The sequence below is a fragment of the Wyeomyia smithii genome, chromosome 3 (genome assembly GCF_029784165.1).
Source record: "Wyeomyia smithii strain HCP4-BCI-WySm-NY-G18 chromosome 3, ASM2978416v1, whole genome shotgun sequence".
Classification (NCBI taxonomy): Eukaryota; Metazoa; Arthropoda; class Insecta; order Diptera; family Culicidae; genus Wyeomyia; species Wyeomyia smithii.
In genome coordinates this window covers 205,759,803-205,874,076 of record NC_073696.1, presented here as the reverse complement: position 1 = coordinate 205,874,076, position 114,274 = coordinate 205,759,803, and the positions used below count along the sequence as shown (strand labels likewise).

The following is a 114,274-nucleotide window of genomic DNA, read 5'->3' as shown; positions in this document are numbered from 1 at the left end:
CCTCTCTCCCATGTTAAAAGGCTCGCTCGGCAGTCCGTCTTTGCCTACGGCTTTGTTGCTTTTCAGCTTCTCGATCTCACAAAGAACTTCACGAACATCGGGGGCTGGTACTCGGTCATCTGCTGCTGCTGTTCCTAGGTCAGTTACTGCCCATCGAAGTACTCCTCATGCTTGTCTTTTCTCCTCAGAAAACCTCTAGAGTGCAGGAAAACATCTTGCACTGTGGAAACAACTGCTGTCACACTAAAGAGCAAATCAACGCTCATGCTAGAAGAGAGCGACAAACGATTTTTATCTGTTGAGCTACCTGAACGCACTGCGGTGAAATCTGAAATCTCTCTCTTGCGAGACAACGAACTATGGTGTACTTTCTCACACGTGTGGACATCACGCACAATAATAACACTGCAGAGCTATCAGCGGGGCGTTTCACAGTTGGTTTCTTGAGCATGGCAGAAGAGGAAAAGAGATTGGGAGCAAAAAAAATAGATTGCGTTGCTCGAGCCGGTCGAATTTACTCTGGTGGAATTCGTTTTCGCAGCGTAGCTACACGAGGACTACATTTTTGCCCGGTAGGTTTTTTTTTCACCTTCCGGACTACTCGCCAGTGGACACTGTTGTGCACTGCTGCGTTTTCTCTGTAGAGTGATTCACTCGTCTTGTTTCTACCAGATGTGGGGTGAGCTGGAAGTATGTTTGTCTCTCTGTAAGCTGGTTGAGACACTTTAGAGTGGAGAAAGAAGCAGTGTGGTGAAAGCATTTGCTACACGCAGGCACATACTGGAAAGGAAGTGCGCGGTGAATTTTTTCTCCTCTCCTTTCACATAATGAATGACAAGCATGGTACTCCTTCCACCTGTCGTCCACCTCGCTGGCATCCATGAGAAGGTTCGCATTCGTGTCGTGGAACGTCGGCTTGCGGCACATAGCTTCTGCGAGACTGTTTTTTTTTTTTTCTCATAGAACTTCCACGTGTCACTGGCACGGTACAGCTGCTCCAGCTCCTCATGTTCACGATCCTCTTGCTGGCGCTTTTTCGTCTGAGAATCGTGGTCGAGTCGTTCTCTCTCGTTGACCTTCCAGGGTATAACGCCCAGGTCCAGTTCTTCTCATTCACCGCTGCCTCGCGCTCCCCGTCATACCAGCCAGTGCCTTCACTCCTAGTGTCGCCTCGGGGTTCGGCGCGTGGCATACAGTAGACAGTTTTGAGCGCAAAGTCAACGCAACTAGGTAGTGGTCCTAGCCAATATCCGTGCCGCGCTTGGTGTTTACGTTTGTAATGTCTGAGAACAGGCCGTCGATGAGAACATGGTCAATTTGGTTTGTTGTACGTTGGTCAGGTGATTTCCAGGTGGTTTTGTGGATGTCCTTTCGGGTAAAGAAGGTACTTTGGACTGCCAGTTCTCGGAAAGCTGCGAAGTCGACACGGCGCTGGCCGTTATCGTTCGTCACGGTGTGTAGGCTGTGCGCGCCGATCAACGGCTTGTATATATCTTCCCTGCTCGCGGCCACAAATCCTCCGTACCTCCTCTCCTTTCCGGCAAAGCTCCTGGAGCGCAACGATGAAGTGGCGGGGCTCCAACTGCTCCAGCAGAATCCGGTCGCTACAGGGGACGTTTAGCGTTCCACAGTCAAATGTACCGAGCTTCCAATCGTAGTCATTATTTCGTCGCCTAGTTCGTTGCCGATTGTTCCGGTCCATATTCAATTCTTGATTGTTCATATTATTTCTAGTTTTCAGCATGCTGCCTTACTAGGACTATGAATGCACAGCCTCGCGACGGGGCAGCCGTCTTGGGTGGTCAGCATACTAAGTTCCCACCGATCTTCTCTTGGTTGCTCGTATTCCAGTCCCACATTTTACGTGTTGTAGGATAAGTACAACAATACACTGTGCCCCAGTGCCGAGTCGAGAAAATTTCCAGCTCGAAAAGATCCTCGACCTGATCTGGAATCGAACCCGATATCACAACCGTGTGGGAGAGCGAGCCGGCCGACATCGCTAACCACCACGGGGGCCAATGCCTACCTCCTAATAAAAATTATATAACACTGTAGAATTTGCTTAATCAAAATGCTCGTTTTAAAAGAGTCCCTCCAGAGATTTTCTGTTACGTAATTCTGATCTGACCTCCCCCCTCCCCTCTGTAACAAATCGTAACGCTCTAGGATCCCCCTCTCCCTTTTTTGTGTTGAGTGACAAAAAAAAATAAACAATTTAATACATTTTGTTTAACTGTATGGTTTTTATTGTCTGATTTGGCTGAATATAATATCGTTGAAAAAATGAAATAACAAAGCTTTAACAAGAAATTGCCACACTCGTTGAGCAAAGATAATTGTCACAGTTTGAAATAAACAAACAGTGAGATTGTATGGAACTTAAAGCGATTGATTAAGTAAATTCAAGAAATACTTACATAAAAACAAGTCTGTTGATCATGGGCCCTAGAATCTAATTATCGCTGCGGTAGCGATAGTTATAGTTTTGCCTAACAATCTAAACTCTCATGACAACACTGCCATATTTCTTGACGATATCCTCAACATCCAGCTCCGTCTCCGGATACTGTCTTGCCTGTTTCGAGAACTCGAGTAAGCTCGCTGTATTGATCAGCTGTTCATTGCCCACAGGAACCTTCAGAACAACTTTTGAAGTTAATTTTGCCAATTCTCGAGACGGTTGCTCTACGACGATTTCGAGCAAACGATTAATGGCTGACATTTCGTAAGAGTAGCCTTTGACGTGCAAAAAATCTTCTAGCCAACGAATAAATGAAGGGACACCTTCACCGGTATCTAGGATTAAATCGATCAAAATGTTGATCTGATGGAAATTTGTCTTTTTATGTTTATCAACTAAAATTTGCACGGCCTGCGTTGGACTTGTTCCACTTGTTTTCAAAGCTTCTACGATATAACGATAATACTGTAACGGACGCTTCGGTTTTTCGCAGTCTTGAATTGTGCCAACCAGCTGATGGCGCATCTTATTACGACCCATAACTCCAGCGTAAACTGGGAAATATTTAATGAACAAATCATCTCGGTTGTTCACGAATCGATAAGTTGCCATGATGAAGTCACAATTCTGAATCGAAAGCTTTTGTAAAACTTCTTCCTCGTGCGGCAGCACGTGTGATAGACGACAATGAAGTTTGATGCACTTATCAACAAGGAAATCGTAACATCCAAACAAATAACAAATCATCTCAACCGCTTCACTGCTAAACATTGGGCTACTTGCATTCGCAGACGGCAGCAATGACGGTTGAGGTTTGACTGCAGCTGCTGCTGCTATTGATTGTACGGCTGAGGGAGGGAACCATTGACCAAACAATGGCAAATGACTTGGACCAGCCACATTTATTGGCAAGGCAGCAGCGGATGGAACTTGTTGTTGTTTATACTGTTCATACAACATGGCTACAAATTCATTGAATCCCCCATGTTGTCCCCCGGTATTCATAATATCAAAGTTCCCCCAGCCGCCGTAGGTATTCGATGCAAAAGGCTTAACATCAAAATCGTTCGCGCTCTGGTAGCTTTTGTTGAATGAGTTGCCACCATAGGTGCCAAATGTATGAAATCCAGGCAAAGATGGCTGGGTGAACTTGTAGTCAACTGGCATGGGCGGAGCAAGGGGTCTAACTGACGAATATGGTAACTGCTGCAGAGGCTCTGAAGTTTGTAGTTGTTGCTGTACAACGTGTGATGTAACGGAGGCGGTGGGCTGACTAATGTCGTTTTTGATAGTTCGTTTAACGTTCATCATTTCTGTACGGTCAGGTAAAACAACTCTGTTTTCCAGTGGCATAGGAATTTGCGGAACATTGTTGGGAACTGGTACAGTAGAGAGATCAGGGTTTTTCTTATTATCTTCACCGTGAACAATCTTGAAATTTCTGAAATTAAGACGAAAATGTATAACATGATTTCGAGGATCAAGCATAAGAACTTACAATGCATTCGCAAAATTCAATGGACTTTTTCTGGAGGATAAATTTTCTTTGCTTTTGATGCCCGTCGCTATTTCAAACCGCTTCGGCAACGACGCACTTCGTCGTGGATCTTCCCGAGCGTACGATTGAACGCTGCAGTTCGACGAAGGACAGCTCTCAGTTTCATCGTCAATATATTCACGCTCAACCGGGCGATTCAGAACAGCTGCTGTTTCTGGTGCTCGGTTGGAAGCCGATTCGCGTGAGGAACTTGGTAACTGCATTACACATATTTGTTCTTCATCTTCTTTGCTAGAGTATGTATCAAAAACACCTGATGTGGATGAAGTCACCGGTTGTGGAGATCTCGAGGGCTGCTTCACAAGCTTTGGAATACGGAAAGTTGACCGTAAACTTTTTATCTAAAATAACATATTAAACAGATTAGATTAAAAAAAAAAGAAACATAAACACCACATCACCAGTTGCTTTTGAGACCATACATCGTTATGGTTCGTCGATGGTGTTTCAACCTCATCAATTTTCTTTTGAAACAGCAGAGTTTCAACAGAACTTCTGGAGTGACATGGTGGTTCTGCTATTGAATCGGTTGCCGATGTTGGTGACGTCAACGGTAACTGCAGGGTGCTGCGATTCGACATGTTTACTCCCTCAAGACTTTCCAAGCCGTTTCTTGGAGTTCCGTTTTGAGACGTAAACTTTCCTACGTCGTTTGCTCGGCGTAATGCATTCCTTGCTGCTCCATTATTCAAAAGAACACGAAGCTTTTCAAAATATTCGGAACGGAAGTTAATTTGATCCAACTCGATTAACCAAGTGAGCCCGCATATTTCCGTTTGGCACGCTTTGGTTAAACCTTTGCGTTTTTTCTTTGGAGTATTAATCTTTCTGATTTTCTCCTCTGTGAGCGGAGATATGATAACCTGTAGGTTATCCATTTTTACATCTGTTTGATCTTCGTTCGAGCAATCATTTTGTACCTGATCGCGTTCACCATAGTCGGGTAATATTGCCGACGGTGCCGATGATAAATCATCCGAACTTTCTGTTAGACTCGGACAAGGATTACCTGTAAACAATTCAGTAACGTTATCCGACGAGATAACAGTGGGCTTCCTACCGCGCTTCTTCGGTATTTTCTTACTATCAGGTTTGTTGCTTGCTGAAAATAGTAAACACTCTAGTTGAGAAATCAAAAACTTGATGAATCAAACATCAATTATTACGTTTAATAAACTGCGATGACTGCGAAGCAGGATCATGGAACATTTCGTTTTGACAGCATGATGCATTGCAGTTACTTTTCTGCTGACCTGTATTGCTGCAGAAAAACCCGCAAATTTTCTCCTTAACTGGCGGACGCCCTCGTTTGCCAGTCTTAACCTTTTTGACGGTTGTTTTAATTTTAGCTAGAAAGTTAAAATACAAGTTTCATGATAGAAATACGCACTGTGACATTTTTCGGTAATTCATTAAATTTGATGTTCTAAAACTCAACTCTGTTTCCAATGTTTCCTCATTATGAAGTGTTAATGTAACGATCTGATTTCAAGAAATTACTAGTGGGCTTTATTTTTTCACATATCAAAATATACTATTTCGATCAATAAATTGATCAATACCAATTGCAGTTATTACTTACCCACATCGTCCGTCGTTGCTTTGTCCGCATTATCTACCAAATTTGGTTGCTCATTCAACTGTGTCTTGCTGTTAAACTTCTGGACGGAAAGCGAACTTCCTACATTTCCGTTTTCGAGAGACCCACTGTCGGAGCTGGTCAATGCCAAATCATGTTCCAGCGAGGGCATATCTTTACAGGCCAGATCTAGCTCGTCCGTAGTCAAATATTCGCCAGTGGGTCGAAAATGATTGCTGCCCTCCATTTTTGTTGGAACTCTTTTGCGAGGACGGGAAAACAGTTTCTTTTTTATGTAGCTTTTCGGACGATAATCTTCATCTGAATCAGCGCGCTTACGGCGGCGTGGTATTGGTTCGATAACCTTTACTGGCTTGCTCGGACGACTCTCTAGTAACTTCTTATAGCGATCGTAGTTCTGAACGATTTTAAAATGTGGCCCTTTTAGTTGGTCGCACTTTTGAACATCAGTTGATTTCTGGTCATCTGAGCTGATTGGTACGGCTGGAACCGAAGTTATACCGTCGGATATTGCGTAGCTAATAGTGATCTGTTCACTAGCGGTAGACATTGGTTGCGTTTGGTTGTCAAACAGTGGATTCACTTCCTTCAAAGCAGGGAAAGAACTAGATTGGTGTGGTTCATCGCAGTCTTGAAACAGCGAATCCATGATCATTTTTTCCTCCAATGAAATCGAACAAAATGCGTTATTATTCTTTTTCGCTTCTTCTCTTTCAAAGAAATCCTCAAGCATATCTTCCAGCGCGATATCAGTCCTTGCTTCCGGGAAACTGATGTTGCTATTATTTTGAACTGTATTTTTTTCAACACTACTACCTACAGCCGACAATTCTTTCGCGATCGCTTCCTTAAGAGGAGTTGAACCCAGCAACTCAATATCTTCTTGCTCATCAATGATTTGTATGTCAGACTGTAGACTATTAGGATCATTAACGTCGGCAGTCTTGCGGGGAGTATGCGACGTTTCTTCTATTTCACCTACCATTTCATCATCCACATGCGTAGCCGCACTTGTAGAAACAGAGCGTACACTAGATTTGGAAGCAGAACGAGATGGCTTACGACGCTTGTAACCACGCATTAAAGGATCATCGTGTTTCTTCCGTTTGACAGGTTCTTTGAGAGGATCTGATTCTGATCTTTTTGATTTTTTGTGACAAACAACTTTGGGGGGTGTTTCTGGAAGAACCGTGACCATCCGTTTCCGCAGAGATATGATACGGTCGGAATTACCCAGTATATCGTCGAATGATGTTATTGAAATTGAGTCCGAATCGGTCCGTTTCCGTTCCATCGAACGCTCGGATAGATCAGATTTCACTAACGCAGTGGTATCTGGAGAATGTTTGCTATGTTTTTTTCTCTTTTTTGTTTTCTTTTTTTTAGTTTTCAACTGTTCATATACAAAATTTTGAGCCATGTCATTTAGCATATCATCTTCATCGGACGATGTCAAATCAATGGTTGGAATGGTATTTTCCGGTATATTTAATCGTTCTATACGTTTTTTCACTGGCGTGAGAGGTTCTTCCTTTATAAAAATTATTTCAGTCGTATCTTCTGACGACCCACGCGCTTTTTTTACTTCTTTGCGATGTTTTTTAATGGATCTGCTACTACTAGCTTCGACCTCTGCTCCTACGTTTTCATAAAATTCCAGCTTAAGTTGCTGAAAGTCTGCATCTTCTGTCTAAAATGTAAGTAATAAAATTAAATTACACATGAGATAGGTTTTTGGTACCACAGCAGTAAAAGTTAGAAATTAAAATTCGTTTCATAAGATCAAGTAGCACAGCTCAATAAGAAAAAGAATTGAGCACATTTATTTTGCATCGTTTCAGCGAAAAAAAAAACCGTTTATTCAAAATTTCATTTACCATGTAGAAATACTCATTTATATATGGTTGTAACTGTTAAAAAGCAAAGCCTTGGTGCTACATTCCGATTCTGAACTCGACCTTCCGTTTTTTTACACAGACTTGTAACTATTACGACTTGTTTAAAATTGAGCTGGTATTTTACTAAATGGTACAGAAACCCATGCCATAAAAAGTCAGGCAAAAAAAAAATGCGACAATCGGTAAGGTGGCTGAAATTGATACGGTGTAAAAGCCAAAGTTTCTGGGTCACTCGTCGGAACACGAATTTAACAACATTAATTTAAGTCATGTAGCGAAGACGCATTAATCGGGGGCAAGAAGTAAACCCACCGAGTTTGAAGTGGCCGCACCAACATGTCATTCGAGGCGGCGGCTACTTGCAAGCAGACACTTGATCAGATTTCCTAAGTCAACTCGTCACTAGGAACATGCGAGCAAGCAAGTAACATTAAGATAATCATTTAAACCAGAGTTTGATGATGCAAAGTTAATGTGTTAAAATTTTACACTATCTCTATTACGACTTGGATACTTAAAGTTTGGTTAGAATACTTACATGACAATTATCAAGGTGCGATTCAGTTTCATTGTCACAAGTATCTGAATCGAAGGTTATCTTTATACCTGCTTCGGATATGTCACCTTTTTTATTGGCAAGATTCAGTTCAGATGCCTTGCCAACGAAATGATCAATTTGCAGGTTCAGCGATTCTTGGCTTCCGAAAACATCACTTCTTTCATCGTCGTCATCGGAAACAGTGATTTCTGGAACGATTTGCTTTATCAAGGGTTTTCGCAATATGCAATCTTGCTCTTTTTCATCTTTGGCGTGAAAAGACATTTCCGACTGATCGTTACCCTCGTTACTTCCGGCTTTGTCCACCAGTAAAAGCTCAATATTTTCATCGTCGATTTGTAACATATCATCGTCATTATCTTCTTCTGCAAAAACCACTGTTACAAACCCTTCCGTTATATCCTCGGCCGATGTTTTTTGATTACAGCCTATACTGTCAGATTTTTTAGACTTTTCGGTAGTGCTATCAATTGGGCTATGTTTCTCTATTTTATCCTTGGGCGATTTGTTTTCCTTCTGAGTTTCACCTTCAATTAAAGACTTGCTTTCACTAGTAGATTTAACAGTTTTTTTCTCAACTACTATATTGTAGGTAGAATGAGTATACTTCTTCCTAGCCTCTTTACCACCAGACTCCGTCTCCACGTCGCTTTCGAAATCTTCTGTATAGCAATCAATCACATCCAGATCTTCGCAATCATCCGCTAGTAACTTATTTTCCTGCTCTTCTGTAATATCATCACATTCGCCATGATCATTCTTGGAACTGAACGTATTATCATCGTCTTTACTTTCGTATTCTCTGCGTTCCATATTTGTATCCTTTTTGCTTTCTAAGATTGTATTCGTCTCGTTTTTAAAACATTCATCTTTCTTATCCTCTACGGTTTTATTCCGGTCTTCCAGAAGTTCACTCGTGTCCTCTTTGTTGTTTTCATTCTCATCTTCCATGTTTCCAGCCCTATCCGCCAATTTTTCGCACCTTTTATCCGTTTCCGAATTTTTGGAAACTTTACTGGTTGATTCAGTCACATCATGGCAAGTTTCCACTGAATACTCGTCAATGTCCGACATTTTGTAAGCCTGAGATGTTGGTAATTTAAATTTTAGATGATGTGTAAATCACAGAGATAACAAACACCTGATTTTTACGTGAATTGCTCGCTTAAATCAAATATAAATAAAGCGAAAGTTACCTTTATTTAATGTGAAAAATTGAATTGCATTTCAAAAACTTTTAATAGCTGTTTTCCCGCTTATATGAATTTATACTTTGGCTGCTTAACAGTTTATCGCAGAGATGCCAGATGTTTTTGAAACATGTTTAGCAAAAAACCATGAAAATATGTTTGGTCACTTTAGCTGTAAAAATTTGCACACGTTTTGAGAAAGTCTGCGCAATCATAAAAAAGTTAGCATAAAAACCTACTAAAACTATGAAAAAATTGCAAATATATACAAATTAAGAAAAATTTGTCCGAAGAGTTTGTACACGTATGTACTCTAAAAATCTATATTTTGCAGACAAATCTGCGCATCTGGTATCCCTGGTCAAATGAGTTTTATCGAAACACGCTAAAAGATGGCCAATTAACTTTCGTGTGAAACCAAATTCGGAAGTGAGTTGTTTACCCGAAAAAAATTTACGATATATTTTGCGGTGAGAACAGTAAATGCACAATCTTTTTTATTTTAACCAGAAAAACGTGGTATTTTTACCAGAGGGGATTCACTGCTGTCAAATTCCATATATGTGTGCGTTATCGCAGATCAACTCTGGTCCATGACGTTTGTTGGTCCATGACGTTTGTAACTATGAACAATAACGGGGGGAAAATATCACTACACAACACATTCATGAAAGTTTTCCGCGGTTTCTCGTGTTTTGATAAAAAAACGTTCCAATTATATAATACCTCACATCGATCAATTTCATGACTAAAAAGAACAAAAACCAAAACAAACGCCATGTTGCCAAATATGTTGGTTACACGATGTTTGACAGATAGATCCCCCCTGATTTTTACCGTAACCTTGCACACGTTTTTTGTTATTACCGTGTTTTTACAACGTTTTTTGTTGTTGAATCTACCACCGACAGTAATTTTACCATGAAAAACATTGTCAGTGACTTCTAAATGTATGGGAAAAGTGCCTGAAAAAATGCTGTTAAGAAACATAACAACCCCCCTTTTTCATGGTATAAATGGCAAAAACAATGTTTTTTCCTGTTCTGAACAATGATATTTAATGTAAAATTGATATATTTACAATGAAAATTATAGTTTAATCATGGTAAAACTATGTGCAATTACAGAAACTCTCGAGGTTTATTTGATGTTATTTTTTTTCGGGTAGCTATTTACGGATTTCCGATTTTTATATATCCGGACTACTTCGTGATTAGGGCGAATCTTACAATGACAACAAAACTAAAAAAAGGCAAACAAAGTTTTCAATCACTAATTCAAATCCCAAATAACTATTGAACAATATGTTTGTCATCCAAATATTCTAATAAAAGCAAAATTGCTCTAGCTTTGTACATGGTAAACCTAAAACTTGAATTGCAGTCGCTTTACATGGTATATTCAGGAATTGATTGTTTCGCCCTTTACTATGCGCCTTTTTCGATCTGCTCGACAGTTTCGCCCTATACTTTGCGCCTTATTCTGAACTGCTCGACAGACTCGACCTTTACTATGCGCCTTATTTTGATTTGCTCGACAGTATCGCCCTTTACTATACGCCGTGTTTACGTTATTGTATCGAGTACGCCCTTCGCTTTTGATGTTTATTTTGTTGACAACTTTGTTTCGCCCATTCATCAAGATGAAGTCAAGTTTCGCCTCTCACTAACGTAAACAGCAAAATTGGCTTATTCTTCATTTTATTTTTTATTTTGATATAAAGTAGTTTTCGCCCTTAACAAACATCGAACTGTTCAAAAGTTACAAAAAAGATACATTCTTTTCTCGAAGTTTGGAGGTAGATAGTAGTTCACTTCATACGTTTTCGGTATAATATCATTTTGTTTACAGTTTGTTAGATTCACCCTTATCACGAAGTATTCCGGATATCATCTGAAAGAGTGTAATTCTCTGAGCAAAACGTGATTTATGAAAACTTTATATCATTATCCTTCAATTTTTTAATGAAGAATAAAACTTCGCTCTAAATCGCTACAATGACAGTTGGTATATGGGTGAACTGTCATTGTAGCAATTTCGAGCAGATTTCGAGCAGTTTAAATCGTGATTTAAAAAGTGAAGGACTTCGATAGAAAATTTTGCTAAATCGCGTTTTTCTTAGAAAATGCAGATCTTTCCACCAACTGTAATTGTAGCGATTCTAAGCGATTTTTATTCTTTATTAAAAAATCGAACGGCAATGATATGAAACTTTAAAAATCACGGTTTGCTCAGAAAATTACACTCTTTTGACTGATATATAAAAACAGAAATCCGTGAATAGCTAAACAACCCAATAACGGAAAAAAAACTTACAAGAACGGAAGCACTAAGCACAGAGAACAAACGTTCATTTTGTTTTCAAAGGATGTGTAAAAAATTGTTAATGCAATCCAGCTTTGCGTTCGCTAAAATGCGTGTTCGTAATATGCGAACCTCTCTGCTTACGTCAGATTTGCGATTTCTGAAAAATTGGCAACACAAATGTTGCCAGATATATTTTTCTTTTGATAAATTGTATGAAGACTTCAAACTGACATAAGCAGAGTTGTCAAAAGGGTGGGTAATTTATTACGAACTTTGCATTATAGCATCCGCCATTATGGTGCGTAAAAAGCTGGATTGGGTTGTTTAGCTATTCACGGATTTCCGATTTTCATATAAGATGATAATGAGTGTAATTTTCTGAGCAAAACGTGATTTTTGAAAACTTTATATCATTATCCTTCGAATTTGAAATAAAGAAGAAAAATTCGCTCTAAATCGCTACAATGACAGTTGGTATGTGGACAAACTGACGTTTTTCAAAAATATCTGGCATCTCTGGTGTTAAGCTAGGTATGCAGTAAGGCAATCCACGGGTGACGTTTTTTTGATTGTACGTTTGTTATTGTTGCTGTAGTTCAAGCTGCAAAATCAAAACATGACCAAAACCGAAATCTTTTAATGTCGGCAATAATATCAAAAGTGATTTTATATTGTTGTATTTAGGATTGGCACTCGCGATACTAGAGCTACCGATCGGATAACATTTGTTTTTCACGCTTCTGGATCCGGATTGCATCCAAGTTGAGATCGATCGAACGGATCGAACATACATAAAGCTGTCATAAGTTGAAAACAGACTGAAATTAGCTGATCGCAACTGTCTCGTGGATTGCCTTGTAGACCATTTTACGAACTGACAGGTGTCACGGATCCTGCTTGATATTGATGATTGCTTTTACGTGCGTTGTGTCAACGGTTCCGAGCTTCCCAGTCAACCACAAATCGTATATCGATGTGTGAAAATTATCGCAAATATATCTCAACGAAGTCGAAATCGTATACCACGCTTAATAACATGCGCAGAAATTCAGTTTTAATTGTATATCATGGTGGAGTCAAACCGATTTACGATTGTAGGCTAAGAATTGTGAGAAAGTGTGAAACAAATCACTTTCAATCGGAAATTATCGTATATAAATACGTATATCAATAAATTGCATACCATTATTCCTCAGTACGTATATCGCCTTCAAAAAAGTGCGCATATGCTGTTTTTGTGCATCAAATGCGAGTTTGTATGATATATATGAGTACGGATATTGGAATCGAAACATTATTATACGTATGAAAATGTTGACTGGGTTTCTGTCAAAATTTCATTCATGAATTCTCAACTAGTTTGTGATACGTAAAAGTAAACAAAACGAGTGAAAGTTATATTCCTTGTACTTCACAAGCACAAATCATTTCTCACTCGTTTTGTTTACGTTTAAACATACGACCTTATCACAAAGTCAAAAAATTCCGTCCTTTTTACCAAACAAAATTTTGACGACTGAGAATGCTTAACACTACGGTTTTCTGTCGTCAGTGAGCTCGGTTACACTTGGTTGCGCCGTTTTTCTTTTGCAAGTCAAAACATCTTGGGACTGAGATACGATCAGATAAGCAAACAATTCTGCCTGATTCATTTTGCACCTGAATAAAGCCACTGCTCATTATTCTATTCCAAAAAAGTGATATCTCACTTCACAGCAGCAAACACACCAAGAGAAATTTATTATCACTTTCGGTTCCTAATATCTTTTCAGCTGCGTATCGTTCATACGAAGAAATTCCATTGCCTGATGCAGTGCTTGAATTTTACATGGGATTGAGAGAAGAAAAAATATTTTTTTTTTTCAACTGCATACCGCGCTTTAACGGTCAGAAAAATGCGCAGGAGCAGCAGTAATTGAGCGCTACCAGAACGAATAGAAAAGTAAGCTCATTTTCTTCGTTTTGTCCAGCACGAAAATATTCCTTTCTCGCTTTGTCTGTTGTAATTGATTTGACGTTCGTGTTAACAGAGCAAACAGTATAGGGTCTCTTTTACTCCTATGCCCCACACAAAGTGCGTGCTTTCGTAATATTTTTGAAACGGTTGACGTGTGAAGTGCAAGAAAAAAAATCGTATATTTCTTGTGATATTTTTGCTTTTCAGTGATTTAGACACGAAAATAACGTTCTACTGTCTAGTGTTAGCAAGAATCATATGAATTTCGATTACTTTATGGTGCGGTAATAATGAAATTCTCACGAAGATGTTGAACCTGTAAAATCTGGATTTTTCTTAGGCTACGCTGTTACAGACATATTTTTTTCGCCCGGAAGTGATAAAATTTAGCAAATCAAAGTTCAATAGTGTATTACTTGGCTAGAAATTGTACAAATCACTAGATTCAAGCCTGTAGCAAATAAAATATCGGATTTCGCTTTATAAAACACGCAACATGATGATCCTGCCTTAATTTTGGCAGGGGTGCCATTTCTTATATTCAATAATCTATGCTAGTGCGGTGCATCTGTCATCACAAATTGTGCTTTTTCGTTGATTCCGTTTTGTTGCTTTGAAGCTTTGGTCGGCCGCAGTGCAAAACCAAAACAAAACGTAGCGATCAACTTTATTCTTGAATCTCAGCTCACACATAACGGTTGAGTATTTTTCTGCCTGCTGTTACTCGGCTTATTTGAATGACCGTTCTCTAAAAGTTACTTTATCTGAAATTTATTTTATATTACAATGATAGAACAGCATACGAATAGCAGTTGGTGATTGCTTCGAGGTTTGATTGGAGGTGAACTTGATAGTGTTTAAGAGTTTTGCTGATGGTATAAAATATATCTAGTGCCAAAGTGCGTCACCTCAGCTGATGCGCAGCGAAGTACAAACTGAACAAGTGAATAAATAGTTGGAAGATCAAAATTCAGTGATATTTGCGAAATCAATCAATCGCGAAGAGTGTAAAATGTTTAGTCCCGACTATGAGAAACGAATCCTAAAGCACTGTAGTCCGGTCGCGAGAAGTTTGTTCAATAGCGGCGAGTCTTCATCTTCGTTGGATCGATTCATCCCATGCCGGTAAGTTTTCGTACTTCACTACCAGAATGGCTCACGTATGTTTCTGTTGAATAGGCATACAAAAATGACAATATAAAATGCACCTTTAAGTATTGTTAACAAAACTACTCAAATTACACTATCAATTTATAATAATAGCTTTAATTGTGCTCATTTTTTATATGCAGTACTTCGTCAAATATAGGATTCTTGTGTCTTCTGTTTAAGCAGTTTTAGATTTTGCTGTATATTTTCGTATATTTATTAACAGTTATCATTTTTATTGTACATATAGAAATGTTTTTTAAGTTTTAATAATGCTTACTTTTTTTAACTACATTTCTTCAAAATTTTTTGTTATGTTACGTAAAATTGACGAAATTTAATTGTTATTATCGTGTGCTTTGATGAGTCTCAGTGAATCAGTGAAGCCAAGATCTAGCTCATAGAAAACTCGAAAATGCAATTTCAAATTCATTGCAAGATTGTGTGTGAAAAAAAAGAAAAAAAAATCAAAACAAAACACATACATTGTTCAAGAAACACATTTTTAAAAATTAACAAAAATTCTTTTAATTTTCTTAAAAAAAAGCAAAACAAAAATCAATCAGAATAGTTTTCAGTAAATGTATATACTACAGTTTCTAATATTCGCTATAAAAATCAGAATTAATAATTTTATTCAGAAAATCACTATTTTTTCATTAAGGGGTTATATACCTTTTCGGTCGAGAAAAATGAGGGAAGTTTGCAGAGGCCTGCGGTGATCCTGATAGAGACTCAACGGGTCAACCGAAATAAAAAAACTCCTATTATTTCATTAGTTAAGAAGTGTGCCGTGTCCTTGAACGATCGCTTTTATGAGTATTTTGTTTTCAGTGCAAACGGGAACGTTTTTCCCAAAAATGCACATTTTGAGCGCTTAAAATAGCAATAAATTTTTTTTTGCGGCAAAATGTAACTGTATTTTTTACAAAGCGATCGTTCAAGGACCGGCGAGTTTAATAACGAAAATTTAAAAAAAAAAAGATGAAGGAAATCGGTTCAGTAGTTTTCCCGCAATCAGGATCACGGCAAAGTCATTTTTCAGAAAACACTATTCCGAGATAATCGCGTGTAAAGGTTCAAGTTTAGCTTATACGGCCGTGGCGAGGCACGCTGCAAATCGCTCTGACTTTCTTCCTATTGCTCAGATCTTTATGAAAATTTGTGAAAATGTTCCTAAGATGTTGTATTTGAAGATAATGCCAAAAAAATTTTTTCGGTTTTTTGAAAACTTAAAAAAGTATATAACCCCTTAAATGATTTGTTATACATTCTCGCTGACCAGATTTTCTCGGGGAAAAACAAATGGGTTCATAAAACGGGACACTTGGGATAGATTTCTGAAAATTTTAAACAAGCTACTCAGTAACTAACGAATTCTTGGCAGCTTAAAAATTTATTAACCATTTCGTAGAATATTGGAACCCAGCGGTTTGCAACTATCACGTATTCTGTGTTCATCGAAACTTCATTTGAATTTTTTTTTAAGAAAAATCCAAAAAGCGGCGCAAAATGCCAAAAATATGGGACAGTAAAAAATGGGTACAAAACTGTACTGTTCCGCTCATAACAGTACATCTGGTCAGCCTTATATTATACTTTTTCCAAGTCATACCTCGATATGAGGCAATCTCGATATAACGTAACTTTTACCTCGATGTAACGTAACTTTTTAAGATGTATGGAAACTGAAAATAAATGATACAGCAACTTAAGTTTTTGGGGTATAAATTGCTTAAAAAAATGTTTGTAGTAAATTTTGAAACCAATGCGAAAATTGTCCTAAATGGACATAAGAAAGGTTTAAAAATGCTAAAAGGTGATGGGAAATAGGTTTTCACGCATCTTTGAGTAACTATCAGCAGTCTTGCATCAATTGAAAAAAAAATTGTTTTGCTTGTTGAAAAATTGTCCTAAATGGGCATAAGAATGGTTCAAAAATACTGATAGGTGATGGGCAATAGGTTTTCACGCATCTTTGAGTAACCTCTCGTATCAATTGAAAAAAATATTTTTTGTTGCTTCTGAAAATATTTCTAAATGGGCATAAGCAGGGTTTAAAAATACTGGTAGGTTATGGAGAATAGGTTTTTGCGCATCTTTGAGTACCCAAATATTTTTTGCTTTGATATCACGTAACTTAATTATTACTTGTAATTAGCAGCTCGATGTGCATCTCCAATGACCCCTACGACAAACGACATGTTTTAGAAAATTTACACCAGTTGTGCATATATCCGATGAATGTGTTGCGGTTTATTTTCGTTCGTAACATATCGAAATTGTAAACTGGTTCATTAAAAAAATCGCCTCCCTTTTGATGACTGTTGATAGACGCTCCGTGTGAAAAAAGGACTTTGGCATATATATTTTACATAAATTTTCTCACTTTATCACATAAGATAACACTGGACTGCTCCTACAATATTGTGTTTTTTTTTGTGTATTTTGTTAAATATTAAGCCATTTACATTGTGTTTCATTAGATTCATTAACATTTTTTGGATTTGTAAGAATCTATGCGAAAAGCTAAGTTGGGATCCAGTTTTGCATTTCAACAAGACAAACCCCAAGCATACAGCTTAAAAAACGAAGATCTATTTACATTCTCGTCGCATAAAACTTCTCGAATAGCCTTCTCAGAGCCCAGACTTGAATTTTATCAAAAATTAATGGGTTATTTTGGACTGTAATGTGAACAAAAATGGTGTGACGAACAAAGACAACTATTTTTTAGTTCATCAGAAGGTGTGGAACGAAATCAACTTGCAGTATCTCCAGAACTTCGTTGACAGTATGCCAAACTGTCTTCAATTAGTCATCGCAACTGGATGCCATGTCAATTACTGAAGTTATAAATTTCCTCATTTGGAATTTTTTATTCTGTACCCATTGAATGCGGGCTTTTATTTTTTGTCATACCCGTTTTCCATCATTAATCACAAAACCCTCTCTCCTACATTTGTTATGAATTGAATTAAACTGGATGTATTGAGAACATAATAAACTATGTTAAAACAACTATCAAAGCACAAACAATTGTTTTTCTTGATCAAGCGTGATTACAACTAAAAATTTTAAAATAAATCGGATGGGCCTTTATTTATGCCGGTCACTGTAAGTCATTCATATAAATAAGGAATAGAAGAGGTACAATATTGCTCCCCCAAGAAACTACTACCTTTATTAAACGGATAGCACTCTGCTTCTTTTTTATTGCTACGAACTGTTGCCTCCCACTCAGATAGCTGCGTATAAATTCATTGACCAATCCACGTATTCCATAAGATTAATTTTTTTTTTGAAATTATGTAAACCATAAAAACCATAATGCAATCAATACAGACATTCCCTACGATTTATTATCTATCTATTTTATGTAGCAAAAATCCACCAGTTCAGTTATTGCAGTAGAAGTAATAGGTACATCCTTTCCTGAATCTTTATTGAATTTTTTTAGGAACAACTCTTACTACTTTCAACCAGTTGGGATATTCTTCATTCTTAAGCATATTTTATTGATAAATACTGTGAAAATTTTAGATAACACATGAAAATTGTTTTATATATGGGGCCGTCAACATTCCACGTGGACAAAAAATCGTCATTTTAGACCCCTCCTGCCTCGTCCCCCCTCGTGGACAATCGTGGACATTGATAAAAAACCCTGCCTCTCTTTGTCTCTTCAAACCAGCAAACAAATCCAAACACTTAGAACACCATATAAACCAGCCGCAAAAAAAAACAAATTCCGTTGGTTTTCTACGTCTTTCATTCGGCGGAACACTTTGTTAAATCAAAATGTTTGGCGGAGCACTATCATTTTGAATCAATGAGAGAAACTTCAGCAGAAGCTGCTTACTCCCGACTTTGAAAAGTTCGGCTGGGATGCTGTCCTTTCAAATTGTTTTGTGGCTCTTTAGCTCTTTCCGAGCCTTATTGATTTCATCCTAACCGGTTCACCAATCCGTTCGTGAATCTTCCGAGTGTACTTAGCAGCAACTCCGTCAGCTGACAACCGCTGAATGTTCTGCTGTATCTTCCCCAAAAAGCTTAATTCGAATACGTTCACAAGTCGGGCGAGTTAACCATATGGTCGATCTAAGAACAGGCTTCGCCATTATGGTGTTGCCCAAGGATGGAAAAAATCGTATCGCATAACAATCATTTGGGTATTATTTCTGAACTTGCTATTCATAAGCTTTCAATCCCAGTAAACCATCGCTATTAAAAGTTACACATTCTCACGCATGCAAGAGACAACTTATAGCAAAGAAATAGGATATGGTAGCTTTCTTTGATGATTTTGTTTCAGTATTGCCTGCTTTAGGTGGAGCGAGCAATATATAGCGAGTGTTTCACGAAAGAATCGTAAACGATTGCAATCAAGCGATCGCAGCGATTCTTTCAAATGTTGGTTGCCTGCAGGCGTAATTCGGCTACTCCACATCGTGCTTTCACCGTGATACACCGCGATGATTCTTAGTGATTTCAAATATCACATGCTAATGCACCATACTACCATTTCCGTAAGCATTGATGATACCTAGTTGCTCCGGTAAGCAAACAGTTGAACGCAATCTAACGTTCATTTGGATTCATAATTTTGTATCACTGGCGATAATATCTCAAAGCTTCTTGCGATACCGTTGAATGCAAGTGAACTTGGATACAATAAATACTATCGTGTTTGAATCATTAAGTCTTCTTCTATGGTATTCGGAACTTTTAGAAGCGAAAAACAATCAGCAGCGTTTCTATGGAAAACTTGTACGCGAGTGGAAACAATTGAACGATACCTGATGAATCAAAGAACACATTTGCATGAAATATTGCTAGTGAGTGAAAATTTCCATGCTTGGTGTTGCCTTCGTGCAAGATATGTGCTACGAGCTAATTTTCTTCTGGCTGCGGCGAAATTCATCAACCTCAGGTCATTTTCATCACTGGTGCATGGAGGCTACCATGGAGCATGAACGGAAAAACTTTTCATGTCCAACCTATGCGGTTGAGTCTTAGGTGAATATCTTTACATCATGTTTTGTGCACTCTTCATATGTTTTATCGAGAAGCTCATAGGACTCCTCCCAATGTCATCGAGTTTGTTGTTTGTCGGTGCATATACATTGATCAGTCTGTAACTGAAAAATCTGCCCTTGATTCTAAAAACACAAAACGGTCACTAACGGGCCTCCACCTAATGATCCACTCGATCTGCTTTCATCGTAGGACGGAACCGAAGCTTTGTTCACCTCTGTCGCAGCCACTGTAGTGGATGTGGTATTTGATGTTCGTTCCCGCGATAGGATCTACCGCTCGGAGCTCAAGTTAACCCGTCTTCGGTGACCGCACTTCTTGGATGCGTGCCCATGCGTGTCGGGTCGAGTTAATATCCGATTCTCCAAGTACCGAGATTTCTAATATTTACTTGTGAATCGTTCAAAGTAGGATGCTTTCAGCATATTACCATACAAGGACCGCCGCCTTGGATATATGTAACTGGTGATACATTCCATTTCACAGGTCAATCGTCCGCTCCGAATAAGACGCAGTTATACACCGCCCAACATGGGAAAATAGACGATTACAGAAACCCTTCTCAGTGAGCATTCGGCCAAAATTCTCACTGAGGTTGGGACCCGAATCCCACATTTATGATTACTTGTATTCCAGTTAGGACCCCGAAGTGTTTGTGGATATTCAGGCTAGAGGTGACAGGTCACGGCAGTACCTGGATTTATACTTATCGAAATTTGCTATTTTTGAATCCATTTACTCATTGATTTGAAAATGCAGGTGCTCCGCCAAATATTTTGACTTAAAAAAGTGCTCCGCCGAGAAAAAGGAATATAATCATAAGTTATGCTTTGAATGATAAAAAACTATCCTAAACGAGTGAAAACAACACAATAGACTCAAGAATCTACTCTAAAATGGCTGCTAGCAAAAAAAAAATTGGAGGCCAAACAGAAAGTAACCGAAACATAGTTCAAAATTCCTGAAATAATGAAATGTCCAGAATAAAAATCAGTTGTTAATAAAGTTGTAAACCACTAGAATAAATTAGATAGACCAAAAACAAGAAGGATTCAACAATTAGAACAATATACCTGAAAGCTTCTGTAGATGCTGGAAAGATAAAATTTTTTTTACAAACTAGAAAAGATTGAAACAGTAACAAGTACACCAAATTTAACTCAATTAACACGCTTCGAGAAGTAAACTAACTAAGACCATTCATAACAGAAAGTAATAAACATTACAGATCGGACTCGATTATCCGGAGACTCGATTATCCGGAAACTCGATTATCCAGAAATCGATTAAACTCGATTATTCGGAATTTTATTTTTTTGGTGTCCGTTTTCAATTTTTATTCCGAAATTTTGCCTTTACCATCCCTTCTGGCATATTTGTTACCATTTAAGTCACTTCCGGCATGTTTAGGACATGTAAGAATTGAGTGAAAACAATCAATGTCCAATTTTTTTTTTTTTGCTTCTTAAGATTTTACCCCCTTTCGCGTCAGAAGTAACTTCTGGTTACGCCACTACATCATACAAGTAAAATAAAGAAAAGAAATAGTTATTTTATGTTCGTTTATCGCAAAATTTCAGTATTTTTTGTGTGATTCTATTATCCGGAATGAAAACATTTTTGATGTTCCGGATAATCGAGTCCGACCTGTACTTCAATTTTAGTTCAAGTTTTCAGAAAAACAGGAAAATCCAAACAATGAGCATGAAAAAAAGGTCCGAAAGCTACTATCAATAATTTATCCCAAATTAACTTAAAAAAATCTTTAAAACTTTTAAAGATAAACTAAAAATATCTCTAAAATCCAGAGGAAGTCGAAAGAAGAATTATTTTGAATATAATTTAAAATGTCTAAAAACACGTAAGAAAAAAAAAACAAAAAATCCAAAAACGCGTCAAATGTAAGAAAAAGCGAAAATGAAAGGAATTTTCCTCGAACCGGTTTTCTAAACAAGAAAAAAAATCGAAGTTTAATCCGAAAATGGAAATGACATTTAAAAGATAGTTGAAACCAAAAATAGGAAATAAAGAAATAATTTAAAATTGGCTTTAAATTCATAGAGTGATTCTAACGAAAGGAAAAGGTCAAAAAGAAAAGAAGATTTCTTTTTAATTAAGATTTCTTTTTTTTTTTAAATATATATCCTATCCTTCAAACCAAATCCAATAATACTTACGTTATCATAATGAATGGTTTTGTCTCATTAAGCTCTGATTGAATCAAATCTATAATATGGATCTTACTTTCAAAATAATATGGAAGCCCTTACAGAGGTTCATTAATTGGTAAACATAAGAAGATATGTTAAACAAAATTATTAATAAGTTCCAACAAAAAAACGTAGCAATCAACAATTCCATTTTTGTTTTTTGCTTGACAAGTTTTTTCATTTGCCTACAACTACACTCGCTGTATTACGAAGACAGCTAATATAGGTTTATTATGGTAAAGCTTAGAATAATAACATATCATCTAACAATTTTGAAATGTAAAAAGAGATTCTGAATGAATCTTAGTAAATAAACCAAAAATTCACAACCATTCGCAGGCTCTTACTCTTCTATAAATGTGTATATTTAGGAATTTACTCTTTCGATACTATCCGGTCACGATTACTTAGTGAATATCGAAGATAAAATTAAATAAATATCCGTTGCACAAATTTACAATTTTTGCTAAGTAATTTACGGTAATAATATTTATAAGATAAACTTTCAATCACCATCAACAGCAGTTTTTCCTCGATTGCACACGAATAGAAATGTGCCAAGGAAAATGTACCACTTCAAAATGAATAATACCACTGCAGAATACCACGAATAGAATAGTACCGCTGCAATCATAGACGACGAGAGACCTGCGGTTCTTTACTCCACTGGTACTGTTGCTTTTACCGGCATGTTTTCTTTCAAGACATCAGTTTTTATTAGGTTCTGAAAGCAGGTTTAGAAATTGTTCAAGAATGGGGATTGTTTCAAACTTTTCGGAAAACTTTTACCTTCGAGACATCATATTAGTCTAAGCTCATGGAAGCAAAAACAAATTGACCTATTGGGACGGGGAGACACTGTCTATTTTTATTTTGATATTGATTCAGAGAATATCACAGGAAACGGATGGTGTCCATTCACGTCGTCTGTGCTAGGAATGCTCGCATGTAATTGGTTCATTATTCGCGTAAATTTGTCATTGAAACTTTTTATCAATTTTACGGCTTTGCAATGTAATTAGCGTGATAACTAGCATATTACAAGACTGTTCTACATTTTATCCATCCAACAACATATTGGTTATTGTTCTCCATCATGTGGTTATGCTGTTATTATCGTTCGAATTCTGACGCAACATTTGCCAGTTTTATTTCCAATTTTACGAAATGCATCCCAGTATAGTAAACAAAGACGTAGTCCCACATCAAAATATCGTGTCCACGTGGACATTATCATTACCCCCTCCCCTTCCTTGGACAAGCGTGGTCATTTGCGTACCCCCTACCATGCTTTGTTTCGATCTTTTGCTCTTTGAATGCTCATTAGGCTGTATTTTGTCAAGGAGGCAGAATTCGAACAAGTCATATATGAATCACTTTTAGAGATACTCTATCTCTACAATATGTCCAAACATTGTACTGTTGAAATTGCCATAGATACAGCGTAAAAGTCAGGCCAAGTTTGTAAAACCGGAGGAGCTGCTTTTTTGTACCTTACTTACTTTTTTACTTTTATGGCGACAGATCATTAAGATCCTATGCCGAATCCAGAATACGTCTCCACAAAACTCGGTCTTGGGCTGCTACTCTCCAGTCTTCCCTTACACCCGCTGCTCTGGCATCCTCGTCGACAGCACACATCCAGCGCGTGTGCGGTCTGCCTCGAAGTCGTCGGCCTCTATCCGGTTCTCTGCTAAATATTATCTTTGCCGGTCGCTCATCCGCCATCCGTGCTACATGGCCAGCCCACTGTAACCTGCCGTGTTTCATCAGCTTGACAATATCAGCGTGTTTGTATTTTTCGTACAGCTCGTGATTCATGCGCCTGCGCCACACCCCGTTCTCTAGTTTGCCTCCGAGTATTGATCGCAGGATTCTACGCTCGAAGACCCCAAGCGCTCGTCGATCGGCCTCCTTCCACGTCCACAATTCATGTCCGTAGAGCGCCACCGGGAGGATCAGAGTCCTATAGAGCGCAAATTTCGTACGGATCTGTAGGCTACGGGACCTCAGCTGGCTACGCAATCCGTAATAAGCCCTATTCGCCGCCGCAATCCGCCTCTTCCCCTCGCGGCTCACCTCGTTGTCACATGTCACGAGAGTACCAAGATGAATAAATTCGTCGACCACTTCGAAAGTATCCCCATCCATCTCCACCGCAGCACCAACACCCGTAGAACCACCACGCTCTCTGCCAGCCACCATGTACTTCGTTTTGACAGTGTTAATGGTGAGTCCAATTCTCGCAGCTTCCCTTTTGAGAGCCGTAAAGGCCTCCTCAACTGCTCTACGATTAACACCAATTATATCAATGTCGTCCGCAAAGCCCAGAAGCATGTGAGACTTAGTGATGATGGTGCCGCTCCTCTGCGCACCTGCCCTTCGTATCGCACCTTCCAAAGCTATGTTGAACAGCAAGTTCGAGAGCCCGTCACCTTGCTTCAGACCATCTAACGTCACAAACGCGTCCGAAAATTCGCCCGCTGTCCTGACGCATGATGTGAAACCGTCGAGCGTCGCACGTATCAGTTTAATCAGTTTAGTTGGGAAACCATGTTCTAGCATTATTTGCCACAGCTCGTTGCGTTTCGCTGTATCGTACGCCGCTCGAAAGGCTATAAACAGATGATGTGTCTGCAGGTAGTGTTCTCGAAACTTGTCGAGGATCTGTCTCAAGGTGAACATCTGGTCCGTTGTAGATCGCCCCACTCGAAAACCGCATTGGTATTCTCCAACAAAGGCTTCCTGCAACGGCCTCAGACGCTGGAACAGGATACAGGAGAGAATTTCGTACCTACGAAAAGTAAAACAACTCTGGCTCCCTGGGCTTGGTGGTTGAGCTCCTATCTCGGGTTCTTATAGCTTTACGGAATCCTAAGATGGAGCCACAAAACTATTGTATGAGAGTTTTGACAGCCCAAGGGCGCGTGCTCCCGGTGGCGGATGGGAGCTAAGGGAGATGATAAGAGTCAGATACCTATGTTGTAGTCTTCCCTACTCTGATCTCGGCAGTCTCCTATGTGAGAAAGTTTCTGAACAATATCAATTAACACTAAAGAATTTTTCTCACACGTGGACCAGACCACTTAGTGCAAGCTCTTTTCTGGTCTATATCCATGAATGCATTGCAGTCCCACATGATACTTCGTTACTTATTAGATAAAATGAATTAATGCTTTTACTTTTTTCTGGCAGTGTGACTCTTATGCATTCATGGATGGACTGTAGTTGAACGTGAACTTAAATTCTTCACTTTTTAATGTTAGTTCCATGTGCAAAGTTGTATTGTTGTATGTAGTATTATTTAGTAAACGTGTACGTGGTTTCTTTATAGACTACATCGTTCATATATACATTCTTTTTCTCTTTCCCTTTTCGTTTTTTTAACAACTTTCACGATTTTATTTCGAGTTTCATAATAAACTTCGAGTTTAGATGTCTAGATATGTGTTGAATTCACCAACACAGCGAAATTTAATCAAGGAACCACAGTTCTTCGTTTTCAAAGCTAAGTATTATTTTATCATGTTTGTTCTTGTTCATTGATTAGCATATGTTCTGTTTTCGTTTTTATTATTGTTATTATTATGGTTGTTACGGTTATTGTTGGTATTATCATTGTTTTTATTATTATCATCATTATTTTTCAGCATAGTAAACTCAACAAACAAACAGATGCACATACATTTACACACACACACGCACTCACACTTACACACACTTATTAACCTTCAGAGATCCTTGCCTTTCCTTATCCTTCGGCAGTTAATTGACTAGTTATAACTCAGGGGTCTTGCCAAGATGCTACCCTAACAAGATAGTATTTTTGCAACTTGTCCAGGGTTATTTTAGTTAATTACACAGAATTTAATTGACCAGCTGGTTACTGAGGCTGTGATGCCAATCCTCTTATCACTGGTATAGCATGAATGGTGCCTCATAACACCAGTGACCCGGCCCTTGGCCCCCTTCTATACCTCACAAATACAAATACAAATACAAAATACAAATAAAACAACTCTGGCTATGAAACTATAGCAATTTCAACATTACAATGTTCAGACAAATTGTGAAGGTAGAGTGTTCATATATGATTTGTTCGGATTCTGCCTCCTTGACAAAATATAGTCTAATGAGCATTCAAAGAGCAAACGAGTGAAACCAACCATGCCACCTACCCCTCATAAGTTGTCCACGTGGAATATGGGCGGCCGGTATCGAACGTCGAAAGCAGTGATTGATTCTAAAAAATATTTTTGAAAACCTTTCAGTCCAGCTCATTTGTTTGAAATCAGCTTGAATGTTGTTTCTTGTGGTATGCCTATCGGCTTTAGACTCGCCAAACTTACGGATATCTATTATCGCTACATTTCTAATGAAAACGTGTTTTTATTTACTCTCTTTCCTCCACAGGGCGAACAACAACTGGCAAACCAATTTTGCATCACTTAGCAGTAAATCGAATGAAAACTCGCCCCAGTCGAACAAGAAGCAGCGGGATTGCGGTGAAACAGCCCGCGACAGCGTAGCCTACAGTTGCCTGCTTAAGAACGAACTGCTCGGCACCGGAATCGAGGACGTGAAGTCCGTGACAGACGATAAGATTGGTTTGCTAGCCAACAGTAATCGACCCGGATTGTTCAAGTATCAGTCACCGACGAAACAGGTAGGATGTCTTGCCGGTTTTATGACCCACGGAAGCATTGCGACAATTGTGGCCAGTGTCCAACTGTGCCAAAATAGAAAGCGATAAAAAAAAACCAGAACCGTACGTGTGGACAGCTTATACACTTCTGATTCATTTTATGTGAAATAGCACAAGCGCTGTTTAACGAGCATGCGCAAACCTGTCCTCGCTTGAGTGGGGACTAGTCATAGCAAATAAGGAATAGATAACGTTCCGCTTATCGCAGATAAGAATTCACATGTGCGTTTATTTGATAAAGTTCTTTTATGCAATCATACGAAATTATTGTACCTGCTCATTTGAAATTTCAGGACGGGTTGTTTTCCATACGAACATTAAGTTTCCATCAGAAAATTATAGTTAAAATTATATATATAAAAAACAGATGTTTTCCTGTTATGTGTAAATAGCTTTTGTGCACGACTGACAGTCTTTCCATTGGGACGGAAATGAAACGCATTGAGTCTTGGCCGCTTAAAATTCAATCGGAAAGTGAAACTAAACAAGATAGGCGAACAACGCGTTTCATGGCTTCGCCAATAACTAACGATTTCTTCCAAGAAAGTATGTACTCGTACGGTACATGACGCTGTGGTCTTTTCATGCGCGATTTAAACATAATATCAGAAATTATCAGGATTTTGACGCAATTTTTTTTTCAAATGTTTATCGTTGTGTTTGCGCCTCTGGTTTACATGAGTTTTACAGAACAGTTTTCCTGTATTTTTAGCAACGCTTAGCAATTCAGCTTTAATCTCATTCTGAATATTTTTCTTTCGCTTTCATGCTCCGTCATTTCGTACACAGAACGGAAATGGTTTTTATCATTTATGGTTAAGTTAAAGTCAAGTAAAGGTGCTACATTTCACTATCGGAATTTGACCTTCCATTTATGAGACACATGCTTCGAAGTCTGAATTGAGAGGATGAGGGAACCATTGCGAGGCTAATGTGACGATCCTACACTGAATTCCTATAGTTTCTTCCGAGCCGAGATTCGCATATGTCTAGAAACAATTCGATTAAATAAAGCATTCCAGTATATCAGGGTCCATCAAATCGGTTGCCGGTCTTCTACAAAGTTTATTGGCTTGAACTTAAAGCTTCGGGTGTGGTATGATACTATTTGCTAGTCTTAAAACTATTGTTCCGAATATCTATCCAATTATAGATTAAGATATCCCACCAACATCTTTCGTTAATTTTTTATTGTTATTGTGTCCTAAAAAATATAACCATCCACAGTCAATTCAATCAATTTTGGAGGGTGCTCAAGAACCGTACCAAATGAATGCGCACTAAATCGCCAGTAGCCACTACTACTGCAGCAAAGAAAACAGAAATTTTCTTAACGACACCAAAAGTGTCGCATTGGAAGGCACCTTCAATATCGATGTCTGCAGTTTATCAAACTAACGACTAATTGATAGCGTTCGGTACCCTTCAAATATGCTGTAGAGACAAATAGGTTGCGATTGCGTTTCCGCTGCCGTTTTAGACCTCGAAGCTTGCTTGTTGTTGTCTAATTCTCTTGGAGCAATTTCGCGGACGTACATTATCGTTGTTGCTTCCTACTTATTTCGAGGTTCTACGACTATCACGCATCAAAGGCTACGCACTCTATAGCAGAAGACAGTCAGGTGCGTAAGGTCTGGCCAGACGGATTACTGCCCAACGACAGGCGTACGCTAATCGTTTGCCAAAATTATACAGTATATCCATCAAAGTGTGTAATTGTCTAGCATTTTTATCTAAGAAACATATGTTTATCGTAAATTACCTTAATCGCTCCAATAACCGAAGAATACACCAAGTCCTTTCTTGTTTTCGGAACAAATTGCTGTTTCTATAATATGTGAATTATTTCATGCGTAAGATCCGCGAAAAACAACCAGACCGCATTACAAATATTGTTTAATTATCTCATGTTTTAAACATGATAATCTATCATGTTTCTAGTTCAGGATATTTTAATTAAGAACTGATAGAAGAGATATATTACTTGAAGACATTTCTTATTAAATTTATTGTTGTTGGGACTTTCTCAACTAATAATAAGTTTAGGATTGATAAAAATCTTAATAGTCTCTTGAGGATACTGTACATCAAAGAAGAAACGTTTTCTTTCTGATAAAAAATCAGGAGTTTCGATTTTCCACAATTTCATAATCAATGTAGGGCTATACTATCAACAACCATCACACAAAACCATTGCACTGCACCATAGAGGTGTGACAGAACATTTAATTTAAAGCTGAAAAAGTATCCGCAACAGCTACAGTCAACCAGTGGAGTGTTCATTTCGTTTCTAGATTCGTTGACGGCAGGATATTGCCGGGACGACGAGCCACTGTCAGAATCAGCACACAATTAGTAATTTGATGAGCACGCGTTTCCAGGTTAAGGAACGCCAAAAAGAAAATAAATGACTCCGGTGTCGTTGTACCGCTTGCTTGCTTCGCAAAAATTTTCGACCATATTGATATAAAATTGCTCGATCCTACCGTGCTAAAGAACAAAAGCCGAAAATAGTTACTAATGCAATTCAGGGTAATTGAAACCAAATTATAACTTTATTGGTACAAGTTGCTCGAAACGCCGAGGCATCAAACCTGCTGGATATGAATTACTATCACGCAAGAACCAAGTTGATTGATGTGTATGGCGGCTGCACTGGCTTTAAATTATATTATACTGTCTAGGTGATCCTGCTCCGCTGGTTATTTATTTAATTATTCAATCACATTTTAAACCCCAATCGCTCGACCGAATAGCACAAAGCCCCTGCCTTAAGCAATTAGATAAACAGTACTGATAGCGATGAATAGATTATAAAAACAAAATCGCGAATTATGTGTGTCAACTGCACACATTTGTAGGTAAGAGTGAATATGCGCGTTTGGCAGTGTGGTTAAAAAACTAGTCTTTTCAGGGGTCGATAAATGCGCCTTTTTTCTTTACGTGGAGAGCATGAAGGTGTAGTTTTTTCACTGATTGTGATTGTGATAAGTTTGATTAAGGTGATTAGTGTCGTTTAACATGTTTAATACAACGTGAAGTATATTCACCATTTTTACTTGTAATGTGATTTTGTTTAACAAGAAAAATCAATACAGTTACGGTCCAATACATTTTTACTGCAGAATTTTTTCCTTATAATTTTTCTAAGAAGCTGGAAGTCCAGGATGGAAAAATGAAAATTCTATTGAAATTTATTGAAGGTTAAGTTTTAAAGCATTTCTTTCTATTTCAACATTTTGAACAACAATTGTTTTTCAATGATGTTAAATGATTCAAGCAATTTTTAAATCAAAAAGATTATGATGATTAACTTCGTAAATGCTTCCGTTTTCAAGTTATTTTGAATTTATGCTGGGAAAGTTTGAAAATAAACACTCAAATATTTTGATAATAATCGAAATCCAATGGTGCAATATGATTTCTATAGTAATTTCAATCAAAATCTCTTGGCAACTCACTTTCTGAATGCATCCGTTTTCGAAATATTTCACAATTACTTACTTTAATTTACTTTACTTTTATGACGACAGGTCGTTAACGACCCACTGCCGAATCCAGAATATGTCTCCACATCACTCGGTTTTGGGCTAGTCTTCTCCAATCGCCCCTAACACCTGCCGATTGGGCGTCCTCCTCCACACCACACATCCAGCGAGTACGGGGTCTACTACAGAGTCGCCAACCTCTTTCGGGCTCTCTGCTGAATATTATCTTTGCCAGTCGCTCCTCCGGCATTCGCGCCACGTGGGCAGCCCACTGTAGCCTGCCGTGTTTTATTAGCTTGATGATATCCGCATGTTGGTATGCTTGGTACACCTCGTGGTTCATGCGCCTGCGCCACACACCCTTCTCCAATTTTCCGATCTCCTTCATCGACCAACATCGAGTACCACCACAGTGTTTTATTTTGCTGATTTCGTGCGCAAAATTAATAGCTTCTTCAAATTAGATTTTAGTGATATACTTTATTCGGAAAAGTTTCTATGTATTTTATTGTGCTTCTTTTAGAATGTACGATTTAGTGATTAATTCACCTAGAAGTGATATGGAAAATTTATTTTTTTCAGGACAGTGAGATAGACAGCTAGTGTCTTCGAAAAAGTTGTGGCAAATGGTTTTACTAGCAACTTTGTCGAAGGTGTCGGATTCCTATCTCTTATGATAAAAAAAAAATATAAAAAGTTTTATATGCAAAGTTCACTCTAATCATAATTTTAAATTTAACTTTTTTCCTGGATTTTCTACATATTTTATACCTTCTACAAAATTATTAGCCAAACAGAAATACACATTTTTGCTGAACATTTGATCTAGCTATGATTCAAAATAAAAAAGTTATTCAACCATTAACGGTTTTTCAAGGGTTAGTTTAATTTCAAATTACTCAGCCGTACGCAAAAATACGCAGATAACTTTTTGATGTTCCGAAAGCACGTCTATTTTACTTTTAAAAGAGTATAAAATCATTTGTCTAATAAAGTCTTTTCGATTATTTCAATGAAAAAAATCTTTTGCATGAAAATTCTAACTTTATCAAATAACTTTGTTATTTCTAAATATACCGTTTTACAATCTGCAGCAAAAATATAAATCCAATAAAATAGCGTAATTTTTTAGAAGGTCATAAAAATATAGAAAATAATGGGAAAGAGTTAGAATGAAAAATATGAATTTTTGGTCAAAGTTCAACATATTACGTCATCTAAAGTCAATCAAAAATCGTATTAAAAATATATACGAAATATAAAAGTAGAAATAGAAACTAACTGAATTTTTCTTTTCTTAACGATGTGAAGCGATTCTGCTAAGACGCTCGAATTTTTTTTTCCAGTTTTTCCGAGTTATTTAAACTTTTTTTGTCTTTTTTCTCCCGCGACCTAACCGAGAATTTTTAAAAAATTATCAACAGTTTATATATACCTTCCTTACAACAGCCGCTCATAAGAATTCCAGAAGCTTTATAAACTCTACAAGGAAATTTGAAACAACCGATGAAGAAGACATCAAAAAGTTATCTGCGTATTTTTGCGTACGGCTGAGTAATTTGAAGTTAAACTAACCCTTGAAAAACCGTTAATGGTTGAATAACTTTTTTTATTTTGAACCATAGCTAGATCAAATGTTCAGCAAAAATGTGTATTTCTGTTTGGCTAATAATTTTGTAGAGGGTATAAAATATGTAGAAAATCCAGGACAAAAGTTATATTTCAAATTATGATTTGAGTGAACTTTGCATATAAAACTTTTTATATCTTTATTACAATAGAGGTTGAAATCCGACACCTTCGACAAAGTTGCTAGTAAAACCATTTGCCACAACTTTTTCGAAAACACTAGCTGTCTATCTCATTGTCCTGAAAAAATAAATTTTCCATATCACTTCTAGGTGAATTAATCACTAAATCGTACATTCTAAAAGAAGCACAATAAAATACATAGAAACTTTTCCGAATAAAGTATATCACTAAAATCTAATTTGAAGAAGCTATTAATTTTGCGCACGAAATCAGCAAAACAAAACACTGTGCACCGGGAGGATCAGCGTCCTGTAGAGCGCAAATTTCGTGCGGCTAACATTGCTGTCACACGTCACGATAGTACCAAGGTATACTAGTTCGTCGATAAATGCCTCCATCTATCACAATCTCAGTACCAAGACTCGACAAACTTCCACGCTCTCTACCAGCCATCATGTATGTACTTGTACTACTTCTTCGCTCTCTACCAGCCATCATGTACTACATCATGTGAGCCACTGCTCTGCGGTTAATACCGATGATATCAGTATCATCTATAAAGCCAAGGAGCATATGAGGCTTCGAAATAATGGTCCCGCTTCGTTGCACACCAGATCTCCGTACTGCACCCTCCAAGGCAATGTTAAACTACAGATTCGAGAGCCCGTCACCTTGCTTCAGACCGTCCAACGCACAGAGGAGTAACTCGAGTGAAAACCTGGCCAAAATTATTTTCGCTGCTATTTAGCAATATTTTGGGAAATATTTAAGTGAGAAGTGAAAGTGGCTGGTTCGAGTATTATATCAAAAAGTAACTCTAAATATCACACACAACTTAATGTTTACATTTACATGGCCTATGTGTCTTCATTAATGTTAGTGAGCAGATGAAGTAATACGCTCGAATGATTTGTTTTCGCAAAACGGGCAGCGAAACAAATTGAAGAATTTACCAGAAAAATGATGTAGCAAAATATCTTCATTTAGACCTATCAATTTGATGCTCACAGATTATATGATGCCTCGTGGAACCTACGTAAGTTGGAAAAAGCCTTTTGTACGGAGTGTTACTTACCTGGATTATTGATTCTGTTCATCAAGTTATTTTTAAGTTAACTTAAATTAGTTGAAATTCATTCACTAAACTAATCTCATTTCATCTTTGTTGAGTTGAAACACTGTTTCAAGTGTGAGGCAGGCACCCATCAGGGTACTCATCAGGTTTTTTTTTAATTTCCCGTGTACGCGTGAACACTTAACGTCAAAATTCGTCATAAACACCTTTTTTAAACGGGTCGCAAATGCCAATCCGGACGTTACCGGATGAGATATTTGCGAGGATGTGTTCGTGATGTTATGAACTTCCATTCCTCCGATGATTATATGATCGGATTCCGCGGATTTTCGTAACTTTTTTAATATTGAAAATGCTCGAAAATACGTAAAAATCACTAATTTCTAAAACTTCTTAAGAGTAACTATAATTTTGAAATTTTGGAATTTCTATCAACCGGTTTATTAGCATTGAACATAAAAAACTCATTTGCTGCAAAATATTGATCAATTGTCTTTTTTTTATGCCTGGCACAACTTGTTACTATAAAAAAATGCTTGAAAATTTATCAATGTTTACAGCGCTCCCAGCATATGATAATACCGTTTAACGTTCATCGAGTGATGGCATTTTGTGGAGTATTTATTTAAGCTGCAGAAAAAAATATAGCGGCACCAAAAAGCGACAAAAAACTTGTTTCTTATTTTGGCCAGCTTTTTGTTCTAGGTACTCCTCTGTGCAACGGGAGAGAATCTTATACGCGAAATTGAGGAGTGTTATACTTCGATAGTTACTGCAGTCGAGTCGATGGGCCTTTTTGTAGACTGGGCAAATGAGTCCGTCCAACCAGTCCGCTGGTAGTTTGTCTTCGGCCCAAACTTTTAGAATAAAAGTCTTTAGAATTTAGATAGCACGCAACAGCTGCTCACTCCCGGTTTTTAAAAGTTCGGATGGGAGGCCGTCCTTTCCAGCAGCTTTGTGTTTTTTTTTTTGCTCTTTACAAGCTTCCCTCACCTCGTCTTAGCTTGGCAGATTCACAGCTCGTCCATCCACTAGTTCTCTCCTGTTTCTTTCGACTGCTCTATCCTCTTCGCCCTTCAATGAACCCTTACTAACACGCAGAGAATCCTGAGTAAGAATCCCCAGGATACCGATTAACACGGTGACGGAATCGTGAAGGGAATCGCAAACACGATCCGGAGGATTCCCACTCACGATTCTTATTCAAGAATCCTAGAGCCATATACAGGGCATTCCTGAGGATTATTTTTTCAGGAATCCTTTTCAAGGACGCTCACGAATCCAATGTGAGGAATTCTAGAAAATCTATGCGAATCGTATGTGTTCGTCCGGGAAGTCTCGAAATGTTGCTTCCAACGCATGGCCGCCATTTTCTCATCGGTTATCAGATTCCCTTTCCTGTCGTTGCACATGGCAGGGATTGGCACAATCCGGTTCCTGATCCCGTTTACCACCTTATAGAAATTTCTTGTGTCGTGCCTGGAGAAGCATACTTCCGCCTCCGCAAGAGATTGTTCGCAGTGCTCGCGTTCCTTGCGTTGGTGGAGGCTTTTTTTCGGTCGCTGTATCCCCTCGATAACTCTCCCTCATCTGGCGTGTTACACGATTTGCTGCCACCATCGTGCGAGCACGGGCTCGGTTTTTCTCATCTGTCACCTCTTGGCACACCTCATCGAACCACGTGTAGCGTGTGGTTCCTGCAGTTGTGCCCAACACCTCTCGCGCTGTGTAGCTGACCGTGTCGTGTATGTGCTTCTACTGTATGTTCTGATCTCCAACCGGTTCACCAATTCGCTCGTCAACCTTCCGAGTGTACTCAGCAGCAACTCCGTCAGCTGACAACCTCTGGATGTTCAACCGTATCCTCCTAGAAGTGCTCGATTAGTATACGTTGGCCAGCCGAGCGCGAATCGTTTCTACCACGAGATGGCCTCGGAAGGACCGCACATCGATGACATCTGAGAAATGTTGACCGTCAAGCTTCGCCATTAGGGTGTTTCCATGTTTGTTTCCGGATCTACTTTCTCGCGAAGTACGTGCTACAGATAGCCATGCTTCTGGCTACGGCGAAGTTCACCAACCTCAGGCCATTCTCATTACTGGTAGCATGAAGGCTGTGCTTACCACTAATACGACGAAAGAACTGCTTCCGTACGAGGTGTGCGTTTGCATCCCCGATGACGATCTTAATTTCATGCTTTGGTCACTCTCCATATGTTTTATCGAGGAGCTCATAGAACTCCTTCTTCACGTCATCGGGTTTGTCGTTCGTCGGTGCGTATACGTTGATCAGGCTGTAATTGAAGAATCTGCCCTTGATTCTCAATACACATATCCGGTCACACTGATGGGCTTCCACCTAATGATCCGCTTGATCTGTGTTTCTTGTATGACGAAACCGATGCCCCGTTCGCCTCTGTCGCTGCCACTGTTGTAGATTTGGTACCGCTCGGAACACACGTTCACCCGTCTTCGGCCACCGCACTTCCTGGATGGCTGCGACTTCCACCCACACGTGCCGGTGTGGGTATCCTAGCCAAAGACGTTCCAAGTACCGAGTTTCCAATCATTGTCCCTTTTCGTTCGCCTGGGTCGATACCGATTGTTCCAATTCATAATTATTTCTGGATTGTTAGTAGTAGTCATGTTTCGGCATGCTGCCTTACTAGGGCTGCGATACCTAGTCTCGCGACGGGGTTGCCGTCCTGGGTGTAGCTGGCGAGACACCGCATTTCATAACTCTTCTTTGACAACAAAGAGTTTTTTGATTAAAACTACATTATTGTTTCAGTCATTTAACATAATTAAAAACAATTATTGTTAACAATGTTTAACTTAACCTGCAATGAAAAGTTTATTTTTAATTTCTCCATCCTGGACACTTCAACAAATGTTTTGCTACGACTTCAAATCTCTTAGAAAAAAAAATTAGGGAAAAATGACCTCTTTTTTGTAAATTAAAATTTAGAGTTTATTCAGAATTTTTAAAGTAAATTTTTTAGCAGTATGTATTTTTTTAGAAGGTAGTATCCGTTCTTTACAATTATACCCTAGACAGTTTTTTACAACCCAAAGTTTTTGAGCTACAATGCTTTGAGTACTTTGAAATGAAAGCCTATGCCCAAATATGTATAAAATTACTTATTACGCAGAAAATACTTAGTTTCACGGGTGACAGCTCTTTTTTCTCTGTGTGGACTCATCACTGCGACCAGATACATTTGATCTATTGTGATATTGCCCAGGTGTTTTCTCTAGTCCGCACTTTATATTATTGGCAGTATCACTATTGAAGCAAATGACTCGCTTTTCATTTATGTCCGTTCCTGTGTGTGAGAGTTTACTGCTCTACTATATCGTCGAGATTGGTATCACCAAGTCGTTGATCCATTATACTAGCAATTCACATAGATATGTTGACTCGTTGAAGGTGAAGAAGAAGGAGCAGCCAGACCGAGATGAAGAAGTTCTCCCGACAGGGTGGCCACTCAAAACCCGAAATTAAACTCCCGATTCGTTCAAAATTTCCCGGTTAATTGTACTTCTTAACTCTGTAGTTTTCCATACAGTTGAGGATTAAAAAAGCGTGACTTTCGAATTACATACTAATATGCTCAAAGTAGCTTCCTCAACGTGTTCAGCCTTATTAAAATCAAGAGATACTGTCGCAAAATGTGATAAATGTCGTCTTTTCCAAGAGGAGATCTTGTCTACAAGAGTCTTCTAAACAACGCATATAATACTTTTTACCGGGGACTCCTAGGCCAAAGTACAAACAAACTTTTTTTTTTAATCTGGCCAATCAGATCTTCACAACACTCAAATACATTACTTCAGCAGCGCTTGCATCTCCGCATCCGTCAGCCTCTTTCTGGGTGTCCACGAGAAGTTTTGCCTTTTTGGCTTCTATTACTTTAATAGCACTGGCCGTGGAGAAGCCCGGAACAGGGTGGCCAGCGAACTCGGAAAAACCGGGAATTTGGAAATAAACCGGAAAACCCTTTCTAAGGCGCGAATGTAAAATATAATAAAGTGTATATATGACAGACCACTCTACAAGCTTTTATCAGGCTGGCCAGCGGATTTCCAATTTCAAATCCTCACTTTTCCCGGTTAACAATTAATGTTTTACTCGGTTCTGTATAAATTTTAATTTAAATGTTATTTTGTTTCAAAACTGGAAAAGGGGCAAATTAGTTCGCTGTCAACATCTTACCGGGAATTTCAATACCAAATTGGTAAATTCGGATGTTGGATTTGATCATTATTTTCGTTTAATGCATGCTTGGGATCTGTTGTATTAGTTCAACGCGCTATACATTTTCTGCTATCTCACAAACATTAGAAGGTTTCAGAAACCTTTCAGTTGGTCTCGAGATAAATTGCTGGTAAACCAAGCCAGTCGTTATATGCTCGAATCTCTGCTGGGAGAGACGACCGTTAAAGTCAATAGCATTGGAGCACTAGCCCCGCAATTGTCCAACTAACGGTTGACTTCAAAGTCTGTGTATAATACACAAAAGGTCAAACTCGTAAATGGCGGAAGGTAGCTGGGCTCTGCTTTCTTGGGTGTTTAAAAAAACAAGGTTTGAATCTTAGGTTACGACTCGCTAACAAGAACCAGTAAGCCCTAGGTAAGGTTATAACTTAAAATCGCTAAAAAAAAATTTGAAGGCTAGAAAAGCCAAGAATGTATTAAATCAGGCTTCATATATTAATTCAAGGGGAAGCTCCGTGCTCAAATTTTGACCAAATTTTGCAAGATAATTTTCTTGAAAATCAATCAAATTACGTGTGTGAAACTTTGATCGATTGTTTACACCACTGACGCATGTATAGAGTAGCAATTCAAGCGCCCTTTTAGTAAGTGTAAGCTGAGATTCTTAAGCTCAAAAACGTCAAGAAAAAAAGGCTATGAGTTTTTTGATTTCGGTTGACCCGCTGAGTCTCTATCAGGATCACCGCAAGCTTCTGCAAAAAAATAGCGTTTCGGGGAAACGGCCATTACTCCAGTAATAATTGGTATAGCTCAAAATCAAACGTAGTTTTTTGTTGTTGATAAACTGTACTTTCAGAAAAATACCCCTTTGATGCAATGAAATAGGTGCTATGCACTTAAAAATAGATTCAAACTTCCCTTATTTTTCTCGACCAAAAAGGTATACAACCCCTTAAGTAGATCTGACAAGGTTAAGTACTTGGGACTAATTTACGATAAAAAACTTATTTTCAAAGAGCACATTGAAAGTATACAAGCAAAGTGTATCAAATACACGAAATGTTTATATCCTCTCATTAATAGAAATTCCAAACTTTGTTCAAAGAATGAAGTTTTGATTTACAAACAAATTTTTAAATCAGCAATGTTTATTCTCTACCGATCTGGTCAAGTTGTTGTTTAACAAGGAAGAAAACGCTTCAAAGAGTTCAGAATAAAATTCTGAAAATGATTCTGAAGCGTCCTCCTTGGTTTGGTACACTCGAATTACATAGACTTACTGGTGTTGAAACATTAGAAGCTATGTCAAATAAAATTATCAACAATTTTCGACAAAAATCGTTGCAATCCTCAATTGCTACGATAAGCTCTCTTTATAGCCAATAAGTTAGCAATTAAGTTAGTTGTAAGTTTACTTCCTTTTCTTGACAAGTAGGTTTAAATCCCTACGAATGATAAGTCGTAATTGCGAAAGCCAACAAATCCTAACAATTAAAATTACAATTTTTCTAACAGTGTTGAGAAGTAATATTTGTCTAATATTTGTCATAATTACTTAAACTACTAACAACCCCCCTCCCCCCCCCCCCCCCTTCGTAAAAAAAAATATTATTATCTTTATCACAAAATCATTGTTCAACAATGTTATTTAATAACAAATCTTTATATTTTGAAGGCTAGGGTTTCAAAGGGCTTCTACTGAATCATTCGAGGTGAAATCCCGTTCTCCTATTTATTGGTTTTATTTTAGAAAAGGTTTCTGCTGTTACGTATTTTTTAATACCCTCCACCTAATTCGTCTTCAAAACGTGACTATTATGTGATGTGAAAGTGTAATGAATGAAACTCCGAACGTGTTAAGAAACAAATATTTTGTTGAGGCAAATAAAGCAACGACAGTGTCATCTCTTATCGGAAAGGTCTATAAATTCAACTCCCTGAAATGGAAGAGAATTAAATTTTGTATTGTGATGGAGACCCCTTGTTTATTTTTCAAAGTTAACTCAAAACAACTAATAATATGACTGAGAGTGCTACATGTTTGAAGCTGTAGATGATGGTCCAAAAAAGTTCATCATTCGTAATCTACATCACTGTTATTGAATATAAAGACGAATGGAATTTTAATAGAAAGAATTGTTATTATTTTGCTTGAGAAAGAAAGCTTTAGACTTATGAGAAAAGTTATCAATTGAGTTTCAGAAGCATTGGGAGAAATTTTCCACTTTTGTGTGTAGGAAAAAAAATCGGAGCTTTTCTGTAAACTACTAAATACGACTCAAAGACTTTTGTAAGAAAATGCTTGCAGAAAAAATCGCAGAACAATGACTTTCCTGGAGGTAAACCAGGAAGATCTAGTGAAAAAGTGATCAAAACATGACCACGTGGTTTGAGAACGGCCCCCAACCTGCGGAGTTCGAACAGTTAAATAACTTTTTAAAATTTCGATTATGAAAATTGGAAAATTTAAAAGTTAACAATTTCGCCATTCCAACGCTTTTTTATGCCTTGAAGAGCAGCTCCGGTGGAACAGCAAACTGATCTGGAATTGAAATGCAAACTGTTCTTTAGTGATAATTAAATTTTCATTGATTAACGACATTGCAAAAATCGTGATTATTCTGGTAGAACGTAAGACCTAAACTGAATAACGATTTAGTAATACTAGAACTTCTCACACCGTGCTCCATTAATTAAAAAAGAGTGTTTCGAGTATTTTTCTTTCCCGTTATTTTCGCATATTATATGAAATTATTAGTGAGAGTTCTTACTTTATACACTCACAAATACGCGTGGTGTTGGTTTCAGTTGTGTTCTATGTTTGATGCGCGATGAAGTAATTTCCGTAAGGCGTCATCCATTAATTATGTAAGGATTTTTTTCGAAATTTTCGACCCCCTCTCCCCCCATAATAAGGCTTAGTAAGATTTTGCATTACCCCTCTTCCCCCACGAACCTTACGTAAGATTGTCTTTTTAGGGAAAAAAAAATTTTTCGAAGGTAAAACATTTTTTTTACACATAGCGTATTCGTAGAGGATAAAACAAAACAAGTTAATACTATGTTAAAGTAAACAAACTTCAAAATTAGGTAGAATTGAAGTAAAGCACGCAATCACCCAGCGACGGCGAATTCACTGCTTTCCCAAGGTTCAACTGTTAAGATCGCAGCGAAAAATAATTCAACTAATTTTATTTTTTTAGTTTTGTAAACTTTTTTTTCGTTTTTTTTTAATTTTTCAATCTTACATAAGATTCTCTTGAATCCCCCTCTCCCCCTTCGTAAGCATTCGTAAGAAATTTGGATACCCCCCCTCTCCCCCTAAACCCTTACGTAATTTTTGGATGACCTCTAAGTCGTAGTAAAGCGATTTTTGGCTTGGTTACCGCCCTTGCACGAAAATCGAAGTCGTATTCAATCGTTCAATCATATTAGGTTGAATCAGATTTCATTTGTGAAACCATCAAAAGGTTCAAGGAGACATCCTCTTTGGGGGATCGTAGAAGATCTGGTCGGCCGTCTGCAATTTATTTGGTCTATTCACCAACAGGCAAGCAGGTGCCCCAATGGTGTAATTTATAGCTAACTATAAAAATATCTTTAGAGAGTCAATACATATAACGAAACGGGGATACAAAAATATTACATCTGAACTGGTCAGATCTTAAAAAAAATAAATGATATCGCCGACGAAGAAGCGTTCGAGAGAAATTGAAGTCGAATAGAGTGGATACTCTGTTAAATAATCTTTGAAGACCAACTATTGTACCAACAATGCTGTAGTTAGCAGGCAATCGTAGCATCGAGTTGTTTCTCAGGGCACGAGGATGCTCGTTTAAATTCACTTGTTCCTAGAGAGCGGGGCAATCTATGCGGCCTTGCAAAGGTCTGTGGTAAACAATGCAAAAAAGATAAAAAAGTTAGATACTTGATTGTATCGAAAATGTTGGTCACCCTAATTTTTGATAATTTTTCAATGAGCGCTTTATCATATGTAACAACTTTGTAGTAGAAAGTTTTTCTCTAAAATGTTGCTATAGAGCTCTAGACCCAAATTTCCCCCTAAATTTGGTTTCTGGACCATTGTGCAATGCCCTGACCGTGTCTCTACGGACAGACAGAGGCTCCAAACGTATTAAAAAAGCAGCGACTTTCATAGCTTGGTAGCGCCGTTGAACTGATTCTATTCTTTCCACGCCATTGTTGTAACGGGGGTCCAGACAACCGAGCAGTACTCTAATATAGAGCGAGATAATACGCAATACAACAATTTGAAGAAGTAAATATCCGTACATTCTTCAGCGACTTTGTCGACGGTAAACGGAATGTGAATGTGAGCTAGGAATCAAAAATTACTCTTAAGTCTTTAAGTTGGTTTACGCGCTCGATTTAACTTCCTAGCAAAGCGTATTTGTAATGTAAGGTGTGTTTTTTTCGCTAAAATTATATAATCGAACATTTAGATGAATTAACATCCATACGGTTTTGATGGCACAAATCGGCAAAAAAATCTAGCTGACATTGTGTGAACTTGAAGATAGAGTTTGAGGTTATCCGCGTAAGACAACCGTGGTCCTGGTGCAGTGGTTCTTTAATAACAAGGTTCACGTCACTAAAATAGAGTAGGAAGGTAAGCGGTCCTAAGTGACTTCCCTGCGGTATTCCAGACGTAGCGTCAAAATAACAGAATTGGCAATCCCCAATAGCAACGGTTAGACGGCGACCGATAAGGTACGATTGAAACCATAGTAAAAGTTTCCCGTTGATTCCCAGATTGTCGAGCTTTGCGATGGTTCAGTTTATCGAAGGCAGATGTCAAGTCAATGTTAATGACATCCGTCTGAGCACGTTTCACCATACTATACTGTCACTGATGCACGAAAAGTGAGACAGAGCAAAATAGTAGCAGTGGAGCAACCGGCTGAGAATCTATGTTGCTCAGTGCTTATAAAAACTTTACAGTGAGCGAGCAAAGGCATCCATGATGACAAGCTCGAACAGTTTGGCAACAACACAGAGTGAGGTGATGCCACGATAATTGCTCAAATCGTGTTTGTTTCCCTTCTTGTGTACTGGAAACATGTACGCCAATTTCCAGCAGGACAGGAAAATACCGAAAGTGAATAATAGCTGGGAGACATGCAGAAGCGGAGATATCAGGTTAGCAATCTGTGTTTTGAGAAACTTCGGCGGAATCCCTCCAGGACCCGGGTTCAGGGATAATTAGAGTTTGCAGTAGGCTTTAGAAATCATCGTCGCGTCTAAATGAATATAGTTCAAAGTTTAACCAGACCGTGGGGTATTACTGGTGGCCAGTGGTGGGCACCGCTAACCGAAAATTTAGCGACGCTAATCGCTAAGTCGCTAACCGGAAAATTTAGCTCGATAATCGCTAAACGCTAAACGCTAAACCCACATTAGCGGAACTTTCGCTAATCGCTAACTTTTTAATATGTAAATAGTCATATCGCTATATTTATTGCTCGTGTTTTGTAAGATTTGGACCATTTTGATCTGTTTTGGTTAAACAAACGAAAACAATTACTTTTTAAAGCTATTTACAGTAAGAGGTTCACGAAACGGTATTCATATTTGATTTTGTAAAAACAAGAAAAACAAAAGTTATTTAGCTTGCATTGAAAATAGATACTCTTAGGAATGTTTTCATAAATATTCAATTATTCAATCTGAATCGAAAAAGTAGAAAAAAGGTTGTCATAATTTCAAGCGCATTGCAGTTTACCAAAGTTCTTGGTGTGCCGAAAATTCAATCTAGACCTTGTGCTTGTTCAAAATGCTCCTGTGGCTTGTACGATAACTGGAACTCCATTCTAGGGTAAAAAAACTGACAAAAGTAACTTTCGCAGTAAAGTATATTCATCTTTCGAAGCAGTTTACGTACGCCATCAGCAATTCACAGTTTTTCTAAATATTTCTATTGTCGCTTCTCTGCAAAATTTAGCGAATTAGCGATTAGCGTTTCGAAGGCCAAAATTTTAGCGAAGCTAACAGTTTCGCTAACCAGCTCAAAAATTAGCGAAATCGCTAAATCGCTAACTGAATTTTAGCGTCGCTAATTAGCGAATTAGCGGAATGGTGCCCACCACTGCTGGTGGCACGTTCAATGTGATGATCGCTCAGTGTCTCCTCACTGAACACACTGGCGAATTTATCTGAAAAAAGCTGACAGATGTCTTGCGGGGTGGTTGCCTCCTCACCGTTAAATGTCATAGGTTATCCAGAAAATTGAGGATGAAATACCCATGGAACCCACGCATCGCTTGCAACAGCTTTGAAAGGCTTCAGAAGTTAGTGAAGCTAACCATGGCAAAAATTATTCCATCTGCTGTAGATTTTCCTTATAAAAAATAACTTTCAATAAAAAATACTCAGAGGTAAAATGTGTGATATTTACATGGCATTACAAAATTTTGAAATTGTATCCGAATCTATTTAACGCGGTGTAAATACATTTTTTGGAACTATGTGGGCAAATCCCGTTGCTGAAGACGTTGCGAAGGTCTGGTGGTTAGCTCAGTAAATTATTTGACTTACGACTTGAAACGGAACGATTTGAAGAATCTGTGCCATACTGTGCCAAATTCTCAAATCCCCGAAATTATTTTATTAGATATGCTACTACAAATATTGTAGTAATCGAGACTGATTTTGCAGAGCATTAGACCTGATCTTATTAATGATTTGGAGAACTTTGACCTCGAACACCTGATATGCAACACCTTATTTTTACTTTTACTCTAACATGTTCTTTGAACATCTACAAATTCTCTATTGCAGAACAACGCATACCCTGATATAGTGCGAGGAAAGCATTTCTGATGTTTTCACAATTTTGTATAGAATCACATTTTATAGGATTCCGAATATTTTGGACTATAGACCATAAACAAATATGGAGCTAGAGGAAACTTACATCGATTCCAATACCGATTATGAGACAAATTAAGCATAAAACGACATCATTTTTTTAACCTTTGGCGTAGTTTTGTGAATTGAAGCAAATTGTTAGTAATTAGTAAACCTTCACTTCTCCTCAGATGTGTTACTTAGACATCTACAAAAATTTTCGTGAAAAAAACCCATATCACTTCAGATTTCAATGTAGAGGAGAACTAAGCGTGAATGGTCAAACCTTATTTGACGTACGCACCAAAAGTTTGTACTGTACTTTGACTGAAAACCTCACTTAAATAATTCACAAGCAAACGTGATTTTGTAACTTTTTTCGCTCAGATACCCAATATTGCTGTTCGGCGGGATGCATAGGATGCATGGTAAATCTGTTTATGAACTTTACGTTCCTATATATTTTTTCATAAATCGTACCATAGAGAACATTTTGTTTATTTTGTTCAAGATAATTATTAATTAGGTCCAGAGAGTAAATCAAGTGACTTTTCACGCCTCGACAGGCTTACAAAAAATGTAATATGCAACTTTCAAACCACGGCTCTATTGATATCATCATGATATAACCCAGTAATCTACTTATGATTTATGTGCTATCAAACGCAACAATAAGCCGAAGTAGTGCAAGCTAAGCACTTCCGGCGAGACTAATAGAAGGCAGACAACTGGAGTGCAACTGATTGAATGCAACATTAATTTCCATTTAGTGCAGAGCATGTTGTCGGTGACTTTTTCAACCTGTCTTCGTTAGCATTAGTCAAATATAATTGACCGTGACTTGCGGAGGCGACTCAGCAGGGGTTCTGCTGCCGAAACTGTTGTTAATTGAATCGGTCAAATTTGATTGTTCTAAATTAGTTCAACAGCAATCAGAAGAAACTCGAGAGATGCAGCGCTTTGCTTTCTGGTAGATCAATTTTTAACTGAAACAGATAACGTTAGTAAACTGAAATTGTTTCCAGAACGATGTTCAATTATATGGTAATAAAATATTTCGTCTGTGATTTGTATGAAAAATTAATCATGGATTGTTGGAATCTTGTTGATAACAATCTTTTTCATGCGTAAAAAAGATTCAAACAAAAAACAAGAACTCTTCACTTCATTGATTCAGTGTGCGAGGCTAATTTGTTCGTAATTTTATTCTAAATGACACAACGAACAATGCTTTGACAAACACCAGCGTCCGCAGGAAATACTTATTTGGTTCTGAAGAGGTAGCTTCCACATATATCTAGCTACGCAACATTTTATAAGGAAGATGACCGTTAAGAGTTTTTCAAGTCGCATCATTCAATCAGCATTTTAATAATCAGCGATAGCGGATTGGAAGCGGTCGGTTTCATAATTAATTGCATACGTCGAAACGACGGATATTAATACGCAAAACAGCTCAATCCAAAATTCGCCAATGCGTTAATGCGTCGTGTCATTTCACCAAACGTAAACGCATAAAAAATCGCACAGTAGTCGATAGCATTTAATGCGTAACGCACCCAAGTTGCCAAAAACCTAAGACAAAAGCAAATAACCATCATCGTTGCATACTAATGACTTTGTCAACTTTTCCAAGTTGGCAAAAAATGCAAAAAATCGCATATTCGCTAGGCCAAATGCTAGTTCCATCTCCTGAGCGGGGTATACCTATATCCTTTGCCAGTAATTTCACTTTCACGCTGCTAGATGCGTACGACATGACAGACAGCCACATGCGTGCTTCCGTCGTCGGTTGGATTACGTTTGTCATTTGACTCCAATTTGTATGCAAACTACCGGCTTGTCTAAACGGCTGGCTGATGTATTTAGATCATCCCACTTTTAATCGCTCAATATCAATATTGTACACTTAAAACGACTGACGTTGAAAAGCAAGTTTATCGCTACTGTGAAATGATAAGCCAATGCGATTTGAAATAAAGTGAGTGAACGCGTCATTCTAAATGAAACTATTCGAATGCGGTCATTGGCCAAGCTTAACCATTCGTTAATGTTTGTCACTTCAGGTGACAAACTGTGCATAGTGTTGCTTTCTGTTTGCAAGAACAACTCAACAGCTAAGACAGGGGCGGATGAGTGTACCCCTACACGCCACTGTGACTGAACTCTGTTTTGGCAACGATAATTAGCACATCTGTATGAAAATTTGGTATACAGCAATAGTGGTATTTCGTTTAGTTTTTTTCGCTTCTAACTATCTGACAGTGTTTCATTGCATTTTGCTATACTAAGCAGTACCAGTATGTGTCGCACTTTCACAATTTACATACCTATATATTGAGATCAACTTCAATTCGTGTGGTTTTCTGCTAACACATGGTGAAATGATGCAAATTGTGCTAAAGAAGTCCGGTAATGAAATCAGTCACCCACATGCGGAACCAGCAGAGTTCAATCAACTACAACTGCCTACATTTGGGGCACTGGTATAAGGCGCTTTGTCATTCGTTCACTAATTTGGCCAGTTGGTTGAACGGCAAGTTTGTCCACTAGCGTCGTAATTTCGTGCTTTTTTGTGCATTAGCAGTCCATATTGTCCTCACACTCAAGCTTAATTTTATTATACCTTCAGTCGAATTTATTTCACTTCGCGAAATGCAAATTTTATTACCGTGCTCAGTACTCACCATATGCAATGTTTGCTATAGGTATTGTACCGTCATTTCGCGAGGCACTCAGTCGCAATTTATGTTTGATAGCGTGCTGCAAGGTACAGGTTGAGTAGTTTTGTGTGCAGGCTGGGGAAAATGCATTCAACAGACGAGGTTTATGACCGCGTATCGCGGTTCCGACACAGAAAAAAAATGCATCACTGCGATTAAACCAAAACAAAAACAGCTGATAAACGGTTACTTTTAACTAGTTCTTCTGTGTGGTGCTTTAGACATGCCATGTTTTAATTGTACTCAATTGTATGAACCGTTTCACGGCTGCAATATTACCCCTTTTTTGTGGGGATGTACAAAATAAATATACATGAGAAGTGACTCAATCGTGTACATCGGGTATATAATACACTAAAGTCGCTTTTTACGCGGAGGATACGTGCCGCGTAAATTCCAGAATCCGCTTGAAAAAACCAGCGTAAAAGGCGACTTTAGTGTATATACATTCTTAGTTCCTACCAACTTGTTTTTAGTAACAAATTCGATGAGGTTTGTCGATAACCTCACGATGACGATTGTATTTGTCAAAATTGTTTCTGGGTTCTCTCTAGCTTGTGAAATTTATTTCTGATTTCTTTCTGATTCGTTTCTGACACCGCTCTGAGTAAAGCCAAGAAGAACTTGAACAAAATCAGATGAAACGACAAAACAGACTTAAAATAAAAATAAAAATTGATATCTAAAATGACTGGAAACTGTAACCCGGTCTAATCCGATCAAAATACAGTAAAGTTCTTTTTTACACGATTCTATGTACCGTGCAAAAAAAATCGTGTAAAAAAACCGCGTTATTTGGAAAAACGTCGTAAAAAAACCGCGTTATTTGGAAAAACGTCGTAAAAAAAATCTTGTAAAACAAAAACCGTGTAAAAATGAAACTGTGTAAAAAACAGCCTATTATAGTTTGTTACCGTTACTGCTACTTACTGTAACAATTTTACGCGAAGACGGAAAATCGTGCAAAAAAACCGTATGAAAAAAATCGCGTTATTTGGGAAAACGACGTGAAACAAATCGTGTTATTTGGAAAATCGTCGTAAAAAAGAATCGTGTAAAATGAAACCGTGTAAAAAAAACCGTGTAAAAAAAAACTTTACTTTCATTAGCATAGAAGTGTACCGGGTCCTTGAACGATCGCTTTTATGAGTATGTTGTTTTCAGTGCAAACGGGAACTTTTTTTCCAAAAAATTCACGTTTTGATTGCTGAAAATTGTATTAAAATTTTTTTTGCGGCAAAATGTAACTGAATGTTCCGAAAAGCGATCGTTCAAGGACCGGCGAATTTAATAACGAAAATTTAAAAAAAAAAGATGAAGGAAATCGGTTCAGTAGTTTTCCCGCAATCAGGATCACGGCAAAGTCATTTTTCGGAAAACACTATTCCGAGATAATCGCGTGTAAAGTTTCAAGTTTAGCTTATGCGGCCGTGGTGAGGCGCGCTGCAAATCGCTCTAACTTTCTTCTTATTGCTCAAATCTTTATGAAAATTTGTGAAAATGTTCTCAAGATGTTGTATTTGAAGGTAATACAATAAATTTTTTTTCGGTTTTTTGAAAACTAAAAAGGTATATAACCCCTTAAAGGGTAAAAAGGTATAAAACGCCCCCCCTAAGCAAGAACGTCGATATTGCAGTTATGCTTATCACAAACAACGAATCTTTTATACAGTTAAATACACCATTTAGTTGGTAATGCACTGCAATTGTTTTGCTTTGTAAAAAATGTTATACGAAATCGCTACATTAAAAACAAAAATTACATTCAAATCGCAGACTTTCAAATTTGCCGGGGCACAACGCCCCAGATTCAGTATAATATGCCCCGATGCAGAAGGACAACATGCCTCCCATATAATAAACAGAACATTTTTATACTGCTGCGTTAAAAATAGCTGTAGCTACAAGTGTTTGAATTAACTAAAATATATAAAATTGATTTTTACCAATTGTGGCTATAAGCGTCAACCAATTGAACAATTAACAACTAACCAAATTAATGACAAATCTTGTTTTTGAGTCAACGTTTTTTATTTTCTAATCAATTAATTTAAAACAACCATTTTGTTTCTGTTGCAGTATGATTCTGCTTGATATTCTATTTTTTATTGTAAAAAAAAAACAATTTTACTGGGAAAAAACAAAGAAATTTGTTTACCAGTACCTTCGTCTTTCCTCCCTGTACCTGAAGTGAACAATTTAAAAAAGTAAAAAATAACATCCAAGAGCATAACATAACTCTATATACAGTGCCGACACTCGTTTCGTCAACGTTGATAACCCTACTGGGTGGGTAAGGATGCTCATCGAAGACCCGTTCCAACAGATCGAAAAACTGCGCAACAGCGTCTTGCCCGTGCGATAGAAGTGTTTTCCGGTGTTCGAGGGGAAATGTTTTGATGACGCTGAAGACAACTTTTTAGCCAATCTGACCCAGCTGGCTTGAGTTCCTTGTCAAATGGATGCGGAATCCCTATTTTTTCAGCCATCTGATACGCTAAGCTTCGCATGTTCCGACTTTCCGAGTCGTTAATCTGTAGAAGCATTGACACATTTCGATCGCGTACGCGGCCAGCTGCTCCTCCTGCTGGGGCGAGAATACTTTGGCAAAACTTCCCAGTCGAGCTAACTTTACATTCTCTGGATGTACCGTTGAATCTAAATACCGCCTCAAAGTACGTTTGGGAATGCCGTATTGGATTGCTGCTTGAGTTTTAGACAAACCGAGGTGTACGGCTTTCATGGTTCGGGACAGATTCTCAACGTTCCACGACCGTCTTTTTGTCGGTTTACGAATAGGTGTAAGTGCCATCTACGAAACAAGAATGCACGGTTAGGTTGCACCAACAGGGCATATTACCCCGACTGGAAGCAGGGCATATTACCCGTAGTTGTTGCGTTGCTGAAATTATTAAATATTTTAGCAATTTAGGCAAATCTTACCGTTTTTTCACTTGATACAGCTGCTTATTGGTTCACTTAACAGGATTAAGCGCAAATAACGCTAGCTAAACAATATTAATTAACAAAAAAACCTTACGTAAATGATGTTGAAAATTAGAGCCGAAGCACTTCAAACCAAAGTTGTTTTTTCTTTCTGTTTGGTTGCTAGTGACAACAGGTAAACTTACAAAGTATACTAGTTACATGAAACACTAGGGATTCTCAATATTTTCGTATTTTAATATTTGCATATTCTCGAAAAAAAGAACTGGGGCGTTTCGCCCAGGGGGGGCGTTTTATACCTCTTTACCCAAATAACCCCATTCATCTTGATAACGTGATTATTGTTTGGCTTAAGGAAAGAAGCCCTAGTCTTATGGGGAAAAATTATCATTTGAGTTTCAGAAGCATTGGGAGAAGTTTTCCACTTTTGCAAGTAGGAAGAAAAAATTTCTAAACTTTTCTGCATTCGACTGCATATGACACGAAGACTTTTTCCTTTTACGGAAATGCTTGTATCATCGTAGAACAATGACTTTGTGCATCCTGGAAGCAAATCAGGAAGATCTGAAGTGAATATGTTGTACAGGACTGGACCCAAGACTGAACCTTAAGGCACACCTGCTCTAACAGGAAATCTATCAGATTTTAAATTCTGATAGACAACTTGCAGAGCTCGATCAGTAAGATAATTTTTTAAAATTTTTATTAGGAAAATTGGAAAATTAAATGTTCGCAATTTCGCAATCAAACCTTTATGCCAAACACTGTCGAATGCTTTTTCTATGTCTAGAAGAGCAGCTACAGTGGAATAACCTTCAAATTTGTTAGCTCGTATCATTTAGTAACTCTGAGCAATTGATGAGTAGTGGAATGCCCATGGCGAAATCCAAACTGTTCATCTGCAAAAATTGAATTTTCGTTGATGTGTGACATCATTCTGTTAAAAATAATTCTCTTAAACAGATTACTTATTAAAGAAAGCAAACTGATTGGTCGATAACTTGAAACCTCAGCTGGATTCTTATCCGGCTTAAAAATTGGAGTTATTTTTGCATTTTTCCATAATTTGGGAAAATATGCAATTTTGAAGCAACTATTGAAAAATTTTACCAAAAATTCCATTGTGCTCTCAGGGAGAAGTTTGATTAATATGTTAAAGATTCCATCGTCACCAGGTGCTTTCATATTTTTGGAATTTTTAATAATTGATTTAATTTCATTCAAGTTAGTTTCAATAATTTCTGCAGGTAAAAAAATCTGGGAAGAAATTAAAAAAGAAAATATTTGATTATGTTATTACACTTCCTTTAACCTTTACCAGAGATTTAAGCCCAGCACTGAATGTTTTCAAGGGCTTTTATATAACCAGCTGTTGCAAACCAAAAAGTATTTTTGTGCATCTGATGAATTTTATAGGGTAACGGACCCATGAATCGCCCACTTTATTCATGACTAACCAGTTAAACGTTATACATTTCCATGTGTTACTTCGACGATGTGCAGTATTTACTGTATAGTGCACAATAAACATTGTGTTGCACATTCGGGTTGCTTTACAGCCAAAATAACTTATCTTATCTATAGAAATTTCCTGATGGGTGTCCGAACCCCTAAATTCGACCCCGAAAATCCTAATTTCGTTCACCTGAGGATCCATTTTTCGCCCTCCTCGGAAATATGACGAAAACAGCTGTTGTTAAATGAAACAAATCAACAAATGAAATGAAAATCAACTTAATTATGTAATGCAATTGGTTGGTTAACCGTGAAAGGCATTTATTTTATAAATTACCAGCTGATTAGCCAGCCTTACTCGGGATTCCATGTTAGCTCTCGTTGTTATGGTGGCTTAGAAGTTATTACGGTCTGGTTTTTTGATATTCTATGTTACTATTGAACCTATCATTTCAAACTGAATTGTAAGAAGATCAGGTTGTCAATAATGAGTCAATCTTTGGTTCTATTCTAACAATCAATCTAATTTCGAAAAATACCTATGTCAAGTTTGGTGTAGCTGTTCCGCAATGAACATGAATCATATATTCAAATACACCGCTATTTTTATATTAAAAGATTTCAAAAGCTCTTATTTGTTTCAACCGATGTTCTTGATAAATCTTCAATTTAAAAATGCACCAGCTCCAGAAACTTTTCGAAACGTATTTTCTCCGCTATCATATCATTATTCTTATTGCTACATCAAGAAGCGGGAGGTGAAAACAAACAATTGATCAAAGCGAATTTTTGAAGTGCTTCTCTAAAAATGTTTTTATGAAAGTCCAAAAATCGCTGGAAATGCAACATCAGCCACAGATATTCCTAAAACATCCAAATAGTAATCGATAACGGTGGTTAATTATGTATGCAGAGTACCGGAAAACGTCGATTTACTTTTCGTAAACTGGAAATCGCCGTGTCGGGCTTAAAAATGGTATCGGACACCGATTCTATGTTTCTGAGAATGATCTTTTTTCTAGATGGTTATCCCTTTCTTTCTTTTCAATTCTACGACCATCAGCTCTGTGAAAAACACACGTATACCAAGTTTGATGGAAATCAATACAAGCATTCAAAGGTTATGTTGAAATATACATGCATACAAATCTTGATTTTTATATAAAAAGACCATATCAAGCTGGTGTCGGAAACGTTGTTATTATTTTCCACTTAATTGTTATTCACAGACAGGGCGAAAATTAGGCACACATTATATTCCCAAAACAGTGTATAGAGATTCGCCCAGGGCGAAATATAGAACCGAGGCAAGTAATGTGACCCATTTTTCGCCTCTTAATAATTATGAAAAATCTTCAGAAATATCGATATTTTTGTTATAACTAACATGAAATCATTAAAATCAGATTCAGGAAATTTCAAATGCGAATAAAAAATACAATATGCTCAAAGTTTGAAGTACAATTCGGCTTAGAAATGTTTAGCACTCGTTTCTGCAAACCAAAAAAAAAAATCAGTCTAACTAGCAGACGCTCTAATGATGGCTCGTAAAATAGTAAAATATTAAAACCATGAATCACGTACCAGCGTTAAAGATATCATGAGATTTCAAGCTTGAGAGTAGCGAAAATAAATCATTTGTCTTTGAACATTCAAAAGCATTAATATCGTGAGGATCCATAGGAGGGCGAAATATGGTGCCCGGACGAAATATGGTTCCTCTACCCTATGCTTTGATGATCTGCTATAAACTCGGCGTTTTCGCACTTCTAAGTTATGGCTGCATTTATTACTCAAAGAATTAAAGTTTATTTAAGTCATAAGTTTTTTCAATAATTCTATTATTCTTACACGAATAAATTTTGGTTAATATTGTTCAATCGTTGAACTGAATCAGGTCCTTCGATTTTTAATATTTATGTTAAACAATATTGTTTAGCTTTTGGTCCTCGCACGAGATCTGATGTGCAGTATGAATCATATTCTGGCTGTTTTTCATTTTGGAAAGCTATACTGTTGCTAACAAAATAACAAAAAAAAAATATTTCGAATCTGAATTTCTTAGCCAATTTATTTGTGTTTAATAGAAAATTATATGCCTTATTATCAAGGTCGTGATTTTTCGCGTTTGTGAGCTAGAATTAGACCATGAGTAGAGTAGTGAGGGGCAAAAGTATGCACGAGGTAAAAGTACGCATTGCCCTTTCCGAAGCATACGAGCAAAATAAACTGGCAACATTGTATGTATTTGTAGTATTATAACGTCAGTTATTCACACATGTAAACACATAAAATTCCATTTAAATGGGGCGAAGCGGGAGGATAAGGAAAGTTGTGTTTTGAGCTGTTTTGATCTAATTTTCGTAGTTTTGGGAACTATGATTGACCTATTTGTAAACTACAGAAACTCCAAAACAACAGAGCCCAAAAAACTCTTGTATAATTGTGGTTTGTAGGGTGAATTTGTTTTGCCGAAAATATTTTGATGTTTGTCATAAAACTCAAACCAGTTGGAAAACTCATTGTGGGGCGAAAGTACGCACTAAGTGTCATTTAACCGTAATGAAAAAATGTGTTTAATAGCGATGTTTTTGTACAGAAAATACTCAAAAATAACTCGCGATATGCGGATGTTCTCGGAAACTGAGGAATATTATGGTTTCATGATTTTTTAAATGAAATCTTACAACCGTTTTAATAGTTGTGTTGATATGCTTTCGAAATGGTCCTTCCGGAATAGATAGGGGCTTCTAGAAGCCAAAGAAAAAATTAAAAACACAAGGCCAAATGTCATCCAATATTTATTCTTGAAACTGGGATGATTTCCACAGATCGGAGAATGGCCCAGACGCCATTTTGAATTTTAAGATGGCGATCTCCGGTTTCTAGAAAGCAACCTAAGGTTGTCGAATACCCTCCAATATGTGTATTTCCGTAGTCGAGATGATGTCCAGAGAGTGGATAACGATCAAATACTAGGTGATATGAGTGTGTATATCTTAATATCAAAGGCGCCCTGAGACCGGAAATCGACTTCAGACGCCATTTTCAAATTCTCGATGGTGACTTCTGGTTCGTCTGGTGTCGTATTCAGGTCTCTTGGCATCATACTCATATGCGGTGGAATTTGGTCAATTTTGGATGTTTTCCAGAAACCGGAAGTCACCATCTTGAATTTAAAAATAACGTCTGAAGTTGATTTTTGATCTCAGAGTATCAATGCGATTTCGAAAATACCAGTTTTGGGTGGCGTTTAAAGTTTATTTCTGGTGTCTGCACATCATCCCGATCCCTGAAATACTCATATTGGTATTCGGCCATTTTAGGTTGTGTTCCGGAAACCGGAAGTCACCATCTTGGAATTCAAGATGACGTCTGGGATCGTTTTCAGGTCTCTTGGCATCATTTCGATTCCGAAATAACTCATATGGGGTGGTATTTGGTCAATTTTTACTGTTTATCACAAACCGGAAGTCACCATCTTTAATTCAAACATAACGTCTGAAGTTGATTTTTGATCTCAGAGTATCAATGCGATTTCGAAAATACCAGTATTGGGTGGTATTCAACCATTTTTGGTTGTTTTTCGGAAACCGTAAGTCGCTTTTTTGGAATCTAATATGGCATCTGGAGTCGTTTTTGGGTCTCTGTGTATCACCCCGGTTCCGAAAACAAATGTTAATAATTCGTTTCTATGACCTCTAGAAGCCCTAGTGGAATCTCTTCTGGAAGGCCCATTTTTGGGATATATCACCCAAACACCCAAACATATCCCCAGAACCGAATTTCCCTAAGTAAGAAAATTATTTCGGGGCACCGCTCGCACGCAGCTAAAAAAAATTAGTGCAAAACCAGCGAAAAACCATTAACTTTTTTAAGCATAGTGTAATAAATACACTGTTCATACAGTGCGAACTTTTGCCCCGTAAACTGCGTACTTTTGCCCCGCAAGCTGGGTATAAGTTCGCATCTAAGTATTTTTTCTAAAAAGTGAAATTCTCATGCTACAAACGAAATTCGAAAAACTCTGGTTATACATTTTGAAGCCGAAAGGTTCACGTACCACTTGGAAACAAAACCGAATTTTATGATAATTGTTTGCAATAGTTCTGTTGCGAAAACAATTAAGTGCGTACTTTTGCCCCTCTCTACTCTTTTAAGGGTTACTCATAACTTTCCGACTCCGGAATGAGTTTGGGTTCAGGAAACGACTCAGAAGATATAAGCATATGTTTTTGGGATATGCGAAGCTTTTGACATCCAATAAAATTTGTGGCAGTACGACGTTTTCTGGGTCAGCTAGTTTACGATAAAAAACTTATTTTCAAAGAGCATACTGAGAGTATAAAAGTAATGTGGATCAAATAGGGGGACAAGGGGCAAGATGAGCACCTTAAGCTTCTTACCAAATTGTTAGGGCAAAGTGAGCAAAAAGCTACTGAATACATTTTTACTACATAGAGTAAGAATAATACTCAAGAGTTGCTACATTGGAAACTAAAGAAAAAGGTTATTTAAATATTTTATAAATAATTTCCTAAGCCACTAAAAAGTATGAGGCCTGTCGCGGTACGGGGTAGATTGGGCATACCTATGGGGCATAATGGGCATGTTCATATTTTTCGATTTCAAGCAAACATTAAACAATGTATCAATGTAACGTACAATCGTAGGTACCGAAACTAAGTTTTCCTTTCCTGTTTCACTATTTATACTCCAAAACAGCATTATTTTTTAGCCTTTTTCAATTTGAAAATTATCTATGAATTTGCCCGCATATAAAAATAAGGTTTTGGTTCATAAAACACTACTGTGCGGATGAAGGAATAATAAAACATGACAAAATTTAAATTTAGGTAACTTTATTTTAATGATTGTCAACAAACGAATCTGTTCGACGCAGCCTTAAATGTCGTCTTAACGTTTGCCGTGGAATGCCGTGTGCAATAGCCGCTCGGTTCCCTGACATTCGATGAGAAATAACCGCGTCTATAGCAGTGGACAATGATGACTGTGACCATTTTTTGCGCCTCGACAACCGTTTGTAATTCCGAACCATTTGACTATTAACTGCTGCTAGCACGATGTTTACTTTTTTGACAGCACTTTCTGGTTTGTAGGTTATGTTTTCGTGCATAGGTATGGCAATTTTGCCCCTACCAGCACTGCCCAATCTACCCCATGAGAAACACTTATGAAAAAGAGCTGTTTTTAGATGATGTTTCATTTGAAAACACTGCATTATTTATTGAAACTGTTTGAATATCAATAACGATTACCGGAAATAAACTTTCGAGTCCGAAACGACATATACGCATGCAAAAACCCTTATTTTTCACGCTTGTGAGCTACAATATTATACGCGAGAGGTGCATGAATGATACAATTGTTTATTGTGTAAAAGCGAATTTGTTTTCTCCAGTTATTTTGAATAAAATTACATCTTCAGATTAATGTTAATGATTCAAATTTATAACAGTTCCAAAATTACTGCCAGAAACCGTATGGCCCGTATGGCCATCTTGCCCCTTGTTCCCCTACATACATGATATGTTTATATATTCGCGTTATTAGAAATTCTAAACTTTGTTTCAAGGAAAAGCTTTCGATTTACATACAAATTTTAAGAGCAGTAATTCTTGAAGATTATATTTTTTCGGACTTTGTAAATTATTTTAATAATGGCAGTGTGTAGACAGTTCCAAATGCAGCTAAAATCATTAAATTCATAAATAAAATCATAAATCGTCGATAGAACCCCTTTGTGAAATTTCACAGAACGCTATGAAAATTTATAGACACAAATAGTGGGGAAACGCTGGGCTCATCAGAAAGATCTAAGGACATTCATAGATCTTCTCACAGGGCACTGTTCAAGCAAGTATCATCTCATGAAGCTAGGCAAATTCAACGATGACTTATATCAACTAGTATAGTTTTTCAAAAATATGATAGGTCATTAAATCAAGTCACTGAAGGTCTACCCAAACGTCACGACTCCCTCGTGAATAGACGTGTGAAAAAATTGGATGTACAAAACGTAACTTAATAATTCACACAACTTTTTAAAAATTCAATCCCGCACCAAAAATAAAGCGTTTATCAATTATGAAGAAATGTCTCGTAAAAAATGTAATCCAGTATTTGGAATCGAAGATATTGAACTGTCTGGATAATATAAGAGTCGGTTAAAAATCTTCATCATAACCATGACCACACTAAATGTTTGCTTAATGTTTGCTAAGCAAAGAAATACAAAGGCCATTGGCCAAATCGTGGCAGAATATGTGAAAATCGCGCAGTATAGTTTTCTAAGAAACCCATTAAAACATTCGATGCAAGGCACAAACTATTACCGCCTGAAAGAAGCTTTCCGAGCATTACTTTGTCACCGACGTGCGAACGCTGAATCGACACTTCGACTGCATACATGCTATTAAATCGAAGAACAACCAGAATGCACTACTAAACTGGAATGGAAGTCAACGATCGGAAAGCCTGATTTGACACCATTTGCTTCGGAGCCATTGCGCCGTTGCACTTTCATGTACTTTCTTGAACTTTGAAACCTATTTTCGAGACATTACATTCAGAGACGAGTGCTCTAGTTATATATGTGTGCATTTAATTGAATTAAGTATCCGTGTCCGCTTTGACACGTGACTATGAGACAGGAACTGAAAAAAGAACTCATTGTATATTTAAATTAAAACGGTAAAGTTGCTTGAATACTACGTGGTAATTACTCGCTTTTAAAACTGAACTTTAATCATTGATCGATGGCTTTTAAAAACTAAGCCTCACTTCTAGAACGCACAATTGATTATACAGAATTTGTTTACCTTTATTCTACAATCTTAATATTCAATCTTATCACCACATTGACCTTTTTTTTCCTACTTTTTCAGGATTACAATGAGCAATGCCCGTACTCGCTGTCACCGGTCAGCATTAAAAGCCAAAAACTATTACGATCGCCGCGGAAAGCTACCCGTAAAATCTCCAAGATCCCGTTCAAGGTGTTAGACGCACCGGAATTGCAGGATGACTTCTATCTGAATCTGGTGGATTGGTCTGCTCAAAATGTACTGGCAGTGGGCCTTGGAAGCTGCGTGTATCTGTGGAGCGCCTGTACTAGTCAAGTAAGATCAATCACAAACATTCGAATTGCCACTTTTAAACATAACATTTCAATCTCTTCAGGTCACCCGTCTTTGCGATTTGAGTTCCGACGCGAACACGGTTACTTCGGTGTCGTGGAGTGAACGGGGGCATCAGCTTGCGGTTGGCACGCACCATGGGTACGTCACTGTGTGGGATGTGGCCGCCAGTAAACAGGTACGTATTATTTTTTGCAACCCCGCAGAAGAAGCGAAATTTACGTTTGGAGAGTCGGTAAATATTGATTGTTTGGTAAGAGGCAACATTGGAAAAGCGTCGCTCCTCGTCTCTAAGTAATCGTTCTGGAAAACGGCTCACTGGATTGATCTTCTTTATAGAGTGCATTTGACTTTTTGATAGCGTCAACAGTAGGGCTTGCTTCTTTAAGCAAATATTGTAAATCAGCAACTTATTTTTTTAAATTGATTTTTATTTGCATTCACTTTCATCACGGTTGCACTCGGGGCAAAATAAAGATTGTCTTTTATGGTTGATTTCAATTAAAAAGTAAACACTGTACGGTTGATCAACATGAACGTTGCAATAGTTTTGTATCAATCTAATCTCTTAACATATAGCCGGCGTATTCTCGCAAGAGTTCGCAAGCCGAGTTTTCTTCATAGTGCTCTTATATTTTTTTATCATCAGTATGAGTTTGTTTTCATCAGTTTGTCTAAAAGAACATTGCATTACTCAAAAACCAACTTCTCATTTTTGGAATATCTTTCAAATACTGATTCAGACTTAGTCTAGATAACAGTCTTCTCAGGAGAGCGGAGTTCTGATATTCACAATATTATTTTACTAAAAAGTTCTTTAGAACTTTTTTTTTTGTTTATACATTCATAAACTCTGATCGTGATTTTTTTAAATAAAATTATGATGTTCTTCAACGTGTTTTGATTTTTTAAAATAAAATTGTGATGTTCTTCAACGTGTTTTGCATGAAAAAATGCACAAAATTAGAAAAAAAATATATAGGGGTTCGGCTCTATTATCGTCAGGTTTCACCTATCATCGTCCCTGGGGTTTATAAGGTCATTGAGAACTGATTTTTTGCAGAAAGGTACTCTGCTTTATGAAGAACTTTCATGTAAGAGTTGAACGATCTTGGACATCATTTACCCGCTGGCGGTAATAGATAAAACCTGACGAAAATAGAGCTGGTAGCCTAATTCAGTAAAATTTCATCCAAATAGTTCAAAGTGTGGAAAACTAATAAAACATAAAACGTGGGGGTAGCAAACACACATCTATCTCTCATCAAGGCTGGACTACTCAGAATTGGATACCTAATATTTGCTTTTTGTTTGTTTGTTCATAAAATAGAAATTCGCAACTTAATTTACATGTATGACATACGCACCACTAGAATTGCAAACAGTAGCGTGCAAGGGGTCTTCAAACAGTGGAAGTAGATATGTTACTCGCTTTTTCACGGTAACCTAACTAGAAATTAAACTTGGATGTAATTTCTTCGCACAATAATTGAATCGTGATAATAAAAGTAAAACCATTTTTACCGCATCACTGACGAAAACACCGAAGCCCAAATACGCACTTGACTATTCGGCAACGCGTATTGAATAAACCATACACAGTCACCTTCGCCTCACGTAATTTTTTGCTAATTTTCTGACGCGTTCGCAGTATTGTTTGATTTTACCCTAATCAACAGGCAACAAAAAGTGCGTACCCTACTGAATTTCTCTTTTTTCACTTTCAATTGTAGGTCAACAAACTGCAAGGTCATTCGGCTCGCGTGGGAGCTCTAGCCTGGAATGGAGATGTCCTCTCGAGCGGGTCTCGAGATCGTTTGATTATGCAGCGTGACACGCGTACCCCGACGCAGGTATTCGAGCGGCGTCTTGTCGGTCACCGGCAAGAGGTATGCGGTCTCAAGTGGTCCCCGGATAATCAGTATTTAGCCAGCGGTGGTAACGACAATCGATTGTATGTTTGGAATCAGCATTCGTCCAATCCAGTACAATCGTACTCGGAGCATATGGCCGCAGTAAAAGCCATCGCATGGTCTCCTCACCATCATGGACTGCTAGCTAGTGGAGGCGGTACGGCAGATCGTTGTATACGCTTCTGGAACACCCTGACGGGGCAGCCCATGCAATGCGTTGATACGGGATCCCAAGTTTGTAACCTAGCCTGGTCAAAACACTCCTCGGAATTGGTTTCCACCCATGGCTATTCGCAAAATCAAATCCTGGTGTGGAAGTATCCATCACTAACTCAGGTTGCCAAACTAACTGGACACTCATATCGTGTTCTATATCTGGCACTCAGTCCAGACGGCGAAGCGATCGTCACTGGCGCAGGGGATGAAACATTACGCTTCTGGAATGTGTTTAGTAAAGCGCGCAGCCAGAAGGAAAACAAAAGTGTTCTAAATTTGTTTACTAATATTCGATAAGTAGCGAATTGCCTGCAGGAGATACAATGATTGCCTTTGCACTTCGCCAGACGCTTCCATGTATTCTAGTTGATGTAACCGACCCCTACCACCGGCAAAAATCTTGACGTAGCACCGTTTAAACCTGGCTGCTCGTTCCAATTGGCTAATCATCCATCTCTAGGCTAAAATCATAAACTATCGTTTCTAATAATTTATTGTCACGCTAGTGTATATTTGTGTAATTATATTTTTCTTTCAGAAGAAATAGAAAACGAATTCCTAGTAAAGATTTATATATTTTGCGCCATGAACGCATATATTTTGCAATATAATTAAGTCGACTTTTAACAGGTTAAAAAGTCATTTGAAAAAAATTGTGTGACGGTATGAAATTGTGTAATTTTAATATTTTTTTGTGTAACGCAGAATATTTGCTCGATCATTAATTGTTCAATCAACATTTGTTCTTTTGAGAAAAAAAATATTTCTTTAGATCCTTTTGGTGGATCTAAAGTGATATTTTTTTTGTGTTAACTTACTGGCAAAAAATAAATAGCACCGAGACGAAAAAAAAGAAATATCTTTGATCAAAGTTTGTGTGCAAGTTATGACGTTTGTAACTTGCACTCAAATAAATGCTGAAAAATAACACCTTATTATTATTATTATTTATTTCGCTTGCCTTTCGACGACACTCTCGCTGTCACCTGACTTGTTTGTTGCTAAATTAAGCATTTATGGTGTCGGAGAACCAATGAAATGAACAAAACGGTTTGAGCTTTTTTCCTTCAAGATTTTTGATGGGAGGGGGGGGGGGTTTGACAATTTGTAACAGCCTAAATGATATTTTCAATCATTTCGACAATTTTAATTTCATTCTTCTTTTTACCTTAGCCCAACAGTAGTTGCAAATTGTCTGTCTGAGTAGTTAATTTGTGTGGCTTCTATTTGCTTAAAAAAAGACCATCACATTGGAAGTGTTTTGATTATAAATGATAGCTAAACAAAAAAGTCTGCAAAATTTATTGAGTGGATGACTGAAATGCTAATTAATAAATTTATTGACTAATCAAAGCAACAGATCGCATAAACATTTCCGCAGAGCATTTGTTTTTCGCAAAAAAAAAAATCGTTGCGGAAAAATTTAGGTTTTTCCCCAGCTTGGGGTATGTCGTACTTATTAGTCATAGGCTTATCATGTAAATAACGTCTTACTTTTAGTTAACCATATTAGGCTAAGCTTGTTTTGTATTGATTAATATTCTAAAATTCTAAAGACTTTTATATTTTATGTAAGAGTAAATTCTATAACTATCTGCTAAACCAACTTACACAGCAGTTACGAATTACGCCCAATGTTTGCGTTATTAAGTTGCTAAAATACTTATAGTGAATTTGTATATTGTTTAATTACCCTTTGCCAGTCCATACGCAACTACGGAACCATTCATAGACCCCAAAAATAATACCTACGTAGTTTGAATAATATGAAATAATTTGACATGATTTTTACTGGCAGTTATATTAGAAAACCCACTATTTGTGCATAATGGTGCTTATTACGGGAGTCACTTCACGGTGAAGTATATTTAACTCTCACGCTCACTTCACTTTTTTAGACCTATTCCCGATTCCACCTCAAGTGAGGTGACAAAAATCACCTCCGTGGGGTGAGATTGACAGTGAAGTGAAATTGAGAATAGGACAAGTGAAAAGAGATTGTTTCCCAGCTCAAAAATCTCTAAGTCCCAGAAAGTCGTTTTTTCCGTTTTTTCAGATAACACCAGATCTTGACGTGTTCTGCATTTCTAAAACATTCGGCATCAAAAAAAATGTTTTTTTTTTCGGTATCGAAAATTTCCTAAACTAGTTTGCATTTTTTTCATCGGGCAAAAAAAAAAAAAGAAAATTCGAAAATTCGTTGCTGAAGAATAAATCCAATATTTACCATTAGATCACAAATCAATTAACTTTAAGACTTATGGCATCTTCGTGGAATCATTTCACCGTTCAAAATGGTCGTGAAATAATTCCACGCGAAACGTCGCTTTTTCCGTTCTCACTTCACTGATATGACACCCATAATAACCCAGATTCCGCGGCAGATGTCACTTTGCGACGTTTTTCCCACTTACGTGAGTCCCGTAATAGGATTTTGTTCACTTTACTCTGATTTCACCGTGGAGTGACTCCCGTAATAAGCACCACACCATAAATTGTTTGCTAAGTGAATAGTGTAAAAGTAAAATTCATAGAAATGAAATCGTTTCATTTTTCTTGATAGAAAATACGAGAAATATTGTGGAATATGAATTAATCGTCAATTCAAAACATAGTTCTGTTAGTACTGAGTTTTTATATCCGACTAGCTGACCCGGCAAACTTCGTCCCGCCTATTTTAGTGTTTAATTTAATAATTTTAAACATTTAAAATTCATTGATTCCTTGCGATTGAATTATATCGTTTATAAATGATTGGTTTTATCGGAATAACCACATCCTCGACATTTGGCTTTTGTACATGACCTCTATTCCGGATATATATTGGGTGCATTTCAGTTATTTTCGTTGTTTTAAAGAAAATAAAAGTGGTCATCTTCTAATTCAAAATGGTGTCCAGGGTCAATGCTTGGCTTCTCTACATCATTTAGATTACGGACATATCCATATGTAGTAGTATTCGGTTATTATCGGCTGTTTCCCAGAAGCTGCCGTTTTTCAATTCAAACTAGTGGTTAAGGTCAATTTATAGCTCCTTGCATCATTCTGGATTCGGTGATACTCATATTGGGTGGTATTTGATCACTTTCGGCTATTTTTCAGGAACCGTAAGTCGCCATCTTGGATTTTAAAATGGCATTTGGAAACAATTTCTGACCCGTGAGCGTTATTCTGGTTTAAGAAACACCCATATTGGGTGTTATTTGGTCATTTTCGGCTGTTTTCCAGAAACCGGATGTCACCATCTTCGATTTCAAAATGGTGTCTGTGGTCGATTCTAGCTCCTGTGTATCATTCTGGTTCCGAAGATACTCATATTTTATGGAAATCGGCCATATTTTAGAAACCGGAAGTTGCCATCTTACAATTCATAATGGTGTCTGAGGTCAATTCTCGTTCCAGAGATACTATATTGGGTGGTATTTGGTCACTTTAGGCTGTTTTCCAGACATTGGAAGTCGCCATCTTACAATTCAAAATGTTGTCTGAGGTCGATTTGTGGCTTCAGTGCGTCATAACAATCCCGGAAATACCACCCAAATTTGGTCATTTGTGGCTGTTTTTCAGAAACCGGAAGTCGCCATCTTGGATTTCAAAATGGCATTAGGAGACAATTAGACAATTTTTGGGCTCTGAGCGTCAATCTGGTTGAAGAAACACTCATATTGAGTGGTATTTGGTCATTTTCGGTTGTTTTCCAGGCACCGGAAGTCGCCTTCTTACAATTCAAAATCTTGTCCGAGGTTGACAGGTCGATTTGTGGCTTCAGTGCATCATAACAATTCCGGAAATACGCGTATTGAGGGGTATTTGGTCATTGGCCGCTGTTTTTCGAAAACCGGAAATCGCCATCTTGGACTTCAAGATGGCATTTGGGAACAATTTCCGGCGTCCGTGCGTCAATTTGGTCAAAGAAACGCTCATATTGAGTGGTATTTGATCATTTCGGCTGTTTTTCAGACACCGGAAGTCGCCATCTTACAATTCAAAATGTTGTCTGAGGTCGATTTGTGGCTTCAGTGCGTCATAACAATTCCGGAAATACCCATATTAGGTGGTATTTGGTCATTTGTCGCTGTTTTTCGGGAACCGGAAGTCGCCATCTTAGATTTCAAAATGACATTTGTAAACGATTTCTGGCCTCTGAGCTTCAATCTGGTTAAATAAACACTCAAATTGGGTTTCTTTTGGTCATTTTCGGCTGTTTTCCAGACACCGGAAGTCGCCATCTTACAATTCGAAATGTTGTCTGAGGTCGATTTGTGGCTTCAGTGCATCATAAAAATTCCGGAAATACCCATGTTGGGTGGTATTTGGTCATTTGCCGCTATTTTTCAGAAACAGTAAGTCGCCATCTTGGATTTCGAAATGGTATTTGGAGACATGCCAGAAGGAGGAAGAGTGTCGAAACATTATGGATATATTTGTTGCCCCTTAGAACAATCACCTGCCAAATTTGGTTTCATTTAGTTGGTTAGTTCTCGAGATAAGCAGAAATTTGTGTTTCAATTGTTATGAACCCCTCCCTCACAGAAGAGGGAGGAGAGTCGAACCATTATGGATATACTTACTACCTCTAAAAACATTCACATACCAAATTTGGTTGTATTTGGTTGATTGGTTCTCGAGCTTTGCGAAATCCGTGTTTCATTTGTATGGGACCCCTCCCTTGTAGAAGAGGGAGGGGTGTCAAACCATTATGGATATATTTGTTACCCCTAAAAACATCTACCTACCAAATTTGGTTCTATTTACTTGGTTAGTTCTCGAGATGTGCAGAAATTTGTGTTTCATTTGTATGGGACCCCTCCCTTCCAGAGGAGGGAAGGGTGTCGAACCAACATGGACATATTTGTTACTCCTAAAAACATCCACATGCCAAATTTGGTTTCATTTGCTTGGTTAGTTTTCAAGATGTGCAGAAATTTGTGTTTCATTTGTATGGGACCCCTCCCTTGCAGAAGAGGGAGGGGTCTCGAACAATCTTAGTCACCTTTCCCGGCCTCTAAAACCTCTATATACAAAATTTCACGCCGATCGGTTTGGTAGTTTCCAAGCCTTTATGAATCAGACAGACAGAGCTGCATTTTTATATGTTTAGATTGAATGGAATTGAATGAAAAAAAAAAAAACAAAATTAGCTTGATTAATCAAATTTTTGATTCTCACTTTTTTTAAGTAATCTTTTAATTGCTCAACTCTTGTTGCTCTGGAATCATAATTTTTCATTAGTTAACCGTATTAGGTCTGTTGTATATGTCTGGTTGCTATCTGTTATTAATATTGCGGTGATTGGATTCAATTGTTATACTCCTCATACTTTCGTCCAGACGAAATTAGAACCATCAAAAACATTTGGAATATTTTTGCCCACTCTGGCGAATACAGACGTTATAAAAGTGGATATTTTGCCTCTTCAGGGCAGTACGTGTACATCGAAAAATTGAAGTTCGGATATAAGAAAGCAAATAACACAATACATTTTTAAATATTTTTTCAATACTAGCATAATTCCATGTCTGGGTCAATTGAACAAGCATTAGCTTCTATGCCTTCTTCTTTTAATCACCCTTCTCATGTTTACGGCTGGTTCCGACTTTCGTACGAAAAGATTGATTCGGAAAAAATTCAAAATGAGCATGTTTTCGAATGAGCCAAACAAAAGCGACAGATTCAATAATTCCAAACATAAATCGTGTTCAAAAATTGAGTGTGAACTGATTTGTTTAAACTGGTCTGGTATCATAGGAATTGTTTCTCATAGAGAAGCTGCAGAGGGTTAATCATTTATAATTCAATGTGGAATAAACATTTGAACTAGAGAAAAATTAGTAAAATATTCGCTATATCCATTTTTCCTCGAAGTCTCTCTGGAGTACCTATTGCATTTATTTCGTATTGGTGTTATATGCTAAATAAAGTGATGCTTGAACCTCCATAATACTTGATTAGAATCTTGATCTCTGGTAGTTTCAACAATTATTTTTTCAACGCTTTGTAGATTAGAACTAATCCCAATCCCAGAGCTGTCGCTGATCCGATGATGATAGCCATCCGCTGGCAGCTGAAATAGATTGAACATGTTAGTTTGTAATCAACAAAACTATTAAATAATTGAAAACAAAATGAGCTAGCATCGCAGTTGTAAACTGTAACGGCTCACGTGTCACCCAACTACATACCCTATTCCAAGCAAAACCAATATGCAGGTATATTCTAAAACCCAACCATGAATAATGTCATGAAAATTGCTATTTGAATAATATTTTTGATCAGATTATTCCTGATCGAAATATAGAATAGAGTTAATCATAGGGTTTTGTTTGTACATTGTTTTGTATTTGTAAAAATAACTTGTTTGTGTGACAATTACGCGACATTAGTCATTCAGAAATATTTACGTAGTGAAAATATTACTACTACACAGAAACTAAAGTAACTGCTACTAATAAAAAGACAGGGATAGGAAATATTCACAATAAATGGTCGCATGAAAAACAAAACAAGTCTGTTATTGAAATGTTTTTATTATTATAGGTAACACCACAATCTTGCTACTAGAGATTTTCAAACACAAATTTAAGAAATATTAAAGGAATGTTTAAATAATGGCGCAGCTGCTAAAATAGAAACAACACAGCTGCGGAATATTGGAGAACATAAAGCACCTATGCTTCAGCTAGTTAACCGAATAGTTTAGCTTTTAGAGAACCAAGCCAGGAACCACCGGATGCGGACGGAGAGGTAGTACTGAGATGAAGGATAAAGTAAAACAAAGTTCGTATATGCAACGCAAAAAAACCCAAGCTAGAGTATCTAACTTAGAATAACTAAATTCGATGTTACAATTTATACTTACTCTGTTTCTTTAGTCTTTTTTGTACGTTCGCTCTCGATGATTTCACCTACCAGGTACTGTTTCATTTGTTGTCTTGTAAATAAAAAAACGATAATGTTAGTGTCTAAAATCATTTAAATAATCCTGTATTCCGCATACAGTATGCGAAATTACTAGAGAGTCCTCAAGCAGAAAATCTATTCAGGTGATTCAGAGAACTCACTTTGCATCTGTGCTATGCCCAACATCATTGAACTCGTTGGTCGAATCTTTTCCAGCTGCCTCAAACAGAACTTCCTCTCCACCGGGGTGCTGTGAAAGGGAATGATCAGTTACATGAACAACTAGTCATGCAAATCCTTTGGAAATCATACCTCATTTTGGAATTTGGTGACGTCGTACACTTTATCGTCGATAACAAACCATAGATCTTGTTGTGTGTTGTGCTTTGCGACCTCGGCTCGGCTGTACTGCGTAAGGGCTGACATTTCTAATTTTATAAACTACAGTATATTCTATGAGATTTCAGGAATGAATGTTTCGCTACAAACCGCCCTGATCAAATTTAATTTGTTGAATGTGCTTTGAAGTTTCTCTCCAGCTTCATCAAAATGCATGCAGCAGCTGAAGGCGAACGACAATGAAACGCATTGACGTTGATTGGTAAAAAACCGGTGTCCTCTTCACACGTTAGCGAATTCGCGTAACTTATTTGTCAAAATATGATGTAAAGCGAAAAGAGAGTATTTCTCATTCTTGCAAATAAGCATACACGCTTATTTTTTTACTCTAAACTGAGTAAGATATACTCACCAGGAAAAAAAAAAGAAAAAGTAAACCCAAAAAAATCCGTATGTTTTCTTTATTTGCGTCGTAAATCACTATATAATTTCTTTATACCTGGGTAGGTTGACACTAGCTGCAATACTCAGAGGGAGGGATATGCAGAGAGAATGTCATGAGCCAATCGAACTGTCAAAATCTGAGTCGAACACGGGGACAACATGCTATCTTTTTCTATGTTGAATGAGTGAAGAGTCTTTCCGACTAAAATGATAAGTATATGGAACTTTAGCTGGGCGCCTGCCTCGGGGCTTTATTTTTATATAAATCTAGCTCCATCGCTACAAAAAACGATCATTCCAAATTTTCAATCGGATAACAGCACCCCTAAGGAATCGCACCATGTTTCAAGGGCTAACATCGCAACAGTTGTGTAAACGAGATAGCATATCACAGCCTTTTTTCATACATCTCTATCTTACTGCTGACAGCGGGCACAATTGAATTTGAGCCCAGAACATGAGTTCATTGTCATTCACTGTTACTCGGTATAGGGATGGCGCTGTCATGTAATCTCATACATATCTTGTTGTTCCCCCACATGCACGTACGCTAGCGCTGATGCCGAAAAACAAGCCGCATCGCGCTCATGGCAGCAGATGGTGCTAGCACAGACAAACAGACGTGCCTTTTCGAAGAAAAATTCTGAAAAATCTTCGTCCTTATTCAAACGTTACACTCATACACCACTGAGTGGCACGTCTGTTTGTTTGTTTGTGGTGTTAGCGTTACTACGGTAAGGAAAGAGAACAGACTAACAAGCAAACGATAAAAAGTATGGAAAACAGATTGCGCACGCAAAAATATACTCTCCGAATTACACCCCCCGTCATGCTGAGGGGTAAACTAAGATGTGATGTCGCTACCGTCGCCGTAGAGCGAACGGCCTAGCCAATATATTTTAACGTCAGTACCAACGGGAGTGAAAAGTACATACACTGATGAAAATACAGTCCGTTTAGCGACGGTAGCGACATCACACTTTACTTTACCATTAAGCATAACGAGGGGTATTATTTGGAGGATAATTCATGGCGCACATGCAAAATTTTACACACTTTTTTCAGACCGTTTGTCCGTCGCCTGTTAGTCTGTTCTCTGTGCGTAAAGTACTGATATGAGCCAAACGATAATTTTATAGAAAATTTGTTCACAATGCTATGTCTGTAAGTCTGTGGTACACATTGAAAGATATTGCAAACAGGTACATCAAGGGGATATAGTTGGCTCCGTAAAACATTAATTTGTATTGTGCCGTGTCAAATAAATGTTGTGAACAAAAAAAAGGTACATCCAGGGGTATAACGTTTAATGAGTATCCTAGATCCAAAATCCTAATCATTTGTTCAGTAAACAATTTGAAAACCATGATTTTTCTCGACCACAGTGCAGTTCTAACATGAAGATATATGTAACCGTGTAAATGGTGTTACCAAAATGATTGTCATCTTGTCGTGTCTTACTGTGTTAGTGGTACCGCTTTAAACGCGACTGATATATCGGATTTGACGTTTATAGCATAGCCCTGGGTACATCCCAGCTTTTTACGCATCATAATGGCGGACGCTGTAACAAAAGTTCGTAAGATGTTACCTACCCTTTTTCGATTTTTTAATCGCTTCTCTCTCTTTCTTTCTCTCTCTCTCTGAGTATCTCTAGTTGGCACGGACCCAAAAAAAATTCACTATGAATGTCTTTCTGGCCAGTTTGATTGTATAGGAAGGAGAATAAGTCCTTGCTTAAGTCCGTTGTTCCCTGAAATGGTCTGTATCTTAACTGAGGTCTGAACCCGTTTGGCAAATTTTAACTTTGTAACCCTGCGGCTATGAAGTTCCCATCATCATTACTAAACAACTAGTTGGCAAGGTATTGTGACTTTTAAGTGCCAAGTCGGATGACCCTTGAAATAATCGCCAATGTTACATATATATTATGCATGTTGTAACATATTCGATTGTTTACAAATTACTGGTAATGCAATGGGGAGTTTTAATTTGAAAAAATATTTGCTTTTTCTTATACTAATCGATGACCGATTTTTCAGTAGGCACTACGTATTTTTCTTAAGTCCCTACGATTTTTCTTTGATTTTAAAATTGAAAAATAATATAGTTTTAAATTTTCACTCACTGGCAAGTAGTGAACAAAGTACCACTTCGGCTGCAAGACAATAAAACCCTGGTAGAGCACAAAATGACATTTCTGTGGAAATATAACCCTGGTTCGCATGCTATGACAGGGATGCCAAATGCGAAGACTTGTCTTAATTTCGAAGACATTAGAGCTCGTGTGAATAAGTGGAAGCCTAATAGTCGGTGTGTTAACCGCACCCGATTGAATGTTTTCACTGGAATTTTTGCTAATATTCAATGGGGACCGTGTTTACAGATTGCTTATGTGTGCAGATATTTTTTATGGAGTGTGAAGACATTTGAAATATGACTTGGCATCCCTGTGTCATGATTTCTTGACGGCCGGGTTTGTCTTAAAATCACTTACAGTTGTTAAAATTCAAAATCAATTTTTTCAATAGTTCTGCTGTTTAAATTAAAATAAGTCAGTAGAAAATGAGTTTCTTTGACATTTCTTATCAAAAGAAAAAATAATATACATACCCCTAAAACACCCTATTCTCCATTCAATTCCATAATTATTCATCTCTTTGCACAGAGGTACTCAGTTGAGTTAAAACTACCAAAATTCCGAAGTTTTTCACTTAACTATATATGCAATTTGACAGCAGATGCACCGACTGCTTCATGCTGGGTCGGAAGTTACGGACAATCCTGAGTCAGTTGTAAACAAATTTTAATTTTTTTCGTGATATCATGGTTATCCATAATCAGTGCATTCTTCAATGAAAATATTGAACGTAATCTGGTTTTAAGAATGCCACTAAACGCGAATAAAACTGATCGTAAATCTGACGAGGACGACGAGTTTTTCAAGCCAACTGCCAAGTTAGCGGAAGGAATGCAAAATTGTAACAATGCTTTTTAATGTTATTATGTTTAGTTCTAGTTTGGCGAAAGTATTTGGTATTTCGAAGAGCAGTCCTCCGAAAACCGTATCTTCTGCAGAGGTACCAAAATCAAATCGGCTTTCTGATCGGTATGGATCATCTTCTTTTCGATATGTCCCCCCCTCTTCGACGCAAGCAGATGAAGATAAACAGGAGCAAATTTCGGACAAAACGATTGCAACGTTGAAATTGGTGCAGGCTAGTGTTGTTGCTGCATACAAACTGTAAGTACTATTACGGTGCGTCGATCGAACTCTAGACGATTGTTTTTTTTAGTGTCGGAACTGAAAACGTCTCGCAAGGAAAGCTTGGGCTAGCATTATTAAATTCTGAAGACGGGTACAAGGTGCTTTTGTATAGAACTAAAACCGATGTCTTAGCCACTGTCAATATATCTACATCGACTAAGATGTTCCTTAAGAGCAACTATCTTCAATTTCATAGTGACGATGAATGTTTCTGGAGTGTTTCGTTTGATCAACCGACTGAACGAGAACATCTACTGAGTATTATCGTTAAGGTTTGCGTGGTCGAGAAGCAGAAAGATGACGTAGCAATGTGTAGGCCAATCCCAGCTTCGAGAACGACTATTCCGGTTGTAGAAGAACCAGACTCTGATTCCACAGATCAAAAAAAGATTAACTTAATTTCACGTATAGCAAAAGTAGGTCAACCAATATTACTTCAGGAGAAACAATGCAGAACAGAAATAAGTGATTCATCTGACACAGACGTTCGAATTGAAACTATTCCCCGGCATCGACGAACAGGCAGCGGAAGCAGAATTCATCCGGTTAGTATTGGAATGCAGATGTTACCTTCTTCAAATGCACTCAGTACAGCCATAGCTGGTCAAAACCTGCTTCAAACAACAGCTGATTGTAATTTCAATATGTTAATGACGGAAAACCGTATGCAAAGCTCAGAGTTGCGAATGAATTTGTCCAAAATTGAATCCAAGCTGGAACGAGTTCTGGACAAAATCGATTTACTAAATCCATCTGGACCTTCTGGATACGCAAAATCAACGTTCGACAAGGATGAGGATATTTTACATTTAGAAGAAACGGTACTAGAGTTGAAAAAAGAGAACCATTTGTTGAAAAGAAAAGTAAGAAATTTGGAGATGGAAGCTACATCTAGCAAACAGTTCCCTGAAATGGATGAGTTGCTGATTCAAGCGGAAAAACGGTACCAATTACTGCATGACGAAGCAGAATCACTACGTGAAAAAGTTCAGTCGAGTGAAAAAAAGTGCCTCGAGAATAGCAAAGAAATCGAAAGATTAAACGCCGAACTCGTGCAGAAAATGACGATGGCGGAAAAAGCTGCCAAAGATATAAACCATTTAGAGGAACAACTAGCTGCAAGTCAAAATGATCGAACCCTGTTACAACAAACAAATAAAGCGTTGGAAAATGATCTACAATGTTGTCGGGCAACAGTCACTGCTTTACAGCAAGAGCAGCTTGCTCAGGGCGAACAGCAACAAAAGCGGCAAGACGACATTGTGAAAAATATCATGAATAATTGCTTTCACCGAATACGCGAAGAAATTAACGACGTGCGTGTGCTTAAAATTATTGGAGACGTATTTAAGAAAGAAACAAAAGCAGTTATCCATGCTCGAGTGGCAAAATAACCTACTGAGGTCCAAAGTTAGAGGTATAAAAGCATGTACATTTTATCGCAAAATTAACTAGAAAATAAACTAAGGAAATATAAACAATTTCTTTTTATAAATTGTGTTTGAAAAAGGCGCCAACCAATTGATAAATTGAGCAAGTCTGTTGTGTACTTTTGTGAATTTATATTTGATTTTCGGCAGAGGTGACATAATTTTTGTCATTTTACTTAACTGGTGAGTTAATAAATAAGCTGCAATTTATTCGCAATTAATCTACTGGAGAGTTCAGTAAGAAAACATATTTTAACTACAACTGAATGATTACCAATATCTTTCCTTTAGATACAAATATCTGAAAGTTACTTTTAGATATTAAATCAAAACTTTAAAGCGCTGTCTAGGTAATACGGAATAGAATTATTACAACTGAACCTGGTTCCGACTAAAGTGAATCGCTAACGGCAATGTGCACATGAACAAACGTACATATGCATAATCCACAGCTCTTATGAATCGGTGCTTCATTAAAGATTTCTCTTTCTGTTAATTCATTTTAAAATATTGTCATTTTACGTTTATCGGATCGTAACTGCTGTTCTTGGTTGATGCTTTTTTCAGTAACCTGCATTTGTGCTATTTCGGAACGCTTATCGGCAATCTGCTTCTTGAGACTCGAGTAAACTTGTGAGCCTGGCTGATGCCGAGCAAGGGAATTTTGTAATCGTTCGATGTCACCTGTCAATCGCCTAGTGTGCTGCGACAACTTCAGACTAGCAATGTTCAAATTTTTGGATGAGCAACTAGGCAAATCAAGTTTTTCCGGTAGTGCTGTTTGTTTTTTATCCGATGAACCGGAAAAATCGCTCGTCGTGTTACCCAATATTTCATTATTAAGAAAATTGAAAACATCTACCTTACGTTTCGCATTTTTCCCATGCTGTCTCGCATTTTTCATTTCTTGTGTTTTTTTCAGTCGTTGAAGTTTCTTTTCAACACTAAATAAGTCACTGTTACCGTTCGCACGTTCACGCAACTCCATACAATAATCTAATGATCTTCCTTGTGGAAGCACTTGCGCGCTAACAGGAACCACTATTCCTTCTCCTTTACTGCCTAGTCCGGCACCCACAACATACCCCATTTTAATCATTATCTTAGAACCGATTCCTTTTGTATATTTCTCCCATTCACCCAACCGTTGTGATGGAGCTGGATTGAGCAAACTTCGTTGGATTATTCCGGCTTGTCGAAATGCAGCGTCATCATCGAGAGTACCATCATCTTCTGACGAAGAATCATCAGAATTTGAAAGTAAATTATCGTCACCTTCGTCCTCCAAAGGTAAAATATCTTCAAATGGTAACTCTAGCATTTGTTTTCCTTCGTCTATAATTATTTTACACATCTTTTTGTCGAAATCAGCCTCCTTGACGGCGCCTTTGGCCCATAAACGGTTTTTTTGTTTCGCTAAAACCCGCCAACCCTTCTTTTCCAATAGTTCAAAGCGTGGCTGACGATAGTCTTTTAGATCACTGAAAGCTACCATTTCTCCATGCGAGTAGCGACATTTATCATCATCAAATTTACATTCGCCTTCTAGGAAAAAGGGACAAGGTATCATTTCCTGGTGGGTCGGATTGATGAACAGCACTTTCATCTTTATGTCATGGTTATCGGATGCATCGAGACTGCATATAAGCGCATTGTGAAACGCTTTTGAACCCCATCGGTGAAGGTGTGGAGCAGAGCACTTACTTCCTATGAGATCTGCAAGGGCCTCCGATGCATCGTTTGGAGAAGGATTTCGATCCGACTGGTGCTGATCATCGCAATCCAAATCATTTATTTCGGCCATGAATGCCGCAAACTCATCCTTCATTCCACCATCACTTGAGGCGCTAGTGCCCTGTCCATGCTCCTGTTCTAATGTTTCACGTGTTAGGTGGAGTAGTTCATTTAGATCATCCTTGAGATTTTCTAAATCTTTTCGTTCGCTTGAGTTTTCCGTGGTAGCCAGAGCATGTTCTACCTGAGAAAGCTGATTTGGGCATATACCTAGTGTCACTCGACATTACAGTTTTTACATACCTGCTCTGTATAAAGTCTAATGGACTCGTTTAGTTCGTTCGACGAACTCATAGTTCAGTTACTAAAAATATTTTGCAGATCACGTATCTACTATAATCAATTATAAAAACATATTTCAGTCAAGATTTTTTTATTCCTTCTGAAAAAATGCTGATGTTTCAACCGTTTCGGTGTTTTATTTTAGTTCCTGACAATAAAAACTTACTTGTAAACAACTGTTTCTAGCATCATTTCTCAAAATGGTGTATGTTAGAATTGCCATTTTAGGGCTGTGCACCAATCCAGCTTTCCACCAGAGTAGCGAACCTATACATAGGCTGACTACACCAGAGTCTATGTTTATATAGAGTCGCGCAAAGAAACCAAAGGAACCAAATCAGTGTCAAACGAGGGTACCAATCGAGCAATGTAAATAAACAAGGTGATAATGTGCGGAGTGGATGAAAAGTTTTGTAATTAAGCGTGATAAAAAATATGTGTTTTTCCAAAGTTTTAACTACACACTGAAAATAAGTCGAACGCTAATCCCTATTGCTTTTTGCATATGAATGTTAATAAACGAACCTAATCATTCTGTTATGTCGACCAATATCGATTTTTATTGGAATAACGGAATTTTAACGTGTTTTGGCATTTGACGTGTGTAAGCATTGAAATCTGAGTGTAAAATGATTGATTTTGGTATGCATGACATGGCAAACCGAAGTGTAACACACTTGATTTTGTGCTGTGAACTGAAACCACAGAACAGATATGCAACTTCGAACAAAACTCTGCAGCAAATCGGTGCCCAAGCTTTCGCATTCATTTTTTGCTGTTCCATCCTACATTGATTTTACAGTGCATCGTTCGTACAGTTCGCTCCAATAGTTTGAACATGTACCAAAATACTATTTTTTTTGCTTTAATGTCCAGGCAAAAAGGTGATCTTTAATAGTTAAATCCATCAAAATCAAGCTAAGACAGAATCGCATTCAAGAGATCTTTAAAGTGGAAATTCAGTAACAATTCACAATAAACGTCAATGAAACAAATTACACTAAAAATCTTTCACCCATTCAAACATTGTCTAACAAATTTTCTTGGATCGTACACCTCACGACTGCTAAAACTATTTTAACCTGTTATTTGAATATTTTCCTTGGACTTGGAAACCGAATTTCTCGATCAACGACAATATTTATTTCTCGTACCGTTTTTTATACCTAACATTGCTAGAAATGCATATCAGACGCGCTGTACAAACACTGCTTACTTCATTAGGTACAATGTAAAAATTGATTGTCGTTAGTCAAGATATTCAGTTTTCAACTTGGGCAACAATGAAATTCATTAAAAATATATCTACATAAAAACCGTTGCACGCATGCGGGTGGTACTGTACGTTTGTCATGAAAAGGCACCCTCGCCATACCAGTACCGGGGAGAACAGAGGATTCTCTCGATGAAAAAGCGGCGAGAGCTCATACAGTCCTTTTGTTGAATGAATGGAATATAAGCGTAATGAAATTTCGAGTGTAAAATGCATGCTCTCCACCGCTAGATGTCGATACTCAAAATAAAGAGATTTTGTCTCGTTTTTGGTTCTTCAGTTGAACAGATGTGCTGAAACCCAAGTGTGTTCCACGTAGATATGAAATGTTCTTGGTTCTTCAGTTGAACAGATGTGCTGAAACCCAAGTGTGTTCCACGTAGATATGAAATGTTCCATCTATTAGCACAGAAGTAAGTGGAATTCACTTGGCAGTAACGTGTCGATTTTTTACAGTGCACATTTCAATCCAACATTAAACCTGTACCGCAGACAGACGTCCAAGCTGAGTCCCAAAGATTTTTGTAGTAGCAATTCGTAACCAGATAGCGCTACTAGTGACGCCAGCCTCATACCCCAGCGAAAAAAATGTATTGTAGCGATAAGGTCACCAGGCGGCGCTAGTATACAAGAAATTCATAACGCAATTCTCTTTGAAAATTTACACGAAATTTTCTATAAATTTTGTTCTTGCTTGGACGTCTGTCTGTGCCTGTACACTAGCTCAGTTAAATTTAACAAAGCATCACCGGTGTAATCTTTCAAAACTGTGTACCTTGTGAAGAATTTCAAAAAATGATATTCGCTTATGCGCTTTATAACTGCAAAAGCTTTTGCGTTTTCAAGTTGAAAGTTCCATCTTTTTTGAAAAAGATCGTTGAGTTTTTCGAAATTACCACGTATAAAATTAAATCAGATAGTTTAACACAAAGTGTATAGAGTTCTCCAGGTGCGTTTGTATTAGTGCGATGTTTACGATTTATTTTTTGTTAGCTGTAAGAATTTTTTGTCACCTGTGAGAACTGTCATCTGAAAGAGAGCATAAAAAACTACCGAGTTTGATTCACACTCTCACAAATTTCAATATACAGTGTAAAGCGGGCCGTGTCGTAGTGTTTGTGTGTTTTCGCTTGGAGAACTCTATATAGACTAGTGGCTATGTTTAATGAATCCATTGTTGCAAAGAATTCTGACAATAGGGTGTTTTAGGGGTATGTATATTATTCTTTCTTTTAAAAAGAAATGTCAAAAAATACATATTCCATTGACTTTTTTTTTAATTTAAACAGTACAAATATTGAAAAACTCGATTTCGAATTTTAACAACTGTAAGTGATTTGAAGACAAACCCTGCCGTTAAGAAATCATGACACAGGGGTGCCAGGTTATTTTTCAAATGTCTTCACACTCCATAAAAAATGTCTTCACACATAAGAAATCTGTGGAAATGGTCCCCATTGAAAGTTAGCATACATTACAGTGAAAATATTAAATTGGGTGCGGGTAATCAACCGACTATTAGGCTTCCACTTCTTCACACGAGCTCTAATGTCTTCGAAATTAAGAAAATTAATTAAGATTATATTTCCACAGGCCAGCAGTAATAATGTCATTTTGTGGTCTGTCAGGGTTACATTTTCCATAAGCCAGCAGCAGAAATGTCATTTTGTGCCCTACCAGGGTTATATTTTCCAGCTGCAGAAGTGTCACTTTCTGCACTACTTGTCAGTTAGTGAAAATATTAAAAAATCTAATTTTTTAATTTAAAAATCAAAGAAAATCGTAGAGATTTAAGAAAAAATATGAAGTGCTTACTGAAAGTCAGGTCATCGATAAGTATGAGAAAAAGCACTTATTTTTCCAAAATAAAACCCCCTATTGATGATAGCATATGGAAATTCTCCTGTATTCGTGGATAAGAGTCATTTTTGTACATTTGCAAATATTTAAAAATAATTGATTTCACTTTCATTTTCTTTTGAGTGATAATCACAAATTTTCCGTTTTTGCATGGATGCAGGTTTTTTTTTAATAATGGGTAAAATTTCACACATTTTTCTTGAGATAATTCTCGACTACTTCGTGATAAGGTCGTATGTCTAAACGTAAACAAAACTAGTGAGAGATGATTTGTGCTTATGAAGTACAAGGAATATAACTCTCACTCGTTTTGTTTACGTTTAGACATACGACCTTATCACAAAGTAGTCGAGAATTCATTCCTCAAAATGAGTGAAATTGTACCCAGTTTTTGACGATTGATCGGTACACCCTTGGGGTGAGACACTATTGATATATTGCGAAATATTTCCAATATTCAATATTGAAAAGTATTTACTGTGATTTAAAAAGCGAAGGACAACGATAGAAAATTTTTGGAAATCACGTTTTGCTTATAAAATGCAGTTCTTTCAGATGACATAAAAAACTGATATAACTAAACAACCCAATACAAAGTATTTATCGTTGCACTTTTGGGGACCCGTCTACCTGTATCACACCTCCTTGACGGCACATTATTGTCGGAGTCTGTCGAAGTGATATGAATGTGTCAGATAAACGATAAATATCGAAATATAAATATTTCTCTTTAGCCTTTAAGGGTTGGCACTTTTTGGCGAAATGGTTAAAAAAGTACCATAAAACGTGCCTAACAACTAATTCGGGATATATAGTTCCGACTGTCTGGGGTATCGTTAAGCCATATAAATTATCATCCGTTTATTGGGGTATCAAGACATCGAACATGTGGTTTGGGTTAAAGTCCTAGAGCTGAAGTTTGGCCGACAGTCACTTAAAAGTTCCAATCGAACAGTCAACAGTTCTTTCATCATAGTTTTAACATTGCTCATGTTCGATTGGAACGATTTTTGATAATTCGATTGGAGCTTTTAGTGACTCTAGGCCTTTAGTTTGGGTGTGTGCTGAATTCAGTGGCGCCAGACCTCTACTTTTTTTTTTAAAAATCGAATGTCGCAAGTCGTTTCTTCGATTTTCAAACTGATATAGCTAAACAACCCAATTAAACCCCTCGTCATGCTGAATGGTAAAGTAAAGTGTGATGTCGCTACCACATACATAAGACATACGTAACACTGGCGTTTTTTTCTGATATACGTTGCCCCATAGTACTCCGTACCCCGTCTTGTCAAATAGCTCGACAATTAATAAACAAAATGAATTTCCTTGTTCTCGGCTTTATCGAGCCCCAATGAAAATCCCATAAGGAACTGTCAAAAAGTTCTTTACAAAGACAATGCAGCATTTTTCGAGTGTGAAGGAGACAAATGCAGGTACACTGCCTTCCTAAACTAATCAAACTAGTGATTTTATTCAGAGGGTGATACCATTCGTGCAGTTTATTTTGTACCAACTTTTTTGTAAGATTTGTTCCTGAGTGTTACGTATATCTTATGTATGTTGTCGTGGAGCAAACGGCATAGTAAATGTATTTTCACGTCAGTACCAAAGGGAGTGAAAAGTACATACACTGATAAACATACAGGCTGTTCAATGAAATCACACTTCTTTACCTTTTAGCATGACGAGGGGTTGAATTCGGAGAATATTTCGTGGCACATATGCACATTTTTACACACTTTTCTCAAACTGTTTGTTCGTCGCTTGTTAATCTGTTCTCTGTGCTAAAACATCAGATAAGCAAACAATCAACAGCCTGACTCTTTCTGCACCTGAATAATGCCACTGCTCATCATTCCGCACCATAATACAGTGGTGATTCGCTCGTTGGGTGTTCGTTAGTTGGGCTGTCACCCAACTAAAAGCACTCTAATGTCAGAATTCGACGTCATTCAAATGCATTTCAGGGGTCCGAAAAGTGAAAAAATATTATTAAAATAAAATTATATTATTAATAGTTGTTCAAAATTTGTGAACATGTTTAGTTATTACGCTTAATCCATTCAGCATTGGTAAGTTTGTTTCACAGCGCTATTAGCTGGACACTTCATGCAGATCATCTCTGGCATAATCAATCGCGTAATTTGAAAAAAAAAAACATGTTAAACATTTACAACATTTTGTGTGTAATTAAGAGGTATATTGTTGGCTGCTAGGGGTAAGACACTATTGATATATTGCGAGATATTTCCAATATTCAATATTAAAAAGTATTTACCGTTCCATTTTCGGGCACCCCTCTATCTATATCATCAGCTCATTGCCGTTACATCAAGCGTTACATTATCGTTTGGAGGTTGTCAATTGACAGATAAACGATAAATATCAAAATATATCAACCAATATCGTGCAATATTATCGAAATATTTTTCATAAAAATAAAGGTGTCTAGCCCCTAGGTTGGCTGTTTGTTTTTCGTCGTATTCTTTTTGCGTCGCGATCCTCCAATTTTTGGGCAAGAAGCAGAATGATGTTGTAAGCGCCCCGCGCTCTTACTCGACCGTGCGAAGGAATGGTCTTGTGAGCTCGAGCGGGCACCTACAGGAGTTTCCTCGGATGTTGCGCAACTAGTGAATGCCTTTTAATCAGGATAGTTGTCCTTACTGCCTTCTTGCTTATTCCTTATGGAACGCGCAGAGAACGAGAGTTAGAGACAATTATCCGTTATCTTCCGTGCGGGAGAATCAACGAGTGAGAATGAATTTCTAAACTTCCAGCGCGAATCTATGATTCTTACTGCGAACGTTTGGGAAACATTCAAATCTGAAGATTTCTCGACTGAAGACCGGGCAGAACCACTAAGAATGGATTCGAATAAAGATGAACGCAACACTGATTCCAAGAGTAGACTAAATTGTATTTAAATTGCTTGGGTTTTTATACAGAAAATTTGATTCCTAAAATCTAGTATTAGTATAAGTAAGAATGAGATAGCCTAGTTAGAGGTCTTATAAGCCTCCCGCGGTTACTGAACTCGCACTTGCGCATTTGCTATTCCCTTTGCTTTGAGTGCGTATTTTGATCCTATCTCAGAACAATCTATGCAATTGTGCGTGCGTACTGGTATACAAGTTATCCACATACGTATACATTTGTCCTCGGCAACTGGAGTTTTTCTCCTATTTCACACATATGAATCTATTTTTATTCTACATTCTCTTGCGCACGCCGTATGAGGTAAGAAAGGATAGACTAATAACACTTGTCCCCTGCATGGCCTTGACACATGCACTTTGTCGCATGCTTGCGTTTAGATTTTCTAATAAGAATTTCCCTGCGCTTCTCTACGCTAGCTAAGTTCGATGACCTAAACATCTGATCATAAGCAAATCTCCTACTGCGGGTTACAGATGTGCTTGCGCATTATCATTTCGCTTCTCGTTGGATTTTTAGTATGAAAAAGTATTGACCAAATACATTAAATATTTACTAAAGCAGCAAGACAGATGAGCAAAGTTCATTTTCTTTGACATAGTTTTACCGCAATGAAATTAGGAAATCTTTTCAAGAAGACAACAAGCAATCGGCACTCCCCTGTGAAAAATTTGTCCAGTTGTCAGTTCATCAAACTAAAGCCTGTAGTAGACTCTTTGACCGAACGTCAAATATTTGTCACTTTTTGACAGAAAAAAATTTGGTCAAAGATAATTATTTGTCACTCTTTAATTTTAACATGGGGCAAACACGGGCAAACAACAACCATGATGTCAAATAAATTTGACCATTATGTCAGAAGGTTAAATATTTGACCATTAGACAAAGAGTGTACTACAGGCTTAACGAACACGATTCGCTAGTTGGGTGTCAGTCGTGTTCCAACCAACGAATTTCGGCTGTATCCTTTCAACTGCGTACCGTTCATAAAAAGAAATTTCATAGCCAGATTCAGTGCCGCTGCAAAACCTAGCGAAATTTGGCTGGTTTCTAGCCAAAAAAAAAAAATAAATAAGTGTGTAGATTCGTTTGGCATACTGAGCAAGAGTTATACAGTTTATTAGTTGTTTGCAAAGAGAGTGTAAGTTTTCTGTCATCGTCAGAGCTGCCAGATTTTATTGAAAAATCTGTATGCAACCGTAAAAAAATCTATATTTATCTGTATTTTGCCTACAAATGCTCTGGTTTAGGGTAACTGGGCTTGGCATCCAACCTTAAAATTTGCCTGAAACCGTAATAAGTTTGGGTAGAATTCCTGAAAGAAAACTTAGGTCTATAACCGTTTTGAAGTAGAATACTTCTCTCAGGAAGTTCGGCTACATAGGGATGTGAAATGAAAATCTACAACCGAAAAAAGTGAAAAATATGTCCAATTTCAAATGCTAATAAATCGGTTAGTATTCGATGAAATTCCTTCGTTCTTGCTGCAATAGATTGGAAAATCTTCTAAGATTCTTCCCAAAATAAGATTATTGTAATTTTATTATTCACACTATTGTACTATTGAAAACAGAAGGCCTTGTCAAAACTAAAAATTCAACCTCTGATTGGTCGTTATATGATTGCTTCCCAAGCCCGGTCGACAGAATCATATACCTTGCAATTGAAAACATGCTATTTGGCCTATATAAGAGCCTGTTTCAGTCGAAGCCGCTCATAATAGTTCTAGACATCGACAACAGCAGTCGTCCTACCTTAGCAGCAGCACTAGCCCTGTGGTTGGTCACCACGTCTCAGGAGCAGCGCGGTTTTTCTCAGCGTGTGTCGCCAGACTGCCATTATTCCCCCCGTGTTGTTTATTCAATGTATAAACAAAACATTGAAGGTTAATAATTTTCTGGCATCAACACAAGCAGACATTCTGTGCGGGATGCAATCAAACTCTGTTGTAGTTGTCCAATTTTTACTTTATTGAATTAACCCCCCACTGTAGGGGCAGCGCAAAGGCTGTGATCAGCATAACCGACTTTGAATAACAAACTGCCCTGTTAGACCGTGTGGTACCGGGGTATTGAGACCATCGTACATAAAGATACTACTGTACTCAGCACTGAGAGATAAGCCAAGAGTTGGATAAATAAAGTTAGATGTGTATAAGAGTAAGTGTGTAGCGTTTGGTTTTGCGGAGCAGCATATTTCCTAAATCGATTCCGGCAAGGGTTCCACAAATTGGCGACGGAGGACAGGATTTTTCAAACTTCGGATTTTACCTGCACTCAAAACAGTCGGTAAGATGTTTTTCATTCAACAACAGGGTCGCAGCGAAATAGAAATGCATCCGTAAAAATTGCATTCAAAGATGTTAGATTCTTGATATGGAAGTTTGGTGTAGCGAATGCATTGAATTGTAGGTTATAATGCGTGAAAAAGAATATCGCGTGAATTATCTGAAGCCTAAAGAAGGCGTGAATTCAATGTGGTTGATACAAATGTGCAACAAGGAGATGAAAAACAATCCAATAAGTGGAAAAAGGCTAGTTCAATGGCTTATGCAAACGAGTTCATTTTGGCTGGCACAAATGTGCAGCAGCAGAAAAAAAGTGAAAAGCACTGGTGCAAATGCGCAGTAGAAAAATACCTGGCGCAAATGCGCAGTATGAAAATGACACAAATGTGTAAGAAAAGAGAATAACAAGCACAAATGTGCGATTCAGTTTAATTTCCCATATATAGAGGAAGGAAAATATGATGAAAATGCATTGCTAATTAGACCAGTTTCTTAAAATCGCTAGTAAAGCGCATCGCTGGTAAAAAAAAAATAATAATGATAAAAAGAAATTCTAGTAGTGATATTTTGTTTCTGATGTTAGAGTTTATTTATTGAAAATTTTAGAAGCTACAATAATTCACGTGAAAAACAGAGAATTGAAACTGACATATATTATACATTACAGGTATCCAACCTACAAAACTAATAATTATCCTAGGAGAATCGATACGATTAGGATTCAAAATATTAAGTAAGATGGACAAATTCGATATTCCAAATTTTAAGTTCAAATCACTTCCTCCGGGCGAAGTGAGAGATGAATGGAAACGGTACAAGCGACACTTCGAGTATCTGGCATTGGCAAATGGTGTCACAAATAAAACCCGTCTCAAGCATATTTTTCTCGCCCGTGCTGGGCCAGACGTTCAAGAAGTTTTCAGCAGTATCCCAGGAGCTGAAGTAGAGGAGCGTATGGGAGTCGACCCTTTCAAAGTAGCAATAGAAAAACTTGATGATTACTTCTCTCCAAAGCAGCACGAAGCATACAAGAGATTTCAGTTCTGGTCTCTCAAGCCGCAAGAAAAAGAACCGCTGGACAAGTTTATGTTACGAGCAATGGAGCTGGCCAATAAGTGCTATTTTGGTTCAACCATACAGGAAATTCAAGAAATTTGCGTAACTGATAAAGTTATTTTGATGTCTTCTAATGATCTACGAGAGAAACTTCTCGAACGAGAAAAATTAACTCTGGACGACGTTGTGAAAATAGTTAACGCGCATGAATCCATTCGATACCAAGCCACACAAATGTCAACGGTACGTGATACTCAACATGCTGAACCAATTGAGATAAATCGGATTCAGCAGTCTTTGAAAAAGGTAGATTGTTTTCGCTGTGGTAGAACTGGTCACTATGGATCTGATTTCAATTGCCCCGCTCGTAACAAATCATGTGATAAATGTGGCAAGCTTGGACATTTTGCGAAGTGCTGTCGGTCTCGACAAGCAAACCTAGGTCAGAATCGTCATTCTATGAAGCGGAGAATCGATGATGCCGATAGGTACTCCGAACAAAAGTATAAACGACCACGGTTCAAGCAGATTCGATCAATCGAAAACGATGAAAAAGGTAATGATTCAAATTTCATATTCAATATTGGAGATGGTGATGAGTATTTGTGGGTGACGGTTGGTGGAGTCCTTCTTCAAGTTCTTATTGATTCGGGAAGCCAGAAAAACATTATCGATGATATATCTTGGGACAGAATGCAAAGTCAAGGCATAAAAGTTAAAAACCGACGAACACATTCAGACCAAACCTTTAGAGCATACGGACAATGCTCGAGACCGCTTATTGTTAAGTAAGTTTTTGAATCTAGAATCGAAGTTCCAAACCAACCGGAAAGTATGTCTATCGACACCACGTTTTATGTTATTGAAGGTGGAAATCAACCTCTTTTGGGACGAGCCACTGCTAAGGAACTGGGAGTATTGACGTTGGGACTGCCCTGCACTAATCCACCAGAAGTATATATGCTGCACATAAAAAAGCATCCATTTCCAAAGATGAAGGGTATCAAGCTGAAAATTCCAATCGACGAAACAATCTCGCCAGTGACACAACACGTACGTCGGCCACCACTGGCTCTTTTGGGAAAAATCAAAGAAAAATTAGACTCACTTCTGAGTGCTGATATTATTGAACCTGTCGAAGAGTACAGTCAGTGGGTTTCACCACTAGTTGCAATTGTCAAGGATAACGGGGATTTACGACTATGCGTCGATATGCGAAGGGCAAACTTAGCGATCAAACGAGAAGGGCATCTTATGCCAACGTTCGATGACTTCCTGCCACGGTTAAAGAAGGCCAGATTATTCTCGCGTTTAGACATTAAGGAAGCGTTTCATCAAGTGGAACTTCACGAATCGTGTCGACATATCACTACATTTATCAGTCACGTAGGAGTTTTCAGGTACAAGCGTCTCATGTTTGGGGTGTCGTGTGCACCTGAAATGTTTCAGGAAATACTGGAACAAATATTGTCGAAATGCGAAAATGTTGTTGTTTACATCGACGATATTCTGGTGTTCGGCGAAGATGAAAAACAACATGATCGAGCACTCGAGCAAGTAATGACGGCCCTAAACTTAAGAGGAGTTCTTTTGAATCATCAAAAATGTGTATTTAAAGTGGAGGAACTCACTTTTCTCGGACACAATATATCAGGAAACGGAATTCGACCAGCGGAAGAAAAGACATCAGCAATCAGTTCGTTCCGATCACCGAAAACGGCTGAAGAGTTGAGGAGCTTCTTAGGTTTAGTGACGTACGTCGGAAAATTCCTACCCGACTTGGCAACCGTTTGTGCACCCCTTTGGGAACTCACGCATAAGGGAACAGTTTTTCAATGGGCACCTGAGCACGATATTGCATTTCAAAAACTCAAGAGCATGGTTTCGCAGGCCACAACACTCCAATACTTTGACAACACTTTACGAACACGTGTTGTAGCAGACGCATCTCCTGTAGGTCTTGGTGCAGTTTTAATCCAATTTGGAAACATGCATCATGATAGTGATAGGCGTATCATCTGCTATGCGAGCAAAAGTCTGAGTGCGACAGAGCGCAGATATTGTCAGACAGAGAAGGAAGCATTGGCCCTTGTCTGGGCAGTCGAACGATTTTCGACATATTTACTTGGTAGGAAATTCGAGTTGGAGACAGACCATAAACCGCTTGAAACCATTTTTGCACCCACGTCACGACCCTGTGCAAGAATTGAAAGGTGGGTTTTACGGTTGCAAGGTTTCACATTCGAAGTCAAATATAGGAAAGGTTGCAAGAACATAGCAGATCCATTTTCACGGCTTTCCAAAACTCGAGAAGGTGAAGACTTTGACGACGACAGTCAGTTTCTCGTGTTAGCTATAATGGAGTCAGCAGCAATTGACACTTGCGAATTGGAAAAGGCATCAAAAGAAGATGCTGAACTTGCCATAGTACATGAATGTGCACGTACCGGACAATAGAGAAAACCAGATGTTGTACCGGGGTATTGAGACCATCGTACATAAAGATACTACTGTACTCAGCACTGAGAGATAAGCCACGCGTTAGGGCGTAACTGGCAGGCTGACCTTATGGATTACATGATGATACATCACCTCATTCTGTAACCGGAAAGACTCCAACGGAACTGTGTTATGGTAGAACAATTCGTTCAAAGATACCATCACTACACGATATCGAAACAGCTGTAGCGACCAATGAGGTAACAGATAGAGTTTCTGTTGCAAAACAAAAAGGGAAAGAGAAAGAGGACCAAAGACGTCATGCCAAATATTCAGAAATACAAACAGGAGACACAGTATTAATGAAGAATTTATTACCGGGAAATAAACTGACTACAACGTTTGGGACTAATGAGTATAAGGTTATAAACAAAGAAGGATCTAGAGCAAAAATCAGAGATAAGAAAACGGACAAGATATACCAACGGAACGTCGCTCATCTCAAGCGTGTAATGGACAAAAACAGGTTGTCAAACGAAGAAACACCGAATAACGGATCTGGCCGTCAAGAACTTGAGGATACAGGGTCTTCTCCGATCGTCGCTGAACCCTCCACAAAATCACTAATGGCTTCTGAAAATTCTAGAACGCGCCGAGAAGTAAAACTCCCTTCAAAGTTCAAGGACTACATCATCGCAGACTAAAGTTTCCATTTCCTAGAGAAAACCAGATGTGGTACCGGGGTATTGAGACCATCGTACATAAAGATACTACTGTACTCAGCACTGAGAGATAAGCCAAGAGTTGGATAAATAAAGTTAGATGTGTATAAGAGTAAGTGTGTAGCGTTTGGTTTTGCGGAGCAGAATATTTCCTAAATCAATTCCGGCAAGGGTTCCACAGACCGCATTCACAAAGACAGTTCGACTATGCAGAGCTAATATGAAGTCGATCCAATCAATCAGCATGAACACAATTTCGTCGTCTCCCAGCTGCCAAGTTGCAACATGATGCTGCACGCAACAGCGAGCAAACGTAATCGCTTGATGTTACAAATCGCAATAAGATACGGGTTAAAACTGTTGCGTGTGTGTGAGAGCATCATCGGTGTTTATTCGATGGATACAAAAATCATATGCGAATTGTGGAATAATTCGTCTGAAGTACATTAGAGAATGGAAAAACTGAACTGAAAGGCGTGGCCTATTTCGTAGCACCCTACGGCTATAAAAGAGTGTTTCTGCGAAAATTAGCTACATTCATTAGTCGGAAGGTGAGCTGGATGGACTATCCACTACGTAGACAGCAGTAGCAGCAGCAGCAGTAACAGACAATAGCAGCGGGTTGCGCCTGTGGCTGCATTCAAATTAAACAAACTACTTGCCCTGTGGTTGGTCACCACTTCTCGGGAGCAGCGCGGTTCTTCTCAACGTGTGTCGCCAGACTGCCATTATTCCCCCCGTGTTGGGGCAGCATGAAGATTGCCATCAGAAAATCCAATTTTGAACATCAAAATGCCTTTTTCAAGGCAAATAAACAAGTCATTGAAAGTTAATGATTTTTGACAACGCAAGCAAGTATTCTGTGTTGGATCCTAGCAATTTAAATCTGTCGCACCCGTCTAATTTACTGAATGTGAAATAGCTTCCACAGTGCATGTTGTCCGTGTATCTTAATTCCCGCACTGTTAGGGCAGCCTGAAGGTTGCGATCAGCAACCGATTTTGAACCACAAAATACCTTTTTCAAGGCAAATAAACAAGTAATTGAAGGTTAATAATTTTCTGGCATTAACACAAGCAGGCATTCTGTGCGGGATGCAATCAAATTCTGTTGTAGTTGTCTAATTTTTACTTTATTGAGTTAACCCCCCACTGTAGGGGCAGCGCAAAGGCTGCGATCAGCATAACCGACTTTAAATAACAAACTGCTCTGTTAGAACGCGTTCACAAAGACAGTTAGGCCTCTGCCATGGTGAACGCGAACGCGAGCGATGGGCGGGAAGCTTGCCGTAGGTAAATAAACAACTCTCTTTACGGCTGTTCAGCATTCTGGATTTTGGCAATCAAAACTTCTGCTGGCTGTCTGATTTTCAGTATGAAAACAGCCTTCAACTTTGTTATCAAAATGCCTGACTACGATTTGGTAATATTGTTTGAGTTAAATGTTTACAAAATTTTACAATTTTCCTCTTGCTCCCATTCAATAAAACAGGTAATACGATGCCTACGTCATACGCAAGTTCACCATAACTCCTGCTATCGGCGTAACATAGAGATGCAATCAGCGTCATATCCATTTTAAATTCAACAACACACTGTCATTTTCAGGACAACCAAACAAATGAATTGAAGATTTAATATTTTCTCGTTCTGAGCTTTAACCAAAAGTTAATTAGCTTAATTTGAATTCACATGTACATATACTCTGACTGTTGAAACTTGTTTGCGCCGCAAAGAGTTTGTTCTTTTCCTGTTCAGTGAGGTCGTATTATATGTGCAAACTGAAATTGAGTAGTACTTCAACTTCATTTGCACAGAATTTTCAATACTGCCAATGAGCGGTCAACATTTATTTGCTAGGAAAAATGACTGACACGCAAGCAGCCGGGTTATCTTTCTTGTAAAAGTATTCTACTTCAACCTTGCGGTCGTGGCTTTGCACACAACCCTCCTGTGATTTTTTTTTTCTATGAAAGCAATCGAATCGGGTATATTTGTTCCAAAGCTTACCCGCTTAGCCAAATGTCGAATGTCCAGAAGAAATCAAACAAAAGGAATTTCCTGCTTAGTAAATGCCAGACGCCCAGCAGAACTTGAACAACCACGCTCGACGCCTAGGTTCGAATCCCAACGCCGACATAGGTGTCGATGGTTGTGAGGTGGCGTGATCTACTCACAACCAACCCAAATGGTCTAGGTTTAGTCCTAGTCGACACCGGGAGATTTTCTGAGGCGAAAAATCTCTGGGATCATGCCTTCCATCGCATGTGGAAGTAAAGCCGTTGACGCTAGGGAACCTATACATTAGATAAATGACAAGACACTCACCGTTAAGGCAACTGTCAACATCAAAACGGATAACGGCAATGCAAAATTATACAGCTCGCCCGTTTTGATGTTAAACAACGGGTCGTAAGTTAGGGTCCTGGCTGGAGTCGCCCCCTTGGGCGTCAGTGATTGGCACAACAACAGTGGCGGAACCAGACCGACGGAAAATAGGCACGAATTGAAAATAAATCGCTTGCTAAAATTCTGTACAAATCTGTATTAAAAATCAAAATTCTGTATGAATTCTGTATTCTGTATCATTTCTGTGTCGTGGTCAAAAAATCTGTATAATACAGAAAAATCTGTATACATGGCAGCCCTGGTCATCGTTTGACGAACGCACATGAAACGGCCTTAGCAGGGAATTTAGGAACCTGCTTACACTCACAAGAAATTCAGTTCGCAGTTGTCAAAATATATATAGTTACAGCAGTGAAAATCTTTCTCTTTCTTCTTTACACAGGAAGGCTATCGAAAAAAACATCAGTAACGAGCACAAAGTGAAGAACGTGCAGTTTTCGGTGGCCTCCATATCATCGCGTCAAGCAACAAAGAACGCAATTTTCTCTGTTTTCCAGTACCTACACCAGCTGCAGTCGTGAACCAAAATCGTCCGAAATTGTTTCTTTGCATTATCACAAATTAATTACATTTAACCTTCAAGTACAAAATTATAGCAAATTATTCCATGATTTAAGAAATTTTTCCGAAATTGTGTTTAGTAGCAAACGAAGTAAACAGCACGTTACGAAGCAAAAAACATGGAGGTTATCAACGAGGTTCAGAATGGTGGAGAAAATACGTCGTCCAAGCCAGCTGAAGAGCGCAAAGTAGCAGCGGAACTAGCTGAGTTGTTGACCAACCAAGTTCCGAAAAAGGATGAAAGTAAGTAATGCAATTCCTCCGAACCGTAATGAGCAGATTAGAAAGTTCTTTAGCAAGGTTAAAAATGTGACCTGAGCCTGTCGTAGTAATACTACAAGTGGGAAATTTTTTTATTATGGTTATTATGGCCACGACGAAAAGTTGAATTATTGGAACTGGTTTACAATCACATGATAGATATTTGAGAATATACAGTTTCATAGAATTGATCATACATAAGTTATTTTAATGCTGGTAGCTTAACACATTTTTATTTTTACAGAACTGGTGGCTAATCTTCGGCAGCAAATTCCGGACATCGATAACATCTTTAATATCCACCGTAAGATTGGTCACGGTACCTTTAGTTCCGTGTTCCTTGGTTCGCTAAAGTGTCATGAGCGACTGTCGGCAGAACGTAAAAAATTGTTCGCCATTAAACATGTGGTTCCTACTAGTCATCCGAGTCGCATTGAACGGGAACTGCGTTGCATGATACAAATTGGCGGGGCATGCAATGTTGTCGGCGTCGATTTGTGTCTACGTCGCCAAGAATCGGTCGCCTTTGTAATGCCGTACATTCCGCACGATCAGTTTCATCAGTACTACGACAAGATGAGCCCAGCTGAGACGCAACTTTATTTGCGAAACTTACTAATCGCTTTAAAACGTGTACATGAATTTCATGTTATCCACCGAGACGTAAAACCAAGTAACTTCTTGTACAATCGGAAGCAACAAAAATTCTTGTTAGTCGATTTCGGTTTGGCGCAAGATATAAGTAACCGTCGAGTGGTAAAAGAAGCGACTGGACAAACGTCTCAGTTGTTGGTAGAGGCTAAGACTGGCAAAAGGCGACTCTCAAATGCTGTTGGTGATGACCCAAGTCAGCAGGGAAACGAACCAATAGTGCAGCAGCAGCAGAAAAAGCCAAAATTGGTTGACGATAACCTAGAGAACAGTACCTTAGCGGGTGATGGTGAGGCGCGCGGACAGCAGCAACTTCATCCGCCGCCGGTTTTCAAAACACCTTTGAAGCAGTCTAATCAAATAATTTCACCGATCAAGCTCTCGAATATAACCAAGGATCTCTACAGTTCTCCGCTAGTTCGGCAAGTCAAGTCTACGGTTTTGGGCATTAGTACTAATATAAAGGTTGCTCAGCGCCATCAACAATTGGGACCAATTGCAAATAATTCGTCCACCGGTGTGCCATTGGTCCCAAAAGTGACAACGGGGGGAACGAGAACTCAACTGTATAACAATGCTTCTACAGCCGGAGGAGGCAACAAATCGGACGCCATTTGCGAATGTTTTGGGAAAGGCCAAGTCTGTAACATTTGTCTAGTTAAAAAAGAAATGCAAGCATCACGCGCTGGAACTCCAGGTTACCGACCACCGGAGGTGCTGTTGAAATATCCGGATCAAACAACCGTAGTTGATATATGGGCTTCGGGAGTAATGTTTATGAGCATTCTTTCGCGATGCTACCCATTTTTCAAGAACTCGGATGACTTTCACTCGCTAGCCGAAATAATTACCGTTTTCGGTGATCAGCGCATCAAGAAGACTGCTATTCAATTGGGCCGACATGTCAAAACAGCTCAGCGAAAGCAACCGCTGGATTTGAGAAAACTTTGTATGCGTTTGCGTTTCCGCTTCCGTCGTCTTCGAGACCGACAGCAAGAGGCGGGGCCAGAGATAATCACAACGTTTGCCAACAGCTGCGATAACTGCCAACAGCGCCTAGAAGAGTGTCTATGCGAACATTCCGAGGCCAATCGAGATTTCTCCGAGGATGAATACCCGGACAGTGCTTACGATTTGCTACAAAAGCTACTGGAAATCAACCCTCACAATCGCATTTCCGCAGAGGAAGCTCTTAAGCATCCGTACTTTCAGGAATCATACTAAGAAGTATTCGATCTGATCCCCAAAAGTATTATATCTGATACTATCTAACAGAACTGCTAAAGCGATCTCTTGAGCAAACGCAATGCTGGTTGGTTAGTACCAGGCAATTGAAGGGTACGTATTAAATTTCATGGTAGTGAAAATTGCGTGTTTAGGTTTAATTAGTGCAAACTAATCGAGTTTCTCGAAGAGAACTTCAAATCGGACTGGCAAGCTTTTGCAGAACAAATTTCTATTCTATGGTGTATGTGTCCAATTTTATTAATTTATTTAAATCGAATCGAAATTATTTATTTGAAACGAAAGAAAAACAATGTTTTTAACTGTAGTCTAAATATGTACTCTATAAGGACTGATTACGTCGATTGTTTAACGTAAAGAAGCCATTGAAACAACAGTAAGCACAAGCTATAACACATGTCCAATAGTTCTGTTCGCCAACAACACAGGACAATGGCTGCTGAGAGATCTAGACTTTAGAACATTAAAGAAAAACAACAGAAGCGGCAATAAACATATTGACTAAGAATGTGTCCAATTTTTCATTCGATTGAACAATACATGGTTAAGTGGAGAAAGCTATTGGTTAACGGTAACCTGTGCGCCTATGCCGTTGCATTGGGTTTGCGCGTGATATATCATTTCAAACCCAGCGGGGACCCATAATGTCACATGTTATTTTAGGGTCATGAACACAGCGTCCTACAGGCCTACTCTAATCTCTAGAACTGCCATCTCATGGTTTTTGGTTCACTCTAATAAATAAGGTTTCTTAAAAGTATGACCATTTATTGCAGGTCGTATTTGAGCAATTTCGTGGAAATGGATTGATTTGGTAATAGATTGTTTTGTGTAGTTATTTGTACCCTGCTATACCTAAGTGTGATTGATAGTCGACGGAATGATCTTTCTGATAACTATCGACCAGCCGAGAAATAACAACGATAAGAACAATATCGTCCGGTATTTGTGGTTAGCTAACAGAACATACTTGTTAGTGAATCATAAAAAAAAAAAAAACATTAAAACAATGATAAACGATACTCAAGGCGATTTCAAAAATACTTCTAGGTATAACAAACGCATTTAGGCTGCCTACTTTCAACAAAACAGCAGTTTGATTTTCACAAAAGTAAATACTAACGTTTGACAGAATTTCAGATAATTCTATATTTCTTTTATATCCGCATCTAATGTCATAAAGTTACCCTCTACTGTCCCGGTCCCGATAGAGACTTGTCCATAAACTTCTTCTTCGCGAAGCAAAGCCACCACTTGCTGGGTTTCCCATCTTCACCTGAAAATACCTTTTCGCATACTCGAATGCCCACTTCTTGGCGAAGCTGCTGCAAATACTGTTTCATCAAATCCACTTCCACTGACGTGGACGGCTTGGCATACACTGCGTTCAGCGGAAAACCGGCCTCTCCGGGTATATCGAACTTGGAGATAGCCAATGTATACATTTCCTGTAATCCTTGATTTTTATTTGAGCAGCGTTGCAGACGTTTCAAGCACTCGGTAATGTATAGTGTTATGTAGATCAATACTCGATCGACTTCCGATTTGATTTCATACGTGCGGAAGAACACGTTTGCTTTGAAATAATACAGTGATTCGTCGATGATATCCTGTTCAATGTTAGCATTAGTAGGGGCAGGACCACGGGCTTGCGTCCGCAGCGGAAGGATTGCCATGTTTCCTACCGATTGCGAGTAATTCTTAATCTGGGAGTGATAAGCCTGGCGAAAACATAAAAATAAAGACACACCCCCTTGTGATGACTAATTTTTCTTTGCGGGCATAAAGTATTTTTTAACATACCGGCATTTTATGTGCAAAGCTAGAAACGATGTTTCGAAATGTTGTGGAATCACATAAACGTACTAGTGGTCGCACTGTTTAATATTAATAACAAATTGCACAGTGTTTAAAAACTTTAATGAAAATGTATGTCCAAGGTAAAAGATCGAGACCTATGACAAAGAAGCAGTTTTTGCAGCCTGTTCACTCTTGAGTGAAAACCCGTAAGGAAATGTCAAAGTAATGCTATTTCCTGTTTTGCATACACAAACCACACATACCCGCAGAAGATACGGAAAACATAGAAATACTTGTCACTACGGAAAACACATCGCAAGTTAGGTAGAATCATAACATAACATAACAATCATAACATCGCAAGTTAGTTAGAATCATAAAAAAAAAACATTAAAACAATGATAAACGATACTCAAGGCGATTTCAAAAATACTTCTAGGTATAACAAACGCATTTAGGCTGCCTACTTTCAACAAAACAGCAGTTTGATTTTCACAAAAGTAAATACTAACGTTTGACAGAATTTCAGATAATTCTATATTTCTTTTATATCCGCATCTAATGTCATAAAGTTACCCTCTACTGTCCCGGTCCCGATAGAGACTTGTCCATAAACATACACAAACCACACATACCCGCAGAAGATACGGAAAACATAGAAATACTTGTCACTACGGAAAACACATCGCAAGTTAGTTACACGGTCGTTGAAAGTTACACAAAGTTGGTAGATTTTTTTGTCGATTACACACGCCAACAGACTCATCCGGATGTAGAAAAAACAACTTTCATGTAAATTAAAAGCAGGGGCTGGTATAAAATAAATAATCGTCTTACCATAAAAGTACAGACGGTATTGGCCCTGATGACTCTGTTGATATTGGTTTGGTTTTTACTTGCGAAAGTGAAGGAAGGAAATATTTTTGCTTTTGTTTTCTCACATTGCATATGAAATTTCACGTAGGTGCGAACAGCCTTAAAAATCTATTTTACTTAATCAGGGCCAATTAAAAAGTATCATCAAATCTGTGTTCTGCGTGCATTTCCTCGAAAATCTGCAATTATGTTTCTATCGAATAATCGAAAATAATTGTACATGGTTTGCTGATGGAGATAAGATGTTTGTTACGCCTAAACGCCACCTTGCAATGTTTTTATTATTGTTTCTAAAGCTTTGGCGCAGACAGACGTCCAAGCTGAGTTCCAAATTTGTGTAAAGTTTTTTGTAGTAGCAATTCGTAACCAGATAGCGCCACCAGTACCGCCAGCGAAAAAAAAAATGTATTGTAGCAATAAGGTCACCAGGCGGCGCTAGTGTAGAAATGATTTATAACGCAATTTATTTTGAAAATTGACACGGAAATTTTGATTAATGTTGTTCTTGCTTGGACGTCTGTGGCTTTGGTTTTGGTCACAGACAATGGTTCATGTAAAAGTAACAATGATTAAAAATTTAAATTTCCAAACAGAAATACGTGATAATTTACTTGTTCACTAGCTATGCATGATGAGCTTATTGCTACAACAAAAACAATTCGCAGGTGTACGAGGCTGACGTCGCTTGTAGCGTATTGCTAGTATTATAAAACGTTACCAAGCAAAGCAAAGCTTTGGTGCTACATTTCGATTCGGAACTCGACCTTCTGTTTATTATACACAGACTTGGCAGCCAACTGTTAAGTATACAGGACAATTGCGGGGCTAGTGCTACAATCCTACTGACACTAACAGTCTCTCCCGAGGCAAGACTCGAACCTACGACGATTGGCTTGTTAGGCGGCATCGTACCTCGAGGCCAGCTGCTTAGAGTACAGACGTTTATCTAAATAAGAGTATGAGTAATACTCTCTACGACAATGTTGTAGTGCTATATGAGAACTTCAAATTCGTCATACATAGTTGTTCAGAAATGTGCTTATTGAATGAGCTATCAACTTACGAAAAAAAGAACGCGAGTGATAATCTTCATCCTTGCACATGGCGCTTTTTTGTGGGCTTTTCTACTGGCGAAGGCGCTGGCAATGCCGTGTTGTGTTATCTTCTGCCTACTGGTGCGGGGATTCGAGTTTTGACCGAGAAATATGTTGTTTTATTTTTTACTTCAACAAATATAAATAAACAGAAACTGGGAGGCATGACGACAATAAGGTGTGCACACGGCGGAACTCAGGATTGCGCCTTCCTTGTAGACGAGTGGAAGGTAGTGGAAGCTAGAAGGCACATTGAAAAGTTTCAAGAAGGTGTGTGTATTTGGGCTTTTAATCAGGAAGACTCTCCACTCCTGTGAACTTTGCAGCCTCCCGCGGTATGGTAGCCAGAAGTACCTTCTTCCCCTGCAAAGACATCCACAAAGCCACCCGACTTACAAGTGGAGAACCAAATCGACCACGTTCTCATCGACGGTAAATTCTTCTTAGACGTCATTAACGTTCGCACCTACCGAATATAGATTCGGACGATTACCTCGTTGCAGTATGCATGCGCTCATAACTTTCGACGGTGCAAAAGACGCGTCAAAGTCACTCACCGCGACCAAACATCGGCTAACTACGGGACGCCGAAGTTGTTCGGAGGACCTGTAATGGCTGGAAGCAGTATTACCAACGAAAGAGCAGCTTGGCGCAGCTACTCTTGAAGATGACTGGAGGGACATTCGCTTAGCCATATCTAGTACTGCTGTAGCGGCACTTGATACAATGACTCCGAACAGAAGAAATGACCGGTTTGACGACGAGTGTAAACAGTTAGAATGAAGAATGCAACATGACTGAGAATGCTGCAACACTGAACAAGGGAGAACGTGGAAGATCGAGATCGCGAGGCGATGGAGGAGCTGTGCCGTGCGAATGACACGCGAAAGTTCTACGAGAAGCTGAATAGTTCCCGCAAAAGCTAGTACCACAAGCTGACATGTGCAGGGACCTGGACGGCAACCTTCTCACGAACAAGTGTGAGGTGATAGAAAGGTGGAAGCAGTACTCCGACGAGCACCTTAACGGTGATTACCAGAGGACGACGACGAAGTGGTATTAGAACCCGGTGTACGAGCAGATGACGACAGAATTTCAGCACCTGACCTCCACGAGGCCAAAGAAAAGATCGGCCGGCTGAAAAACAACAAAGCAGCTGGAGCTGACCAATTCCCAGCGAGTTGATGAAACACGATGGCGAAACACTGACTAAGGCGCTATGCTGGGTTATTACCAAGATTTGGGAGGTAGAGGTAGTACCGGAGGAATGGATGGAGGGTACATTGTGACCCATCTGCAAAAAGGACGACAAGTTGGATTGCTGCAACTACCGTGCGATTACGTTATTGAGCGCCACCTACAAGGTGCTCTCTCAAATTTTATGTCGTCGACCATCATCGTTGGCGACAGAATTCGTGGGACAACCTTAGGCGCCCGCGTCACCACAGATCACGCGGTACGGCAGGTTCTACATAAATGCCGTAAATATAACGTACCCACACTCTATCTGTTCATCGACTTTAAATCGGTGTACGACACAATCAATCTCTGGCATATTATGTACGATTACGGTTTCCCGGAAAAACTGACACGGATAAACGACGATGGATCGGATGATGTGCGTAGTTGAGAGGAAGAGGTTCAGAGAAGACAGTATCAACCTCCCACTATAAATTCATATTGGCGGTGATGAAATCAAGGTGGTAGACGAATTCGTGTACCTGGGCTCACTGGTTACTGCAGACAACGACACCAGCCCGAAGAAATTCGTCGATGTATAAGATTATTTAGTCCCTAGATAAGTAATGTCGCTGGCATCGCTGGTTTTTTACAGGTTATGTATAGAGTTGATTTGCTGGGTGAGTAATGTCAAATTTGTTGACATACTGTGCAGAGTGAATAGATAGAGTGACGCAGAGTCTGAAACCAGAAAAACCAAATGAACCGTCAAACGCTGTACCTAACGAGCAAAGTAAACAAACATTGCTGTTCGCTAGATTTGTTGGAAAAAGTATTGTAATCATTAAAAAAAAAGTTTTTCATAAATTGAATTTTTTTTTTCATTTTGTTTATTTGATTGAATCGTTTCCTGGTAACAATTAGACAAAAGTACGAAAAAATATCACATAAACACACATTCTTCCATGCAATCGTCCTGGTTTGTTTCACTGAAATCCGGCACAATTTGGAAAACCGGGAGCACGCCCGGCATAGCTCTTAGCCTCCCGCCGGCTGTGGCCACGTACAGGTCTTGCTCGTAATTGAAGTGAAGCTGTTCAGAATGACAAAAAAAAAACTATTTATTCATCACTTGTAATTATTTTCTAATTTACTTACACTGCAAAGTCGGGTGTTTTCGTCAATGAAATAGTCTGCTGGGACAACAAAAATCCATGTTTCCTCACAATCGGATTCTTCGGGAACCGAAAAAAACTCACATTCCTTACTGTTTTTTGTTTTTTGTTATTACACAAAACGCACTTCATTTTATCTATCTCTATCGAACGTTATCAAACGAACTTGTTTTAAATTTAAATACAATAACTATCTATTCACTCTGACAATAACAACACACCGTTGAAGTCAACTGAAACTTGCGCAAAAAGGGGCTGCCAGAAAAATATTTTGGTGGATACATAAAAAAACCGTGTTGCTGTTTTGACTGAACTTCTCTCTGCGCCACTCTATCTATTCACTCTGATACTGTGTAGCAACGATCGAAGACAGCACAAGTTTTCCTGCGAACTGAAAGTTCATCTTTTTTGTTTTTCGTAATCATAAATTGATATTAAAAGTATGGTTCGAAAATGCTGCATCTGCGCCTTGTCTGAACGGCAAGTGGGACCAGCAGTATCTTTTCACAGGTGAATATTTTGCATTTAATATAGTTCCAGAGTGATTGGAACATATTCTTTAAAGGATTCTAAAGGACAGTAGCAGAATGGCTGATTGGAAGTCAGTGATAGAAAAAATCACAGGAGGGTTGTGTGCAAAGCCACGACCGCAAGGTTGAAGTAGAATACTTTATTTAACTCCTAACCGTATTGCGGCTTGTAACATCAAGCGATTTCGTTTGCTCGCTGCTGCGTGTTGCATCATGTTGCAACTTAGCAGCTGGGAGACGACGAAATTTTGTTCATGCTGATTGATTGAATCGACTTCACATTAGCTCTGCATAGTCGAACTAACTGCTTTTGTGAGGGTGTTCTAATAGGGCAGTTTGTTATTCAAAATCGCTTATGCTGATCACAGCCTTTGCGCTGCCCTTACAGTGGGGGGTTACCTCAATAAAGTTAAAATTATACAACTGCAACAGAATTTGATTGCATCCCGCACAGAATGTCTGCTTGTGTTGATACCAGAAAATTATTAACCTTCAATTACTTGTTTATTTGTCTTCAAAAAGGCATTTTGCGGTTCAAAATCGGTTGCTGATCGCAGCCTTTGAGCTGCCCTAACAATGGGGGAATTAAGATACACGGACAACATGCACTGTGGAAGCTATTTCACATTCAGTGAATTAGACGGGCGCGACAGATTTAAATTGCTAGGATCCAACACAGAACGCTTGCTTGTGTTGTCGTAAATTCAATTCAATGCAATCTTCATGCTGCCCCAACACAGGGGGAATAATGGCAGTCTGGCGACACACGCTGAGAAAAACCGCGCTGCTCCTGAGACGTGGTGACCAACCACAGAGCTAGTGCTGCTGCTAAGGAAGGACGACTGCTGTTGTCGCTGTCTAGAACTATTATGAGCGGCTTCGGCTGAAACTGAGGCTCTTATATAGGCCAAATAGCATGTTTTCAATTGCAAGGTATATGATTCTGTCGACCGTGCTTGGGAAGCAATCATATAACTACCAATCAGAGGTCGAATTTTTCGTTTTAACAAGGCTTGACTATTTCCAATAGTACAATAGTGTGAATAATAGAATTACAATTATCTTATTTTGGGATGAATCTTAGAAGATTTTCCAATCTATTGCTGCAAGAACGAAGAAAATCCATCGAATACTAACCGATTTATTAGCATTTGAAATTGGACATATTTTTCACTTTCTTCGGTTTTAGATTTTCATTTCAAATCCCTATGTAGCCGAACTTCCTGAAAGAAGTATTCTACTTCAAAAAGCATTTTGCGGTTCAAAATCGGTTGCTAATTACAACCTTTGAGCTGCCCTAACATTGGGGGAATTAAGATACACGGACAACATGCACTGTGGAAGCTATTTCACATTCAGTAAATTAGACGGGTGCGAAAGATTTAAGTTGCTAGGATCCAACACAGAATGCTTGCTTACGTTGACAAAAATTATTAACTTTCAATGACTTGTTTATTTGCCTTCAAAAAGGCATTTTGATTTCCAAAATTGGATTTCCTGATGGCAATCTCCATGCTGCCCCAACACGGGGTGAATAATGGCTGTCTGGCGACACACGCTGAGAAAAACCGCGCTGCTCCTGAGACGTGGTGACCAACCACAGGGCTAGTGCTGCTGCTAAGGAAGGACGACTGCTGTTGTCGCTGTCTGATGCTACGCTATGCATAGCCATGCCACAGTTGTGGCCGCTATACGCTGGCCTAACTGCTGAGCAACTGCAACACTATCCGTAGCCATGCCACAGTTGTGGCCGCCATTGGTATCCACTGTAACTGCATCTGCTGGCCCTGCTGCTATCGATGGTGAGATCCGCTGGAACTGCTACGCTTATCCACAGCCATGCCACAGTTGTGGCCGCTTCCGCTATCGATGGTACCCACTGCTCGCTCCCGCTGCTGCTAAGGGAGGACTGCTGTCGTCGCTGTTCAGAACTGTTATGAGCGGCTCCGGCTGAAACAGGCTCTTATATAGGGATGAAAATAGGAATGAATCATTTTTTGTACGTGGTGGATCGACATAACATGAAAAATATGTGTGACTTCATTCCGGCTCAGAGAGATCATTTGATAAGCTCCACCTCTTTTTTCAGTTTCTAAAGTTTTTCCTCAGTTTCGTAGCACGGATGCACAAAAATGATTTCTTGTCGAGCCGGACCGATAGCACTCTCATTGAAGCAACATAATAACATGTTTTGTGTCGTGTTGCGCAGCTTCGTTGAAGAAAATGTTCCCGTCCCCGTGTCGCATGTAAGCAGATTATTGCGTTTAGTAGACAGTAGATAGTGTATCCAGCGAATAAACACCGATGGTGCTCTCACACACGCAACGGTTTTAACCCGTATCTTATTGCGGTTTGTAACATCAAGCGATTTCGTTTGCTCGCTGTTGCGTGTTGCATCATGTTGCAACTTGGCAGCTGGGGGACGACGAAATTCTGTTTATGCTGATTGATTGAATCGACTTCATATTAGCTCTGCATAGTCGGACTAACTGCTTTTGTGAATGCGTACTAACAGGGCAATTTATTATTCAATGTCGGTTATGCTGATCGCAGCCTTTGCGCTGCCCCTACAGTGGGGGGTTTACTAAATAAAGTGAAAGTAAAAATTAGACAACTACAACAGAATTTGATAGCATCCCGCACAGAATGTCTGCTTGTGTTGATGCCAGAAAATTATTAACCTTCAATTATTTTTTTATTTGCCTTCAAAAAAGCATTCTGCTGTTCAAAATCGGTTGCTAATTACAACCTTTGAGCTGCCCTAACATTGGGGGAATTAAGATACACGGACAACATGCACTGTGGAAGCTATTTCACACTCAGTAAATTAGACGGGTGCGACAAATTTAAATTGCTAGGATGCAACACAGAATGCTTGCTTGCGTTGATAAAAATTATTAACTTTCAATGACTTGTTTATTTGCCTTCAAAAAGGCATTTTGATTTCCAAAATTGGATTTCCTGATGGCAATCTTCATGCTGCCCCAACACGGGGGGAATAATGGCTGTCTGGCGACACACGCTGAGAAAAACCGCGCTGCTCCTGAGACGTGGTGACCAACCAGAGGGCTAGTGCTGCTGCTAAGGAAGGACGACTGCTGTTGTCGCTGTCTGATGCTACGCTATGCATAGCCATGCCACAGTTGTGGCCGCTATACGCTGGCCTAACTGCTGAGCAACTGCAACACTATCCGTAGCCATGCCACAGTTGTGGCCGCCATTGGTATCCACTGTAACTGCATCTGCTGGCTCTGCTGCTATCGATGGTGAGATCCGCTGGAACTGCTACGCCTATCCACAGCCATGCCACAGTTGTGGCCGCTTTCCGCTATCGATGGTACCCACTGCTCGCTCCCGCTGCTGCTAAGAGAGGACTGCTGTCGTCGCTGTTCAGAACTGTTATGAGCGTCTCCGGCTGAAACAGGCTCTTATATAGGCCAAATAGCATGTTTTCAATTGCAAGGTATATGATTCTGTCGACCGTGCTTGGGAAGCTAGCATATAACGACCAATCAGGGGTCGAAATTTTCGTTTTGACAAGGCTTGACTATTTTCAATAGTACAATAGTGTGAATAATAAAATTACAATTATCGCATTTTGGGAAGAATCTTAGAAGATTTTCCAATCTATTGCTGCAAGAACGAAGGAAATCCATCGAATACTAACCGATTTATTAGCATTTGAAATTGGACATATTTTTCACTTTTTCGGTTTTAGATTTTCATTTCACATCCCTATGTAGCCGAACTTCCTGAGAGAAGTATTCTACTTCAAAAACGGTTTTAAATTACATCTAACTGGCCCAACAACATCGATTTGCTCGAATCATTTTCAGAACAATGATTTCATTACCACTGCCGTTGGCAAGCATTTGCGAAGCACCGCAGTTCCCCACTTTGTCGCAGCAAGGTAAAAGTTATGAATGTCCTTCTAGTAAAACGGTACTTAAAATTTTTTTTCAGGCAAGGAAAAAATCAAGTCACCGCTAGTACTGTGAACCGAAAGGCACCACTTGTAGATATCAGAAACCTTATGAAACCACAGTACCGAAAAAGCGTTGAGGATTCTGAGACCCAGAGCGTTGGCGTTGTTTGTTCTACGCATAATCAAACTGAAGATAAAGAAAATGTCTCTGAACTGTCGCTGCTCCGAAACAATTTGTTTTCTGAGCCTATTAATTTACGTTAAACGTTCGATTATAGACCATTCGATATGGATACAATTGTTGAAGGAAACAGCAACCAAAGGGATAGCTATTCTGATAAATGTAGAGAAACATTCAAGTGGTAAAGTACCGTATTATTAAACAACAAAATATAATTTTTTTTTCTATAATCAGTTCACAAACTTCATTCGTTACCATCTGTGAACAATGCGAATACATGAAACATGATGTTTTGAGTTCGTTACCCATACGGTATCCGGGTGATATCAATGTGGAAGATTTGCGTAATCCAGATGTAGCTAAAACCGCATATTGTCTCACTTACTCGAAGCTAATTGAAGCAAGAACAGCAAAAGAAGCATTAAAAAAACAAAGCATCCGATATAAAAGCAAAATTTACCGCTCAGAAGCAGATTTGAAGGACATGCGGAAGAAACTCTCAGAAACTACAGTTGGTTCTAAGTCTATAGAGGTATATGTAATCCTAGGATGATGCAATTGTAGTTAAAAAATGTTATGTCTAAATTTATTTTTCATCTACGCTCTCCTTTATGTCCCCATTTTTTATATGAACTTCGATTATTTGGTTTGGGTCGTCACTGTTTCTTTCTGTTTGTTTCTGTTCTGTGTAAAACACCTTCGTTGCAATTGAATAATTAACGCAAGCGTACTACCTTGACTTATGGTGGTAACTGACGAAACATCACTATCTTCGCAGTGACGACTTAGTAAAATATGTATTATCTTGAAGATAATCGAAGTATGCAAATATGAATTTTATTTTTGAAATGGCCTTCTTTTTATTTCTAGGTGGTAAAACATAACAAGCCGAAACTGATTTACAGATTGACTACAAACACTAAAGATGGACCCTCTTATTGTGAAGATGTTCGAGCATTTGCAATGGGTTTGAATTTTCACTCTGCTGCTGCTTACGATTACACCAGAAAAATTCTTGGTGGCGGTATTGATCTACCTCACAAATCAACAATCTCCAAATGGTATAACATAGTAGATGTAGGGCCAGGTATTTCGGCTGCAGCACTGCATATAATAAAATCGAAGGTATCAGAAGCCAAGACCAACGGAATTAAAATATTCGCTAACTTGGTCATGGACGAAATGTCTATCAGAAAACAGCTCACCACTCAAAAGGACGGGCAAATAAGTGGATATGTCGACGTAGGCTTCGAAATGGGCGGGCAACGCGAAATAGCTTCTGAGGCATTGATGTTCGTGGTGACCGGTATCAACCAACACTTCAAGCTTCCAGTATCCCATCATTTTTCAGCTGGTCTGTCAGCTAATAATAAGAAGGCAATAATAACTCAGGTATTAATGGCACTATATGAAACTGAGCTAACTGTTCCTTCAATCACATTTGACGGTACAAGAGTGAACTTGTCGTGTATGGCTCTATTTGGAGTAGTATTGAGAGAGCATAATATGCGCACTACGTTTCAACATCCTTCTAATGTTGGTGTATTAATATTATCATGGACGCGGTACATATGCTGAAACTGGTGCGAAATACATTCGCAGCAAAAGGAGAGCTTATAGATGATAAAGGACGGGTAAAAAAATTTGAATATTTAAAACAGTTGGAACAATTTCAACGAATAAAAGGATTGCGGTTGGCTAACAAGCTAAGTAATTTACATATTAATTTTGGTAAGAACAAAATGAAATCCAAACTGGCCATTCAAATGTTCAGCAATAGTGTTGCGGATGGTATCGAGTTATTGTTGGAGCAAAAAATAGAAAAATTTCAAGGAGCAAAAGCGACGATTGATTTTTTACGCACTTTCAACAATCTGTTTGATATAATGAACTCTAAGTCAAAATTTGGGAAGGAATTTAACCGACCCACTGTGGTCCAGAAATGAAAAAAGGTGGTCAAAAGTCATTTTCTCATAAACGTTACATTTTAGAGCAATACCGTCTTCGGGAAAGTTTCAGAGTAAAAAACGATCCATCTTTGGACATCAACGGATCCGTGATTAATCCCCCTACAAGTGGTATAAAAAAATATTTTCTCTAAAAATCAATATTTTTTATCGCCGTATTTGGCAAAGTTTTCCAAAATAACATAACAAAAAACTTTGCTGAAAACACTAGGTAGCTATTTCTCAATCTTACTGAGCTATCTGATTATGTTCAATGATGTTTTAAAAAAAAAGGTTTTTGCCGTTAAAATTCATATTTTATACCACTATACCCCTGATATTCTTACTGAACGTTTAAAACTACATCAGACCTTTATTTTTTATATGTTACAGCAGGCTTTATTTGATGATAATTAGGTTTCCTTCAATTTTTCGTGCCAAAAAATTTACTTTTGACAAGTAATTTTCGATTTTCTGCCGTTTCCCAACACATCCCACGGCAATATTACCACTAATTGAATTGTCCATGTGTTCTGCACACACGGCAGTTAAAATTTCTTGCAGAAATTTGCAGAAACTTAAAAAAATCATGAAACAAAACAACTTCAACGTGAGTTCATTTAAGTCATGTTGATCAATATCAGATCTTTGTTGCGAAAAACATAGCAAGCTTTGCATTTTTACCTTTTGATGCATCTTTTAAAGTATTATCAATGCATGTAAACAATAACCAATTGTTATTGTTGCCTACTAAAGATGAATTATATGAGCGGTACACCTATTCGGGAATATTTGAGCTGAAATTTGAATTTTCAAAAACCACGTGTTTACATACATCGAGTATACTTCAAAAGATGCATCAAAGGTAAAAATGCAAAGCTTGCTTCGTTTTTTGCAACAAAGATCTGCTATTGATCAACATGACCTAAATGAACTCACGTTAAAGTTGTTTTGTTTTCATGATTTTATAAGTTTCTGCAAATTTCTGCAAGAAATTTGAACTGCCGTGTGTGCAGAGCACTTGGACAATTCAATTGGTGGTAATCTTGCCGTGGGATGTGTTGGGAAACGGCAGAAAATCGAAAATTACTTGTCAGAAGTAAATTTTTTGACAGGAAAAGTTGAAAGAAACCTAATTATCATCACATAAAATCTGCTGTAACATATAAAAAATGAAGGTCTGATGTTGTTTTAAAAGTTCAGTAAGAATATCAGAGGTATAGTGGTATAAAATATGAATTTTAACGGCAAAAACCTTTTTTTTAACCATCATTGAACATAATCAGATAGCTCAGTAAGATTGAGAAATAGCTACCTAGTGTCTTCAGCAAAGTTTTTTGTTATGTTATTTTGGAAAAATTTGCAAAGACGGCGTTAAAAAATATTGATTTTTAGAGAAAATATTTTTTTTATCTCACTTGTAGGGGGATTCATCACGGATCTGTTGATGTCCAAAGATGGATTTTTTTTTACTCAAAAACTTTTCCGAAGACAGTATTGCTCTAAAATGTAACGTTTATGAGAAAATGACTTTTGACCACCGTTTTTCATTTCTGGACCACAGTGCGACCGTATTGCAACGAAACGCACCCCGAATTCAGCCAATATCTGCGATATTGTACAAAATATATATCTCAGCTATCATTCAATGACGATGGAACAAACAAATACTTACTGGATTCACTCAATCACACCGGATTTTTGGGTAACCTGGTGAATATAGAATCAATTCAGGTTTTATATTTTGAGTACATCTACCCACCACGAAGTCCACTTGAGTACCTGTTAACATACAAGCTCTCATAAGACCTCATTGAACAAACATTTTCGATAATTCGCGCCAAAGGTGGTTTTAACGACAATCCAACCACACTTCAATTCTCGTATGCCTTTCGTGCTATAATTATAAACAGACAAACTAAAATATCTAGCGGAATGAATAATGAGCTGCAAGACAATACAGAATTTGCTGTTTTTACGGTTTCTAGTGCCGCTCAAACTCGAAAAGAAAAGGAAATTTTCGCCGAAGATTGGTTGTTCGATTATTTTGTACTTAACGATTTAGATAACATGGATATTAATATTGTCGGTTACATTGCTGGATACGTCGAATTAAAACTGTATAAAACACTGACATGCGAAGCCTGTTTGAATGGTTTAAGCACAGATGATATCGAGGTTTCTAAGTTGATAGAAATCAAACGTCGTAGTCATGGCGGTTTGAATTCTCCTCAGAGAGATGTGGCATTTGTTTGCAGAATTTCAGAGCAAATGATTCGCGCAGAAAAAAATGCCATTGAAAACAGCAAATTTAAGCCTGTAACATTACAAAATCAAGTCATATCGTTAGTTTTTGATCTGAGACCTAATATTTTTGCCAGCTTAAACGAACATGTTACTATGTGGCCGCTTTTCGAAAACCATAAATTTCTATTAGTCAAATTGATTATTCGAATATATTTCACAATTCGCAGTCACCATATCTGCCGAGAATTCACGGAGAGCTTAAAAAGGGAGAAAATTCGCACATTTTCGAAAAAAATGGTTATATTTGCAGGACAGTAATAATTTTAGAGATGAATCTTGTACAATGCATTGTATTTCAATAAATTTCTGAGTCGCAGACTCACTGAATACGTTTGATGTACTTTTATTTTATCTTACCGTACAGCTTATCTTACCTAAAACATGAGTTATACATAAAGCTCCATACACAATTGATCCGGATTTTAATACGTTGCAGTAATTCAACAGTTTTTCCATGGATTAATTTTTAAATTGTCGCTACGTATTTAAATCCGGATCCATTGTGTTTGGGGCTTTACTCCTCCTGCGACACACTCTTTGAACAGATCTAATCACAGTTAAGCATTGATCGTTACTCTTTACAAGTTCTCACCATACTTGAAGTGTTACGTAATCCATGTATTGGCCTATGAATCTTGATTTATAAAACGTTGCGAAAGCAAGCAATCCATATAACATTTTACAAAAAAAATAACCTATGGTGACTACGGTAAACAATTTAACATTCTTCAAACTGAATCCCAACGTCATGATTCACATTTGTTTCATAAGTTGACTCCTTATAACAGCTATGTGCCGTGATCGTTGAATGATGTTGATTCGCTTTTAATATTGAATTCTTCGCTCCTGCTGCGTTCTCCACCGACAGTTATATTGTGGTTTTATTCATCGCCATCATACATGTATGCATTAGTTCTCCTTCTCGGTGATCAACCGAAATTATCCTGATTACTGATTTCGTTGAATTCATCGACAACTCGCGTCTCGTTAACTATTTTGTTTGTCTGCTAAGACGGCAGTTCATCAATGATGCAATCTAGTAAATAAACCATCGTAAATTTCAGAAATTGACTGAGGAAGTGCAGCCGACAGAAACCTTACCCAAGATGATTTCCATTCGTGCACAATCAGAAAAAACATTATCTTTTCTATGTTGAACATTCACTATTTCACAAATGATTTTACCACTAAAACCACATAAATAGATTCAGCACATTTTTATGTATGTGCTGAAACTCTGCTTTTGAGACAGCTCGACAAATCAGTTGTTTTCATTTTTCTCCAGTCTGCTTTTTCTTTTGACAGCTTTTACCCATAACAAAGCTTAAAATAGAGGTAGGTCTACTAGATCATGATTCTCAAAGCAGTTTTCAAGTCGAATCGCGTCGAATCGACTCTAGTGCTTGGGATCTTTTGTGCAACATGATTGGCCTCGAATACACACAGGCACACTAGCGACATTACTTATCTAGGGACTAAATAATCTTATGTCGACGTCTTATGGCACGAAATCGTGCCTACCTTCGACTCCGGACGACACTTCGCTTGAATAAAATCCACCGCCGCACGAAGTTGACCATTCACAAATCACTGATCAGACCGGTATGTAGTCCTCTACGGCCACGAAACCTGAATCATGCTTGTGGAGGACTAGGGGTTTCCGAATTGAAGGTGCTGCGTACTATCTGTGGAGAAGTGCAGACGAAAAATGGATCATGGTGGAGGCGGATAAATCACGAGCTGCATGAGTCACTGGGAGAACCACTCATCGTTCAAACGGCGAAAATATATTAGGGAGACTACGGTGGGCTGGGCATGTCGTAAGGATGTCGGACGACAGCACAGTGAAAATGGTGGTCGAAAACCGCCAGATTGAAACGAGGCGACGAGGCGCGCACCGGGCAAGATGGCTCGATGAAATGGAAGACGGACTGCGGGGCCTCCGCAGACACCATGGCTGGCTAGCTGAAGCCATGCACCGAATTGAATGGAGACGCCTTTTTCGAATAGCAAATTAGTAGTTGCTTTCTGTGGCCAGTGATTGAAATAAAGGAATTTTTGAGTGTTAATACTCGAAAATTATATTAAATTTAAAGCTTTTAATTCAGTTCTTAGGTTTTTTACTTTTTGGAAAACCTAGAGTAGACTAAGAGGAATCCGTCCCATGGATTGGTAGACTGATTTCATTAGAATATACCATGCGGCGCCTTAATTCCGTCCGGGTCCACACTCCGTGCACTTCGTATAAAAATGTAAAAAAATATCAAATATAATAAGATGTTTCCAAAAGTATGTTTTTTCATATATAGAAAATCATCTTGAAACATATTTTTTAAAACAACTTCTTATATTTGATATTTAAGTCATATTTTGATACGAAGTGCACGGAATAAGGAGACGCACGGAAACAGGGCGCCACACGGTATATGAGTTTTTGCTAGACATTAATTTAGTGTCAATATTTCATGAGATGAATACAACAACATGTGACACAGGGCTCCAAAATCGTCCAAACTGCTAGAATTCCTTTTTGATTTACGATTTTAGCTGGCGCACAGGTATATGCTAGCAAATAATTAAAATATTAAAACCATATTATCTCTAAAAAAATGTTTTCTCATGTTAAAAAAAAGATAATCGAATCAAAAAGAGGAATATTTCACGAGGATAAGTCAAAAGCGCAAAGAAGAATAAAATAAGAAACTAGTTGTTACGTTTTGTCTTCTATTTATACCTCTCTTTTTATGTCAAAACTATATACTCATGGATTGTACTTTGTTGAACATTATTACTTGGCGGTGAATGCGAATATATTATATCAGTTCATTCAAATAGGTACGTTAATTTTTCCTCCTAAAAATGATCAAATGTCATCTACGTAGTTATTCGGGTTAGGTTTAGGCTTACCGAATGAGTATACTACATAACTCGCAAGAACTGTAATGTATACTGCTGTTTATAGCACTGCTTTACCAGTGAACAACACATTCTTTAAATTACAATAACGAGACTTCGAACCCATTTGCAAGTAACGCACTTCACTTCGTAAGTCTTTCCGGTTGGCTCTACGCCGGTTTTGAAAGAGGGGTGACGCTTTTCATTCAAACGGAACATACATATTTTGTCAACACGATATTCAAGCGGTACTTTTGTACGACAAACTAGAACCCTTTAATTGGCCACAACAAAATTAAGTACCGGAATATGGGCTATACAAGTACTATATCAATTTCATGATATGATTTCATAAGCAGCGTCGTGATTGACGTATTGGAGAAGTTGTGGGTTTCAATAAACCAGAAAGCAAATACTTTGTATTGGGTTTATTAAAAGTTATGTAAAGCAAGATATTCATATTTATTACCAACAAGTTTGAAGAGATTTTTCATTTTTAAAGTGGAAAATATCCTCCAAAATGGCCTCGAGTTATGATATTCCGATTGCAGTTATAAGACAAGTAGTTAAAACTGTGTTGGTTTCAATATTTTTCATATTTAATTCATAGCAGAAATGTATCAAATCAAAGTAGTTGTTTATTTTATTCTGTGCTCACGATTTTTGTTGGATTTTTAATAAAATCTTGAAATTTCAAGTGGTTTTCATTTTATTTGGGATTTACTATTATTCCTACTGGTAAATGTAACGGAATCTCTGTAGCAGTTTTCTCTTCTTTTTGTAAAACTGTCGTAATTTTGTTTATGAATAGAAGAATGAGACGATGTTTTATCAGCATAATTTTACCAATTTCTCACAGGATCTCAAGCTCTATTGAAAGGAGTGTCCCCCACACCTCATAACGCGTCTGAGATAAGGCCAAACCAATATCATAAAAACACTCCTCGTGCACAAAACTCCCCTCGAAGCCGTGCTTCAAGGCTATGGGTTGGAAATTGAAAATAGACCTTTTCTTTGTTCACATTATTGAATTTTTGATTCAAATGAAACTATGCACATGTGTTTAGTTCAGCAAACTATTATTATAATTTTATTAAAGACACTTTACACTTGCTATGTGCATTCGTGTCTGAAGCAAACTGTACATCCTAAGGTTTCTGAGCTAAAAACACTTCGAATAAAGTGTCTGTTTGAATACCTAAACCCTTTGGAAAAATTCAATAGATCCTTGATTCATGAAACGAAAATCACAACACATTTTCTGGACTTCGTTCTAAGCCAATTATTATTAAAATATTCACAAAATTTGATATTGGAAAGCATTTGCTCACCGATTATATCTTTAAAATTGATTTCTTATAACAATAACATACCGGTTTTTCTTCATAATACCTTTACTTGAGGCAGACAGTAAACATCTGTTCTTCATAATAGCATACACCATTTAAAGAAAAATGAATGCATCCACAAAAATGCATTAGTGAAGCCCAATGCCTGCGATAACTTCGATTTCTTTTGATAGCTACCAAAAGTTATTTATTCACGATCCTCAATGTAAGCTGTACCCGTGTAGGGTCCTACAAATGTGACAAAAGTGCAGCCGATCCTCAAAACTGTATGCGTATAATTGGCTTTGATGGTTGCCTTTTGAAGGTGGCATTGTGCTTCTAATTTGACATAATTGGTGATTGTCACTGAGACTGCAAAGAAGAATAAAAGCTTAAGAATCCGTGCTTCATTCAAACAGGCATGTAATTTATGACACAGAAAAATCTAACGTCTTTGATGCGAAGATGTTAAGTGAAAAGGTTTCAAAGAGCAAACAGTCAGCTCGAGTTCGATCAAACAAGAGCAGTTGTTTGTTGCAATTGTTAGTTTTTGGGCAGAAATCTATAATTTGGAAGACGATGCAATAAAACGCAACTGTTTCAATACCAAAAAATATGACATGCCTACGAGTGGCGAGCACGTGATCAACAAAAGCCACAGAGGAATATGGACGATCATGAAGTAGAAAAGGATAGCTTGCTACCACCCCTTCCGAAAATGAGGCGGAGTTAGGACACGGACGCTACGGAACAGACACGCAGTCCAGGTGCATTCTTGAGCTTTACCCTCTTCCCTACTCCATAGAAATAAGGGGACAGATGAAAAGCAAAAATAAAACGTGCGGTGAGAGCATCCCATTTTATTGTTCGATCATCGAATGCATTTGTGTTTTTATAATGTGACCTTGCGTTGCATCCTCACTTATATCAATCTTTATACGCTTTAATTCTATTGAGTTGGAAATTCAACGCCAAATAAAAAGTACTTAGGAAAAACTGTAATTCTGCAAGATCTTCGCTTTCATGAAGCCGCACTTCAAGGAATGGGAGATACTGTGACATAAACAGCTGCCGTTTTTTTCCTATTCGTATTGAGGATTGCAACGATTTTTGTCGGAAATTCACAATAATTTTATTTGATATGTAGTTTCTACTGGTTCAACACCAGTAAGCCTGTTTAATTCATTCATGCCTTGTTGAACAACAACTTGGCCAGAATGGTTTATAAATCTCATAAAAGTGTTCTAAAAAAATCTAATTTTTTTTGAAAATCTGGTTACTTTATAAAACTGCAAACAGAATTAATTTTGTTTTGCCTTATTATCACAAAACCCTGAAATATGAAAACCGTTTTGTAAATTGTTTAGCGACTTGTCTTAAATAGCGTTTAGAAACAAACTGCATAAAAATAGGTTAGCGGTTAGCGAAAGTTCCACTAAAATGTGAACTAACTTTATCAGTTAACGGATTAGCGATTAGCGTCGTTCTTGGTAAGCCGTGCCCTCCGCCTACTTTATCAGTAGAATTATATTCAGAGAAACAATCATTAAACAAGATTTCGCCATTAGAATAACAATTTAGAAAGGTAATGGTGCTGCGGAAATGAATTAAATCCTAAACTCAGCTTGAATTTCAATTCTCAAAGCTTCAATAACTTTCATCAAAATATGGGAAAATGGAGGATTCAGCGAATGGAAAAATTGTTATAATTTGAATTGCTTTAAGCATGGAATACGTCTGCAACATATTTTTTAGTATTGCAATAACATTCAAGTGCTAAAATCCAAATTTCGGTTGCAATATCATGAAATCTTATTTTTTATTACTTTTCAAAGCTTGGCATACTGACGTTTTGTGACATACCTTACTCTGAAACGCTCTGCAACTTCAATGATAGCTTGAATTTTTTTGGTCTCAAAGCAAAAGTTGCTCGAAATACTGTTCAGAATAAATCTCTTTCATTAGATATTGTAAAATTTGGTCCTAGTAGGTCTGACACTGAAAAAAATAATAAAAAAGTGTTTTTTTTTGTGGAAAGACAGTTTAAAAGTTTTGTTGCCGCAGTTTGCCACGGTTGTGACTACATCCAAAATTTAGGTAAAAACGTAAGCTTTAAAATGCATATTGTCCGCTGTAGCGCAAAACTGCGCAAATTGTCGCTTTAGTGAGAAATGCGATAGCAGTCAAGTTTAAAACTTGAAGTTTTATCTAGGATTTAATTCAATCAAACCCATAATACTCCATTGATGAATATATGCGATATCGACATTAATCCGTTATGGTTAAAATATAAATTTGGGAAAAATCACGAAATTTATCATTTACAAATTGAAAAATTGAAATAATATTTCATTCTAATTTATTCTTACATTGACTGATGAAAATACATCAATTCCTTAATAAATACATAATACAACTTCTGCTCAACGCTATTAT

The 114,274-nt window shown here is 38.1% G+C and overlaps 7 protein-coding genes across 12 annotated transcripts; 3 read left to right on the top strand and 4 right to left on the bottom strand.

Moving 5' to 3' along the window:
* Nucleotides 1–2,249: 2,249 nt before the first annotated feature.
* LOC129732325 (uncharacterized) lies at nucleotides 2,250–9,386 on the bottom strand. The gene is made up of 7 exons (XM_055693130.1): nucleotides 9,276–9,386; nucleotides 8,059–9,162; nucleotides 5,605–7,312; nucleotides 5,189–5,371; nucleotides 4,424–5,124; nucleotides 3,963–4,363; nucleotides 2,250–3,905 (listed from the first exon to the last, which is right to left on the bottom strand). The coding sequence occupies exons 2-7, from the start codon at nucleotides 9,151–9,153 to the stop codon at nucleotides 2,501–2,503; spliced, it is 5,493 nt and encodes a 1,830-aa protein (XP_055549105.1). The 5' UTR covers nucleotides 9,154–9,162; nucleotides 9,276–9,386; the 3' UTR covers nucleotides 2,250–2,500.
* A 4,274-nt stretch (nucleotides 9,387–13,660) lies between these two features.
* Nucleotides 13,661–62,990, top strand: LOC129728257 (fizzy-related protein homolog). Of its 5 annotated transcripts, none has more exons than XM_055686682.1 (6): nucleotides 13,661–13,812; nucleotides 14,332–14,658; nucleotides 26,343–26,595; nucleotides 58,068–58,301; nucleotides 58,363–58,497; nucleotides 60,053–62,990. In XM_055686682.1, the coding sequence occupies exons 2-6, from the start codon at nucleotides 14,546–14,548 to the stop codon at nucleotides 60,743–60,745; spliced, it is 1,428 nt and encodes a 475-aa protein (XP_055542657.1). In that variant the 5' UTR covers nucleotides 13,661–13,812; nucleotides 14,332–14,545; the 3' UTR covers nucleotides 60,746–62,990. The 5 variants fall into 5 exon arrangements, with proteins under 5 accessions (XP_055542657.1, XP_055542655.1, XP_055542656.1 ...); XM_055686680.1 differs by having other exon boundaries at nucleotides 14,327–14,658; XM_055686681.1 differs by having other exon boundaries at nucleotides 13,661–13,817; nucleotides 14,327–14,658.
* A 2,935-nt stretch (nucleotides 62,991–65,925) lies between these two features.
* LOC129728258 (cytochrome b5-like) lies at nucleotides 65,926–67,945 on the bottom strand. Of its 2 annotated transcripts, none has more exons than XM_055686684.1 (4): nucleotides 67,661–67,945; nucleotides 67,510–67,598; nucleotides 67,308–67,379; nucleotides 65,926–66,512 (listed from the first exon to the last, which is right to left on the bottom strand). In XM_055686684.1, the coding sequence occupies exons 1-4, from the start codon at nucleotides 67,772–67,774 to the stop codon at nucleotides 66,428–66,430; spliced, it is 360 nt and encodes a 119-aa protein (XP_055542659.1). In that variant the 5' UTR covers nucleotides 67,775–67,945; the 3' UTR covers nucleotides 65,926–66,427. The 2 variants fall into 2 exon arrangements, with proteins under 2 accessions (XP_055542659.1, XP_055542660.1); XM_055686685.1 differs by lacking the exon at nucleotides 65,926–66,512 and adding an exon at nucleotides 66,956–67,198.
* A 2,958-nt stretch (nucleotides 67,946–70,903) lies between these two features.
* LOC129727182 (uncharacterized) lies at nucleotides 70,904–72,894 on the top strand. Its single transcript, XM_055684739.1, has 3 exons — nucleotides 70,904–71,089; nucleotides 71,145–71,375; nucleotides 71,428–72,894. Exons 1-3 carry the CDS (start codon nucleotides 71,019–71,021, stop codon nucleotides 72,791–72,793), a joined length of 1,668 nt encoding a protein of 555 aa, XP_055540714.1. The 5' UTR covers nucleotides 70,904–71,018; the 3' UTR covers nucleotides 72,794–72,894.
* Nucleotides 72,895–72,941: 47 nt separating this feature from the next.
* On the bottom strand, nucleotides 72,942–75,091 carry LOC129727183 (zinc finger CCCH-type with G patch domain-containing protein). The gene is made up of 2 exons (XM_055684740.1): nucleotides 74,867–75,091; nucleotides 72,942–74,816 (listed from the first exon to the last, which is right to left on the bottom strand). Exons 1-2 carry the CDS (start codon nucleotides 74,915–74,917, stop codon nucleotides 73,332–73,334), a joined length of 1,536 nt encoding a protein of 511 aa, XP_055540715.1. The 5' UTR covers nucleotides 74,918–75,091; the 3' UTR covers nucleotides 72,942–73,331.
* A 15,191-nt stretch (nucleotides 75,092–90,282) lies between these two features.
* LOC129731660 (cell division cycle 7-related protein kinase) lies at nucleotides 90,283–93,110 on the top strand. The gene is made up of 2 exons (XM_055691824.1): nucleotides 90,283–90,688; nucleotides 90,951–93,110. Exons 1-2 carry the CDS (start codon nucleotides 90,565–90,567, stop codon nucleotides 92,579–92,581), a joined length of 1,755 nt encoding a protein of 584 aa, XP_055547799.1. The 5' UTR covers nucleotides 90,283–90,564; the 3' UTR covers nucleotides 92,582–93,110.
* A 616-nt stretch (nucleotides 93,111–93,726) lies between these two features.
* On the bottom strand, nucleotides 93,727–94,606 carry LOC129729714 (actin-related protein 2/3 complex subunit 3). The gene is made up of 2 exons (XM_055688476.1): nucleotides 94,406–94,606; nucleotides 93,727–94,323 (listed from the first exon to the last, which is right to left on the bottom strand). Exons 1-2 carry the CDS (start codon nucleotides 94,409–94,411, stop codon nucleotides 93,793–93,795), a joined length of 537 nt encoding a protein of 178 aa, XP_055544451.1. The 5' UTR covers nucleotides 94,412–94,606; the 3' UTR covers nucleotides 93,727–93,792.
* Between the last annotated feature and the right edge of the window lie 19,668 nt (nucleotides 94,607–114,274).

What these genes read in the sequence shown, in the direction of transcription:
- LOC129732325 (XM_055693130.1), bottom strand. Translation starts at nt 9,153, where the DNA reads ATGTCGGACATTGACGAGTATTCAGTGGAAACTTGCCATGATGTGACT. An exon ending in AGCAACGACGGACGATGTGG is followed by an intron (nt 5,372 to 5,604) that starts GTAAGTAATAAC and finishes TTAACTTTCTAG; the next exon opens with CTAAAATTAAAACAACCGTC. An exon ending in GTCATCGCAGTTTATTAAAC is followed by an intron (nt 5,125 to 5,188) that starts GTAATAATTGAT and finishes TACTATTTTCAG; the next exon opens with CAAGCAACAAACCTGATAGT.
- LOC129728258 (XM_055686684.1), bottom strand. Translation starts at nt 67,774, where the DNA reads ATGTCAGCCCTTACGCAGTACAGCCGAGCCGAGGTCGCAAAGCACAAC. An exon ending in GGGCATAGCACAGATGCAAA is followed by an intron (nt 67,380 to 67,509) that starts GTGAGTTCTCTG and finishes TTTATTTACAAG; the next exon opens with ACAACAAATGAAACAGTACC. An exon ending in AAAAAGACTAAAGAAACAGA is followed by an intron (nt 66,513 to 67,307) that starts GTAAGTATAAAT and finishes AATCTATTTCAG; the next exon opens with CTGCCAGCGGATGGCTATCA.
- LOC129731660 (XM_055691824.1), top strand. Translation starts at nt 90,565, where the DNA reads ATGGAGGTTATCAACGAGGTTCAGAATGGTGGAGAAAATACGTCGTCC. An exon ending in AGTTCCGAAAAAGGATGAAA is followed by an intron (nt 90,689 to 90,950) that starts GTAAGTAATGCA and finishes TTATTTTTACAG; the next exon opens with AACTGGTGGCTAATCTTCGG.
- LOC129727182 (XM_055684739.1), top strand. Translation starts at nt 71,019, where the DNA reads ATGCCACTAAACGCGAATAAAACTGATCGTAAATCTGACGAGGACGAC. An exon ending in TTTTTCAAGCCAACTGCCAA is followed by an intron (nt 71,090 to 71,144) that starts GTTAGCGGAAGG and finishes TATTATGTTTAG; the next exon opens with TTCTAGTTTGGCGAAAGTAT. An exon ending in GTTGTTGCTGCATACAAACT is followed by an intron (nt 71,376 to 71,427) that starts GTAAGTACTATT and finishes TGTTTTTTTTAG; the next exon opens with TGTCGGAACTGAAAACGTCT.
- LOC129727183 (XM_055684740.1), bottom strand. Translation starts at nt 74,917, where the DNA reads ATGAGTTCGTCGAACGAACTAAACGAGTCCATTAGACTTTATACAGAG. An exon ending in TTAGACTTTATACAGAGCAG is followed by an intron (nt 74,817 to 74,866) that starts GTATGTAAAAAC and finishes TGCCCAAATCAG; the next exon opens with CTTTCTCAGGTAGAACATGC.
- LOC129728257 (XM_055686682.1), top strand. Translation starts at nt 14,546, where the DNA reads ATGTTTAGTCCCGACTATGAGAAACGAATCCTAAAGCACTGTAGTCCG. An exon ending in GATCGATTCATCCCATGCCG is followed by an intron (nt 14,659 to 26,342) that starts GTAAGTTTTCGT and finishes TTTCCTCCACAG; the next exon opens with GGCGAACAACAACTGGCAAA. An exon ending in GGAGCGCCTGTACTAGTCAA is followed by an intron (nt 58,302 to 58,362) that starts GTAAGATCAATC and finishes CAATCTCTTCAG; the next exon opens with GTCACCCGTCTTTGCGATTT.